The 144,179-nt window shown below is 45.5% G+C and overlaps 2 long non-coding RNA genes across 2 annotated transcripts; both read left to right on the top strand.

Moving 5' to 3' along the window:
* The first annotated feature begins 45,056 nt into the window (after nt 1–45,056).
* LOC116570205 lies at nt 45,057–111,239 on the top strand. The gene is made up of 4 exons (XR_004277322.1): nt 45,057–45,089; nt 59,173–59,362; nt 76,112–76,233; nt 110,708–111,239. It is a non-coding gene; the product is annotated as an uncharacterized LOC116570205 (long non-coding RNA).
* Nucleotides 111,240–111,520: 281 nt separating this feature from the next.
* LOC116570204 lies at nt 111,521–118,872 on the top strand. The gene is made up of 2 exons (XR_004277321.1): nt 111,521–111,867; nt 118,611–118,872. It is a non-coding gene; the product is annotated as an uncharacterized LOC116570204 (long non-coding RNA).
* The last annotated feature ends 25,307 nt before the right edge of the window (nt 118,873–144,179 follow it).

Below are 144,179 nucleotides of genomic sequence, written 5' to 3'. Positions count from 1 at the left end.
AACGTCCTTTAGGGTTCAGATAGGTGAGATAAAAGCAAAACCCAGAGGAGACATAAATCTAATAAGCAAGTGGTGGAGGAGTTGGGGCAAAACGAAGAACTCACATTCTGTCGGCATGGAATGGTCAACTATGTTTCTGGTCCAAGAGAAGCCCGATCTTCAAGCTTTTCAAAGAGACCATTGTGGATCTCTGTATAAAATCTCCTGACTTAACATTCTGCAGTTCATTCAACTTAGTTTTTTAAGACAGGCACAGGTCTACAGTCTGTTGGATAAAACCCATCCTGACAGTTGTAGGTAGGCCTCTGGTGTGGCCAAGGGATACGGGGTTTGAGGAGAGAAGGATTCCCCCAGATGAAAGAGAAATTCACCCAGGCTATAGGTAGAGAGGGGTGTCAGTGTGGATTTTTTGAGAAGAGTGATCTTTACCTTGTCCCCTGAAGTACCCTATGCATATGGTAAGACCTTAGAGAGGATCTCTTCATGGTTTACCCAGGAGGCTGGCAGTATACCAGAGGCTCCCCTATCCAGAAGACCTGCTGTTACACAGCAAGGTGTTAGGTGCACAGGGACCATGCAGCCTAGACGATGGAGGAATGGGCATCTTAGGAGAAAGTGCTCTGGACAAACCGTTATAACCACAGAAGGATTTCCATAATAGCTTGGTACCAGGTGAGACCCCAGAGTCACTGATACAACCTCAGGAAATGAAGGGATCTTAAAGAAAGGTGAAACTGAATTTCTTCCATTCTGGCACGAAAGAGCTCAGGAGATCAACATTAAGTTGAATTGTATAAAGTACATTGTGCTCTTTCCCTCCCACCTGAGTTTGAATCCCACCAAGATTCCTATCTTCATGCTCATGGGAGATGCCGCAATATCCTTCTTCTTCATTAATTCTTGTGTGTGTGTGTGTTGGGGGAAGCTTTCTCACAGTTTTTCACAGAAGTAGTTCCTCCTGTCACCTTCCAATTGGTGGCTTTACGTCTTCCCATGGGTACTGCTGATCTCCTCAGATTCTTGGGGTCCTTCAGCCATTTGCTCAAGATTATGCCTTGGGCACTCCAGCCAGTGGCCTCTCACAGATACTTTGCCCAGTCTCATGATGCTTTGTTCTCCCACTTCGTTTTCCAAGACACTTTTTCAGAAGCCTTCATTAAAAACATCATTCTTTGAGGTTATTCTGAATATGTGTCAGAATGGAGGATCCATCATTGTGGACTCCATTTAATGCAGTGCTGGCAAACCATGTCTTTTGGTCTCTTTCTGCATACAGAATGCCCTGCATGCCTCAGGCACAGTGCTGGGGCCTGGGGGTGCAGATGTGACTAGGCATGGTCCCTGTCTTTACAGAGTTCAGTGTCATCAACAGTAGTGTACCACAGAGATGGCCGGTGGTGGTGTGAGTGATGATGACAGGGCAGAGGAGGAGACAGTAGACCACCCAAGGAGTAGGATACTGTGACCTTCTAGAGAAGGATGAGTAAGAGTTCTCACACTGAAAAGTGGTATTGACCTGGATCACGGGTGGACAAATGGAGGGATGAGGCCATGGGTACATTGCTTGCAAATTACAGACGGATAGGAAACAGATATGCTTGGCAATACCAAACTACTTAGTGTATGTGACAGAGATAATGTGTGTGTGCACCCCCACCCCCATCCCTTTCCTCTTAGACACACAGGGTAGACCATACTTCCCAGCCTCCTTTGGAGTTAGGCAGGACCCTGTGACCAAGTTCTGACTGGTGAAATGTGCACAGTCTCCCACATTCTTTGTTTCCTATTCCAATGGCTTAATGAAGAGAACTCCAAGGACCAAGAGGATAATAATAGAACACTAAGATGATTAGAGCCAGGGTTCCTGAATGAGTGTGGGAAACATGGACCCAGTCAACTACCCATTGGACTTTGATATAGAAACTAGAAAATAATCTATTGGTTAGATCACTGAGATTTGGGGGTCGTTTGTTTCAGAAGTTGTTCTAACCTGATTAGTCCCTGTATCTACAGAATAGGGTCCAGGAAGGGAGGAAAAATTGGCAATGAGACTGAAGAGGAAGGCTGGGGCCAGGCTAAGAAGGGCCACGAGTACCAGTCTGAGGAGCATGGATGGCCATGGCAGATTAGTAAATGTGTTTAGGATGTGGGGTGGTTAGAGGTGGGAATGAAGGTAGCCATGATAAGGCAGTTAGATTTAGCCAGATTTCCCAGAGGATTAACTCTTGAGTCAAAGTTATGCACACTCTGTCCAAGAGTATCTTATAGCTGAAAGGCTGAAAACTATCTCTGTCAGCACCATGGTTTCCCACTCAAAATCCTCATATCGGTCAGAGAAAACCAAATCAGCAATATTGTCTAATACCTACTTTGGTTCAAAATTTTATCACACTCACTAGATGATGTCCTTGACAACTGAAATCCCCATAAGAAATTCTACCTTTTGATGACAATTAACACCCTTAACATGAGCAAACTGAAGACATTTTAGAAGTCTCTTGAGGGGATTCCGGCTCATCTTGGCCAAATGTGGGGAACCCTAAAATGATTTGTTTGACCTACAGGAGTGCAAGGTGGCTGGAGAACTGTTTCTATCAAGTTTATATACATACATACAGGCACAGACATCCTGACAGTACAGTATAAATCAGAGGAATGTCAATCCTCTTGACTCATCAGTTATGAGATGACCCTTGAGTTTGGAAGAAATCCTTTTCTTTGTGTCATGATACTGGGAAAGAGTTAGAATGCTTTGGCATTAACAGTGTTTTCTGTGGTTGCACATATAGCAACAAGGAAGTCAGGCGGAGGCAGATGTTACTTCCTAGAGAGAAGCCAGAGTAAGAGTCAGGAGCAGGAGAACGAGCAAGCTGGTGTGTGTGACCACAGCTGGAATTGTTTTCTGAAAGGGCCATAGGCCAGTGGGCCTTTCACTGTTGCCTGCAAAAAAGATCACAACCTGTGCAAAGGGAGTACCTCTTAATGGGTGTTTGTTTGGTTTAGGATTTTATTTCAAGTAGAAGATCTGATGCAAGAGCTGAATCAGAAGAAAACACTTGATAAAAGTGATGTAATTGCACTGCAGAGGAAGAGGTGAGGTGTGTACAGCATTTGTATTTACTGTGTGCCTGTAAGTTGCCAAGCTCCATGCTAGGTGTTTTGCATTATTATCTTGTTTAATTCTTACTGGAACTCTGGATTAACCTGGCCCCGTTCCCCTGTCAGAGATGCCGACACTGAGGTACAGTGGAAGTATGTGATCGCTTACGTAGTCCACCTTGTAAGTGGTGAGGCCAGGGGCTGAATCCAGTCCTCGGTCTCAAATCCAGTGTCCTTCCTACTCAGGTGTGGTGCAGAATGGTCAGGGTGCAGAGTCTCCATTTCCCTGTTCTCCCAAGTGGTGTCGAAGCTGTTTTTCTTGCTAACTCTTCCCTTTGAGCAGCCTGCACATTCCCCCGCTTTCTTCTGCATTTAGCATCTTTTGGGGGTGGCCATGCCTTTAGTCTCCAGAAGAGCACTGTATCCCGTTTGTCTTCCACTCTATAGTTGAGCACACCCTGGACCCCAAAGCCTGCCAAGGTTTTCCCACTGGAAGGCCAGCATTCCATTGGTGCCTAAAATTTGCTATGGCAGTGCCTTAACGGGGCTGGGGCTGATTTTTCAGGCTGGGGAGCTCTGGAGGCCCCCATAAAGCTGAGTGTCATGGACAGATGGTAACTTGTGACTCATAGCATCTGTTGGCGTCAGCCGTCAGGGAGACCACAGCCAATTGATTCTCAGAGCCTCCTGGCTGAACAAGGCCCCGGCCACTGCTGGAAACCAGACCGGAGTTGTTGGCAGTACCAGGCATTCTTCAAGGAAATGCAAGTAATTGAAGATAATCCGTGGGCAGGATTTTCATCCTGGGTTCCCCAGTTTCCCTGAAGAACTGTGTGCAGTTGCCAAATGATAGTGAAAAAAGCAGTCTAAGATTTCCGTTGAGAAATAGATGCCTTACGGTTGGAGTTGGAGTGACCCCATGAGAATATGAGAGACAAGAAGGACAGTGTGATTTGAAAGCCAGAGCTTTGGTGTCAGCAGACCTGGGTTCAGCTCCCACCCTTAACTCTTGCTAGCTGTGTGACTTTGGATGAGTTGCTTGCCGTCTCTGAGCCTCAGGAACCCTAAAACAGAGATGCTACTACTTAGCTTCCAAGACTATGTATATAAAAGATTTAGCACAGTACATGGATTATCAGGGAATTCTAATCAGCATTCCTTTCCCTTCTCATTCTGTTTTGGGTCCCTACTTGCTGAAAGACTGTGTTCTAAAAACAAAGTTAAGAGGCAACTTGCTATGTATGGGTCATGCTTAAGCAAGTTTTCTGATGTCCCATTTCCATGGTAACTGTGTTACCGCATCAATATACTTGTTACTCTGATATGGTACACATTGACCTGTAGCTCCATGGATCTCGGGCCAAAAGAGCAGCAGCTCACCCTGGCGATCCTCAGCCCTCAGCCCTGATGCATATCTTCACGACGAAGACAGACTCAGTGATGTGCTTAGTTGTTTCTCTGCCTGGGACTTTCTACTACGCAGATAGTATCGTTCAGGGAAATTACCCCAGGCCAGTGCTGCTGCTTCCCAATAGGGCTCTCGTTGATAATTCAGAATTATTATCTTCCCTTGTTGCTTGATCCATTGTTTCTTTCACCCTCTCCTCCATTCATACGTTTATTCTATGAGTGGCAGCCGTTATGTTAGTGCTGGGGGTCCAAGGATGGACAAGACCGGTGTCGGTCCCGCCTTCGAGGAGAACCCAATGTAGCAGAGAAGACAAAGTGATGGATTGGTCCACCTGAATTCTGGCAGTGCTAAAGGAGAAAAGGTCCTAACAGCCTGAGGGCGGCGGGGGGTGTCGGGGAGGTGCTCTGTGACAGGTGATGTCTGAGTGGAGCCCAAAGTGACAAGCAAGAATCCAGTTGACCCATATTTCTGCCATTTTGACCTCAATTTAAACTGCCACCCCTTGAGCAGACCATTTGGCTCTTCGGCCCCTGTTTCAGTCTTTGGCCTCAGCAATCATGCAGTTTGTGACAAGCCCCATGGTCCATGCACGCTGACCACTTGCTCTCTGCTAAGCTTGTGAGGCTCTCTGATGCCTGTGAACCTCTGTTCTTCCCTTTTTCCTTGCAGAGAGTGCTTTTGCTCTACAATTATTGGCATCCTACTCATCCTTAAGCCTAAACTCAGTGCTACCTCACCATGAAGGCTTCCCAGATTCCTTAAGCTGGAACTCCCCATTCCTCCTTCTGTCGTATATGGTTTCTCTTATTCTTTTAATTTTTTAAATTTATTTTTAAAAAAAGATTATTTTTATTTATTTATTTGAAAGAGAGGTAGTGAGCACAAGCAGGCAGAGCAGCAGGCAGAGGGAGAGGGAGAAGCAGGCTCTCCACTGAGCAGAGAGCCCGAAGTGGAACTTGATCCCAGGATCCTGGGACCACGACCTGAGCTAAAGGCAGCCACTTAACTGACTGAGCCACCCAGGTGCCCCACCTTTTATTTTTTTTTTTTTAAAGATTTTATTTATTCATTTATCAGAGAGAGAGAGAGAATGAGCATACAACCAGGGGGAGCAGCAGGCAGAGGGAAAAGCAGGTTCTCTGATGAGCAAGGAGCTGGATGCAGAACTCGATCCTAGGACCCTGGGATCATGACCTCAGTTAAAGACAGGGACTTAACTGACTGAGCCACCCAGGCATCCTAGTCCCTCTTATTTAGAATGTGGGTGGCTCTGCCTTGTTAACACCATTCTGTCCACATTTATCTCCTTAACTAGAGTGTGGATCATGTTAACAGTGGGAACCGTGTTCTATTCAAATTACACAGCTCAGCGCTAGTGTCACCGAAATGGAGGAATAAATCAATCAGGGGATTAGTAAGTAGATGCAGTAAGTATTATGCGATTTCAGGTGGAGTCTTCGTGGTTTAGAAATACCCCTATGGCACTCAGTAGAAAAGGTTCCTGTACACAGTTCTTAGTAAATTTTTACTAGTGCCAAATTAAGCAAAGCAGATTTATCCTGCTTCTTTATTTTGGTGAGCTGAAACCAACAACAATAACAAGCAACAAAAAATGACACATACATCTACTGAGAACTCACTGTGCATTAGGCAGGTCGCAATTTAGTTACCATTATTGCGCCCATTTTACAGGTGGGGCAGCTGAGGCATAGAGAGTTAAGTCACTTGTCCACAATCCCATAACAAGTTTTAGAGCTGAGTTTTGAGCTGATACAGTCTGGCTCCTGAGTCGGGGCTCTGGTTGGCAGCGGTGGATTACCTCACTTTCTGCGCAATATCAAGGGTTAATAATCTTGCCTTGTGCTGGAAGAACTGGCCGATTGCTGGCAGAGCTTAACCTCCATCCTTATTGAAACTGTGGCGAAGATTCCCAGACCCCTCCACTGACAGGGCTCTCCTCAAAGAAAGTTGTTCTCAGCAGAGACGAGCAAGACTCTAGTTTATTTGGGTTGAGTCAAGGAATTTCCAGTCCTTAGTTGCGTTGTCGCTTGGGCCCACCGCAGCTCAGGGAAGGGCCTGTGACTGAATGGTCTGCCTTCTCTTTGCCAGCATTCTGCAGTGTTGACAGGGCCAGGCGTTCTGGATGAAGAGTCCAGTTGTTGTTGTACGTATTTCTGAATGCTCACGATTCTGACATCTGGAACCCTGCAGTCTGAGTGTGGGCCCGCAACAGTCATCTGTTCCAGGGTGCCCAAATCCTTCTGAAAAACAGACCGGCTGCTAACCCATTTTCTGCTGTTGTGTTTTACACAAGGGTTTCCCCAAAGTATTTCCTAACAGCGGCTGGTTAGGAGAGGAGAGAAAATAAAACGGAGCAGGATTGTGGAATTTACTGGGGAGGAAAAATGAGATAAGCCACCTCCACCACCCACCGCTGCCACTAAAAAGCCTGGGCTGTAACTCTGGGCTTTCCGTAATTTGAAACCAGAGTTCTGAGCTGGTGATCTTTCTCTGGCAAAGGTGGTTTTGTTTTTATTTAGGCTGGGGGGATTCTCTTTTTTGGAAGGTCTCAGCCAGTAAGTGTGAAGTTGTACACACCAGATGGTTTGAAAATATTCAGATGTCGAAGAATGCAGGTGTGAAGATGCTGGGGTCTGTTGGGGAAGGAGCTCCTTGTTCTGCCTGATGAATGGCTCCCTCCCCATGGGTCTAATTCAGCATCATCCCCCCCCCCCCCCCCCCCCCCCCCCCGCCATGGAGCCAGCTTCTTAGACTCGTTCAGAAGCACTGGAAGCACTAAAGCTCCTAAAATCCCAATAGCCATCCCTGACTCATCCCTGCCTCCCAGGTGTGGAGACTGGGAGCTGGCTGAGGTTTATCAAGTTCCCACTGCTCTCAGACAGGTTTCTGTGCCTTCTGTGCTTTGTTGAGAATGTGTGTGTTTATGCATACACATACACTATATTTTAAAAATATATATTTGGAAATATGTATTTAAATACATGCTTTCTGAATATATGTTTAGAACATAAATGAAATAGTAATACTTTATTTGTATATATAACATATACAATATACATATTTATATTTGTATATATGTGCATACATACACACATATAAATGAATAAAATTCTCATATACACACATATATGTATATATACTGTACACACACACACACACACACACACCCTCTCACACCTCCAAGTGAGTGCTTGGGAAAGAAAGAAGTATTCTCTATGTAAAATTTAAATGTTACCTATAAATTAAATTTATATATAGAATGACTTCAAATCCTTAAAATGATATATATATGTGTATATGTATATATATTTATTTATTTATAGCTCTATTAAGAGACAGTGGCTCCTGTACCTATGTGTGTGTTATGTGTGTGATCCATATACTTTTTCCTGAACAATTACTCATACACACACACACACACACACACACACACGCACGCACGCACCTTGTGTATATGTTTTCCTCTTCCCCGAGCTGCCATACTCCTCAGCAGTCATGGGTTGCCGCACACTGTCTCTCCTTTCACGAGGGCTGCATCTCTGATGAGAGACAGAACAAATTTACGGCCCTTTGCAGAATCTCTCACTTGCTTTGCACTTGGGCAGTGTGGAAAGTGTTCTCTGTCTACCAGCTCCTGGCTTCCCATACCCTTTGACCCTCACATAATTACCACCTTGTTTTTCTTCTTTACAGTTTTTCAACAGAGTCCCCCTTTTCAGTTGTTGTTAAATGAAAAATTTAATGTGTAGTTCAAGAGAAATTCAGTCAGTATGTTTTAGATTCATTTCCAGTTAAATCATCTGAAGTCGTTTTGTAATCATAGTTTGGCAGCCAGAGGACCGTGGAGGCTTTTTTTCTTCTTCTGGCCCTTTGACTTGAAGTCCAGACCTTCTGTGCTATGCGGTGCTAGTGCTCTGGACTCCCCAGCCGACAAGTGACAGTCTGCAGGGCAGCAGCTGGGAGACAGAGCAGGGATGTGGGACCAGGGGTTGTGTTCACTGCTGTGCCAGTGGCACAGGTGCCATTCCTTACTGTCATCAGGTAGAAGGTTGTCAGTATCGAGGCACCTAGAAGGTGCCAGGTGCTGCGCCAGCTGCTGCAATCCTAGGCCCCAGGGCCATTGCCCCACCTCCTAGCTCTCTCTGACCTCGCTGAGGGCTCTCTCTTGTCACACACATCACTCTTCTCTTGACTTTCCCTTACAGGCTGCAAATCTGGCTCTGGTCCAGGGAGCCTCTTTTCTCTCTCCACTCTTCTTGAGCCGATGCATCTTTTTCTGTCGACTGAACAATGTCTATTAACATTGGATAGAACTCTAACAATGGATTTCCAGCCCTGACTTCTGCCCTGAAGTGTAGGTGCGCATATCCATACTCAGCTGGATGTTGACCAGGTACCTCTGGCGCAGCAGATCCACACCAAAGCCTGTTACCTCCCCCTGCCTCCCATCTCTCTAGGCTCCCAGTCAGCCCCTTCTGCTCTGGTCCTTGCCTCTGTTAATGGCACCACCACCCAGTAGTCGCTAAAGCTAGGGCCCCCACCTTGATGACTCTTCAGCCACCCAATCTACTAAATTACCAAGTGCTGTGATTTGATTGATTCCATGCTTTTCAAAGCAGTCCCTAGGCCTCCCCATTTCTCCAGCTCCTGCACTGGTCCATGTCTTGAGGAATTCTTCCCCATCTTGTTCCTTGGGTCCTGGCTCTACCTGCCCTTCGGCCTCTCCTCCACTTGTGGCTAGGGCGGGCTGTCTGAGTCCACGTTAGAATCATGCTACTCTTCTGGCTGCAGAGAATTGGTTGTAATTCTTCCTAAAAAACTATGACCAAACTTCTGAATTTCAGTACCTATTTCATTCAATTTCATTGAATTCAATTAAGTTAATTAATGTCATTCAACATCTACTCCCATCCATTCTCAAGTAACTTAACCTTCACCCTTGGTTCAGTCCTCTACCATCAAATACAAGTTTCTGGGTTTTCTATGCCATAACAGCCTGGCAACTCCCAAGTGGGGCTTGGAGCCACCATCCACATGACTATACTGGGGCAACAGTCCAAATATATCTGCTGTTCCATAAACTCATGACTTTCAGGAGATAAAAGAGTAGGGTGCTTCTCTCTGCACTCTCCCCAGCATGCTAGCTGCATGCTTGAGAAGCAGAGAGGACTGCAGACCTGGAAAGTCAAGCTCTTTAGGGGTCTTCATATGCCAGTTAGCATTGGTCCCACAAGTTCAGGGAGGCATGGGAGTCCCACCTCTCTCAAGGTGGACTGTGACATTTCAGGACTTCACTGAAAGGCAGGCTAACTCTAGGCAGCCGAGGCAAGGCTTTTGACCTCTTTCCTTGTCCACCAGGACCAGAGCAGAAGAGGGGTGCTGCTGTATCTCACCCAGGCTTACGGGTATTTTGTGGGGAAGGTGAGGATTTATCGTTTGAGGCCTCCTGCTGAGATAGCCACCAGCTCTCTACTTTCTCTGTCAGCCAGACAAGGCATTCCACTCTGCCGCCTCTGCCTTTGTACACCAAGAGTAAAGGGATTGACCATCATCAACAGCCTTCAATGAGCCTAGCTCCGTGATGGTGAAACCCAAGGAACCCAACCCTGACCAGAGCCCAGACCAATCTCAGAGAAAGTGGTGCCCATGTCACCTGCTTCAGAATCTAGAATGAAATAAGGTGAGGGTCTTTGAGTGTTGTAAAACTTCCTTGCAAGTTCATCTAGAAGATCCACACAAGAAAGCCATACATGTTAGTGGACCAAGGAAAAGCATGCTGGGTACAAAAGCCGTGAAGAAAAATAGCCTGAATGTCTTTTCTCGGCTATAATCTCTGGTTGCTCTGGCTGCTGACTCAGCCTTTTACCCCAGACTCCTGTTACATGAATACCTCTAAGGCAGTATAAACCAAGTTACACTGATGTCTGTACAGGCTGCTGAGGGACCCTAGAGAGGGAGGGATGGACTTGGCCTAGGTTGGGGCAGGGGATGGGAGAAGGGTGGGATATTTACATTGGGTTTTAGAGCATGAATAGGAGTTTTCTAGGAAGAGAAGAAGGAAAAGCTTTGACTATAAAGAAAATAACATGTGGAAAGTCATGTTTAAAAACTAGTAAATGAGTTCAGTATGACTAGGCCTAGGGAGGAACAGGGGGAGTGGACACCCCAAAGCATGAAGAGCTAAAAGTTATGGAGGTTAAAAAGCCTAGACACTCTTCTTGTAGTGCAGAAGGGCCTGAGGGGTAGAGTTACTTCTGTAGCAAGTTCAAATTGACTGGAACCCTGCCCTTCTCACCTCTGACCCGTGCCCTTTCCTTTTCTGTCTTATTTTCTCCCATCTGTGATTTCAAACGTCTAAGTGAGTGACCATCTCCAATTCAGAAAACTTTCTGAGAAAACAAAATCCAAAAATCAAACCAAAACAGAAACCTGGGGTTGTCACTCTTGGAAGCATGGAGAGAAGAGGCATGCCCGGGCAAGAACCCAGCCCTAGATGGCCTGGGTGGCAGTGAGGACTGACCAGAGATGTTCGTGGGCTTGCGCTGAGGAGAGCAGCCCCAGGACTCTCCTTGTGTGTTGCTTCTCCTTTCCAGGGGGAAAGGAATCTCAAATATTTGTCATGAAGAGGAAATCTTGGCTGGCCTCAGAAATCACAGATAATTAAGAGATATGATTTATCATTGACGATGTTTCCCGGGCACAGCCAGAGTGTGAGTAAGTGTTTTTCAGGCTGCCTGGGAAGGCTCTGTTCGCACGTCAGAGGCCTCGCTCTGCCCTCAGCTGGGACACAAGCAGAGAGGTCTCGGGGTCTGTCCAGGAGCTGTTCCCTGCTGGGGGGACAGTGCCTCTTGTCGCACACCAGGGTTCTCTGATGTATACTTTTCCTCATTTACAGAGTTAATACAGAGGTTCTCCAATGGGACGACTTTGCCCCCTGGGGACACTTAGCAATGTCTGGAGAATATTTTTGCTTGTCACAGCCTGAGGGAGAGGTACTACTAGCATCTGGCAGGGAGGAGCCAGGGTCGCTGCTAAACATCCTACGGTGCACAGGAGGAACGAAGAATTATCCGGCCCCAAATATCATTTGTGCCAAGCTTGAGAAAGCCTGAGTCAAAGCAGTGATGTAGCCCCAGAGTTGTTGATAGGGTCAGTGAGATCACACATCTGTACTGCCCAGTACAGAGAGGGCCCTGCTACACTGTAGTCGAAAAAGTGGTGCCTATAGTCATTTCTCTCGGAAGGCCAAGGTCTGGGGTAGGTCTGAAGGACAGATGCCAGCTGGGGAAAGAACGGGGCTCCCCTCTCCAGAAACCCTCTTTTTTCCCTCCCTCCTACCTACCTTCTCTCTCTCTCCCCTCCCTTCTTCCTTCCTCAAGCAGTTACGGAGTACCTATGAGGAATAGAAACTTGGGAAACAGTGGTAGATGGAACCAAAAGGCCCTTGTCCTCATAGGACATTCATTCTAGCGAATTTCCAATGAACAGATATATCATGCCATATCAAATGCTAGAAATTTCCTATCAAGGAAGAGAAAGCTTTGAAAGGGGTGGCGGGCTGTGTGTATTATTGCAGGAGGTATGGGCAGGCTTCTGGAGGGGTGGCATTCGAGCAGAGAACTGGAGGAAAGTGAGGGCAGCGGTCCCACAGAGTCGGCCCCCTCCTCTGATCTGATGCCGCTCTCCCGGTCCTGAGGGCGGCCGACAGCCCTTCTCAGGTGACCCCCTGAGGCTGGCTGCAGTGAGGGTGCTGGGCCAGCTCCTTCGATGCGGAGCCATGCAGGGAGGTCAGGGCGATCAGCTCTGCCCATTGGCGCGCCCCATGGCTGGCCACGGGGGTGTTTGCAGAAGGAAGGGTGGGGGTTGTTAGTTGATTAGGGTCCCTGTGCTCAGGCCCTGGCCTGAAAGTAACCTGGCTGGGTTCCCAGGGGGGTGAGCTGTTGGCTCTTGGTCTCCCTGAGGGGGGGATGGGGCTATTTGTACTCCACCCCCAGGCCCTGGCAGCCAACCCAGGGCTGCCTGCCACAGCAGAGGCCAATCCAGCTTCCAATTTCATGAGGAGTGTGTCTGGAAGCGGGCCTTTGCCATGGTTGGCGGCGGGGGTGGGGGCAGTGAGAACATTAAAAAAAAAAAAAGACACCACTCTTTATAGGTTCCCAGGGCTGTTTTCCACTGTGCCTCTTCCCATGCCTGCGAGAGATATTAAGGAAGATGCAACAGGGCGGGGTGCTTGTGGGGCAGAGGAGGTGCAGGGGCTTGAGGAGAGGAGGGCGGGGGGGGGGGTCAAAGTCATCTCCATTTCATCAACATCTGTTTCCACTCAGCAAGTGTTCGCTGCACATCTCCTGCACAGCCAGGCCAGGACGACGGTGTGGTCTCACTGGAGTTGCATGCGGAAGGGACCCTGTGTCTTGTCTGTGGTGGTGTCCTGAATGCCTAGCATTAAGCTCTTGTGTGCTGTATTGGTCGGGTGCTGTGAATGGTTGGGGAAGAAGTATCAGGGGTTTATGGACTCTGGGGGGGAAGAGACCAGCGACAGGCAGCCCTCCTCTGCGGTCCTGTAGGGAATGAGAGTTTGCAGAAGTGGCCGGGAGAGGAGGAGAGACAAGGCCGGGCAGGTGTCCTGGAAGTCTTTCCTTGAGCTGTGGCAGTGGTTGTTTAGGGCAGAACCATTCCTGAATGCCAGGCTAAAGGGACGATGGGGAGCCATCTTTTGGAGTTGGGGGTGTAAGAAGATGAAGGGGATGTTCCCGGCTCTCTTCCTCTCTGGCTTGGGGGCACCCTCCCATTTCCACTCTGCCAGCTCATGGCTCATACAGTCTCAGAATTGCAACCTTAAGGGCCCACCCTCAGCATCTCTCCCTGCAACTGGTTCTTCATCAGCCCTCAGATCAGTTGTAGAGAATGTGCTTGAGTGCCTCTTGTGACGGGGTGCTCTCTACCACCCCACACTGTGGTACAGAGATTGCAAAATGCTGACCTGTAGGCCATCTGTTTTTCAGACTGGCTTTGTTTAGACTGCCAAGTGACTAAGATTTTAAAAAATGAATCTCCAACATTTAGATATTGGATCTTATACCCAGAAGTAGAAATTACAGCTGGGTGATCTTGAAATGAGAAGATCTGGCCATGCTGGGTAGGTGTCCTCAAATAGGAAGCCTTGACTGAAGCTGAGGAGCAACTGCCTCTTTAGACAGCGTGAGCTCTCGAGCTTTCTACACTCTCCACCACTTCCCATCATGCCCACCACACTTCCCTCATTTGTGGAAACTGCCTGGCGCCTGTGGCCTTTGGGGCTTATGAAATAGACCTGGCACTACCGTCAGTCAGATGTGAGTGCAGATTCTGACTGTGCCATTCACCAGCTGTGTGGTCAGTTAATGTAGCCCAGGCTTGGTTTTCCCATCTATAAAATGGGATCATAGCACTCACCTCTTAGACTTATTGTGAGGACTAACTACAATAATTTAGCAGAATTAATACAATTACTAGCAGAGTGTCTGGACAGTGTAGGCAATTAAAAGTGGCAGTTCTCATTTTTATTGTTAACTACTTTCCTGCCTGGATCTGGACTTCAGAGGCTCTTCCTGCATTGAGTCTTCCTGACCTACACACAATAGGGAGTACTAGGGCTTTGCACTTGTATGGCCCTGGATGTTCAAAGCCCTTTTGTGCTGACTCACCGGTAATGCTCGTGGTGTGCCCTCTGGCTCTCCCACCCCCAGCTCACCAACAATGCCACTTCCTTTATCCTTGTTCTGCATCTTCTCTGTGGACTGGCATCCTGATCAGGATGCAGGGCCTTGGTCTGCAGTGATTCAGTCTGTCTCTGTCCCCATGCCTGGAGCCGTGGGGCAGCACTATGCGAGTCCATCTGGAGACTGACGTCTTGCTAACCTGGAGATCCACATTCCCCTTTCCTGAGAGGCAGGGGCTGCAGTGGAGTCAGATAAACCTGGTTCCTGTCCCAGTGGTCAGCTTATTTAGCTTTCCTGAGCTTCTGTTCTACAAAGCGCCTGCAACATGGGGCTAAGAAGATCTGCTTTGTTGGTTAGTCTGAGAATTAAATGAGCTAATAGAGCACCTAGAGCCACTGGTACTCAGTGAGGGCTAATCTCTTTTGTCCCCAATCCCCCACCCCACCCCCATGCCATAGTTGCTCAGGAACCTGATCAGTTGCTTAGTTGCTTGTCAAATTTGGAGCATCCGTTGTGTACTAGAAGCCATGCCAGCAGCTGCCGGCACGTGGTGATGAATCTGAGTAGCTTCTGTTCTCAGGGAGCTGTAGGGTTGCATCCAGCATCTCCATCCTTCTGCACTGTGAGGATTAGATTCCCTTCCCCAGGGCACAGGGAGGCTTTGGGTCATGGCCCAGCTCTGCTCAAACAGGAGAGCCACAGGGGGCAGGAGCCATGGTAAAGAATGGGAATTTCTCTCTGCAGAGCACCAGGGTGGCGGACAGCCAGGGTGCTAGGAGAACGATGCATCTCCTGCTCTGGAGGTGAACAGGCCTTCTTCCTCAGAAGTCTGGACACAACCCAGAGCCTTCTGCACATTCCCTGCAGGCCAGCGAGACTGGGTAGGTGAGCACAGCTCAGCCTTGGGCGCGTCTGCCTGGCAGGGACTTCCCCAGCCCGTTCCTCGGCGCCTGGCTTGGGGCACCAGCCATGTCTGCTGGGAAATATCCTGGTGGCAAGCATGGGCCGGGATAGCTGTGGAAAGGCCCTCAGATTTTTAGGAAGTCCCTGGGCAAAAACACTGATGTGTTCCGGCAAGTGTTTTGCATTTTTTATTTTTCTGTGATAGGAAAACCGTGCTGCTGGATTTTCTTTGGCAGTTCTTTCCTTCTTCAAAGTGTGCACTGGAACTCTGCGAGGGGGCACTGCATGGGCCTGGAGTCAAAGTTTGGCCCAAGATCTTAGGGAGTATGTGAGGCAACAGCATGGAATGAGCTTACAGTTCTGGTAGAGTCCCAAGTGTCAGGCAGTAATCCTATCAATAGTAGTAAGGATAGAATATGAGAGACCAGGTATTGTGTGCTTACTATGTTTGAGCACTGTGTTAATCTTTTTACATGCAGTCCCCCCTTTTGAATCCCATGACCTCAAAGGAAATGTGATAATGCCCACCTTACAGCTGGGAAAACTGAGGATCCAAGAGGTTCAGCTCACAGATAGCAGAATTGGCATGTCACCTGATCCCTGTGCTGCCCGTTTCACCACTGAGCTGTAACTGCTTGAATGACAGCCATTCGGCAAGGAAGGTCATTAACCTCCCAGTGAGGTTCAAAGAAGTCAAGTGATTTGCCCAAGTTTATACAAGGGAATGCTTGGTGGAACTGGGACCCCAATTACTTGGACTCTAGTCCCCTGGGGGAACTGCAGTGGGACAGCAGATCCAGGTGCCTTTGATGGCAGGAAGAACTAGACAAGTACCTTAGTCAGCTCTTTGCTCTTGGGCTTTCAGTTGCTCCAGCTTGCAAGGGGGCAAACAGTAACCTTTTGGAGGGGGCTTCTAGATCCTAGCAGCTCAGTGTCCTCTCTGTACTCAGCCTGCCCTCTGCACACTGTGCCCCCACTGTAGCCTGTCACAAAGGCTAACTCCATCTTTGCAGGCCCTGTGATAGGCTTAGAAGGCAAACGGTGCCCCCCTGCTTTCAGGCCTACCCTTCTTCTTTCTTTATTTTTTTAAGATTTTATTTATCTGAGAGAGAGCAGGAACAGGTGGGGCAGAGGGAGAGGGAGAAGCAAACTCCCACTGAGCAGGAAGCCCAGCATAGGGCTGGATCCCAGGACCCTGAGCCCTGGGATCATGACCTGAGCTGAAGGCTTAACCCGCTGAGCCACCCCGGCTCCCCTCATGCTTACCCTTCCGCATACATGCACACAGCACAACAGAGACCTCACCTTTAGAGAACAAATAAACACATGAGTGAATCAGTGGGGAGTGTGTGTGTGTGTATGTGTGAATGAATGAGTGAGTGAGGGAAGGAATAAATGACTATAACTCCACCCTCCTCCACTAATACCATTTCCAATATAAAATTCCGCCAGGGCCTTTTGCCATCCACAGGTGCAGGCTCCAGGAGGGGACCAGGGGGTGAGCACTGAACTCTTTACCTGAGGCCTTTGTTTCCTCCTAGCAAGGTAACCCTAAGAATTTGCATCTTGATTTATAGTTCACAAACCACACTAGCAGGCACCATCTCATTTCCCTTCATAAAGAAGAAGGGTGGTGAGCTAAGGTAGGTAAGCACCCAGCACAAAGTGGGTGCTGGGCAAACGTGGGGTTGTGTTTCCTTCCAGCTCAGGACATCCATGTGGTGTGGGAGAGAGCGTCTTATGATCCAAGAGGGAGCCAGAGTCTGGAGCCCATTTGGCTGTGAGGCCCTGCTCCACCTCCTTCCCAGAGTGGCCAGAGCTCATGGACAGCTACAGAGAAACAGAAGATGACCAGAACTTGGCTTGAGGGTCTCCCAGGTGCCAGGTGTTTTAGCTGCAAGACTCATGAGTCCTCATGACCTTCCTGTGCAGAAAGGATTTTGACCTTCACTTTAGAGGCATTCCCTCACTCCTGCCCTCACCCACCTACTCAGTGCCTGAGGATGTAGAGTGTTAAGTGGCTTGTCCAAGGACACGCTACCTGAAATGTAAAAGTGGAGATTAAGTTCCCATCTGTTTGACTCCAAACTGCTTGCTCTCTCCTGCACAACTCCCTGGAGCTCCCTCGTGATACATTAATTAGTTAGTTCAACCAATTCTTTGGGGTTCTATTGGATGAGGATACAAAGATAAAGAAGACACACTGGGGGCGATCACTGTTTGCATGCCCAGGTGACTGATTTGGGTCTTTTCAAGAAACTTAGTGATGAACCGAGAACCTTTGCTGGACAAAGTGCCCTCCTAGGGAAGTGAGGGACACAGAGGTAGGGTGAGGGATGAAGAGGTTGAGGAGGATGAGTCAGGCGCAGGCACAGCCTTAGTGCGAGTTCGGTTTTGGTCTGTGGTCTGAGAGATACCCAGTGTTTCATCCATCCTGAAAAAGGAGAGGACATATACTGCTGAGAGCTCTTTGCCCACCCAGGAGAATGAGCCTAAGAGAAGCAAAGAATATTGAGGGCAACATGCATATCCAATGTAAACTTCAGTTCATCGCCTTCTTTCTGTAGGGACATCTCTTCCTTTCTTTGCCTAGTGAAATCCTGTCATCCAGTGAACAGAACTGAAGTGTGTTCAGGCACAGGAGGATGGTGAACTGCATTCCAGTCAAGGGGGACCATATGGGGTAGAGCACAGGGGTGCAAAGAACATGTGCAGTTATGAATTTGTATCAGTTAGCTTTTGCTGTGTAACAGATCAGCCCAAAACTTAGTGACTTCGCTACTGATGTTTATTGTTTTTTAAAAATATTTTGTGGGACAGCTGAGTTATTCTTCTGGTCTGAACCAGCTTAGCTGAATAGTTGGGATGGTATTACCTGCATGTCTCATTCTTAGCTGGGGTCCCCTTACACATGGGCCTTATCCTCAAGAAGCCTATCTGGGCTTTGTGAGTATAGTGGCAGAAGATGCCCACAGCAAAAAAGGAAGGGCAGGCCCAACGCACTATACTTTTTCCCAGGCCTTTGCTTGCTTTCATATTTGCTAATGCCCTATTGGTCAAAAACAGTTATATGGCCAACTAAAATACAGTGGGTAGAGAAATCAGCTTTACTACTTCATGGAAGGGGCCGCAAGTCATCCTGCAGGAGTGGAAGAATCTCTGGGTGGGAAATCCAGTGATGTTGGTGCATATGGCAGGTGGGAAAGAGGAAGAGACAGAAGCACATTTAAATGGTCCTTGAATGCCAAATGAATGGGCTCTAACTTTGTTCTGTAAAAGATAGGAGTCCATTAAAGGATTCAGGAAGGGGAGTGAATACAGGGCCAGTTTTGCATTTTAGAAAGCATATTCTCATGGCTGTTGAGAAGGCTGGTTGGGAAGGAGGTAATATTCAAAGCAAAGAAGCCAGTAGGTCATCCATAGTTGAGAAACAGGGAGCCAAGGCCTAACCTAAGACTGTGTCACTGAGCTCTTTGAAGGTGGAGTCATGATCTGCTTATGCTTTTAGCCCCAGTGTCCAGCACAGTGCCTGGATTAAAGCAGGGGGTCAATGAAGACTCAAATGCTAGAAGAGTAGATAGTATGGGTTGGCAGATTCATTAGAGGTGGGATCCCAAGAGCTCTCCTGATAGGCAGCAACAAATAAGGAGAAGAATAAGTAGGTGGGTGTGAGTTTTCAAAAATTGCCTCATTACAGCCAAGGAGTTGAAGGCCAGGTATAGAGTCAGAAACCAGGTGTAGAGTATTGGGATGCATGTCTCTCTATCTTTAATCATCTCCTTCATGCCAGGGAGGTCTTCTGAGTTCACCTTGGGTAACTTACTTCATTCACCAGGGACTCACCTTCCAAATTCTATAAAATGGAGATGGTAGATAACTTGAGGCACCAGGCAATGCTGGAATGTACCTTGAAGAGAAACTATGAAAGAACCCCACTTAAAGGGCAGCCATTACTGATGCCTGCTCATCATGGTTGAGTACCGTTGGACAAGGGCATGTCAAGGGCATGCTGTGTTGGAGCAGCTATTTTTCCTTAATGGAGAAGCTACCAATAGGGAACTTCCTGGCAGTGATGCTCAATGCTATTGCCATTCTGTGTTTCCAAAGCAAGTTAGTCTTCCTAATGAGATAAACTACTTAATGTCCTGATGATGTCAAGTACTATTATGCCCATTTCCCAGATAATGGATGTCCCATTGGAGGTGGTAGTGATTGGCAGGGGAAGTGTTGGCAGAAGTTAGGACAAAACCCAGAAATCTGAATGCTACTCTCTCAAGATCATGGCCCTTCTCCAGGATAAACTCCAGTACAGGCCTCTCAGGTTTATTCAACTCTAGCATTGACCAGCTTCTCAGAGTCCTTTCTCTCCAACAGCCATCTTTGTGTAGAGAGCTGAAAAGCAAATATTCCAATTAATGAAAAAGCTGTTCCATAAAAGGGGTTTGGATGAGATCAAAGGGTTTATAACTGGGACAGGCCTGCAAGCTTTGAATGCTGTGTTTTCTGGCATGTGCTGTAATTAATACATACATTTATACATAATGTATACATATGATACATAATGTGCATATTAGTGACCCAATGCACAATTCATATGTTAATGCTATTAATTGCATATTACCTAGGCTACTTAATGAACATTACATAGGTTTTTAATGAGTATAGTTATTATAATTGAATTCAATTATGTTCCTGCTATGCATATGAAGTCAGTAGAATAGCTCTACCCCTCAGGGTCTAAGCGAAAGGAAACAGGTGTTTGTAGTGAGGGCAGCTTATAAGCTGGAGCAAGGGGAAGGGAGAAGCCAAGGGCCAGGGATGACTTGCTTGGCTTGGCCCTTTGTGGGGCCCAGATGGTGGTGCACAAAGCAGGGTAAACAGCAGACAGTGTATGCAGAAAGACAGCATCTCCTGCTGCCTCTTTGCTGTGGGTTCGCGACAGGGTGCAGGCCTGGAGCCCTGAAGCCAGCTACACCCACACTGTAACAGGACACTTTCCTCCTGGCTGACCCAAAGCCTGAGGGTGGTTGCATCACTTCCTCTGGCACCGTGGAGACCACGTGATTCAGGCGTCTGTGCTTGCCAGGGAGGCTGGCACAAGAGGCCCTGGGCCGGCGTGGCTTCTTTTCTCCAGAATCTGTCTGGAGCAGAGAGCTGAAGCTGGTGTGGTGGAGCCAGCTGCTCTGACTGCTGCTCACAGGGGTTCAGTGCCCTTGGCCTCCAGAAGGCCAGCCCAAGGTACAGGGAACTGGGGGTGAAGAGGCACTGGAGGTACAGACTCTACCTTCCCAGGGAAAGGAAGAGGAAGGTGGCATTGACGTGATGCACCTGTCAAGGGTCGGGTGCCACGGATGTTACCTTCTCTACTCTTCATGGGGAAGAAGCAGAATGTTCCCTTTTGGTTGAATTGTGATGCTCAGAAGAGATTAGAAATTTGCTAACGGTTTTTTTTTCTCTCTATCTCTCACACACACACACAGACACACATGCCATGGGTAGTTGGAGGTAGGATCAGAATTTGAACTCAGGACTGCCTTACTCCAAAGGTTATAACATCCAATTGATTGCATTGCATTAGTGCAGTGTTGCGATATTATTTTCTTTTTACTTTACAAAATCTTTAGTATTCAGTAATTAAAAAAATTAATTGAGAGATAATGGACATGTAACGTATTAGCTTCAAGTATAACATAATGATTTGATATTTATATATATTGCAGAATGATCACTATAGTAAGTCTGGCTAACATCCATTACCTCACATAGTCATACATTTTTTTGTGTGATGAAACTTTTAAGATTTGGCAATTTTCATTGGGGTACCTGGGTGGCTCAGTGGGTTAAGCCTCCGCCTTCAGCTCAGGTCATGATCTCAGGGTCCTGGGATTGAGTTGTGCATTGGCTCTCTGCTCAGTGGGAATCCTACATCTCTCTCTCCCATACCCTCTGCTTGTGATCTCTCTTTCTCTCTCTCTGACAAATAAATAAAAATAAAATCTTTAAAAAAATTAGCAATTATCAGATCTGCAATACAGTATTATTAACTATAGTTGCCATGCTGTATGTTATATCCTCATGACTTACTTATTTTATTATGACAGAAAATTGGTACCTCTTTGCCCCTTCATCCATTCCCCCTCTGGAAACCACCAGTCTCTTCTCTGTACCTATGAGCTTGTTGCTTTTTTTTTCTTTTGGATTCCACCCATAAGGAGTGAGTTCATATGGTATTTGTCTTTTTCCATCTGACCTTTTTCGCACAGCAAAGTCCTCAATATCCATCCATGCAGTCACACATGGCAAGAGTCCCTTCTTTTTTATGGCTGAGTAGTATTCCATGGTGGAGATGTAGCACATCTTCTTTATCCATTCATCCATCAATGCTCTGGTCCTATTTTCAAAGGCCATTCTAGAAGTTTCTGCTAAGGTAATAATGGAAGGAAAAGCTTGTAGAGAGAGCAGATAGCAGGGTAGAAAGAGAAAGAAGGGGAAGGAAAGACTTTTTCAAAAATCACCAAGCGAGAACTTCATTTTTCCAGTAAAACTTCTTGCAAATATAGATTTGCATGTCTCCTCTTTGGCCTCTCTCTTTCTGTGCTCATTGACCGCCAATTTGCTAATGTTAGGCTAGCCAGGAATATACTTTCTATTTAGAATGCGAATGCAGCCAGATTTGGGCCCCAGCCTGGGGACTGACTCACTTTTGCTGGGATGACACATCCACTGCGCATGCTTCACAATTTTCAGAAACACCAGATTTATTTCTGTCAATACCCAGAGCCTCACATCGCTGTCCACCTAAGGCCACACACTGAGGCATTGCTATTTTTTTTCCCTGGGGCCTAAATGGATGGGAAGACTTCCCGTGCCTGAAACATCACCCTCGTTTGTAAGGAGAGAAAGTCTGGCCAAGAATTGCAGTGTTTTTAACCAGAATTTGGCTGGCTTTCAACAGACACCCTGCCAAGGCTGTACCAGCCAGAGGAATGGCTGTGAGTGCACATGAAGGGGTTTGAGACTTGAAAACAAGGCAGAGGGAAAAAAATGCAGACAGTAGAGTGGGGAGGAGAGAATTGGGGGTTGATTGAGTTTGGAGTGCAGGAAAGGAAGAGGAAGAGAGGGAATTTAAGAAGAGAAAGGTGAAGAGGTAAATGGGGAAGGAAAGAAGGATCTGGAGACAGGGAGGAGGGGATGAACTCATTTTAACTAATCAACTACTATGTAAGTGCCGAGCATTGTTTGTGGTGTTTCACACGTCACCTCACTTAAAGTTCATAACCACTCCATGATAAGCATTCCTAACCCTTGTCATTGTTGATGAGGAAGGAAGGAGCCCAGGAAAGTGGAATGCCATTGCCCTAGTTTGTACGGACAGTACAGGTCAGAGTGAGGATTTGAACTCCTGGCCCCCTTGCTCCTCTAAGTCTGGACAACTCTGCCGGTGATCAGAGGACACGGTGGGAGGCCCCCGTGATCTGGAAGGCCTACAACAGTCCCCTCAAAGGAGGTTGTTTACACACTTAGACATTAAGTGCTTAAGACTTGAAGGGCCTGACACATACACAAGGCTTGGGATTCAGAGCTATCTGGAAACTTTCTCCAGGGTAAACAAAAACAACCACTTTGACTGTTTTGCCAACAGATCTCTCTCCAAAAAGAAAAGGAAAGGAAAAGGGAAAGTGATGCTATTTTTTCCCCCTCCAAAGTAAAGGTTACAACAACATTTTCTTTGAGCTAATGTGAGCGTGGCCAGCAGACATTTCTTTGGTAACCATCTCCATGTGTCTGTGTGGAAAGTACCTTGTAGTGACTAAGCATGAGTTGAGGTGATTCACTTGTCACCCCGCTTGGGGACTTTGGTCTTGTTCTGGCAGTCACAGAGTGTTTTCATTGGCTTCTGACCTGGGGACCGCCTCCCCCCCACCCCCCCGAAGGCATAGGAACCTGAGAATGTACCCTTTTCTCTGCTTACAAGGTGAAGACCATGGGGAGGGGGCGGAAAGCTCTCTGGATCCGTATGGGGCCTTCTAGGAAGTCTTAGCTGCCGACTTCCTCTGCAGCTTGGAAGTGGGGGTCAGAGGCAGTGTTTGAAGTGAAATGAAGTTTATTTACTGAGAAGCCAGGGTACGCCAGGAGTTCTCTCTTAGATCTTCTCATTCTCCCTCATAGTAATTCAGGGGACAGTGGTTATGTTCCTTCCTCATTAAAACTGGTGGAGCCATTATAGGGCCTTACAGGGAAATGGGCCAGAGAATTCTCATCCATGTGGCCCCAGAGCACAGGGCTGGTAAAGGGCCCGAAGCCAGATTACGCTCGGGCTGCAAGAGTGCCCAAATGGGACCAGCCCCTTCCCAGGGCCATGCTGCTTAATGATTCTTTTTAAAAGTAAACTTTTACTTAAAATCATTCTGTTTTAGTCCTTTCAGGCTGCTCTGACAGCTTTGGAGTCTGGGAAGTCCAGGATCAAGGGACCAGTGTCTGTGTCTGGTGAGAGCCTGCCTCCTGGTTCACAGATGGCCTTCTTCTTGCTGTGCCCTTACATGGAGATAGGGGTGAGGGAGCTCTCTGGGGTCTTTTTTTTTTTTTTTTTTTTAAAATAAGGGTTCTAATCCCAGTCACTTTTCAAAGGCCCTGCATCTAAATATCATCACTTTAGGGATTAGGTTTCAACATGTGAATTTTGGGGTGACACAGACTGAATGTTTAGTCAGTCTACGGCCATACACATGCAGCAAGGGGCACCTGTCATGAGTATACAGCTTGGTAAATTTTCACAGACTGAATGTGGCCTGTAGACACGACCCAAACTGAGAAACATTGCCTGTGCTGGCTCGTGTGCAAGATGGCTGATGGCCCTTCCTTCCACGTGCGTGGCATGCCCTTTCCCCCAGAGAAGTGGAATCTCTTCCTCTTCTCCCCTTGAATTTAGACTGGTTCTAGTGACTTCTTTGACCAACAGAATGAACTGAAAATGATGCCAAGGCTAGATTATAAGAAATCTTGGAGCTTTCTCCTGGGCATCTTGGAAAGAGCCCGAGATCTCTCATAGATAGTATAAGATGTACAGCTGCCTGGAAACTGTACTGTCACGGAGGCCACCTATAGACACTGGTGTTGAGAGTTCAGGGGGCCCCGACTTCCAGTGATCCCTGCCAAGCACAGCACTTGTGAGGACAGCTCTTCTGGGCCCCAGAGAGCAGCGGTCCTTCTACCAGCTAAAGACCACTGAGGGGTGTTCTTCAAAAGCACATGGGACAGAATCACCCAGCTGAGCCTTGCCTGAATTCCTGACCCACACACTCATGAGATAGCAAGAAATGGTCGTTGTTTTAAGGCCCTAAGTTTGGGGGTAATTTATTAGGCAGTGATAGAGAGTCAAACATTATTAATCGCTGTAGAAGGCCCTTGGTGACCCTTTGCTGTCCCAGTATTCCCTCCAGTGGTCAACCATAGTCCCGACTTCCTACAGTATGGACTCGTTCCGTCTGTTGGTGATAGTTATACATGCCCCTTTCTGTGTGTCTTGTCTCTTTGGCTCAATATTACATTTATGACATTCTTCTCTGATGTTGCGTGTAGCTACAGATCATCATTCTCATAGCTGTATTCCATCGTGTGAATATATTTATTTATCCACTCTACTGGTGATAGACATTTGTGTTGTTTCCAGCTTTTGGCTATTATGAGGAACATTGCTGTGAACATTCCCATGTGTGTATTTCTGTTAGATATAAATGCAAGAGAAGAACCACTGGAAAATCACAGCCATTGCCACACTGGGTTCCAAAGTGGTTGTACGCATTTATACTCTTATCAGCTGTGCTTGATGGTTGTTCCACATTCTTCTGAGAATTTGCTGCTTACTATCTTTTTCGTTTTGCAATTGAGAAATTACCAACTTCCTAACACATAAAAAAAGCAGGGCTCTCCTCCTGCCAATGTGGCATCCAAGATGCGCAAGCTAAAAGCAGAAAAACCGAGTTTTCCTTGACCCAGATGGAAAAGAATGTTACAATTGTTCATTCACACCCAAAGAGAAGGTTGCTGGGCTCAGCTTCCACTCTCCTCATTCATCTGTAGGGTTTCTACTTCGTAAGTCAGGCTCACTGAAGGTAGGTTGGAGGAAGTGATTGGAATTCTGACTGTTTTCTTCATTCTTGAGCTCTGAGTCACTTCCAGGCCACAGGGTACTTAGAAGAAGGTGAAGCAGAACATGGGGATTGGGTTTATTTTAGGGCGATCAGGTAGTTGGGTCATAAAAGCCTCATCAGGGGATTTAAAAGTTCATCCTGCCAGACACTCCATGACTCATACATTGGCTTCCTAATTGATGTTATGTGACAAGACATGTGGGCACACTGAACTCAAAATTACAAGGACAAAAACAAAAGTGTGTGTGGTTGATTTGGACAGATAGATTGAACTTCTGGAAACTGGACAAAGTGTGGGTCTCCTATAGTGAATTTGCCTCACATCCAGTGGAATCACAGGTTTTGAGAAATGACTTGAACTCAGTGTGATGGGTAGCTTTCTGTCAACTTGGCTAGGTGGCAGTGCCCAATTTCTTATCAGTCATGACTGTAGGTGCTACTGTGAAGGTTTTGGTAGATGTGGTTAATGTCTACAATCAGCCTTAAATAAAGGAGGCTACTCTTGAGAATGTAGGTGGGCTTCATCTCATCAGCTGAAGGTCTAGGCACTTGAGCAGAAGGCAGAGGCTTAACCTACTGAGCCGCCCAGGCACCCCACAGCAGCAATTTCTGCTGGAGTTTCTAGTCTGCTTTCCAGACTTTAGACTATGTATACATATCCATACACATATATTTGTATATATACATACATGTTTATACACACATAGACATAGATGGGTGTGTAGGTGATAGAAGGATAAAGGGGTAAGTAGATGGATAGATGCTATTGATTTTGTTTTTCTGGAGAAATCTTGTTGATACATACAGTCTAAATGAAATCAAATAATCCAGAAGAAATTAACAGATTTTGATGAAAGGCCAGTTTATCCTAAGGTTCTTCAATGTTCTTGGAGGGTGGGTCTGATTTATTAAGCACCTGGTCTGCTTAGCCTTAATTGGGAGAGGGATGAAGCTAAAACCACCCACCTCATCGTTCCTTAGAAAAAGTTTGTAGTGATAGTTTGAGATGCCTGTTGAATTCTGTAGCCAGTCTCTGGATCACAGTTAGCCCTCATCCGCTACGGTGTGAATCTGTCATCCTTTAAGCTCAGAGTAGCTCTCTGTGATGTAATTGGCAGTCAGAACTGAATGGTCCTCCATAGTTATGTACCCATCCAACTATTCGTTCTGATCCCAGCATTCTCATTTACCTAGGTGGAGCAGGGACCAGTACTGGGCTAACAGTGATGGTCTTATATTTTGCTCTTTTATAAATAAAATTAATGAAATAATTCTTTTTTTTTTTAAAACATCAGCCGTTTTTATTTTATTTATTTATTTTAGAAGATTTTATTTATTCATTTTAGAGTTGGACAGAGAGCGTGTGAGCCAGGGGAGGAGCAGAGGAAGAGGGAGGGACAGGCAGACTCTGCACCGAGTGTAGAACCCAGCACAGAGCTGGGGCCCATGACCCTGAGATCGTGACCTGAGCAAAAATCAACAAGCAGACACTCAACTGACTGATCCGCCCAGGCACCCCTCAGTAAAATCATTCATTCATTCATTCATTCATTCATTCATCTATCTATCTATCTGTCAGCGAGAGAGAGAGTTAGAGAGCATGTGCTAGTATGCACACAAGCAGGCAGAGTGGCAGGCAGAGAGAGCGAGAGAGAGAGCCTGAACACACAAGTAGGGGGAATGGCAGAGGGAGAGGGAGAAGCAGGCTCCCTGCTGAGCAAGGAGGCTCATGTGGGACTCCATCCCAGGGTCCTGGGATCATGACCTGAGCTGAAGGTAGCCACTTAACTGACTGAGCCACACAGGCACCTCTCAGTAAAATAATTCTTTTTTTTTTTTTTAATTTTTTAAATTTATTTATTTGACAGACAGAGATCACAAGTAGGCAGAGAGGCAGAGAGAGAGGGAGAAGCAGGCTCCCCACTGAGCAGAGAGCCCGATGTGGGGCTTGATCTCAGGACCCCGAGATCATGACCTGGGCCAAAGGCAGAGGCCTAACCCACTGATCCACCCATGTGCCCCAGTAAAATAATTCTTAAAAACAACTTTTTTATTAATAACTTAAAAATATTATTTCTACATAAATAATCGGTCATTTTGGTATAAAATAATCAATGTGGACTCAGACATGGACTACTTCTGAGAAGTAGCTTGTGATGAGAAAACAAACAAAAACAAACTGACCAACCTCAAAAGATTTGTGCCAGATGTCACTGTCTCAGGCTTCTGATAACCCCACAGTGCTTAGGAGGGGTCACAGACCTTGGGTAGGTCATGTAGCCCCTGTGCACCTGAGTTTTATAGATGTCAGAGCAGGGAAGAACTTAAGAGGTCATCTCATTTTGACATTGATACGGCATATTTGATATCTCCTAGCTTATTTCCTTGCAGAAATAGAAAGCATCAAACCCCATTAAACGATCTGCATGCCAGGCACTGTACACATGGGCACTGGGTCAAGGACTCCTTCACTCTAGCTCTCTGTAGAAAAAGTGACCATCCTCCTCTATAATTTCAATACTAAGCTCTGGGTAATTTCAGTTTTTCTTACTGCTTGTCTTCCTCGGAGAGTTTTTATACACAAACCAATATCAAAATGTCTTAACATACTGTGCGATATACATATGTATGTATTCACATGCAAACACGTGAATAAGAGATGAGGTATCTCTTGACATCAGAGGAATTCTTGCCACACAACTAGGACCTAGAAGTCCTACCTTTCGGAGAGAATGTGTACTGTGAAAACATTTGACCGCTTCCGGAACCGGTTCTGGTTCCAGGTTTCTAGGGATTCCGGGTCAACTCACATCCTCATGGGAGCTTGCATCACTCCCTTCATGAAAAATGTGCAAAGCCTCCCATCTCCTATGGGATGAAACTCTTAACTCCTTAGCTTGACATCCAGAAGGAGCTGACAACCTACAAGAGTAAACAGATGAAGTTCACAGGCATATCCATGTCGGTGGAATGCGTCACTGCTGAGTGAGACTCTCGTGCTCATTCTTTCTTGGCCATGCTGATGTGGAGTTGCCATTTTGAGCCATTGTGTAGAGAGCAGCTGTCCTGGGAAGGCTTTAGGAGCCATCAAATACCGGAGCAAGAAACCTTTGTGATTGTAAGCCACTGAGATTCGGGAGGTTATTTGTTACTGAAATATCACTCAGTCTTATCCTAACTAATATTCTACCCATGGTATAAATCTTCTTGAAGATAGGAAAAGGATCGTGGGCTGAAACTCTTGACTTGTGCTCTGGAAAAATGGGTCCTCTTTTGAGGTTTCCAGCTGCCCTTCTGTTTCTTGGTGTGCCAGCCAGCCAGGATCTGAATTTAGGAGCCAGGGCCTTGTCCAGTCTAGCTCACGAGAGGATCCTCTGGAAGTACCCCTTTCAGAGTCACTGGAGGCTGTGTACAGGGAGGGAGGTGGGCTCTGGCTGAGGTCTGTGGGAAGGGCTCTGACCTTGGCCAGGGTTGAGGCGTATCTGTCCTTGAGAGGGAAGCTTAGGAGGCCTAGTTCCCTCCCAAGCCAACAACTCCTAGAACTTAGTGCCTGGATATTCAGGAGTCTGAGACCAAGTCATCTAGGAAACACCACTGAGTAGAGTGTCAGTGTAAATGGCTCACTCTCTGTGTCTCTCTAACTGGGGAACCCTGGTCCCTGGAGAGAGAGAGAGAGAGAGTGTATATGTGTGTGTGTTTTCTCAGAGTCATTCTCTGAGATTCAGCTCATCGTTCTCTTTCATGAAAAGGAAATCGAGGTGAACAGAAGCTAAAGAATCAAACCAGTCATGGGCTCTTTTGTCAAACAGCTAGAATTCAAAAAGAGGTCTCTGAGTTTTAAAGCTTTGGTTCTTCCTCCTACCACATAATCATAGAAATGCATTTCGGTAGACACTTGTTGAGAACTTCTCTGTGGCAAAGAGGGTGAGCAAAGCTCACTCCCTGCCCTTTGTGAACCCTCCAAATGTTGGGGATCCAGGCACATACGTGGCTAATAATAGCAGAGAGTGAAAGATGCCACATATGGAGGGCCCTGGGGAGGGACAGGCAGAGACAGCTAGAAGAGGGGCTGTGGAGCTGAGACCTGCAGCAGGAGGAGAGTTTTGTTAGCTACAGAGGGGAAGGAAGGGGTTTCTAGGTAGGGACTCAAGTATGTGCCAAGGCACCGAGGGCGAGGCAGCCTGATTTGTTGGGGCCACCGAGAATCGGGCTGCTGTGATAGGGCGCAGCAGGCAGGGAATCTAGAACTTGCAAGCAACCTGTACTCTCTGACTGTTGTGGGGGCCTTGAATAATTTAGATAATTGTAACAAGTCCTCTTTTGGCTTCACATCAAAGCCACCCCTCCGAGCAGCTCCTGAAGTTGCCGAGGATGCTGGCTCAGGGCCACTTGCTACCCCAGCTGGACTGGCGGCAGGCCTGCTTGCAGCCTCTGATGGGACCTGGTGTGTTCCAGCCACAGCGGCTCTAGAGAGCAGACAACCCCCCCAGCGGCCGTCCATGGAGGGCAGCAGCAGCAAGTTTAAAGGAGAAGGTAATTGGCTTTGCTTGGCAAGACTTTTCTCTATATTCCAAGCTATGCTAGTCCCTTGAATTATTATCTCATTTGATTCTCTCAGTCTTCCTAAGTGGAGGATCTAATCCTTCTCATTTTTGGGAGAAACTTGGCCTCACCAGGTTTTATGGGGTTTGTCTTGGGTCACAAGCTTGTCCCTCCCTTTCCCTGGCTCAAGTCTTGCTTTTGTGGATTTCAGTTAGTTTCAAAATTGAGAGCAGTCATCTATGAAATGGGCATATTTAATATCCCTGGCGTTTCCGGAGAAACTGAAAACTGATTTCATTGGTGGGCCTAGTTTTTCCCCACTGCCTTTTCCAGGGACCTGGCTGGGATGGGCATTTCTAGCAGCCTCTGTGCCTAGTCAAGTCACATTACCTTTGTAGCTCCTTCCTGCTAAGGAGCTAGGGTGCCAACAATGGTAACTTCTTATTTTTAATCCTGCCCTTTAGCCCACAGAAGTCACAACTGGGTTTTGGAACAGGCTTCCCCAGAATAAATGGAGGAGGGACACAAAGAATTCAAATGGGGAAGTGGTTCAGCAAGGAGGAGGGTGAGTAGCAGGGTTTCCCAGAGCGGGCAGAGGTCTCAGGGAGCCCGGCTGGAGGAGGAACCACGGAGGGCGGAGGAGGGAGGAGCCCGGACAGTGTGCAGGGCCAGCATGTGGAAAGTGGACCTGGCTCCCAAGCAAGGGCCCCGAGCCCAGATGAAGGGGAGGCTGGCATTGGAGCCCCGGGAGCAGGAAGTCAGCGAGGACAGTGGCAGGTGGTGTGTTTTGGTTCTGCTTTCAGAAGTACAGCAGTGGTTTGGCTGCAACATTCAAAGACCTGAAAATATGCAAGCAGGCTTTGGGGAAGAGGAGCCCCAAGAATAGCAGTAGCGAATATGGGAAGTGCTGGGCCGACAGCTCTGCAGCAGAGATGGGGCTTCGTTCTAGAGCCTGTCAGTCGGTAAGAATGGGGCAAAGGTTCTGGGCCTACAAGGTTATCCAGGTGGATCTTTTGGTCTTTGGCCCAGTGTCTTCGCTCCAGACTTGTCCATATCCATTTCATGTACGTTGCAAACCTTAAGTGACCATAAAAGAAAAGCTAATGTTGATCATCTTGATTATGTATTCATTCAGTGTGATTTACCGAGACCTTTGATATGTCAAGTGCCAGAGTTCAGAGTTGGGCTGGAACTCGCTGTTGATGTCACACGGTCTGGTGTGACCAGTACTAAAGAAGCACGTGCACGGAGCTGCAGAGCCCAGAGAGGCGAGAGGCTGAGTGGCCCCGGGGGAGTTAGGACCATCTTCCTGAGGAGTTGGCAAAGATGTGTACATGAACTTGATGGAAAGAGAAGTAAAGGCAGCCTGGGCAGAAGGGCTGCATATGCCAAAAAGAGCTGAAGAGCCGGGCATGGCTGGGGAAGAGTCAGGAGAGGGGGAAGATGAAGCTAGGAAGCTACGAGGGGGGCAAGAATGCCAGGCCTTGGAATACAGATTTTACTCCAGAGGCTTTGGGAACTATAGAAGGTTCCTGTCCAAAAGTTAAATGAGATCTTAGCATTATACTTCAGAAGAGTGAATTAATAATAATTATAAAAAATAATTTTTTAAAGGATTTTAAAAAATTTATTTATTTGACAGAGAGAGATCACAAGTTGGCAGAAGAGGCAGGCAGAGAGAGCAGGGAAAGAAGACTCCCTGCTGAGCAGAGAGCCCGATGCAGGGCTCGATCCCAGGGCCCTGAGATCATGACCTGAGCTGAAGGCAGAGGCTTAACCCACTGAGCCACCCAGGCCCCCCTAAAAAATAATAATATTAATGACAAGTGAGGATGATGGTGATAGTCATGCAAATAACAAATCTATCCATCATACGTCAAAGGAGGTGGGGTGTCACTCCCATGATTATCCTGCATTACCTATGCCTTCATCTTAGTGGACTGGAAGGAGAGAAGCAGCAAACTGCCGTGTTGTGAACTGCCTCTGGACAGGCCACATGTTGGGGAACTGTGGGCGGCTTCTAGTACCTGTGGTTAGTCTCCAGCTGATGGCCATTGAAGGCTGGGGTCCTCAGTGACACATCTGCAAGGAGATCAATCCTGCTAACAACCTGAATGAGCTTAGAAGCAGAATCTTCCCCACTAGGTCTTCCAGATGAGAATGCAGCCTAGCTGGCACTTTGACTGCAGCCCCGGGAAGCCCCAAACAGAGTTAAGTCATGGCGGGACTCCTGGCCCATAGAAACTGGGACCGAGGTAGCGCCTGCAGCTGCCCACAGAGTCGAGTTCAAGACTCCTTGCTGCCCCACCATGTGCCTCAGCCCCTGACCGCCCTCCATTGCATGTTGGCTGTTGAAGAATAAAACTTTTAGGGTCTTGGGGGTGAGGCAGGTAAGGGGAAGAGCAAAAGCTTGGAGTCAGATAGGCTTGGTACCACAGTGCCATGCTACAGTGCAATGCTGCCTGTGTTTGCCTTTCTGAGATGTGTATGTAACACACGGGTTATCTACTCGGACATGCCAAGAGCATTCAAAGAAATGATGAATCTGTCAAAGTTGTTTAGCAAGATGACTGGAACATGGTGGATCTGCACCAAAGTGTTGTTTTCCCCATTTTAATCTTTTGCTCAGAATCCCAGTTTGGAACACCAACTAGGGGGTATGGCACGCAGTCACCATCTACTGTTTGTCACTCTCTGGTGGCAAATCCATCGTCTTGCTCACCCCCGCCCTGCTCCAGGCTGCCTCATGTTAGTCCTTGCTCTGCAGAGGCAGCTGTATGTTCAAGACATCATAGCTGTGGGTGCTGATCGTGTGAAGTTGAGTTACCATTTTTACTGCCTGCTTCCGTGTTCTGGGTGTGTGGTTCATCTGGAAAACTGTTACTTGGGCTCAGGTAGTTAATTGGGGAGGAGATCTAAGACAGGGAGGGGAAGGAAATATCAAGCCAGGTAGCATTATGGGTGACGCGAGTCCAGTCTCACTGGAGAGCTCTGAGTGAGTACGGAACAGGATGGGAGACTGTCCCAGCCGAGGGGCTAGGAGTCTGGAGCCTTTACCCACAGCACCCCACCATCATTGTCTGAGGACTGCTCCCAGGGGCATTGACTCTATGGCCCCATGTCTTGCCCTGCCCTTGGGCCAAGTGTGCTCCAATGACCAGAAAAAAAGAAAGCTGCGTGTGTTCACATCACATTAAGCAGGTTTGGTGTGCAATTAGTACTGTGGATGTGGGCGGGGCTTCCGTAAAGACAATTCCAGGAGTAATATTCTCTAGTAATACTCAGACTTGTGAGAACAGATGGTGTAATACCTGGTGCATGGCATCATCGAGTAGTGTCCTCTTTATAAAAAACCAGTATTTTCCCCAAGGAAAGTTTTATGGGGGAATTTACAGAATGAGGCCTCAGAAGCCCAGACTACCTCTCAGAGGGTGGGGAGAAAGGAAGGGATGCAAAGGTTGCCCTGGCCTCTAGGCCTTTCTGTGCGGCCTCGCTGCCGCGTGCCCTGGGCTCCCTGGTCCTCTTCCAGGTCTGACTTTCCCCATAAAGTGAGGATAACACTGTATCTCAGCGGCGTGGTCGGGCATCCACATGCTGTCCCTGTGGGTGTGAGAGGCACACTGGCAGCTGGGAAGTAGGCAGCTGCACAGCCCCACGTGGTTAGAAGGATGCAGGCGTTGGAGGCAGACAGGTGTGATCCCAGCCTGGCCACCTGTGAACCAGGGGACCTTAGTCCGCTCTTCTCTGTCTCCATCTCCACTTCTATAAGATGGGGATAAAAATATTGATCCCTGTGCTTATTTGAAGGGCTCCAGAAGATGACAAATATAGTTATCATTTTTCACAGTAGTTATCTTTCATTATGTCACTAAAAACACTTAATTAGCAAATACCAAGCTATTGCTCCTAGGGGGAAATACAGGGTTAGGCCCCCAGGAGCTTCTGGTCACATTTTCATGAGTTGATTGATGCGTAACCTTGCGTGTGTATTGTTGTTTAGCGCTATCTGATTTAATACATATTGTTGATTCATCAACATTGAACTCATGGTAACAGCATTATAACTCATGCCCCAAAGAAACTCATCTGGTATGTCTATTTTCTCTGCAAGGCACATCCCAGCCTTCATGCTTAGGGACATCAGATGAGACTTCAACACTATGCCTGGGGACCATTTCAAACAGCACAATTACCAACAAAATTCTCCCCAGTGTGAAAACCATGGCACTAAACAGACTGCAAAAAGTGTACTTGCATGAGATCTGAAGCAAAAAAGCAGAGCGTCCCCCTGTTCAACCTCAGCCAGGAACGTGTGTGTGGGGGGTGACTCAGTGCATGTCTGTGAATAACCATGAAAATGAGAAATGTGGCTCCAGTGTTGATTTGGGGGTGGGTGAATGTGTAAACACAGAATCCAGGAGCCAGGAGGATTGACTGACTACTTCACCTTAGGCAGGGCACATAGTAGGTGCTCAGTTAAAAAAATGACAGCTTATTATATTATAATCAGAAACAGCATAAGGTTGCAAAGATCTCTTAGGGGAAACAAGGAATCTAAACACCAGCTCATGCCAAGTGAGAGGGAGGAAATCTGTGAGTATGAAGCCTTTTCCATCAGTGCGGCAGGGAGGCCTCAGAGAAGGCCTCCCAGGGGAACCACAAGGTGAAAATTCCAGGGATGTGCCAGGGCTCCCTCATCTGAGACCGAGGTGGCCAGCCCTCTCTGCTGGATACCAGCCGTGCTCAGCCTGGCCCGAAGGCTGGCACACCATTGCTGGTAAGCACAGGCCTGTATCCTGCCATTGTTATGGCCACTGTGGGCTGGACATAGGAGAACAGCACAGCAGATCGGGAGGATGTTTCCAAATTGCTGGGTCACAGAGGGGAAAGAGGCTGACCTGTTCCACACCACACCCCCCTTTCCTGCTCTCCACCCGAGTTCTCCCTCCGGTCAGGTGGCCAGAGGTGCCCCAGGGGCTCCTCACCCTTGCACTCGACACTTTCCCACGGGGAGCAGGAAAAGAAAGGGAGCTCCCATTCCTCGAGCCTTCCTCTGTGCCAAGCCCGCTGCTGGCCACTTCCCACCCACTCCCTCGTGGGATCCTCCCAGTCCCTCTGCAGTGTCCAGATGACACTGGGTTACAAATGAGGAAGGAGAGGCTCAGAGCAGTCCCTTGAGCCGAGCAGCTTCAACCCCAACCTGGATATTTGGCAGTATTAGCTTGATTTGGGCTGCAGTGTGGGGTTCTGTCAACAAGACTCTTCCAACAGCATGAAAAGAGGTGCATAAAAGTCAGAACCTCACAGGGGCCCGGTAACAATCCTTAAGACCAAATACTAATATTAAGGACAACCTCTGAGTGCTGAGTGAAGATACTTGATTCACACTCAAGACTTCACATAATTTCCTCATGCCGTGTAACCATCTCAGTGACACTTTGAGGCATGGATTATCATCATACCCATTTTAGAGATGGGGGTCTGGGGCTCAGAGACTTAGCTGGAGGTTATGGGGTCATACCTTAAGAAACAGGAGGGGAGCACCTGGGTGGCTCAGTTGGTTAAGTGTCTGTCTTCAGCTCAGGTCATAATCTCAGGGTCCTGGGACTGAACCCTGTGTTGGGCTCCCTACTCAGGGGCAGGGTGGGGAGGGGGAGCCTGCTTCTCTCTCTCCCTCTGCCTGTCTCCCCTACTCATGCATCCTCCCTCTCTCTCTCTCTCTCTCTCTCTCTCTCTCAAATAAGTAAATAATAATAAAAAAAAGCCCGGGAGAGGAGGGGCTGGAATGCTGGCTGACTCCCGAGCCTCCCTCTCACCTCTGTGGGCTGGGGCTGGAGTGAGGCCCCTTCTGTCACCTGGGTGACTCCTCCATCTCATTGAGCACAGTGGGTAACAACCATCGCAGGTGCTAGAGGCACTTCTGGGGGAGGAGGCAGAAGTCTTCCCAGAGAGGCTGCTGGACCGGAGATGCAGAGCTCCTCCTTGCTGTCGACCGTCATTTCCAGCGCTCCAGCCTCGTCCCCGTTCGTACCGTCCCCACGGCTACAGGGCTCACAGGCTCCAACGTGCCCATCCTTAGTGCTTCCTATAAGCTCACCACTTCTCTCCAGTTAGGCCCTGTGTCCACAGAGAAGGAGCTGCCATTTACAGAGCTCCTGCTGTCTGCTGAGTGCTGTGTTAAGCCTGCGGCACCCCATGGTACGTATTATTAGCACGCTTTTACAGACGATGTCGCCTGAGAAAGGTCAAGTCACTCCCCTAAGTTAACAGCAGGTGATTTCTGTGGTGCTGCAGCCGGAAACCTGGGGAAAAATTACTGAGGGATTTTTAGTTTTAAAAGAATATCATCTGGTTTCTTTTTCCCTCTCTGTTCTCTTTCTGCCAGCTTGTTCGTCAGTTTGTTATTGCGATGGTTTTCTTCAAGGGGCTTTGAGTTGGGGGCTTTCCTCTTCTGGCCCCCACTGTTTTCAATGGCAGCAATGAAGTCTTACACTCAGGACATGCCCGGATGGAATGCAGTCAGGTTCAAAAGTATCCCTCCCTCAGCTCTCCCTGCAGACCCAGCGCAGAAGCGTGCACCAAGTTCTAGTATCTTCTCTCCCGCCCTCATCCCGGGGTGAATGAAGCTAAGAGTTGAATGATGGGAGGTGAGGCAAAGGGACAGGAGATGCTGGGCTCACAGCTTCCTTCTTATCCACCCCTTGGTGGGAGTAGGTTTCTTCCCACAGAAATTGCACCCATCACACAGCCTCACATCCATGGAGAGGCAAGGAGCCCCATGGACAGACTGAATCTCATAATCCTTCAGGGCCCTCCTGATGGAGCAAGACGCTGAGGAACGTCTCGCTTGGCATTGTGAATGGTAAGCTTGAGCTCTGGAGTTGGATGCATCAGGACGTAGTAAAGCACTCACAGTCTGCCAGATTTCCTCTGCTCCAAGATGGAACCAGGAATGTGTTGACATCTACCTTTCCTTCCTCTGATGAGTGTTTGGGAGCCCAGATGATGGAGCTGGGGACTAGGAGGACGGGGACATCAAGAGCTACCAGAATGCAAGGCCTGGCAAAGCTAGAAACTGTAGACAGTCAGGAAGGGGATGGCAAGTGTGAGGGGCGGCAGGGGACAGCAGTGAGTGGGCCAGGAGTTGAGAAAGAGAGGGAGCAGGTTGGGGTGCATGGAAGATGGGGGACACGCCATGAATGATAAATCTGCTCTGTTTGCAGCCCACTTTTGTAGACAGAATGAGTGTGCTGGGGGTGAGGTGCAGGGAGTCAGGCAAGCCAAGAATGGGACATGGGATGTAAAGGGAGGCCCAGGTTAAAATGTACAACTACTTTTTCTGGAAGACGTGAGATAACACATTATATGACCCTCCCCAGGGCATTAAGATACACACTTCCATTACTTTCCTTATACTCTGCTTCCGTAGTCATTTTCAAGCAAGGATCGGTTTGAAGGAATTTCAGCTCCCTGCACTTTCAACTAAATGGAATCCATCTTAACCACTCACCCACCCAAGATGAAAAATGACAATTTTTTTTTCTAACTTCATAACAATCACTGTTAAAGGAAGCCTGTGATAAGAAATTAATCTTTCTTGGGGCTCCTGGGTGGCTCAGTTGGTTAAGCATCTGACTCTCGGTTTCAGCTCAGGTTATGATTTCAGGATCCTAGAACGGAGTCCCATGCCAGACTCCGTGCTCAGTGAGGAATCTGCTTGTCTCTCTCCACATCCTGCTCTGCAAACCCTTCCCTCCCACCCTCTCTCTCTTTCTCAAATAAATCTTTAAAAAAAAAATTAGGGGACACCTGGGTGGCTCAGTGGGTTAAAGCCTCTGCCTTCAGCTCAGGTCATGATCCCAGGGTCCTGGGATCGAGTCCCGCATCGGGCTCTCTGCTCAGCAGGGAGCCTGCTTCCTCCTCTCTCTCTCTACCTGCCTCTCTGCCTACTTGTGATCTCTGTCAAATAAATAAATAAAATCTTAAAAAAATTAATCTTTCCAGTTACTGTTTTTGGAGAGATAGGTGTGGTTTCTCCTAAGGCTTTACAGTTTTCTTCTTCTAGGCTAGGGGTATATTCTTTTATACACATGGAGGAAATGTCACCTCACATTACCACAGAGGTGGTCAAGTCCAGCTTCTGCGTGTCTGTTCCTCAAGGATAGGATTGCTGGTGGGGCTGGCAGGGATGTCCTTACCTCCTCCTCCTTAGATGTTCTAGTTAACAAAGCTAACAAAAGTAACAAAGGTAACAAAGGTAACAAAACCTAAACTACTTCTTTCTTACAAATAATTTTGTTTAACGTGGATGCAAAAGTCAGTCAGTACCTCAGTAAATGGTCGTGGGTGGGGCGTCCATGTGAGGAAGTGGAGTTATGGTGGTGATTCTGGCAGAGTTGGTCCAGCCTATTGGCAGCCTGGACCATCTTGACTGGAGGGAGGGCACACTGGAGACACCAATCTAGCAGATGTGCGCAGGCTTCCAGCAACCTTGATGCTGCCCTGTCCGCTAGGGTGACAGTTGAGGGGTCATGAAAGTGTTCCATCTAAAACCCATTTTACACTTAGGAAGACTGGGGCCCAGAGAGTTTCTGGAAACTTTTTCCATATCCTGAATCCTGAATGTATAACATATTAAAAAAGGAAACAGTGAACTTGTCCATAAGGTTTCCACATATAAATCCAAATGGTCAGTGAACAAATCGAAAGGTGTTTAATTTCACTGATAATCAAAGAAATGCTAATTAAAACACTAGAGTGCCATTTCTTTCCTATTTTAAGGAATGTAATTTAAATACTCAGAATCAGGGGACATGTGAGAGAAGGGACATTCTCATTCATGCTGAGGTCACGTGAATTGATTGTTGCAATGTCTCTGATGGGCATTTTAGCAATACATGTCAGTATATGTCAAGAGCCTTAAAGATATATATATATATATATATATATATATATATATATATATATAGCTTTTGACACAGCATTTAGAATTTTAGGTATTTATCTTCTTTTTTCATCATGGTATGTGTACCCTTTAATGCCCATGCCTGTTTCTCCCCATCTCGCCCCTTTCCCGGTGACCATCAGTTTGTCCTATATAGTTTGCCTCTCTCTCTCTCTCTCTTTTTTTTTTTTTCCTGTGCTCATTTGTTTTGTTCCTTAAATTCCACATAGGAGTGAGATCACATGGTATTTGTCTTTCTCTCACTGACTTCTTTTGTTTAGTATTATATTCTCTAGTTCCATCCATGTTGTTGCAAATGGCACATTTCATTCTTTTTTTATGGTTGAATAATATTCCATTATATATACACACAAATACACACATACCACATCTTCTTTATCAATTCATCTATGGATGGACTCTTGGGCTGCTTTTATAACTTGGTTATTATAAATAATGCTGTAATAAATATAGGGGTGCATGTGTCCCTTTGGTTTAGTGGGTTTTTTTTTTTTTTGGTATTTTTTGGATAAATACCTAGTAGTGTGATTACTAGATAGCAGGATAGTTCTATTTTTAATTTCTTGTGGAAACTCCATACTGTTTCTACAGGGGCTGCACCAGTTTGCATTCCCATGAATAGTGCAAGAGGGTTCCTTCTTCTCCATATCCTCACCAACTCTTGTTGTTTCTTGTGTTTTTTATTTTAGCCATTCTGACAGATGTGAGGTATCTTATTGTGGTTTTGATTTGCATTTCCCTGATGATGAGTGATGTTGAGCATCTTTTCTTGTGTCTGTTGGCCATCTGGGTGTCTTCTTTGGAGAAATGTCTGTTCATGTCTTCTGCCCAATTTTTAATTGGATTGCTTTTTGGTTGAGTTGTAAAAATTCTTTATATATTTTGGATATTAATCCTTTATTGGATATGTCATTTGCAAACATCTTCTCCCATTCAGTAGGGTGCCTTTTACTTTGTTGGTTATTTCCTTTGCTGTGTGGAAACTTTATTTTGATGTAGCCCCAATAGTTCATTTTTGCTTTTATTTCCCTTGCCTCGGGAGACAAATCTAGAAGAATATTGCCACAGCTGATGTCAGAGAGATTACTGCCTGTGTTCTCTTTGAGTATTTTTATTGTTTTGGGTCTCACATTTAGGTCTTTAATCCATTTTGAGTTTTTTTTTTGTGTGTTTGTATAGTATAAGAAAGTGGGTCCTCTTTTGCATGTAGCTGTCCAGTGTTCACAAAACCATTTGTTGAAAAGACTGTCTTTTTCTCATCCCTTTGTCGAAAATTAATTGACCATATAGCTGTGGGTTTATTTCTGGGTTTTCTGTTCTATTCCAGTGATTGTGTTTCTATTTTTATGCCAGTACCATACTATTTTAATTACTATTGTTTTGTAATATAGCTTGAAATCTGGAATTGTGATACCTCCTGTTTTGTTTCTCTAGAAATCTATTGTATAAACATATTATAGATGTACACAAAAGCTAAGCCAGAAACGCTGTTCATCTGTTGGATATAAACTGTTCCAAAGTAGAAAGCTATTTATATAGTATATTCATAGAATGGGTTATTATAACCACAAAATATCTGTTCTTCTTCCTCGTTTCCTTCTAAACCTTCTTTAGCATCCTTTGTAGTTGAAAGAGCATGAACTTTGGTGGCAAAAGATCTGGATTTAAAGTCTTTATTCCAGGGGTGCCTAGATGGTATAGTCGGCTGGGCATCTGACTCTTGATTTCCGCTCACGTCATGGTCTTGAGGTCATGGAATCGAGCCCCCTGTATTGATCCCCACATCAAGCCCCGAGTTGGGCTCTGCACTCAGTGGGGAGTCTGCCTCTCTTCCTCTTCGTCTCCCCCTTCCTCCCCACCCTCTGCTCTCTCTCCCTGTCTAAACTAAATAAATCAATCTTAAAAAAAATAAAGTTCTCATTTCATCTCTTTCTAGAGGTGTGACTTTTCAGGTCATTTAGACTCCTGAGCCTGCTTCCTCACCTGTACAATGAAGTCAGGAAAAAATACCTAAATGAGAGGTGTGTGGTGAGAATTCCTGAAGTGCTGTGCATTCTGGCAAGTTGCAAGCTCTTGCACCATCCAGAACTCATGACTATGGCAGTTTCTTCTGAATACAGCTGCAACCACAGCCAGAGTCCTCCCCTGGCTCTAAGTAGGATTATTCACGGAAGAGGTGCCTGTTCTTCTGCCCGTGGCAGGACAAAATTCCCCAGCCATCTGGTCCTCCCTACCCCTGACCCAGAGTCAGCACCCAAGTAGCCAGAAGAATGGACCACAGTGAGAATATCCCATGACCGAGCCATTCACATGAGTGAGGAAAGTAACCTTAGATACCGGCTCCCAGAGCTCCCTAACTGGGCTGGCAGGGCTATGGTTGTTGCCATAGCTATGTGCTTCCTATAACATCTGCTACTCCCTTGAAATAATTTACTGTTTTTTAAAGATTTATTTATTTTAGAGAGAGAGAGGTTGGGGGGAGGGACAGAGAGAGAAGGAGACAGAATCGTAAGCAGACTCCCCACTGACCTGAGGCTCGATCTCACAACCCAGAGATCACCACCTGAGCCCAAACCAAGAGTCTGATGCCTAACCGGCTGCACCACCCAGGTGCCTCTAAGTAATTCACTTTTTAAAATATATATATATATATTTTAAGATTTTATTTATTTGACAGACAAGATCACAAGCAGGCCGAGAGGCAGGCAGAGAGAGAGGAGGAAGCAGGCTCCCTGCTGAGCAGAGAGCCCTATGCGGGACTCGATCCCAGGACCCTGGGATCATGACCTGAGCAGAAGACAGAGGCTTTAACCCACTGAGCCACCCAGGCGCCCCAGTAATTCACTTTTTTTTTTTTTTTTTTTTACTTTTTTTGTGTGTGTTTTATTTTATTATTATTTTTTTCATTTATTTATTTTCAGCATAACAGTATCATTATTTTTTCACCACACCCAGTGCTCCATGCAATCCGTGCCCTCTATAATACCCACCACCTGGTACCCCAACCTCCCACCGCCCCGCCACGTCAAACCCCTCAGATTGTTTTTCAGAGTCCACAGTCTTCACTTTTTAAAAATAAAATGAATATATTTGTAAAGGAAATGTTATATCACTGCAGTAAATAAAAATAAAGTTACTTGCTAAAGTAGAAGTTAACCAAGACACAGGCCCAAGGATGACAAAATAAGGAGATTAAATTATAGCTATTCCCGCCTGTCGAAGTATAGTCCTGAGATGGGCGCTCAGTTGAGGAGTAAAGGAGCAAGTGCAGAGGCTCTTGTCATACAAGCACCAACATGAGGCTTTCTCTTTGATGAGTAATCTTAAGGCGAAAAGGAGAATTGAAAAGCCATTACCTTTTTTATTCAGCTGTTTTCTTTTTTTTTTTTTTTTTTTAAAGATTTTATTTATTTATTTGACAGAAATCACAAGTAGGCAGAGAGGCAGGCAGAGAGAGAGAGAGAGAGAGGAGGAAGCAGGCTCCCTGCTGAGCAGAGAGCCCGATATGGGACTCGATCCCAGGACCCTGAGATCATGACCTGAGCCGAAGGCAGCGGCTTAACCCACTGAGCCATCCAGGCGCCCCTATTCAGCTGTTTTCTTCCAGGCCTGTAACTCCTGAAGTCATTCCCCACAGGGATCATTGTTGTGCCTGCCCTTGGAAAACTATCCCTACAGCCATGGTCTCCCAGGGTCTCCCCACCCATTTCATGGGTGTGAAAACTGGGCCCCAAACAAGAGAAGAAACTTGTTAAGCTCACAGAGAATCAGTGTTCCTGCCGTCGTTTTGGAAGATAAACAATTGAGCAAAGGCACACTCTGAATCACCAAGACTTTTGTCTTGAAGAAATCACAGCTGCTCTTTTGCGTTTGCGTTTCCGCATTTAGAAAAAGGAGAGAAACACCATGTATCCCTTAAAGAATATATATTTTGATTTAAAGGCTTTTTTTGGAGTGGTCTCTGCTTAAGTGTGTAGTTCCGCATGCAGCTGAGAGCTGCGCCGACAAAGCTGCCTCATGGTGGGGGGTGGGGCTCACAGTCAGATTCTCATTCATTAATGACATTTGTGCCACACTCAACATAGCACTTGGTGTCTGCATGTTTCTTCACAGATGGTGCGTTCACAGGGTGTTCTTGACACACTTTTACTCACTTGGTTATCACCCTAACCATGGGAGGGAGGCGTTCCTATTCTTCGTGTGTAAAGCTGAGGGTGTTTAGAGTCTGGAACAGGGAGGTCCTTCTCCCCACGTGGCCTACACACCAGGAAGCCGGGGAGAAGGATATTTGACTGTGGCTGCTGCAGTGACCAGCCCATTTCCAGGGTCTCTTGGGAAGTGCTGTTGGGGAGGGAACAGAGCCTCAAGGACGGTGACTTGGCCAGCATGCCTGGGAAGGGCACTGGGCTCTGGCACCTGCCTCTGAGAAGGCAGCAGTGCTGGCCTGGGCCAGGGAGAAGCTTTGATTCCTGGAAATACGCATCAGCACATTCATTACTGTCTTATCAGCAAAGTGCAAAGGAGGCCAGAGAGCAAGGGACGGATCCTGTTACTCGTGACGAAATGCCCTTATGGTCAAGTATGAAAAATGTTTGAGGAATGAATTCCCAGTCATGGTGTGAAAACAGATGTTGGATTCTTTTTTGTTGTTGTTGTTTGGTTTCCTCCAGTGATAGAGTTCAGGAAGACAGGGCAGGAATCAAACATGGGAAGCCCAGCTGCTCATGTGTGGAAAGGACCCCGAAATGATGTCAGAAGGGATGCTTCCCTGTCAAGGCTGTGGGCACTGGGAGAGCCTCCATCCACTCCCCTGTTCTAATAGGGAGAAACTGAGGTCCACTTGAGAGGGCAAGGAGCCTCCCAAGGTCATGTCGCTTGGCTAGGGTTCTTCGAACCTTTTTGCTCACGCCTAAAACAAGATTGGCAACAATCACAAAATTAGGGCTGATAACCTTGAATAGGAACATAAAAAAATGAACTTGAGAAAAATTAGGCTTTTATGACACGAGTAAAAGCGTTACCTAATGATTTTACTTTTTTTAAGTGATTAAGCACAAAAATGGAAATGTTCTTTCCCTCAAAAATGATTGCTTCAGTTCCTTTATAAACATAAACACAGAGGCTTCTAACTACTATCTGCAGAGGTTGAAGGATGGACCAGGGAAAAGAGGTCAAGATTTGGCGTCTAGTACAACTAGGATCGAAAATCCTAGATCTGCCCATCCAACCACTGTGTAATCTCAGGCAAGTCTCTGAGCCTCAGTTTTTTCTTCACAAAAATGGGGATACTGATGCTTTTTTGAAAGAGTTGTTGTGAAGAAAATAGAATTACTATGAACAGCTAACATTTTGAGTACTTCCTCTGTGCCAAGGACGGGGCTGTGTGCTTCCAAGGATGGTATGTCACTCAGTGACCTATGTCAGAAGTCTCCTTCTATAGATAAGAAATGAGGACTCTCAGAGGTCGAGTGCCCACTCACTTAGGACTCCGAGTCAGTCAGGAGCAGAGGTGGGATTTGAACCCATGTTACCTGACTGCGCAGCTCAAGTGAACCCACATAGTATGATACAGTAGGATAGTAGCTGCCTGGATAAGAGGAACAGCATAAATGGCAGCCCGTGTTGGTATTATTGAAACAGTCCTATTTCATTATGTAACTTGGGTTACATAACATCACAAAAACCCATTTCCTTCTGATACAATTGTTAAAAAGAAGTTAGGAAAATAGCACCAAGAAATATCTGAAGACAAAACCCAGAGTCTCGTTGGTATGTAGGATAAGGAACTGATACAGTAGCCTTGACCTAGGGGTGCCATCTTGAGAGGTTTGAAAAAAAGAAATAAGGGCTCCCAAATGCATTTCTGGATCGTAAAATTAATAGCAGATATCCTACATTGAGCCCCTGCTGTGGATCTTCCTGGGCGGGGTGGGGGTGGGATGGACAACATGATCATATTCCTCTGCTTTGAGTGGGAGTTTTCCAACCCACCGGAGGGAAACTGGTTACTGCATGTTGGTCACAAGGCCAGGTTGGCTACTTTATATAAATCTCTTGATTAAAACAAATGGATCTTGACAAATAATCTTTTTTTAAAAAAATGCATCTTTTTAAATGATTATTTATTTATTTATTTGACAGAGAGAGGGAGAGATCACAAGTAGGCACAGAGGCAGGCAGAGAAAGAGGGGGAAACAGACTCCCTGATGAGCAGAGACCTCCGGTGCAGGGCTGTATCCCAGGACCCTGAGATCATGACCTGAGCCGAAGGCAGAGACTTAACCTACTGAGCCACCCAGGTACCCCTAAAAATTGCATCTTGTTCCATTATGTGGGGCTCATGGGAGAAAATGAGTGACAGTGTCCCTCCTTGATGAGAAGACTGGGTGCCACTCATCTGAGAGTTGCAGCCGTTTCAGAGTTGTTTAATGACCAGATGTTCGGATTGACAAGGAAATTTGGAAAGCTGGATGACCCATTGACCTATAATTGTCTTAACCACTAGAAAAGAACTAGAAGCACATCTGCTCCACTGCCTCATTTTAAAGCAGTAGATGGGGCCAAGAGAGTGAGCAGGATATGTCCAGAATCTCTAGGAAAATGGAGGCAAGTGTTCAGTCCTGGGTTGCTCTGTCCTCAATGGTTTTTAGATATTGAGGTGGATTTTCAGAAGGGTTTTTTGAGCTCTTTGGACATGAAGCCCTTGTCGTTCTACTGAACGACCTGGGAAGTCTTCCTGGTGGAAGTGACTTAAAGTATGCCTTAAAGAGAAATGTATGTATCAAAAGTGTACAGGTCAATGAATTTTTATGAGCCCATGCAACCAGCACCCACTTCATGAAACAGGATTTTTTTTTTTAAGATTTTATTTATTCATCTGGCAGAGAGAGAGATCACAAGTAGGCAGAGCAGTAGACGGGGTCGGGTGAGGGGGGAAGCAGGCCCCCTCCTGAGCAGAGAGCCCAATGTGGGGCTCAATCCCAGAACCCTGGGATCATGACCTGAGCCGAACGCAGAGGCTTAACCCACTGAGCCACTTAGGTGCCCCATGAAACAGGATGTTACTACCAACACAGACAGACCCCATATCTTTGCTTCGTTGTAGTAACTACTACTCCCCTAAGTGGTAATTACTATCCTGAATTCTAACACCTAGATTGCTTTTGCTTACTTTTGAACTTTTTAATCAATGGAATCTCATGGAACATACTCTTTTGCATTAAGTTTCTTTCATTCAACATTGTATTTGTGATATGGTTACATATTTTTACATATAATTGTAGCTCACACATTCTCATTGCCTTATAGCATTCTGCTTTGTGGATATATTGTAATTCACTGACCGGTCTCTGTTGATGCACATGTGCTTACTGTGTGCTTACAGTGTTGTTGGGAGTGTTCTAGGGTGTGTCTTTTGGCGCATGTATGTTCACATTTCTGCTGGGTCTATTCAGGAGTGGAATTGCTTGGAGATGATGGGGCTGAGAGAACTCCCCAAAAAGGTTGAGGGAAGCTCCTCTAGCAGGGGAAGGTTCTGTGCGCAAGCATGTGCAAAAAGACCAAGAGACATGGGGGAGTGCTGAGAGACCCAGGGGACCGAGCATATGATGCCCATGAAGGCTGAGTAGTGGGATGCGCCCTCTCCCGGGACAGCCCACCTCTCCCTCCTCACCTCTCTGGCTAACTTCTTTGTCATTTGTATCTCAGCTTTGAGATCACTCTCTCCTGGAAGGCTTCCTGACTGCCTCTGCCTGACTAGTTCTCTCCTCTGAGCTCCTGTAGCCTTCCAGGATGTGCATTAACACAGTACTGCCCCCACGCACTGCCACTGGCTGTTGATTTTGCCTTTCTCCTCACTAGACTGTCAGTTCCTTGAAGGCCAGCTGGGTTTGGCTCAGTGTTTCTATTTGTATCTCAGATCTACTCTGCATGTTCTCTGTCCGGGGAAGCTGACCTCTGTGGACTGCATCAGGAGGCCTCCTGGCCCTTTGCTTCTGGCTTTGGGCAGTGGAGGAGTCCCCCTGGAGGTTGGCGGTAGAGAGGAGAGTGAGGGCAGGTGATCTTCCCCCTTGCCCTGCAGGTTGTCATGGGCTGGCTGCATTCTCAGCAGAAGGTCATAGCATCTCTGAGCTGAGCAACATTCTCACTTCAAACCTAAATGTACTAGCCGTCCCGAAGCTTCTAGTCTCAAGGTAATGCACTATCCTTGTGGTTCTCCTAATATTCAAGCAATCCTGGTTTGTCCTGGTTTATGTATGCCATCTGCTGGGACCCTGTCTGATACATGCATTTCATTCATTTCTCAACCATCTAGCACACAGACTGGTTTATGCTAGCAAATCAGTGAAGGTCTGTGGACTATATAAATAGATGAAAAGCAGGGAAAGAATGAAGATGTAGGTATTGGCCAGAAGCCAATACCACAGGACCTTGAATGTCCTTTTCAGAAGTTTAGACTTTCATCCTCAAGGCCAAGTGTTGGAAATTCAAGTGTCTAGAGGGGCCAGTCAGGCTTGGGTGGATCTGTGCAAACCCAGAGGTAAATGCTGTCTACAGGATGCCTCTACTGTTCAGCATCAGCCCGTTAATGCTCTGAAGGAATTTGGACCCAACATGGCCAGATCTTTAGATTTTTCAAGAGAGATCAGAATCCTGATTTCTGATTTTTTTTTTCTGTGAAATGTCTGATGTTTTATGTGAAATGCCAAGGTGTCAACATTTAAAATTTGAAAAGCACTTTGCACTAACAACTAAGACATAGCTGCTCCTTGTAAGTTCTCTGTAAGCAGAAGGGAATCATTGGACAGTGTGAGGGCAGGAAGCGAGGTGCGCAGAAACTGCACAGCACTGTGAAAATGGTATCTCCCATCAGTGAGCTGCAGAGATAGTGGGCCCTTTGGTCTTGGTCCCTACAGCAGTGAAAATGTACTGAGAGTCTCTTAGACTAAGAACACTAATCTTTCTCCATGATGGTTTTTTTTTTTTTTTTTCAAATCAGTTTTTAGTTCTAAAAATAGTGGTTGGTGGATTTATCCACTTAAGTCAGGTTCCCAGCCACTTTCTCTATTTCTGCTTCAAGCTGGGAGCTTGGAGTTCTTTTGGGTTTTATCAAATTATACACTGTGCAAAGGCATCCATTTCACCAACAGATGGACTTAATGTGCATGAAAATACATGCCTTTTAAAGAAACTAAATTAGTAGTTCCACTTCTTTCCCCTTTTATTAAAGACAGAGTCCTAGGAGAGCTCTCTGCTATAAAGTCAGACTTTACAGACATCAGCAAAATGAGATTTATTTGGATGGAAATCGGATGGAACATCAGACAAGTCCTTCGCAACACTGAACCTGCAGGTTTCACGTAGAAATTCAGAGGAATCTGGCCCCCATAAAAGCAAAAGGGAGAGAAAAATTTTGGAAAACTTGTTAGTTTGTAAGGGTCAGAGGTTCTCTTGAAAGAGTGGGTCAAGAGCTCCCTTTGATCCTGGGCAAGATGGCGTGAAGGTGTGGAAGCTGAATGTCACAGGGCGTGTAATCCACTGAGCACTGGGACAGAGTTTAAAGACGTAGATTCTCATCCTGGCTTTGTCCCTAGCCCATCCTGCTACCTCAGACAAGTTTCTTCTGCTCTCACACTGATTTCTCATTTAGAATGTTGGAGGAGTAATCCTACTCTCTGTACTCCATGAGGTTATTCTTAGAGGAAGCAAAAAGGAAATAGGGTGAATATTTGAATATTTATTTATTATAATTGCACAATAACGTGAATGCATTCTAACTGTGAAATCTCAATCAATAACTTATCAGAGCAAAAGTGCTAGCTTGCTTCCCTTTCCCTCGTGTATGTGGCCTCGATTTTATTAGTGAAGTTATATGTATGTGGACAAAGAACGTAGTCATTCTGGTGCTTTTTGGGGGTGGGGGTCATAAACGGTTTGCTTGTTTTGCTGAACCAGCCACGTTCTTTTGGATGCTTCCAGAGATTCCGTAGCTTGGGTGCACCATGGTCTTTTCAACCATTCTCTAGTGATGGGGGATATGGTGCAACCAATATTTCATTGCAACCAGTAAATGCAGTGTTCACCTCTTTGTACTCCTGTGAAAGTATTTCCCTGGGGTCACAATCAAGAATGAAAACCACTTGATCAAAGAGAATACACATTTAACATTTTTATAGATACTGCCAAATTGCCTTCAAAAAGTCCCGGGTGTACATTCCTGCAAGCAGAATTTAAGAGTACACTTTTCCATCTCCTTCACTGACACTAGGTATTATTCATCTTTTAATTTTTGCCAGTCTGTTGAGTGAAAAATGAAATCTTGCTGTCATTTTAATTAGTACTCCTAGATAACTAGGAAGGTGGAGTGACTTTCCATATATTTACTGGCTAAGTTTAAAGATGAGATTCTCGCTGTATATCAGAACAGCTAACATAAAAAGGGTCGTTGTAGTAGAAAGAATGGCCCCTACTATTCCAGGGAGAGGAGGGCTCTGGGAACGCAGTGGGGGCTGATGGGGAAGGACCAGGGAGCCGATGCTTATCTTTGTGTCTGTCCTGCTGAAACAATCCAGTTGGGTGACAGGGGTAGCATTTGAGGTTCTCTGGGTGTCAGGGTAGGAGAGGATCGAGGCGAGGTGCAGAAAAATAAGGAACAATCCTTCCACATGACTTACCACTGTATCCCCTCTTCCCTTGGCCTAGTTCAGGTCCTCATGAACCCCCTCTTCGGCCCTTGCCTCCTAAACCATCTCCAGCTTTATGCTCCAACCAAAGTATCATGTGTAACTACTACGGGATTTATTTTCCCTTGAGCAGCTCAGATGATGAAACTGACAGCTCAAGAACTTTCCAGGCCTCCATGATCTGGCTCAGACATAGCTTTCCAAACTTTAAAATTTTGGTCCTTAAAGCAGTTTATGCTACAAATTAATCCATTCATCTATTCTTTCTCCCATTTGTTGATGACCACCAATGAGGTGCCAACATTGTGTTGGTCACTTGGGATACAAAGTCAAACAAAACGTTGTCCCTGTTCCTGTCGTGGACTGCATTGCGACCCTTTGGGCTTTTCCTGTTGATGCACCATTGGCACAGTGGAAAGTCCCTTTCAGAGACAAAGCATACATGTATAACATCCTATCAGCTCTGGGTTCTGTCTCAGTTCTAGATACTCTTGACACTCTCTTGATGCTAGCTTGCTGACTTTCTCACTTGTCCTCTATCCTGAAATTTCCTCCAGGACTAGGAGGTTATCTTATTCAACTTGGCCATTCCAGTATCAGGCCTGTCAGTCAGGGCTCTGTGATGATTTGCCGAATCCTACTAATATGGAGGCTGATGGTCTCATTGATTGGCTGTGTGGTTTTCTTCCTCTGAATTTAAACAGATAGGATCTTAGAGCAAAAGGTGACCCTCTCTTGAATCTCAGGATATCTGAAATTTTAACCCCATGATAACTTCCTTCTTTGTAGCTTGTGCTTTCACATATCATGGGTACCAGAGATGTTTAGATAGTTTTGAGCTTCAAAAATAAAAACTAACAGAGAAAGGAGTTAGGCTGACTACCTAATTAATACTAGACAGTGGATCTAAGAGATGAAAGAGTGGTCTCTTTTTTAAATAGAAAAAAAAATCTGATTCCCACTACATCAAGAGTAATCGTATTTCGGGGTTTTTCTCATATATAATAGACTGCTTTTACATCAACTATCTGCCTGTTTTTATTAAAAATGATAGATTAAAAACCAATCATTAATAAAAATTTCTTAAAAACAAACAAACAAAAATAACTTCAAGATGATGCCGACAGTAGCAGTAGCTCTAAGATCCTATCTGCAGAGCTGCACACAGACTCACCTCAGGGAAGCTTATGAGTCTTTCAATGCCCAGCACGTACCCCAGACCAACTGAGTCAGAATGATGGGGAGTGAGACCTGGGCATCCCTATTTTGCAAAGTGTCTCGGTCCCTTTTAACAAGCTGCCACATTTGAAAGCAACTGCCATCCAGGTTACGTTTATTCTTCTCCAAACTGTGGGTTATCAGCCTGAGGGGATTTTTGCACACTGGCTATAATATATATAAAATGACTTTGCTATAATAACGTATTTAAAAGAAAAGCTTGGCAATTTTACAAAGAAGGATCAGCTCCTAAGAGCAAGAGTAACTTTACTGCAGGTCAAAGTTCTAAAGTATCTCGGAAGTGAGGGCCTAACCTAAAGGAGAGCGATATTTGGCAGAATGAGGCTGTAAAAATTTACCAGCAAGCATGTAAATAAAGAACCTAAGCACACTATGAAGCACATGGCAGTAAATAAATATTAGCCTTATTGCCTTTTCCCAACCACTAGCCCCCACGCCAACACTGCTATTAATCCCGCACTATTTGGAGAAGTTGGCCTCCTGATTAGATTGGTGAAAACGCCACCAGCCGGCTGTTGAGCCAGAAGGTAGCTGGAGAAAGGAGGGGAGGAGGAACACCTAGTAAAATCCTTCTCTGACTCTCTTGAAGTGACTGGATTCATTTAGAAGAAGGAGGCAAGCTCCCAGGTGGAAACACAAGAATTATATTCTGTATTTGTGTCACACTGGAAATTTGTATTCTGTACTTTGTGCATGCATATACTTTTCATTTTCCTGGTGTAAATGCTGCACAAAAAAATTCACTTCCTGATCTGTGTACATTCTACCAACATTCTCTACCCTTGGCTTACTGTTGGGTAAGGTGGACAAAGGGAACAGGAACTGAGTAGTTGACTAAAATACATGGTAGCAGCTGGTTGGTTGCAGGAAGCAAGCTGAGGTTCTAATAAGCACCTTAGTACAGTCAGTGCCCTGGTCCTCCCAGCTCACTTAGTAGAAGGAATACATTAAAAAAAAAATTTTATTTATTTATTTGACAGAGAGAGATCACAAGTAGGCAGAGAGGCAGGCAGAGGAGGGGGGGAAGCAGGCTCCCTGCTGAGCAGAGAGCCCAATGTGGGGCTCGATCCCAGGACACTGGGATCATGACCTGAGCTGAAGGCAGAGGCTTTAACCCACTGAGTCACCCAGGTGCCCCAGAAGGAACACATTTACCTTACATTTGCTTTGAGCATCACTGAACTCCAGACAGTGGGGATCCACAAGAATGCTATCCTTGTGAGGCATGGCCAACATTCTATGTGAACAGGAGACAAGGAGTGGTGGACACACACATTATCCAGTTCTCTCTGCTCACCTGCCTGTTCCTGTGTTCCATCACACATACCTACAAATATATGTTAATAACTTCAAGATGATGCCGACAGAACATTCAACCAAACAGGGAGCTCTTCTGAGTGTGGGGTTCCAGGCATCTGCACAGGTTGCTCCCAGGGAAGGTGGTTCTGGGCCCAGTGGAGGGAAATGCACTGTGATGAAGCAAGTGTGGCACCGCCTCTCAGAGACTGTGTTTGGCCGCTGATGTGCTGTTCACACCTAGATACAACCTAAATCTGTAGCAACAACAAAAAAGAATGATTAATTAATGGATAGTTCCTTGATGGAGTATTATGAACCCAGTAAAATCCACAGAGACTACTTCAGTGCATGTGAAAAATGTGTCTGCTTCAATGTTAAGTGGGAAAGCAAAATGATGTCATATTACATGGTACCTGCTGGGATTCCATATGCATCTCCAAGTAAATGTTACCCAAGTGCTTTGGCCTTCGGGTTGGTAAATTATGGGCACTTTATTCCACTTTCCATTTATTCCAAACTTTATTTGATGAACATTCATTCCTTACGTTTTGTAGCAGCCTGATTTTTCTAGAAGCCCACGTGACTTCAAGACCTCTGGTAATGATGCGAAAATTACTGGGGAATTTTGCATGTTTTATATGGCTCATAGTGGATGGCATTCTCTGCCTTTTCCTCAAAAGAGCATGGTTCCTGTTAAATAACTTGGCAAGGGAGACTGCAAAAGAGCTTAACAGAGTTCTTTGAGAAGGGAAGGTGGTTGTTGTTGTTGCTGTCTTGGTCTGGATTTTCATTGGTCTGTGTTAGAGTAGAGTTAATTGAAAGTGATTAATGATGACGCCTCTGAAGTGAGAGAAATCTGAGTTTTACCCGAAATCCCTGGGATGGAGACTCAGAAAGACCTAGGTCTGAGTCCAGCTCTACTTCTTATGAGCTCTCTGACTCCTGATCCTCTGTTACTGCAGCTGCAGGGTGGGGATGTGCCCCCTCCTTCAGAGGCATATCTGATGCCATTAGGACATTGAACTAGAGGCTGTGTGCATAGGACCTGTCCTGGGGCAATCGCTCTGTGAAGCATTGGTTGTTGGTTGTACCGCAAAGCCTCCTCTCCCATATTCCTCTATGGAATTAGAAGGCCAAGATTTGACTATTGGGATGGCTAATTCATTTCCAAATACATTGTTTCCAGGAAAATGATCTTTTCCAAAGTAGTTTATGGTGTTTCATGTCTTATAAACTGCAGAGCTCATAGCTTCCTGAGAAGTGTTCTTTTTTATGTTTGTAAAGTATTCCAAGAAAAATAAGTTTCTATCATGGTCCAAAAAAAAAAAAAAAGAAAGAAAGAAAGAAAGAAGAAAAGAAAAGAAATGAAAAAGATCTTTGCCTTTGAATTCCAGAGGTGGTCAAATCTGATGACTAGAAAAGGACAAAAGCATATAGGAAACCTTTATTACATATTGTAGTCAGAGTTAAGTCATGATTCTGTTTTCTCTGTATTCATTCATTCATCCATTCATTCATTCACATGCTCAGTGAGTATCTGCTGAGTGCCTGGGACTGGGTGCTTGGGTCCTCTGTTTGCCATCTCCTGCACCTTTATTTTCTGGGAGGGAGGCTTATAAACTAACGGTTATACCACTCTGTATACAAAGACTGTGGGAGCTGTGGTTGAGGCCACAAACTCTGGCTGAAGGAGTTGAGGGTGGCTTCCCTGAGGACAGAACTTCATTCTGTCAGAGCCCTTCAGAGCTCTGGAACATCCATGATGTGGTATAGATCTAGGCTGGCCCTACTCCTGGCTGCATGCGGTTGGCCAGAGAGGACAGGCCATCCAAAGATGATCCTCCTACCACTGTCTGTCAGCACTGGGGCTTCAGGCTTGGTCAAGAGGCAAAATGAAATTGAGTCTTCCAGATTCCAACTCTGTACCTGCCCACTGTAACTGAGAATAGCCTGTGCAAATGTGTTCATGGGTTTGCCAGGCTGTAAAATCAGGCCTTGCTTGTAAGTGGGTATCTCTAAGAGACCCAGTGGGTGAGAGGAGTAGCCTTTTTTGGACCCCCAGAGTCAGAATCCCCTGCACAATGGATCTCTGGTTATTCTTCCACTCAGCCTACTATTACTCAGAATCACTGATGCCGGAGCAAGAACATAGAACTTGAAATCAAGTCGTGGTTCTATGGCACAGACAAGTCATTTCACCTCTTTCAGCTCTAGTTTCCACACCTGTAGCATGGAGCATGAGAATAACACTTCCCTTGCACTGTGGTAGTGAGATTGAATAGAGTAATATGCACGGCCTCACCTTGCGATGATGAAATGCCTTATGGTGCTTAGTCTTCATCATTCCTTTTCAAGTTAGTGAATTCTCTTTTCAAAGAGTTCTTAACTGAATGAAAGTCTTCCATAAATTTGTTGGGGATGTATGGAGTGGTCTTTATACCTTCTAGTCCAAGTTCTAACTTTGGAGGTGCTGACCATGTAATCAGTTTGCATTGAATAAAATATGTTTTGGAAACAATGACAAAGAGTAGCTTAGATTTCTTTGTGAGTCCAGTCTCAGAAGAGACAGGTAAACAAATAATTTCAATGCAATTTGAAAATAATGTTGCTGGTCATAATAAAAATATTAAAATTAATAATAATTATTATAATTAACATTTTTGGGGCATTACAGTGCACTGTGAACTTTGCTAAGTGTTTATTTTCTCACTTAAGCCTCATTATTTTCCCATAAGATGGGCATTATTAATTGCATTTTACGGATGATGAAACCATAGCCCAAAAAGATGAAATGACTTGTCCAAGGCCGTACGGTCAGAAGTAGGAGAGATTCAAATCCAAAGATTCAGTTCTTTAAGGTTCATACATCCAAACTTTCAAATCTAAAGCTGTCTGATTCTAAAGTTCTTTTCTGTTGGTCTACAGAGTCTCCACGAAACTAGTGGTTTGCATTCACAAATTGTCAGACTTCACTCAGCCTGAAGTCCCTCATCTGAGAGATGCATTAAAGCACTAACTTGCAGACTCTTGATAACAACCCACAGGGGCAAATTGATATCACACCATGACCCAGTGCATTCACCCACACACACACCATACCCATATATGTTTGTGTGTGCGCCTGTGTATGCCTATGCCTCTTTATTGAAACAACTCATCTTCACTCTGATGTGTTGTTTTTTTTTCTTTTCTTTCTTTTTTTTCTTTCTTCTCCTCTCCTTGTAAATGTTTGTGGTGCCCTGTTGATTTGATTACTTGCTCATGGGTCTGAGCTATGGTTTGAAAACTGCACCTTAAGGGACACGGAGAACAGCTTCTCTTCTATAATGGGAAGACTCGGTGGGAGAGAGAAAGCAATCTGAGAAAGATCTCATTGGTAAGCAACAAGAAAAGTGGCTGACACTCAGGCCATCCAACTGCTAATGTGGATTTTTTTTTTTTTCCTTCTGTTATTAGGTCACTGTTCTAAATGCTTTATAAACACAGCAATCATTTTGGAATCCGACATCCCTAGATTCAAATCTGAACTCCACCTGGTCTAGCTATGTGACTTGAGATATGACTTCATCTCTCTAAGGGGCAGCCCCCCTCTCTCGGAAAGGAGAGTAACCATACCTACCTTTCAGAGGGATTGAGAAGAGGACTTGATACTAAGGGCTAGTACTGGGCATACATTATGTACTTAATTCAGGTGAGACACCCAGGTAACTGGGGGAGACCTCAGCGGGGGGCAGTGAAGGCTGAGAGGGTGGGCATTAATGTAACTTCATGTGTCCCCAGTATCCAGACCAACCTGAGGATCTTAGATGCAGACATAGTGTTAGTGGAGAACATGTTGGCCTTGGAGCCAAACAGACATGGCTACAAACCCCAACTGTAGGGCCTTCTCATCTCAATGAGCCTCAATTTCCTTATCTGCAAACTGGGATATTAGAGGCTCATTCAGAGACGTATTATGGGGATCCAGTGAGGAATTTTCCCCATAGTTTCTTCTTCCTCCCTGACCTTAGAAATGTTATGTATCTTCAGATTTTATTTTACCTTCTTATGACAAAAAAATTCAAACACATATAAAAGTAAAAAGCTTAGTAAAATGAATCCTCATGTGTCCACCACCAAATTTCCAGCTTTCAGGTGATATCACACAGCCCCAGCCTGCTTGGCAGTGGCACCTTCCAAGGCCTTGGGTGGGTGTCAATCAGCTAAGCCACGTCCACATTCCCGACCGGTGTAGAAGTCTAAAGGAGGGAGCTCTTGATTCTGAACCCAGAGAAAAGTTTGCAGAAGAAATTGGGTTTTATTAAATAAGAATATGAGACAGAGATTTGGGGTGCAAGTGTTCCTTGTAGGGGACACGGCACCAGCAAGGACCAGCAGGGTGGGCATGCTGTCTAAGGAATAGTAAGTATTGGCAATCTTGATGAAGTTTACTGGCAAAAGAGGAAATTGAAGCCAGATCACAAAGGACCTTGATTCACTAAAGTAGACCTTACATAAGTATCCCTCATTTTTCAAAAGTAAACGTTACTCGCTTTTCTGCAAGATCTATCCATATTAGGCCCCATTTTCATGAACCGAAATACATGTGAAGAGGATTTTTGCTTTTGCAAAAAAAAAGGTGAAAAGCCAAAATAGTGTTCAGCATTTGTATTGCAGTGGGCCTTACATAGCGCACACCCCCAGCAGCAGGACTGCTCCCCCCCGCACCCAAGCCACGCTCTCCTCCCCAGGAAGGGCACTCAGTACACTACGCACCTCAGCATTAAGCCACTGGAGCTCTGAGCTGCATCTGTGAGGGTCTGTGCTTTATCTCCAATTATTCCGTGTGCTGTGAGCAAGATGTGTCCTAAGGTATCAGAAAAGCTGAAGAGGGGTTATTGTGAGGGTCTGGGACTGTTAAAAAAATTTCCGTATAAATTGATGGCAGTTGCTTCTTTGCTTTATTACTTCATTTTGGCTTAGGAAAGGTTTCAGAGGAATCTCCTTCTGGAGTGCAGGGAAATCTATATTGGACCCTCCTTTCATCTTAAGGATGCTAGAGGACACTGGAATCAGGTACTCGGAGCAGTAGAAAAGACTACGGAGATTAGGTCATTCTTTGCCCACTTCCACTCTTTTTCAGTCTTCAAGGAAAGGTTAATTTAGGTATTACGTAAGTCCATTTTCACTTACCTAATGGTTAAATAGACAAGGCAGGCAACTGAAGAGGTATCCTCAGGCCCAAGTCAAACAGCATGGAAGCATATACCTACCACATTTGCTAGCATTGCTTTTGTTATATAATAAAATCATGCTTCTTGAACAGCTGGCATTTCCTTTAATCTGACAGACACTATGAATCATACATCCTTGATAAGTGTTTCCCACTTTGCTTTTAGCCTTTGGAAAGCTCAGAACCTGGTTTGTATCCCTGCTATGCAGTGCTGGGAATCAGTCTTGCCCTGGTTTCTTTCAATGTTGCCAGCTAGTTTGCCATTCCCCTCATTTCTTTAACCGTTTCCTTTGTCTTATCATGCAGCTGTTTTTAAGGCACTTCAGGTTATTTGAGGGGAGGAGGAGTGGGTGGAGCTAATGTAAATGTATATAAAGGATCATATTAATTTCCAGGAAATAAAAACGAGGAAAATGAAGAATGAATCTCTACGTCCCCCCTTAATTCAGCAAATATTTAGTACTTGCTTAGAAAATCCAAGAAGGAATAAGAAATTTTAGGAGAAGATGGCGGACTACTTTTGGGACAGGCAAATTCGGGGTCCTTCTGGAAATAAAGGTGTCCTACACTAAATTGGTTATGTAAGTGTGAAGCTGAAGAGCCAGGTGGATTCTGGAGAGAGAGACTTGGAAGTCCACAATTTGTTGAAGCCTTGAGAGGGATGGTTCATCAAGAGTGGCGGTTGAGGGACGCCTGGGTGGCTCAGTTGGTTGAGCAGCTGCCTTCGGCTCAGGTCATGATCCCAGCGTCCTGGGATCGAGTCCCACATCGGGCTCCTTGCTCGGCAGGGAGCCTGCTTCTCCCTCTGTCTTTGCCTGCCATTCTGTCTGCCTGTGCTCGCTCTCTCTCCCTCTCTCTCTCTGAAAAATAAATAAAATATTTAAAAAAAAAAAAAAAGAGTGGCGGTTGAGCCTCAAATAAAAGTAAAAGGAAAAGATATGTGGCCCTGGGACAATGCAGAAATTATCCTATGGTTGATGGCATACATATGCATGTTACCTATTCACCCTTGCAGCTCATGAGTGAATTATGCAACACGATATTGACTCCTAATATGGAATCATACTCGTGGATGTGGAATGTCAGTTCATACTTAGCACTAGAAAATATTTCCATGATACATACTTTTTAAGGATTTATTTTCTTTTCCTATTCAGTTTCTAAATTATTTATTTCCCCATGGTTTGAAAATAAAAGTATAATGTAGTTGGTCAAGGGATATTGTGCTATAAAAATTACATGCTCGTTGTTGATGGGGAAATTTTGATTGCTTTGAGGTTGATTTTTTTCTGTGTTTGGCGCATGCAAAATGAAGCAAATTCGTATTATGAAATACTAAGTTTTCTTTTTTTATTTGAATGAAATGCTTTCAAATTTAAGATCAGAGCTGGCTTACCAGTATTTCCCAAGTAAAACGCCATCAAGTACAAATATTACAAAGGACCTGAGTTTTCTTGTGAAGTAGTCTACACATTTACATGAGAAAAGAATTTTTGAAAAGTTCCTGTTCTCCTCATCCCTCTATGCAGTGCTGGTTAATTAATCAATCATAAATAAAAGATGAAAGTATGTGAACCTCAAATCCTTGTGTTCTGGAAAAAATAGAGTCACAGAATAATTAAAATAAATTTCAACTAATGAGAACCAGAAACAATGACCAATGGAAATAGTGAAAACAGCTGGGTCTAACAGGTCAGAACTTCACAGAGAATGAACAGTGGATTATTCCAGCTTGCTACGGTGGCTGCTTATGGCCTTTGCACTGGTTGAATGACCATTGGTGAGAGCAATGAGGAGCTCTCTCTATTTTTTTTTTTTTAAGAGTATATATACTATTTAAATGTTTTTTCAACTTCAACATCAACTTTTTTTTAGAGTACACTATTTAAATGTTCTTTAAATTTCAGGCTTTTTAATGTGCTTTCTCATCTGGCTTCCGTCTCTCTGCAGATATATTGGAATTCCGGGCCCTTCTGCTGGATTCCACCATCTTGAAACTTGAGTCAGGTATAGACACTCCACCTGCCAACTGCTGTGACAGAGCAGGTAACTGAGGTACAGAGTTTCTACATGACATGGTTCATCTGGAAGTAGGAGTGGATCCATTTCATCTTACATGCTGCTTGGGGCTGTGTCTGTGGTGAGTAAAACCCACTTCCCCATTCTAGGCATCAGGATAGAAACATTTTCCAAGCTTCCTCAGTTACTTTGGGCCCGGGAATGAGTTCCTGATGAAGGAACTTGGGCACAAATGATGTCCGTGAGTGTTTTCATGTCATGTTGTGCACACCCATCACCTGGCAAATCTTGTTAATGTGCAGGTTCAGTAGGTTTGGAGTCGGGGCTGTGATTCTGCATTTCAGTAAACCCTCAGGTGATGCCAGTGCTATAGGTTTCATAGACAATCCTTCAAGTATTAGAAATGGACACTAATTCCAGCCTGGCCATAAAGTGTCCTACAATGACTTCCACGATCTTAGAGCCCTGTGTGCACAGCTGGAAGCAAAACACTTGGGATGCAGAGATTATAAGGGATTAGAAATTATAAGGGAAGGAGATTAGATTCTTGCCTCAGTGGCTGGTGGAGTTCTGCCCTGGGGAGCTGCCTGACCTCAGAGGGACTGGGGATAGAGTGAGAAGCTGTATTAAGTCATGAGTGTCAGAGTTCACTTGTTACTGCAGCAGGGCTTAGTTGCATTCTCTCTATCAACTGTCTTCGCTGAGTCTTTCCTTGACTTAAAATTTTGGATTAACTTAGTAAACTTGCCAAATACCAACTTTGTACTAGTTATACCTCTAAGTGCTGGAAAATACGTTGATGAAGCAGGTGGAGTTCTTTCTCCACGGAGCTAGGAGGGGAGATTAAAAAATGGGGTCAAATAATGAGTCAATGAATACCAAAGGTGTCAATCCCTAAGAAGTGTGTTGTCCGAGCTTAGAAGGCAGGAGTGGAGGTCCTACTTGTGGGCATCAGGACAGGATTTCTACAAGTGATTATATTGACATCAGCCTTGAAAGATGGGTAAGGTTTGAACTTCTAACAATTAAGATAGGGAAGAGCATTTCAGGGACGTTGAAAGGATAGAGTAGCAGGAAGGTGCGCAGGGAAATGTGAAACCTGCCATGGGGACCAAGTGTAGGATGAAGGAGTGGATGAAGGTATGTACGGTGGGAATGAAGGTCAGAGTTAGATCATGCAGCACTTGGAATGGCAGTCTGAAGAGCTTGGATTTTATCCTGAGGAGGCTGGGGAGCTCTAGGAGGGTTAAGCTGGAGAGCTCTCTCCCCGGGCACAGTGAGAGCAGAGCAGGAGCAGAAGGTCCTGAAACCACTCTCTTCCCTCTCCTGCTACACTTGAACTAGTGTACTGATGCTGAGCACAAAGATGAAAAAGACAGGGAAATATGCCAACATAAGAAGGAGGAAAGGATTGCAACTTCCCTGCCCTCATCCCGTCTTCAGAAATGAGGAAACCAGGACCTCCAGCTTCTTACTCCAATGTCCATATTTTCTGCATTCGAGTACCATGTTACTGCGGTGTCATAAGCACCCCCGGCGTTGTCCTTGGTGAGCCTGCATCAAACTCAGTACAGCATAGTTCATACCTTACAATTTAGCCGCCTTTGCACATTTAAATAGTTTTGAGTCACTTCAATTGGGAAATTTACCGAAATTCTATTTCACTATGATGTGCCGACAGCAAGTTTAATTTTTAAAAAGATATTATTTATTTATTTGACAGAGAGCCCAAACAAGGAGAGCAACAGAGGGAGAGGAAGAAGCAGGCTCCTCACTGAGCAGGGCTCAGTCCCAGGACCCTTGATCATGACCTGAGCTGAAGGGAGACCCTTAACCCACTGAGCCACAACCGAGCACCCCTCAAGTTTTAGACTCAGTTTAAACAACTACATTTCACTCCAAAGGGACTTCATCCAGACTTGCTGTTCCTCTTTTGGGGTCTGTGCCAGATCTAGGAGAGGGTTTAGGAAAGGTTTATCGGTCCCTCAAGGGCTGTCTTTGTCCCTTGGCTGGCCAGATTAGAGCAATGAGGAACCAGCTTCCACTCTTCTTCCCCGTCCGCATCTTCCCCAGGTCCTCATCTTCCCCAGATTCCAGGCAGGGACCTGCATGAGAGGAGCCCTATAAACCAATAAAGGAGCTCAGATCATGCACTCTTGCCCAGGGCTGACTGTAGAAAGATGCGCTTTCTTCAGGACCTCGGGATTGCACTGTCCAGAAGTGGCTAAAGAGAAGGCTTCTTGCATGTGTGGTCAGACAGAAATTTGTTTGAACCCTAGCTGCCGCTTCTTGCCGTATGGTCTGGAACAAATGATTTACTATCCCAGAGCTGAGGTTTCTGTGGTGGCAGATGGGGCTGGCAATTAGCTGACAGAGTTGTATGAGGGTTCTGTGAGATCCCAGGGATGAAGTTCTGAGCGCCCTATGCTGCACACCATACCAAGGATCCAATCAGAGTCTCGGTGGCTATCCCAGCCCTGGGGTGTACTCACAGTTCATGTTACTTGCTCTAGTAAACAAATCTGAAAGTTTCAGTGGCTTCAAAATAATAAAGCTTTATTCCTCACTCACCAAACTGTCTATGTGGGTGTTCCTGGTCGGCAGGAAGCCTTCCACGTGGTGAGTCAGCGACATAAGCTCCTTCCACCTGTGACTTCTTTCTCTCTGGGATGAAAAAAGAGAGGGCGGGGGAGGCATGCCTTGGCCCAGGAGGGAGACACACATCACTTCCGCTGGTTGGTCAGCAGCAGTCGCATGGCCCCCCCAAGAAGCCAGGGGTGCTTGGAAGTGGGATGGCTGACATGGCAGCCATGTCCCTGGGTAGTTCCATGCTATAGCGGGGGGGGGGTGCGGGAACCTCTGGGGAACAGTTAAATTAGTTGTTGCTGCCGCAGGAGGGGAAGACTGAGGCGGGATTGGGGTCTGGACAGGGAGGCCAGGTTTATAGAGGTGGAAACAACGTGTCAGATTCCCATTTCTTTCCTCTCTGTCTCTTGGAGAGCTCATTCTGGCAGATCCTGCCCCATTTGGAACCTGGCTGTGAGCAAGAAAACATCTGTGGTTGGAAAGCGGGGGCAGTGAATCAGGCCTGTTTGGGACTCGGAGAGAGGATGTCCTTGAACCCTTTGCTTGGCAAACAGCTCCCTCCCACAAAGATGTGAGAGGCCATCTGTCTGTCCACTTTGACACTTTCACCCAGTGACCTTCAGGGCTTCATACACCTTCCCCATAAGTTGGAGCACGCTCAGCACAGACTGTCCTTGCATTTGACCAAAACTGACTCACGGAGGGTCTGAGTGAGAGGAGAAGGCAAAAGCAGACAAACAGGCGCTGAGGACTTTGCCATCCCAGACCTGTGTCATGTAAACAGGCTGTCTGCTTCCCAGCCAAGGAATGAGTCCGGACTTGGGTCGAATTGGAGCCTTGACAGCTAATCCCCACAGCCTTTGACTGTGGAGCCCTGTGTTCAGATGGGGCAGGCTGCCCACACTGGGGCACAGGGGAGAGGCAGGATGGTGGCGAAAGAATGCGGCTTTGGGGTCGGATACAACTGCTCCCTACCACTTACTCAGCTCTGTGACCTTGGATAAGAGTCACTGAATCTTTCTAAGGCTCATTTTCCCTATATGTGAAATTAGCATAACACAATGGACAGCAAAGGCTTCGGGACCTCGCCAGCACATACATACAAGTAATAGTCTCCCCTGTTCCCTCTACGTACAGGAGAGAAATCTGTCACCTCCTCAGTGAATTAATTACGTCATAGTCAGTAGCCACCATTTCTTGAGCTCCTCTCCTGAGGTGTTTAGTCCTTGCAACAACTGTAGGATAAATGGTATTGTTCCCATTGTGTGGGTTTGGCCAGGGAGACTCAGGGATTATGAGAGAGAGAGTGATTTTGCTCTTTCTACTGCCCTGTCACTGAGGAGAGAAGGAAATAACAAAGGAAAAAGAGTCAAAGGAATATACAGGGGCTGGGGGTTAAATGTCAAGTCTGGAAGTCTGGAAGGTATGGACTTTAACCCCCATCTAGCTGGAATAATAGACCTTCCATTATAATCTACTTCCCCCTGTGTTATTCACTTGTATGTTTAGTCATCAATGTATGTATTACTAATTAATTAGCAAACATTTACTATGAACTTCTTATGTCTTAGAGCCTTGCTATTCTCAAAACGTGGTGTCTGGGCAGGAAGCCTCAATGTTGCCTGGGATTTTGTTAAAAATACAGAATCTCAGGGGTCCCTCCAGGCCCCCTTTGTGGGGATCCGTAATTGACAAGATCCCCAGGTGATTCATAGCGTACACTCAGGATTGAAAACCACTCTCCTGATGCTTCCACCTTGGCAGAAACATTTACAGAGGCAACCCCTCTTCTTAGGACCCCTGTCTTCCTTGCCCACACAAGAAACAGCAGGGATGTCCTAGAATAGGCTTTGCCCCGAGCTTAATGCTTCTGTGATTGTCCAGAGCCTGGGTGACCCCTCCACACCAGGGGTGGATACATGGGCTACGTCCCGGGTCTTGACAGATGGGAGGTGCCACAAAAAAAGGCTGCCTCCTTAGTGTTTGGGACCTCTTATCTCCTCCTCCTCCCTAGCATCCACACTTAGCCCCCCACTAACCTTAGCATCAAAGTCATTCACACAGATGCTTATTAGGCTGGAGCAGGAATGCCATGATCTTAGGATATAGCTCGGCCCCATCTATCCCATTGTGGCCAGGGATTGTTTGTGGGGATTCTCAAATATGGAAAATGGGAATCACCATCCCTCACTTCCTGCCCAATTTGAAAGAACCTGGCTATTTAATAGGCACCAATTGAAGACTAGGCCCAGCATGCGTTAAGTTTGTTCCCATGAACACTTTTGGGAAGCCCTGACAATATTTACCATCATGGAACGTCTGCCCCATGCCAAGCTCCAGGAGGAGTGAGAGCACATCCCTTGTTAAATTCTTGGGATGCCTTTGGGTAGGCAGCCTCATTCCCAATTTCAGAAGAGCATACTGAGGCTTGGAGAGCCTGGTTAGCTTGACCAGAGTCACAGAGGCAATGAATGGTAGTGCAGGACTCCATTCATGCATTTTCCAAAACTTGGAATGGGAATTTAATTAGGGGAAGCCATGCACTTTTCACAACTGGGAATGGGAATTGACATTCAAATAAAGGGAAGACTCATCAGTGGGCCTTTGGAATGTATTTCATGGGCTGCTATTCCCCTGCCCCATCTGAGGGGTGGGGGAGGTAGGAGAGGGAGTAGGAGGAGGATGGGCAGGTCAGTCAAACACGGGGGTTGTCTTGTTTCTAGTATATTAAGAGCCATCCCCCCTCCTGAGCATCTTCATTTCAGAGAAGGCTGGATGAGCTCACCGGGGACCAAGAAAATGGCTGGTCCTGGGTGAACTCCCCGTGTTAGTGTTCACCCCACCCCCCACTCTCAGCCAGCGAGTGCTGATAGCAGAGCAAGCCTCTCGAGTACCTGGCACGTGGCACAGGCAGCCCCACAGACCAGCACAGAGGCCTTACCACCTATTCCCACCTGGACCGGTTCCCCCAGGAGCTCGTTTGGAAGCTTAGAGCCTTGTGTAGCACAAACAGGACTGTGCAGTGGGCCTTAGCTTCACGGCAAAGGACTGACAGCTTCTTAACTAAACAAGCACCAAAGATTTGCTGACTGTATGTAAGGAAGCTGTTGTATGTGCTCTTCCTTTGGGAGCATAGAGTGGAGTGAGTACCCTCTGATAAGTAGTTTAGGATCCCCCCTCCTCCATCCATTAGCTACATGATTTTTGTCCAAGTCAAGCAATCTCTCTCGGTCTCGGGTGCCTCTTCATTTCTTGGTACAGGTCCTGACTCCAAATGGGTGTTCAAGCAATAATTGCGATGATTATTCCATTTTGCCACATGGAAGTTACTTGAATATAAACATCTTATATTCACTTACATTGAGCACAGCACTTTCCGTTTTAGGTTGTAGAAATCCTACTTGACACTAGCCTAAGTATAAATGAACAAATGAAATTCTATGCATCTGGCAAGTCCATGGCTGATCTACCTTCAGGCTGGATTTAGGGGTTCCAGCTGTGACATCAGAGCTCAGCCTCTCCTCTCCCCTTAGCTCAGTGTCCTTCTGGGTATGGGTCTGATCCCGTGAACAGGCTTTGGTCACCAGGGCTCCAGAGTCACATGTTTTCGAGCTTATTGACTTCTAATGCCCATTTATCCTTCCAGGCGAGACTTTGATGGGCCTTGCTTGGATGAGAGGAGTGCACCTGGACCAATCACCATTGCTAAAGGCACAGAGCTCTGAGACAGGCTGATCTGGAGTCACATGACCAACCCTGTGATCAGGAAGGGGACGCTGGCAGATGTGGACACTATATAATGGGGAGACACTGAATGACGAGGAGAGCTCTGCCAAAGACAGGAATTATGCTGGGCAGATAAAAACAAAGGCTATCCACCGCACCGCAAGAGCACTAGCATAAGAAAGTGCATGCACCTGCTTCTTCCTTAGGTCTCACTATGATCAGTGTTAGTCCAGGACCGTTGTTCCTGAAGTCATGGTCTAGAACTATATATAGCTTCCAAGTAAAAGAGAAGAACTGAGGGAGGAAGCAGCTGAGCTGTGCAAGTCTGAACTGTAAGTGGGACCCCCAGACTGTGTCTGTCACTTTGGCTTAGAACAGATGGAACTCAGGGCAAAATTTCACTCAACCAGCTGGGCGTCACACGGATGTCCTTTGCTCTCCTTGCGTTTAGATCACTGCTGGACACATCAGAATGGGTGGTATGTGGGAGGTTTTCTCTCTGTATGTTAAATGCCCTCTTTATTGTCTCTGCTAAAACTTTCCAAAACAGTGACAATAGCCAAACACCCAAAGCTAAGCCAATGTCTCATGAAGAGCTCTTTGGCCCTATGAGGCTGCTCTTTCTGGGCAAACACTTATGTGCTATGTTAGCATCGAGGTGAGCAGGTCAGGATTTGCTTTTGCAAACCAATAAGGAAAAGGCCTCTTAATTTCTCTGCCTAGCCTTGTCAGTCCTCTGTGGTGGTTGGAACCAAAGCCTTCCTTTGGAGCTTTTCCTCAGGACTTATTTCATTTGTTTGACAAATGCTCGTTGAACACCTGTTTTGTGTAACAGGCTTTGTTAGGAGATGAAGCCCCGCATGTGTAAGCCAGATGGGCACCGTTTTTCATCTTCTTACTCTGCTTCTCTATTCCTCTCACTGGTTTCTCCCTTGCCAATGTGAAGAAGGCTTCCAGCACCTCTTTACTCAGGATTACTAAGGGGAGACGCAGGAGGGAGATGGCTTTGCACATCTCGGAGCAAACAATTTACAACATTCTCCTGAAATATTTTCATTCCTCAAAATTGCTTCTGGGACATGGCCATATGCTAGGGTCCTGGGTTTTCTCTTTCCCTTTTCCCCAGCCTTGCTCATCCCAGTTTTCTCCATCTCAATACCCGCTCCATTCCCCTACTTCCACATGTTCATCCCTCTCTCTTCCATGAAGCAGAACAGTCCTGCTCTGCCTCAGTTTTATCTCTAGTTTTTTTTTTTTTAATGTAAATGGCATCATAAGGCTTAGAAGACTGAAGGTCCCAGTTTCCAAGATGTCCATTCCTTAAAAAGCAATCTTAATCGGTGCTAATGGCAGCCCAGCTTGGAGCATAGATCCAGCCCTGAAATGGCATGGTCACCACCAGCGCTCTCAGAAGGTGCTGGAGTGGAATGTGCGCCACGTCAGCTGAGGCCAATCCAGATAACGATTAGTTACGGTAGAGATGGGTGACTGATTGCCTTCCTCACCCTGATGCCTTTTTGCTTAACTAATAGCAGGAGAGTCTCTATTAAGGGCTGCTAACACTCCAAAATGTCATTTGTTGAGCCTACCAAAGTGATAAGTGATGCTCTTATTTACTCTCTTGTTCTCAAGACTGATGTTCAGAAGTTTAAAACAATTATGAAGTGCTTAGTTTTTAGTGAAGAGACTAGTCAAGTCTACGAATAAGGCAATGGTTTGGGAATGTAATCACTAACACTAAAAGAAGTCCACAAATGTGTGTTCGCTTATAATGGATTTGCTTAATTATAACCACAAGGCACATACAAACACACACAATACCTACTCAGTTGAACACATTTCTTTGTATCAGCATACACTCTTAAGATCAGTGTTCTCTCATGCCCAGTTCTGGGTTTCAAGTGTTTCATTTCCTAGCCACGTGAGTGAATTACCCTGCCTATGTTCAACAAGGAGGGGAAACACCAGGATTGCAGGAGACATGAAATGCATGAGAGATTGCTTACTCCAAACACATACCCTCTTAACATGAGCAAATGCTGGCTTTCCTGGCTCTTTTCCACTCTGACTCCACTTGTGTATAGCCGTGGAATTTGCTAGTTATTGGGTCAAGGGAATCTCTCCCCTGGTGAAGTATAAAACCATTAAACAAATGTTTCTTCTATGTTTGTGAGCTTCCTGCCTGCCTCCCTAGTGGCTCCAACCGCATTCTCGTGCCTTGACAATGAAAAGTCATCTGTGACTCCTTGTGGGATTCGAAGACTCAACCAGTAGACTTCTGCATATTTTGAGAACCCCAGAGTCAAAACTGGAGGGATGACTTTAGGAGATGGTTTAAATACTCATATAATTTATTGTCCAAACCAGGACCTTTTAAGAGTGAAACAATATGTTATTGAAAATTATACCAAGACACTAGGTTTTTGGTGGGACACTTGGTCTTCTCAGTAAAAAAACAATTGGTTCTGTTTATTGAGCTCCTACTGTATGCTAGGGATTTAACTCATTCTTTAATAATCCTTCTAATTAATCCTCAGGATAACCTTATTTAATAGATATTGTGATTCCCGTTTTACAGATGAAGACGTGAGGGCTCAAGGAGCAACTCCTGTAAAATGGCTCTTCATTCATGCTCTAGTGAAAGCAGACACATGTAGGGATTTGGACTGAGGTGTGTCTCATTCCAAAGTGCACACACTTCGCACTGTACAGTATGGGTTCTCATCCTGTGGTTCGATATCTTCTTCTTCTTCTTCTTCCTCTTTCTCCTCCTCCTCCTCCTCCTCCTCCTCCTCCTCCTTCTAACAGACTGGGCTCTAAGGATATCTGGGTTACTGGTTAGCTGCCATAGGCACTCCTGAAGGCAAAGAGGAGACCAATGCAGAGAGCTACAAAAACCCAGCTTCACCTTCATGGTTAATATGCTGGTCAATTGAATGAGTTTTCATTTGGGTGAGGGTTTCTACTCTTTGAAAGAAAGTAAAAAATAAGAGAAAGAGAGAGAGAGAAGGAGAAGGAAAAGCAGAAGAGGAAGAGAAAGAAGGAAGGGAGGGAGGCAGGGAAGAAGGAAGGAAGGAAGGAAAGTTTCTGAATTGAAACTCCTTGTTCTGAAATGGAAAAACTGAGCTCCAGAGAGAGAAAATTCCTTACCCAATGTCCCATAGCAAATCATAGAGGAAACAGTGATCTGGAAAATCTGGGTCTTTTGATTTTCACTTCATGTTCTTTTTGCTACGCTTGAGGAGACATATTTTGAGAGGATATGTTGCTGGCTGATGCTGTTTCCATATTTTGCCTCATTTTGACATTGGCAGTGAAAGCTGCCCCCCCCACCAAGATTTATTTATTTATTTTAAAGAGGAAGAGAGAGGGAGAGAGTGTGAATCCAAAGCAGACTCCGTGCTAAGCATGGATGCAGGGCTCCGTCTCATGACCTTGAGATCATGACCTGCCCTGAAACCAAGAGTCAGACACTCAATTGACTGAGCCACCCAGGCACCCCTGAAAGCTGATTTTAAATACTGACCAAGCAAAGCTTTCACATATTTCAGATATGCTGTGGAAAAGGTTTTAAATAAAGACTGGTGTATACATATTTAATTTTGTTACATTTTTTAGTAAAAAGAAATGTAGTTACTGATTTTCTTTTTTCACCATGGTTCTGGACTACTTAAGGAAAATTAAGTGATAATAGTTTCAGGTTGAAGAGTGGAGAAAGCTACATTCACTTTTTAGGAAAGTAGGATCAGGGGAATAGAGTTGAAAAGGAAGCCACCATCAACAGTAGGCCATCCCCACCCCCTCTTACTGCTGCTGTGCGTGGTGGGCACTCAGTTACGTGCTCCTGAGCAATGAGAGGAGGCATTGAAGTAGCCATGGGCATGGCATTTCCGTCTCCTCCTTGAAATTATCTTTCTTGGTTCTTGCCCCTAAGCCTTGCCCATGGTGTGTTGGGAAGTAGGATGAAAAGCAGCTGATAAGGGCTTTTGGAAGTCCATTCTTCAGCAGATTCCTCCAGATTCTTCCACATACTTTACAGTTGGGGTTAGATGGTCAGATTCTGATGTATCTGATCTCTGCTCTCCATTTGCTCTGAGCACTGAGAGGGATGCTTTGCTGTGGGCTGAATATGGGTAGAGGGTACAAACAGTGGCTTCCTACGTATATATCCAGGAATGTGATAACTTAAAAAATCCTCTGTTTTATTCTTTTATAACCATGCATTCTAAGAAGTTCAGGAGCCAATAGGTAAAGAAAGATATTTTAGAATGCGAACAGATGTTAATAGTGGGAAAATGATGAATGAAGAAATGTGCAGTACAAAGGGAGAAAAAGACAATTACATATTCCTCCCAAAAGAGTATCTGTTACAGCTGTTTATTGAGTGAAGGGATAGACGTGTGCTTTCATGCGACTCTTCGGAACTCATCTATTGCCGAAAACCACGAAGTCAGAAGTGTGTGTGTATGTACTCTGAAGCCACAGCGGAACTTGGCTGGTTCTGTGGGCACTCCTCAAGAAAGTTTGCCCTTCGTGAGTGGTTCTGGTTGTGGGGAGCCCCAGATCGTTTCCCTGCCAGGGGATCTTTCTTGCAGTGGTTCCCTTACAAATGGAGAAAACAGAATCCATACTGATTCTTCAGATGGAGACTGAGCATTCTAAAGAAAGTTCAGTACATTAAAACTACTTTAAATTTTCAGGAGTAGGGCAAAAGCACTAGGCAGAAAAAGGGAGGGAATTCTGTTCTCTGCTTCCTCATGGCTAATCTGTGTTTCAGTTTCTCATTGTTGCCCGTGAAAGAATAGCAATCAGATATCTCTTTACTATATATGTTCCTTGTGTGTGTGTGTGTGTTATATACATATATAATTTCCAAGAGGGATCCAGGAAAATGTTGTAAGGCAGCTGTGGAGCAGATGAAAAATACTGGATTGGAAATTTAAGGATGAGGATTTGGGTCTTGATTTTACTACTTAGACAAAATTATTAAGTTTTGGTTTTTTCCCCTAGAAAAAGGATTATACCTGCCTCACAGGACTTTTGTAGACATTAAATGAGATTATGCATGTAGTGATTTGTTATAAAATTATTTATTAGATATGAAACAATCTGATGTTTTTAAGACAGAAACTGATCCATGTGGTAAATGTTACATTCAGACAGTCCCGGTGCATACTTTGGGAACAGATCTAATATGTAAGTGTATAGGGACACAGTGTTACCAAGCAGTGGAGACTTCTGACAGCCTGGAAGGTCATTTTTCAAGGTCAAAAAGTCTGAGCTCGTGTCAAGGACCAGGGTGAACTCCGTTTCTTTTTTTTTTTTTTTTTTTAAAGATTTTATTTATTTATTTGACAGAGAGAGTTCACAGTAGACAGAGAGGCAGGCAGAGAGAGAGAGAGGGAAGCAAGCTCCCTGCTGAGCAGAGATCCCGATGCGGGACTCGATCCCAGGATCCTGAGATCATGACCCGAGCCGAAGGCAGCGGCTTAACCCACTGAGCCACCCAGGCGCCCCTGAACTCCGTTTCTTTCCCAAGGGTTGTATAGGCTGCATCTACTGGAAGGATGGAGGTGTTCTTCCACCAAACTGTGCCTAGGGGCAAGCAATGAAAGTGCTCTGATACGTACACAGGGCTTTTTACAGAGAGAGGCTAGAAGTCAAGTTGATTGGCATTCTACTCAAAGCTTTAAATCATCTTTTTACCTGTGAGGATTAATGCCTTTGTTTCCAATGAGGCTATTGGTCTACAGAATAAGGAAAAAGTGCCCTTTGGGAATGAAAACCTCAGTCTTGCAGAGAAAATTCACTGAAATGATACATCCATTTAAAAAAATATATATTTTTATTTATTTTTTTATCAGGTTAGTAATAGGTGGATACTATTTCCAAGTGTGGATGATTCATCTGGCGTTCCTTTAATGCTGCCTGAGATTGGGGTCCTGTCTAAGGGCAGCCAGGCTTCTTGTACCATTGGCCTTTGAGGCCCAGAATTGGATTCCATCTTTTTAAAGAACCTGGCACTCTCAGAAGCTAGAGAGATAGTTTGCTTTCATTCATGTGTGTAATCAAGAGGAGGGACCAAAGCTTCCTCCCTCCAGATATTAAAATTCCTAGATTTCTGGAACTGTGAGAGGACAGAAGAGGAAGGATTTGAGGGCTGCTTGCTCCTCCTAACCCCAGGTCTTACTGTCCCCTTGGAATGTGGCTCAAGGGCAGAGTAGAGGGTGCTTCTGCCTGGGCAGCTGTAGACTATACACTGGCAAGGGTAAGGGTTGTCCCATAAACCCATGTTTCCTCAAAACCCAGCATCTGGCATAGGGGTAGGCACTCATTCAGTATTGGATGACTGAATAGTAAATGAGAGAAAGTATTTCTGTATAGTCCTTAAAGATGAACCCAGTGAAAGGGACAGGGAATAGAAGGCACCTATATTATTAGAAAAGACAAACTGTGTTTGCCTGCCTATTTCATTCTGCTTTTACTCATCAAGAAAGAGAGAGAAGGAGAGAGAAAGAGAGAGAGATGTGATTCCTATTAAATGGGTAAAGAAACTGAAGATCATAGTATTCAAGTTCCTTACTCAAGGTTATAGCTAGGTGGATCTCAGGTTCAAACCTACATCTATCTGTCTGAGAGGAAGGAAAGCCAGCATTCTCTCTACTCTGCTGTGCTGAGCAAGTCCCATGGTGTGGAAGTAAAGAAGTCTGCATTCATGAAGATGGGAAGTGAGGTGGGGATGTAATTAGACCTCCAGTGGAAGGGCAGTCATGGCATTTTCTTGTTGCTCTGAAATCTGGGTTCACACATCTTGAGAGGTGGGGTTTATTTTGTTGTACCTGCAGATGGAATTTGAGTATCCGCAAGGTCTGGTGTTTTGGCAGATATGAAAACATTTCTTGGCCACTTAGTATATGTTTAGATGCTGCTAGAATATTCCATGTGTATTCTGTTGTATAATCTCATAAGAACTCAGTAGTATATTATGATCCCCTATATTATAGATGTGGAAACAGAGATTTGAAAGAATGAGTTATTTCACTTAGGTCGTAAACTGTAATTGGTAGAGCTAGTGTATGTGAATCTAGAAATGCCTATCAGTTAAGGTTTTGTTTTTTTTTTTAAATTTCTCAGTTTGATGACATTGCAATTGACTAGAAAAAAAAAAAGAAAGAAAAGAAAAGGAAAGGAAAGGAAAGAATAAGGATTCCCATGGATTCTTTGAGAAGCAGACAACCTGTGCCAGAAGTTATTCTATTTGACTTCTAGGAAAAACTGATAATTATCGACAGAATCAAAAACATCAACATCCTGTGGCTGATCAGTGTTTTTTTTTTTTTTTTTTAGTTTTTAATGTTGCTTCTCATATGTTCCTTCATTCAGCAAATATTTACCAAATCCTCTGTGTTCGGTGCTTCTTTAGGCCCCAAGAACACACCTGAAAAGGGAACAAAGTCCAGCTTGCCTCCTAGAGGGGGAGAAAGAGACAATAAATTATTTTCATACTGTTTGTTTACTGAATAGCTGTATTGAGGCGTAGTTCACGTACTATAAAGTTCACTCTGGGTTTTTAGTACATCATGGTTTTGTGCAGCTATCGCAACTGTCTCATTTCCAGGCAGTTTCAAGTGGCTGTATAATTTGTCAGGAGTGTCAAGTGCTCCAAAGGCAAACAAGTGGAGTGAGGTCCGTGGGGGTGAACGTGCCGCTAGTCTACCCAGAGTGGTCAGGACAGGCCTGCCAGATAAAGGGTTATTTGAGCAGAAACCTGAACAAGGTGAGGGAATGAGTCATGGGTATCCGGGCAAAGAAGAGTCCAGGTAGAGGAAACAGGGCAAGACCCTGAGGTGGGAGTATAACCCGTGATCATGGGGGAGTAGACAAGGCAATGACTAAAGGCCAGAGGGCAGGAGAGAAGGCATTCTCATCCATGAGTTGTAAGGGACTGTGTATCAAAGTACTTCGTGCAGTGCTTGGTACACAGCAGGTGCTCAATAAATGAGAGCTGTGGTTATGGTGGTTATTATCCTTATTCTCATCATAAAGCTGCCAGTCACCTGCTTCTGAGCACAGGAGCGATGGCTCACCTTTGCATCTCGCTAGAAACAAGACCACTACTTTGCACATAATACACAGTCATTAAGCATCCCCTTAGTGAAAAAATAGAATTTAATCTTTAAATTAATAATCTTTGTTTGTTCCAAGAATAGGCAGGAATAAATGCCCGATGGACTGATAAATCATAAAGACAAGTTAATATTAAGCAATACTGCTCAGTTTTTCTACTAAAAAGGCATGGTTTTCTCTAAGGCCTTCAAACTTCCTAAGAGGTTTCCTTAAGAAGTGGGATGAAGAGTTTTGTTTTGTTTTTTTCTTTCCCTAGCCCCTGGTTGAAGGCAGCTCTGTGGTGGGGTTTCTTTATAATTGGGTGAGGGGGTGCCTGGGTCAAAGTGACAGCCAACTTGCACTGCTATTACAACACATTACATAAATAACTCTATATAATTGCTACCATCCATCAATTTGGGGAGATCAGTGGTGAGAGACGCTGCCAGTTTCTTGGAATGAAAACTAAAGCTGCAAATAACCCATAAAGTCACACTCGCTAATCAATGCCAGTGTTTTTAAGGGAGGGCAAATTGGTCCAGTCACCAATTCAACCTTGAGAAGGATTCCCCTGTGTATCCTTCATACTGGTTTGTGAGACTTTGCCCAGTCCTTGCCTAGAGGTTTTTTTTTCCCCTCCTCTTTCACCAACTTTTTTTTTTTTTAAATCATAGTATTATTCTTAGCCCTGCTTCCCCTATGTTGCAACCTGAAACCTTTTCTGAGCTAGCTTAGGACAGTTAGATTTCTGATGGGTTTAGGTTAATCTGACCACTATACGCAGCTGAACAGAAAGAACATCCTGACTTCTGTGCAGATTTGGGGAGTTCTAAATGTCCATCTTCTCTGTCTACAGGGGTCACGTTAACCTGATTCATTCTCAGTTCTTCATGTCATTCTGGGTTGGCAGAAGACTAACCACGAGTTTCAAAAACAAACAAACAACAAACAAATAGGAGACTGCAGTGTTCAGGCAGTCTGACATTTGCAAAGAGAAAGGATTCTTAATGATCACATCTTGCACTTGACCCACAATCAGTTTAATACCCTGGGTTGTAAGTAGCATGAAGCAGAGGCCACCTAACTCCAGGCCTAGGAAAATGAGTCTGGCACAAAGTGGCAGACTAATCTTATTGAACTGACATTGAAGTAATGAAGTCACACTTTTGTTGATTGAAAATGAAATTGAACAGGCAGTTCCCATAGCTAAAGTTCTTTCAAGCAGAGATAATTAGTCAGTGGCTTGCTTTTCAGTAACCTGAGAAACTCTGGAAACTCCTAGAATGAAGGAACCTTATTTAGTGTGAATGGGCCACAGGGTCTTCTCAAGGGTGGTGATATGGTGGGTAGCGTATGTGCTCCACAGGTGTTTGTTACAGACACAGCCAAGAACTTTCCACCCCCAGCACAGACTCTGGTTTTCTTTATCCATGAGAAATTTGCCTCTTTTGTAAAAAAAACAAACAAACAAAAAAAAACCTTTCCCTCAGAACGTCACTTTAGGTGGGAAGCCCTACATGAGGATGAGATGGGGGAGCCTGTGACTTCCCTTTTCCTTCACCTTCCCTGCTATGTCTAGGTCCTACAGTTTATCCAAATGAATGCTTGATGTACTTCAGAATGTTAGACTCTATTATATTAGTGAGAAGTACTTTTGTGGGTAATTGGTAGGAAATTAAAGGATTCAAGGGTGATTTGGTGTTTCCAGAAATCTTTAGAAATTCTTTGAGGGGGAAAAAATAAGTAAGTCTTGCTAAAAACCCCTCAAGCCATGGGACATTGTTCTTTTTCATGGAAAATTGCTACTTAGAAACATACTGTAAAATGTGTCATGGTTTTGGGTCAAGACGCACTAAGCATTTAAATTTTCTTGGGCCAAATGAAAGGTTACCAGTGATGGTTTTACCTTCTCTAGGTGCTGGCGTAAAGGGCTGGTGCCAACATGAGGTCTCCCTTCCTGACCAGTGGCATTCACTAAGCAATAATGATGTCAGCAAGACTAGCTTCTCAGAGTAGCAGTCCATGCTTTCTGGAACTTCATTCATTTGCATTATCCTTTGATCTTCATAACAAGCTTGCAAGGGTGGTGAAGGCGCGTGCTACAGCAATGAAGGAAGCTGAGGACCACAGGCTAAGTGGGAAGTGATTTGAATTCCTCAGGGTCTCAGAGCTAAGGGTCTCTGAGGAGAGGAGGAACACGTCCTCTCAAATTTAATTTCTGTTCAGCAGTCAGTTACATCTTGAGAGAGAGTCCCTATGTTTTTGTTCCCAACAGTCTGTAGTAGCATTTGCCCAACCCAGACCAACTTCCAAGGATTATCACAAGTGCTGTCACCTTTAAGAAAGCTTCCAGTCACAACTTCTCCAGAAAGGGACTCTACCCCCACCATTTAGAGCTAAAACGAAGGCCTCTTTTATTTGCCATGTTTAATAATCTGTCTGCCCTCACCAGGCTGTGAAACTCAAGACTGCCCTGAAACTCAAGACTGGCCCTTAGTCACCTTTGTGTCCCCTCCATCTGATATAAAATAAACACGTAAAGAAAGGTTTTCCTTCCGTTGGATTTGGTACCAGGTGAGTTCGTATTTTGATGGCTCAATTATCTATACCCTCTTCTCCGTAATAGGGTTATCAGGAAATATTGAGATAGCCACAGTTGGCTGGTTGATATTTATTTGCCAGGGCTAGCAAGAAAATAAAGAAGAAAAATGGATCCTGGACTTGGGGTGCCTACCCTTTGTGGACCCTTGACTTTTGAAGGCATCAAAACACTGGCTGGAGGAAAAGGGAGCTGATTTGAAGGCGCTTCAAGGATGGGGGGTGGCACATGTGTTTGGGAGCATACCAAACACACGTACCATGGGTGGCATTCTTCTCAGAAGGCAAAGAGTTGGGGCCTTGGTATTGGAAACTATCTTCTAGTTCTGTGTTGTTCTTTGAGCAACACCTTGGACATGCTCCTTGGGGTTAATTATGGCTCTTTTATAGACTTGTTATGGGAGTGGTTCTTAAAAACTTGTACTGGGCCTTTAAGTCCAGGAAAAACACTGAAAATATTTAAAATTGGAAATTAGTTTGATAAGTTGGTAGTAGCAATATCAGACACCTTGAAAGAGTATTTACCTAAGAGAAGTAAGAACACATGTTCACAAAAGACTTATAACAGAATGTTTTCAATAGCTTTATTCATAGAGGCACAGAACTGGAAACAACACAAATTTCCATCCATAAGAGAATGGACAAACTATGGTATCTTCATATAGGGGAATACTACTCAGCAGTAACAAATGAACTACTGATGTATGAAACAGCAAGGATTAATCTTGAAAACATGTTGAGTGAAAGACACCAGACAAAAAGAAAGAGAGATTGTAAGATTCAGTTTATATGAAAATTGAGTCATAGGTTGAATCTTTGTTGAAAGATCTCGGACAATGATTGTCTCTGGGGCTAGAGATGGGGATTGATTGGTAGAAATGAGGGAATATTCCAGGCTGCTGGTAATGTTCTAATTCTTAATTGATGTGTTTATTTTGTGAGTGTCTGTATTTGTTAAAACTCATCTAATTATACACTTAAGATGTGTGCAGTTCAATTTATGTTTGTTAATTAAAAAAGAATCCTGAGAAGAATTGTAGAGATTCACTTTAGGACAGACTTGGAAGCCTATGGCATGGGGAATTCAGGTCCTGGACAGTCAGTGTGGCCCCAGAAGCAATTTCTCTGCAACCTAGTAATGTCAGGGAAGTTTCTAAGAAGAGGAGACATTTGGGATAAGTTATGAAAAATAGATAGAAATCTACTAGATGGACCAGGGATTAGAGTTTATTTCAGGGAGAGGGAAAGGAAGAACCATGCTGTGGATCGAAAAGAGTTGTATCGAAAAGTGAAGTATCTGAACCTTGCAGGTGGAAGGATGTAGTAGGACAGCAGGTCAGCGGCACAGGAGGTGGAAGATAAGGCCACGAAGGCAGCTTGGGTGACCCAAGAGATAGCAGTCTCAGCCACACAACAGGGAAGGGGAACACGCAGGACCTTATCTCTGAAGAGAAGTCTATAGACAGAAACTGGGAAGAGTGCTCAGTGTAAAAGGAATCGTTAAAAGATTTGGGAATGAAAAAAAAAAAAAAGATTTGGGAATGGATGAGCTGATGCAGTTAGAAAAAGACAGCATATGTGGTAGAAAGACGCATTAGGCTTCTGCTCCGGTCAACAAGAATAAAGCAATGGCTTGACTGTCAGCTGGGCTGGTCTTTGGCCTTGACTCAGCCTCTGAGAAAGGACATGAAGTTGGCTTTGGGTGCAGACTGTTGGAAAGAGAGATCATTCTTTCTTTCATGAAATGTGTAGGGAGAACGAATGTAGTACCTTTCTTCTGAGCTGTGTCATATGGCTTTGGTTCAGGGTCTCTCTTATGGTGGAACCTCGTATACTACATTATTCAGACTGCATGGACAGAGACCATGTCTCAACTCATGAGAAAAGAAGTTCCAGGAAAAGAGTAACATCCTAAGAGGACCAGACTTTATGCTGTCTGATCCCTTCCTGATGCCTGTTACCCAACCTCTCCACTCCTCAATTTTTTTATCTGTAAGAAGAGACTACTACCACCACAGGGTTGTTACAAGGATCCGATGAGTTATATTTATAAAGAACCCAGAATGGTTCTTGGCACAGGATGAATGCTATATAAATGGCATTTTGCATATACATGTAAATTGTTAAATAAAAAGCAGGATTTTCAATGAAAAGAGGTATAAAAAAGAACTTCCCCAGTGTTCTGGTGGTTAACTGGTAGAAGAAAATTTCCAAAGGAAGAACAAATTAAATTTTAAAATTAATTCATATTGTGGGATAATTTTAGATTTATATGAAAGTTGCAAAGTACAGAGAGTTCTTCATTAAAATAATGTTTTTAAGTCCATGCCCAGGACTAACCAGGAACAAAATGTGAGTCGGTGCTGGGGTGGGGGTGGAGTGGGGAAGGAAAGGAAACCATATAGTAACCACTCTGCTAATCCCTAATACCTATTAGAGAGAGAAGCTGAGTTTATGTTGATGCATTCATTCATTCAGGAACCGCTGAGAGCCTATTGGGTGGTCAGCACTGTGACAGGTGCTGAGGAGTTAGGGATAAATTCCCTCATCCATCAAAAATTACTCAGCCCCTGCTAAGTTCCTGGAACTGTGCTAGGCACTAGAATGCCAAGCTTAGACTCACTGTCTCTGTGGGTTGTTATTATAGGAAACAGAAAAGAAAGATGCAGGTCAGGCGCTTTGTGAGCTTCAAGGACAGAGAGTCAGGTTTAATTGGGAGGCGGCTTTATGGACAGGGTAGTCTTTGGAAGATTGAGATGGATAATTGAAAAGCCTCACCTCTCTCCAATAAGGGCTTCTGGAAATATATATGCAGCTTTTATTTATTTATTTATTTATAATATTTTTTAAATTTTATTTGACAGAAATCACAAGTAGGCAGAGAGGCAGAGAGAAAGGAGGAAGCAGGCTCCCGACAGAGCAGAGAGCCCGATGCGGGGCTCGATCCCAGGACCCTGAGATCATGACCTGAGCCGAAGGCAGAGGCTTAAACCCACTGAGCCACCCAGGCACCCCTATATGCAGCTTTTAAAAGGCTTGAGACCTTGTACCTGAACCTGGACTTTTGGTGATACTATGCTTTTGGAAGTAAAGGGATCAAATAAATCAGTCTATTTCTTAGCACCTGTGTTCCAGAAGGAAAGAGGTAGGGGTTGGGTGGGAGGGAGGTAGGGTGCAGGGGTGGTGAGAGAGAAGAGAAAGGGAGATGGGGGGAGAGAGAGAGAAAGAAAGGAAATGACGTTCTCTCTTTCCTTTAAGGAGAAGCAATGTCTGAAGGATTTCTGAAAGCCTGGTCCAGCCCTTAAACATATTGTAACTCAAATCACCTACGGCTGCTGATTTCCAAGTTCTCCCTGCCAGAACACAGGGACTTGTTCCTTAAAATGACCCAAAGAATGTCGCAATGTACTCAAATCAGAAACCACTCTATTTTTAGTTACTTTCTCCCCTTCCTCCTGTGAGTGAGTGACTTCTTGTATCAGAGGAAGGCAGCTCATAAACCCTTTGGCCAGCTGACCTTGTGCGCCTGGAGAGTGGATGTCTACGGCCAGGAGAAGGGTGGGCTCCTCTCTGTGACGCTCCTGCCCCCTCTCCGCCCCTCCTCCCCGGCCACTGCTACCTGCTATGGCTCATTTCTCAGATGCTGTGAACTCTCACAGGGCAGAGACAACGTCTGAGCAGCCTCTGCCTCCCAGCACTTGACTGCCACAGGGCAGGTACTCAAATCCTCAGAAATAATTGACCGAAAAGACAGTGGAAGCTTCCCATTCCGCCAGAATTGTGACATGAGACTTGGGTTGTGTTGCTTCTATAAATACTTTCAAGGGCACATGTTATTCCAAGGCAGACTCCTAATGGAAAACAAAGACTCAATGGGCTTTCTGAGTCTCTCTAGTTCACTGAGATTTCTCAACACCTTACCAGTGCCCACTATGGGACTAAATTTGTCATCTTCAATCCATTTTCCTAAAACTGCTTTTCTTTCTTTATTTTTTTAAATATGGCACTACCTTCCTCTCAGACACTCACATTTAAAAACGGAGAGATTCTCAAATTTTCTTTACTTTCAGTTCTCAAGTGAATTGTTCCTGACTCTCTGAATTCTGTCACTTCAGTGTTTCTCTGAAGTGCCCAAGCCTTCATCATCTAGCTGGGAATGAGTCCTCATGCCCTTGTTGAGTGTCCTGACTCCAAAATCTTTCAGAGCAGTCCTGCCAACCTGCACAACAGACCATGTCTCACTCTGACTTAAGCCCCCCTGGGGGTGATCCCTCACCTTTCATTCAGGTCCAGGATTCAAAATCTGCACACTCCTAAACACAACTCACAACTTCTTCATACCACTTTACCCCATTGTCCCCACGCCCCAAACTACTTGTCTGTCCTAACGAGCTTCCTTTTGTTGCTTAAAAACACCAGACTCTTTCTTATTCTGTGCTGGTTGAATCGTCTCAAAACTCTGGGGAGTAGGATTTGACAAATCAGCTGGTTCTACTGGTCCCACCACTGCTGCTGCAGTTGACATGGAAGAACTTCAAACCAGGTAAACCCACTGCCGCTGAAATAAATATCACTGAGATCATTGTGGTGTAAACCATGGGAGCTCAGTACAGTCAGAGATTTTGCATCTCTACCAAACAGGAAAAAAAAAAAAAAAAAAAAAAGGAAAAGGAAGAGAGAAAGGAGAAAGGAAAGGGAAAGGGAAAGGGAAGGGGAGGGGAGGGACAGAAAGGAAAGGATAAAATAAAGTCTGCAAGTTAACTTCAGCCCCTAAAGAATTTAGAATAGCCCACTCAGTAGAAAGCCAATCAAAGCTGAAAGCCCAGAAGTGCATTGGAAGAACATCCAGTATGATCTAATGCCTGTTTCCAAGTCACAGTTAATTTGGGACACTATGGGCCTTACAACAGGATGTGCTTCCCTTTACTCAATATCATATGCCTAAATACTTCTTTCCTATAAACTGTCATTATATCCTTCAAGTAGAACCTGGTAAGGAGTGACATAAAGAACGAAGGTGATCCTGCCAGGTCATCTTGGGCTTGACTGAAGGGGGCCCACACACCCCAAGGCAGTCAGGTGATTGGTGGGGTATGGAGCCCAGCTCGCTGAACCTAGAAAGAAAGGCAGCATGGTCAGGATCCTCGAAATGACCCAAAGGTGATTGTTCTTGGCCCTGTGAGACATTAACCAGGTTGGTATCCAATCTGGAGTCTTATTCTTAACATTTCTTAAATTCTCATTTGAACTGGTTTTAACATCTTATTAATTAAGGAGTTGAATGAAATCTTTGACCTGTTTTATGTTTGCAGAAAAGTCATGCTTTTAGCTTTTCGAAAATTATATTTAACCATGTTCTTGACACACATGCTCCTGGAAGGGGGAATGAGTTTTCATGTCAGATTCATCTGGTCCACCCTTGCCCTGTGTCTTCCCTGTGGTAGAAACTCGTCCGCTTGTCATCACTGTCCCCTCTGCTCTCAGCTCCCTCCAAATATAACCTCTATGAGAACATAGTTACTTTGCATTATGGGTATTTACCTGTGGGCCCTCCCCCCATATCCCCCCTTAACAAGAATACGAATCTTTTGAAGACAAGAACTGAGGTTTTTTTCATCAAATACCCCTTCAAGCTTCTATAGACCCAAATAGTCATTCAGATTTCAGGATGAATTAATGGATGAACTGAAAATGGGTGAATGAATGAGTAAGTGAAGTGGGGATGGAGCTTGGAATGAAGATAAATAAAATCACTTTCCTTGGTGGTAGAGAAGTTTGCATGTGGATTACCAATCCAAAACTCAGGTAGATACATTTATGTCTTAGTTTTAATTTCAGATCCACACATGCTTGCAGTTCCTTTGGCGTGGTGTCAGGAAAGCTGTTTGTCCCATTGTTGTATAGCTGTGTCTTTTCTCTTTTTGCGGGGATGGCTGTTTGATGATGATTGTTTGAATAATTCCAACTTATCAGTTCTGTACATGGGATTTAGAAATATTGGACTGTATTCTTTGGAAAGGGGTATATTATTATTTAAAATGCAGTGTAGGCCAAATAGCATTACTAACATATCTCACGAGAAACCAAATGTGGCCAAGGTTTGCTTCACTTCATTTAAGTAAGAGTCACCACAAAATTTTATTTTGTCTAATGTTTTTTGGGTAGAATGTTAGTATTTGTTGTAATGGGATTATCTTATTATATTCATTTTTATTCTCAGGAAACTTTCTCCATGTTCCCACCTGGGACTAGGGACTCCTCACTTTGATACCATAGTTTCTCTTTGTGTTCTGCCTCTCCTTTTCACCTGACCTGGAGTCTCTGGATGGTGGGAACCATGTTTCACTCATCGCTGATCCCCAGCTCCCAACACAGGGCCTGGTACTAAGTAGGTATTCAGTTGACGGTTGGTTGTCTGAACAGGATGAGAGCAAAGAGCATGGGCTCTGGGTCAAAATCCATGTTGCCTAATGACCGTTTGAAACAAGGATGGTATCTTTCCCCCCATACAGGTAGAAACTAGACATGTGCTCAAAATTTCATTTCCCTCATCATCAGTGAGGGAACCAGGCAGGTGTTAAAACCGGGACAATCCAAAGGACTGGCACATGCCTCAGGGAGGAATATTGAAATGAATGTGCAAATAGAGGCAAAACCAGCTTCTTTCACTGAGGAGAAAAGTCAGTAGAACCTCTGTGGATAGGACAGGATTTACATGTCTATAAACAAGGGTTATTTTGCATTGCTATCAGCTAGCTACAATTTCCAGAGTTGTAAAATAGCTCCCATAGAATCCGAGTCAGATCACCAGGGAAAGGTGTCTTCGAGACAATCCGAGTTTCCCATTAAAGCACAAATTTTCCGCTGCAGTTCAGATCTTGCCCTCGCTGACAGGTCCCGAAGGAAGGGCATTCCAGTCAGAGATAAGAGCAGACGCAAACACCTGGAAACCGGAAGCCTTGTGCTTCCGTAATGGGAGGGAAGTCCCTAGAAGGAAGAGTGCAGAGGTAGGCAGTAGCCAGATAGAATTCATCTGGAAGGCCAAGGTAAAGAGTATACATTTAATCTAAAACTTTTAAAATTGTACAACCATGGCAAAAAAAAATTTTTTTTCAAGCATTCTGCCCCAATTTGTACATCTTTATTTACTTATTTATAAATTAGGCACGTGTGTGATAGTATCTGAGTACTTCTACAAGCACAACATTGGTCACTTACTGGCTGTGTGACCACAGGCAAGTTACTGCATGTAGCTGGGCCTCAGTTTCCCTGCCTCTAAAATACGACGATCACCCAGGGCTGCTGTGATGAGGATATAGAGTAAATAGAGTGGGGTTCAGTGGAGTGAGAGCTCAGCAAGTGTTAGCTCAAAGTATAAAACACTAATAGAAATGAAAATGAATGATAGAGAACAGAAAGTGGCGACGCTTATCTTCTGTCCTCAGTGGATTGGCTTGAGGACCCACAGGGCATGTGCACCCCGTTCCAGAGCTGCTGCATAGGAGGTTGTTATGGTCTGGAGGTTTTGGATGTGGAGGGGGTGGCAGGGAGAAGGATCAGAGGAGGGAGGCCAAAGAAGGGGCAGTGCTACGGCACAGCAGGGAGATGATGTGGGCTTGCGCCTGGGTACCCGAGGGTGTGAAGAAGTGAGGATGGCTCACTGAGGACAATGGTGGAGGCCCTTGTCCCATAACCTTTGGACATGAACTTGATAGGGATGCCAGAAGGAAGATAGGGTGAAGATTCTTGGTGGGGAAGGCAGATGGTGCCTTGAAGAAGCTTTGGAGGTAGAGGAAAAGGAGGTACAGGAAAAGGTCAGAGCAGGAGGTTTGAGGGGCCGTGGGCTCATCTCCAGTCATCCCTACTGTTGGGAAGATACTAGCAGCTCCTGCCTCCCGCTTGCATTAGTACTTATGACTGAGGCCATAATGGGATAAAAAGGGAGCTGATTTTGCTACCCCAAAATATGCCTCTTTGACGTAAGTATTGTTTTGAGTTAAGGCTGTTAAAACCCAGCAGATTCAGGAGAAGTTGTTTTCCTCCCCTCACCTGCCTAAATTTGCATTGGAAAGCTGCCAGGAAGAAAGTTATTACCAGAGACACCTCTTTACCTGAGAAACTGATCTGCACAACAGGGCTGCTTTGTTTTCCAAACATCTCTCCCTTCCGGTGAAGGGCCTCGCTCCCCTTGGACCCCAGACCCAGACTGGTACCCCTTTCCGTGGCTTAGGATGTTCTGTAAGCCTCCATCACCTGGCTGCTCTCTGGGCTCTCCTGTTTTTATGGGGCTATTGTACATGTGAAATTTGTTTCTCTCCTGTTAATCTCTCTTATGCCAATTTGATTATTGGACAGCCAAAGAGTGCAGAAGGGCACACGGAAAAATGTTCTGCCCCTTCAGGGCCATGGTGTTAACTGTTATTTCTGGGCCTATTATTCTGCACGGATAGAAACCTTGCTGCTTTTTAGATAGTCGTTTCTTGGGTTAGTCTTCCCAGCACATCTTTTAGGGTTATTATTGTCATGCCCCTCTTACAGGTGAGGGGACAGAGGTTACACAGCTTGAGCTGAAAGGACAAGCTTGTATAAGGACCTCAGTATAACCCCAAAGAGCCTGTGCTTTTTCTTCTGCACCCCCTCTTTCCTGCTAATGGTAAAGCTAGAGAAAATAGTGCACCCTCTTTATGTCCTGCTTTTCCCCGTTCTCAGTGTCCTTTCAGGGAAGAGCTTTTCCCCAAACCCTGTGGGACCTGTGTCTAAGGAATAGGACACCGCAGCATCTCCTTGCCTCACAGCCCCTCCTGTGCATTTCCACTTGCACCCAGGAAGCGGAGAGGAATGGGGAGAAGCACAGGTAACAAAAGGAAATCTCTTATGGCCCAAGAGACCCTAAAAAGGCCCACGTATCCCCTAAAAAGGCCTGGCCTGCACACGTTGTGGTGGAATGAGTCAGGGTGGCAGGCTGGTAGCACCTGATCTTTTAAGAAAATTCAAGCCCAGAAAGACCAACTGAGACTGTCCATATGCCTCAGGCCATTGCAGAGGATGGGAGTCATAGGCCTCCAGGAACCCTCACTGGAAAAGGCCTGTGTCTTTGTTGGATGTCCTGCCCTCCACTCGATGTCCATTAATTGTAGAATCTTCCTGCTTCCAATGGACTGGAGAAAATCTACCTGGAAAGAGATATGTTACAGATGAAGGTAGGGCACACATTTAACATATACTTGATCATTTAAAACTGCATCAGACGGTCCAACAAGGAATGAGGTGAATCTCTGGGGCCTACTTTAAGTTAGAAGTCCAAATGATTTCTAGAGTGAGAGGCTCACCTCTCTGTGACCTTCGTAGGTTGCAGGGCAATTTCCCACCCATTTTTGGTAAATGAATATTTAACATGTGGGAAGCCTACGTAAATTGTGCTTCTAAAATGCTTCTGTTCTTCCTTATTGGCACCTCCGTTCTTCCTTGTAAAAGGAACTCAGGGTTTGTTGAATGAATGAATGAGTGAATGAATGACAAAGTGAGTCTTTTTTTTCCGCCTTTTGTACCAAAGGTCAGTGTAAGCCAAGCCCTTGACTGAATCATCACAGACTCCTGCAATCACTCTGAAACATGCAGCCTTACCATAAAATCACACGCTTGCCGGAACCAGCGCCGAGGTCGTTGTGTGGAAACTGTTTCATGTAGGCGCGGCAGGTGTCTTTAAGTTCCTGCTTGTACGTTAAGTTATAGTCTAGATCATGACTGTGATGATGGCTTCAGGGATCACCCCATTCATTAGGTCAAGAGAAATTTAAAACCCTTTTACAAACTTCTTTCACTTACATGGGATAACTTAGCCCTTCAGCAGCCTTTCTGGGGCACATGGTGTGGATTCAGACATGGCGACACTGAGGTTCAGAGATGTTTCAAAGGCTCACCACCAGCCTTTGTCCTTGGACCTGAGAGCCAACAATGGCCCCTACACCATAGCAGGAGCGGCTTCTCTTTAAAGGGGATATTGTTCTTTCTGTTCTATAAAGAGACAGCACAAGCTCATTTGAGGTTACAGAGAAATCAGCTTCCTGATTTCGGGGAAAAGGGAGCGGAGAAGGTCTCCTATGAAATGCAAATTAATACTTGGATTTTTCATGGAGTTCTCCCCCTCCGCCTCTGAGCAAGGCACGTGGCATTCTAGCAAGTGCAAAATGTTTTATATTCAGACTAATTCATTTGAAACAGCACAAAAAAGAGAGAGAGAGAGAGAAAAGCACAACTAAATCCAAATGTTGCAAACTCCTTTAGCAAAAATTGTGAAATAGCATTGACTTTGCCAGTTCCTGTTTTCATTTTCCATAAATCTATTCTGGTATCATTTTATTCCCTTGAAGTAGATGTAGCAAGTTCTCAGTGATACCAAGTAAGAAAACAAGGCGATCGTCAAAACCTCTGCCATTTGTTAAATAACAACAGTGAAACTCTGACTCTGTGTTGAACTCAGGAAAATTACTTTTGGAGGGAAAATGCAAGGGGTTTTATGAAAAGCTACAAAGCTGCTTGAAAACGGCCCCCAGCCAGTGTCGGCTGGTCTGTAGGGAGTAGTGATGAGAAGCTGGAGCAGCTCAGGTGACACGGGGTCCCAGGGACTTGGCATTTGTGCGGCCCTTGCGGGGTCCAGGCAGCAGGTGCTGTGGATCCCTCTGCCACTGCCCCGAGGCGGGAACCCAGCTCAGTGACTTTGCTTCTCGGAGCCCCACAGCCTTGTCTGTGAGGGGAGATCATGACCCCGGTCTCAGGAGGGTGGTCAGGAAGTCCTCAGGGCAGGGAGGGGCCTCCAGCAAGTAAGAGTCAGAAAATGGCTGCCGTCGGCCATTGTCCTCGAGGTGGAGGAGAGAAGGGATGAAGAAACAGAAATCAAAGCTTTGCTCTTGGGAGGCATGAAGTGGGGGAGTTTGAACCAACGGGAGGGAAATCCTATCAGAAGCAGATTGCTATGGAAGCAAAATACCGCGCTATCCAACTGAGGCTTTCGGGATAAAAATCTGACACCAAAATTCTTTCCGTGTGCTACTAATAGCACTGCTGAGTGGAACAAATGGAAGGCATTTACCTTTCACCAGCTCTCCCCTGTGCTGCCTTTTGATGGGGCAGTCAGTTCAGGCGTCAGGACGGGCTGCAGGCAGCCGGGCTGGGAGTGTCCAATTTGTAGTCCCGTCCTGGCCTGTGGCTTCCCTAGTGCAGGCTCACCTCACCAGGCCTTCCTGCTCCTCCTCGGGTCCCTTTCTAAGTGGAAAGGCACCTGGCGATGGCCCGTCTGAGGGGAGAGATGCTGCCGTCCACCTCTCAGCTCTTCCTTGTCGTGCTGGGTTTTTGTGCGCTATCAAAATTAAAAAGGAGATCAAAATGTCACTCTGGGGTCATGTGCCCTCATTCTTTTTTGCTGGCCTGGTAGGAGCTCCAAAAGTCCACTAAAGCCATGAGTGTAGGTCAGGCAAGAATCTGATGTCAAGAAAAGACAGCGCGGACTGGAACATCATGTCTCAGAGCAGATTGCCTCTCCTGCAGAGCTCTGAGCAGTCCCAGAAAATTGTCTCAGCTGGCCAGGATCGCAAAATGAGAATCAGGCGGTTTTCTCTCTTCCTCTCAGAGCCGGGTCCCGTGGCTGTGCTGCTTGCTCCTGGCACCCCAGAGTCACACTCATCTCCCGGTTCCCTTGTAATTTCTGGTTCTGTGTTTGGGTCGGCTCACATCCCACCCACCCCTCACCCCCCGCCGACACACACCATGAGCTTCTCGAGGGACCTTGACTCACTCGGATATCCACAGGTTCACATGGCATCTGGTACCAGTCGGTGCTCTGCATACATTCCTGGGATGAATGACTTGAAATGAATGCTGTATTCTGGTTTACAGCTTTTTATCCCAGCACTTCGGGTCCTCAGTAACCTTTGAAAAGACCCCATTAAGCTCTTTCTAGAGGACCATAAAAACTTGTCTCATAAAAGGTTGAGCTTTTGGCTTAGTCTGCTTGCGAAGACACAGCATACGGAGCAGGCCTGGAAAGCCCTCGGAAGTCTGGTCTCTGTGTGTCACCTGACAAGCACATGGACACCCAGAGAGGGCAGGTGTGCATTTGTGCAGGGAGGTGGCAGGTTCAGCATGGAAACTTCAATAGCCTGTCCCGTTGACAAGGGCTGCCCGCACCCTGGGAAGCAGTGTGGCATAGTGCTCGAGAGGGCCAACTCTAGGAATCAGGCTGCTGAATTCAAATCTTGACTTTGCCGCTTGTCAGCTGAGCAATCTTGGGCAAGTCATTAAACCTGCCTGAGCCTCAGCTTTCTTGTCTGCCAAATGGGCAATGACCCTCGTCCCTACCTCCTAAAACACCCAGAAGAATTAAATGAGTTAATATCTCTAAAGCACTTAGCAGTTTTAGAAGCAGTACCTGACATATAAGAAGCCCTATTAGATGTTTATTAAAATTACTATTATGTTCTATAATAATCCCAATCCCAGAGCCACTTCTGGGCCTTGTTCTGTGCCAGGAGCAGCATGTGGATGGGAGATTCCAGATGAACAAGTCATGGCTTTGGCTCCCAAGCTGCTTGCAAAATCCTTTAATGGGGACATCGTGAAGGAACAATGGACCTGACCCAGCCTGGGGCTTGCAGAGGAGAAGGCCAAGGGCAGACATCAAAGCTGTAGTTTTCCATAATATACAGATGGGAAGTGAAGGTACCACTGTTACCGCCTGTGACAGAGCACATTTTTTAAGGATGGAAGTAGTATCACGTTCCATTCCTTTGCTTTTCTGGAACCTCACCACTTTCCCATCAAGATGTGGACTCTAATTCCCCTCTCCTTGAGTCTGGGCAGGCCCTTCAACTTGCTTAGAAAGAACAGAACGCTGCAGAAGTGACAGAGTAACTTCTGATGCCAGGTCATGAACTGTCAGGGCTGGAGAGTGAGATGGGCTTCCCTCTGGGAAGTTGGGACATCTGCCTTGGGAGTCCTTAGGTGACATTTGAGAGGCATGTGGCTGCCATGCTGTGGGGAAGCCCAGGCCACAAGGACCGGACACGTGCAGGCTCTCTGGCGGAAACCACCAACCGAGGACCTTGCCGACAGCCAGACACGTGAGTGACAATTCTTCCAGATGATTCCAGTTCCTCGCTGCTGAGTCACCCCTGGTCTTTGAGTTTTCCCATTTGAGTCCTCAGGCACTGGGGAGTAGCATCAAGCCTGTTTCCTTTTCAAATCCCCGACCCACAAAATGTGCGAGTGTGCTAACATGGCTGTTATAAGCCCCTGCGTGTTGGAGCGATTTGTTATGTGGCAACAATAAGCAGAGGTCTGCCCTCAGACCTTCTGCTAGACTCATCTTTTAAGACTCCCAGCAACAGACAGTTCTTTCTCCAGAGATCTTAGAGGAAGAAAGCATGCTTACAGCACAGTTAATAAGATTTGTTTCTTCCCGAGTCTAGAGAATTCCCCGTGATCAAAGATGCTACAGCTGGAAAAGTTTCTAGAGCTGTCATGCTTGCCGGCATCTGGCTGTGACAGCTCCCGAGGGAGTCATCGCCAGCACCACCAGCACTGCCAGTGGAGAGGGCCTGGGATCGGACCTTCCTCCCCTTAGCTCTTCCGAGCGGGTGCGGATTGCCATGGTCTGGGCAGATGGAAATGTGAGCTTAACATGGGGGCGCTGGAGGGATGGACTTCCCCTTGAAGGAAGAGAGGAACTCTTCATTTCGCTAGCAAGGTGGTTCCCACATTTTCTCCATCAACTGGTATTCATCTTACTGTCTGCTGTTTGCCCCGAATTCTGTTTCATGGCTATGATTTTGATCAGTCCTCATGATCAGGGTGGGAAATAGTTCGTCAGCCTCATCACAGAACTCTAGAAACTGAGTCTGGGGACCAACCCAGGATGACATATACCTAGGCAACGGTGAGGACTCAAACACACCCATGCCTTCTGGTTCCACAGGGAGGTCTCTTGTTACTGTGTTCCAAAAACAATCCCGGCTCTGGAGGAAAAAAATATAAAAAATGATGTCTGTTTGTTTCACAGTCATCAGGCAAGTGCTCACGAAAGGTGTGATGGTTTTTTTCTGGGTTGCTTTTGGGGCCATTCCCACGTGCTGGAGTTCGGCACTGCACCTGCACCAGGAAGTCTGTTTTCTGCTCTGAGTGGTGGCTTTGTGTGGTTCTTCCGGGGAATGAGATGAGATCAGTGATTATTTGATGTATCGGCCACTATTTGTGGTGCAAATACTTCACAGCTGTCTCCAGCCACCAAACTGACATCGCTGACCATGCGTTGGAGAAGGGAGGTGCGTGTTCTGCTCTCGTGGGCTGGTAGCAGCCAACTCCAGCAATGGTGGAACCCAGTACAATTACAGGGTTTTTGTAATGCTTTGTTTTTCCCAAAGCGATCAAATGCCCTCCATTCAGAATTTTCAAATTATCAAAGACAGCGAGTAAAAACAGTGCCGCCACTCCCCAGGTCAAAAGGGCAGGCCTGTTTCTAAGCATGATTTCTACAAAGCGGTACCAGTCTAGAGTGGTGGCCAGTCATCAGCCCCAGGGAAACCCTTGCATCTTTCAGCAGTAACCCAACCCCAGTGACACAGACACCAGATACCGAGGCCTCGGGGTGGCCTGATCATCCTGCTTGCATTGGGGTTAGGCTGGAGGACTGTAGTGAAAGGCTGGGTGGTTGCAGGAGATGAACCCTGGAAAAGATCCCCACAACCTTCAACCTTGCTGTGTAAGTCATTCATGGCAGGCCCGAAACTCCAGTGGTTCCCTCGATGCCCAGCCTTCTGGAACTACAAATAAAACCTTGAAGGGAACAAGGGGTCCTTGGAGTGTGACTCTCTTAAGGGGTGAGAATGGGCAGCCTTTCCCTTCTTATTTCTGGTCTCCCCAGCGCCTCCGTCTCTCTCTCCCCTAGAAGTGTGGTAGCAGCGTTATCTTTCTACTCCTGTGGAAGGGAGATGGGGAGAGGGGGGTGGGAGGGACCTCAAGGGGGAGGAAATAGACTTTGGAGGGGTATTGGTGCAGCCTGAGCAGGTGAGGCCCCCAGCGTAAGGGCGGACAGCCGGTGGACATTCACCCACACTCTAGGAGCCATCCGTTGGCATGGAGCAGGCAGGGGCAGCTAGGATGAATACAGGGTCTCTGATCAGGCTCCTACCTTTCTCCTTCCCAATCTCCACCTGCTTCCACAGACAAAGCAGACTTCCCGCAATCGCTTCAACACAGGGAAATTCCCACTTTCCCTAAATTTACCATCCCTCCCTCTGCCCTGCCCTCATAACTCCTGCTTCTGTTTGAGACCCAGCTGGGTTTCACCTCCCAGAAGACCCTTTCCAGCCACACGTCTCACCTCAGCATACATACCCCACCCCTGCACCACAGTGGGGTCCGTGTGGGAAATGCAGACCCTGATCCTGGCCCAGGAGCTGCCATGGCCATGAAGGCCTTCACCAGCTCTACCCCCATTTCCTCATCTGAAAACTAGGGGCTGGTAAGCACTTCACTTATTCCAGAGGCCTGGGGAAGTCTTTGCCACCAGCATGTCCTCCTGCAGTGCCCAGCAACCACCACTGCCTCGCCATTCTGTTCTAAACAGAAATGCCTCAGGTCAAAGCAATTTATTTGCGGGCACTTACAATGCAGTCTTGCCTACAGTGGCTCCAATTCAATGCTGACATTTTCCATAGAGCTGGCCTAATGGAGAAAAATGACTTTATTCCCTAAGCAAGACAGACATCAGTAGGGGTTGGTGTGGATAAGGGGGAAGCTTTTATTTACATGTCACACTACTCTAATTCTGAGGAATTTAAGCATCCTTTTGGCTTTGCTTTCCATTTCTACCCATCCCGTTAATAAAGATTAATGAAAGGATTAAAATCTATTGAGAGAAACAAATCAAAATGACAATTTAGTCCTTTTGCTTAGAAACACAGCATGCCCAATTTGGGCATCTCATAAAATTCCATCCAGTTAAAACTGTGGTTATTAGGCAATTAATACTTAGTTTTGGTTCTGCTTACTCTCTGGAAAGGCTGTTTTCCAAAAACATAAATGTGACAGGAAATTTCTTCACTCCATTTATCCCTAAGTTTAAATATTATTTCATAACTGCATGGGCTTTTCCCTTCTTGTGCAGGCAGGCTATGGTTGGCCGCCTTATCTGGGGTATGGGTATGACAATGTGTTTATTCCTAGGGTGATGGAGAGGAGCAAATGAGACCATGTTTCCAGGCTCCAAAACTCAAAAGTAAGGAGGCAACACGGCTACTGGCCGTCCTGGACAGGCTGTCAGCTCTAGAAGCCTGTGTCCTTTTGTCCTTTTGATCTCTGGAGAGAATGGGGTGATAGGGCTGTGGAGTGCAACTAGGTCCTGGGTACGGACCCCATTAGCACATTTGAAGAATCTGAGAAATGCTTACACAAGACCCAGGTTTCTCCACATTCTTATTTCCCCTTGCCTTTCACAACTCATTCTCACACATGCCTCTTTACCCTCAGCTAAAGGAGTGATATTTCTGTCAGGCCAGTTCCTCAACCTCAAAATTCGAGGAATTTGCAAATAGTCATCTCATGTGGCCCCTGTCTCAGTGTCTCCTTGTGAACTCTTCCATCCCACGCAAAGGTCCCAGCAGATCTTTGGGTCCTTTTGTGCACTGGAAAATTCTAAGTGCCATTGTAGTCCTATTTATACTTATCATCAAATGTAAATGTTCCTCTGAAAAAAGGATTCCTCATATGTAAGAGATGGCTTCTTAAGAGATTTAAGACGTCAGAGGCCAGGTGGTGGATTTTCAGTAGAGGCTTCTAGATTTATTTCTTTTCAGTCTCAGCCTGATGCAGTCCTGGCTGATTGATCTGTTGAGGAGAAATTCATGCGTGTCTACATCTTTTCCCAGGGTATGGAGCTGTCTTGGTCTTATCCTACCACTTCTGTTGCCAAATGAAGTGTAGTTCCTCATGTGTTTCTTACCTGCACTAGAAAACCAGCACCATAGAAGGAACTCTGACCAAGTAAACCTTTCCTTTAAAAGATCCTGACGACAAAGTTTATTGCAGAGAGGGCAGATCTCATTATTCAACTCATCAAAGAGGCAGAAGATTTGAAATGCCAATTTATTTGTGTATTTCAGCAACTACTTTAATCTGAATAGTATTAGGAATTCACTTTAATGAGAATAAATATTTACTGATCAATTGCTTTCTACTAGGCATTAAAATAGGAGAGCATAGAGTTGCTTAGAGGTCCACACCGCCAGTAGAAATACAAAATCTTATGTCTGAATAGTGCTTTACAGATCATTCTGCTAATATGCCCATCATTTTTAAGTTCTCTCAGTCTTCCGGTGAGGTAGGCAAGTCTGTGCTCGTTTGTAGAAGCCAAAACACAAGGAGAAGCTGTGTCTTGCCTAAGGATACACAAATTGTTTGCTACCCAATCCAAGCTAACTCACCTTGGTTCTTGCTTCTCAGGATTTTCCTAAGGCCATGGGTTGTGTTCCTAGGAAGCAAGGTCCCAGATGACAAATGTTGAATTGAAATGGAGGAGGATGAGATCCAAGGGATCTCAGCATGAAACAGTTCAAAAAGTGCAAGGGCAGACAATGGTCAGGGGAGGGAATGTAATGCATCAAGTACAACACCACCATTGGGCATGGCTTGGGCAAGTCCACTCTTTCCTTTTTTTTTAAAGATTTTATTTATTTATTTGACACAGAGAGAGATCACAAGCAGGCAGAGAGGCAGGCAGAGAGAGGGGAGGAAGCAGGCTCCCCCACTGAGCAGAGAGCCCGATGTGGGGCTCCATCCCAGAACCCTGGGATCATGACCACTGCCAAAGACAGAGGCTTAACCCACTGAGCCACCCAGGTGCCCCAGGCAAGTTCACTCTTTTTTTTTTTTTTTTAAGATTTTATTTATTTATTTGACAGAGAGATAGAGAGCACAAGCAAGCAGAGAAGTAGGCAGAGGGAAAGAGAGAAGCAGGCTCTCCGCTAAGCAGGGAGCCCGATGTAGGGCTCGATTCCAGGACCCTGGAATCATGACCTGAGCCAAAAACAGCCACCTAACCAACTGAGCTACCCAGGTGCCCGGGCAAGTTCACTCTTGACAGACTTGTCCAAGGGTGGTCTTCTATATGGACCACAGCCTTTGTATTATGTATGCACTAGATATTCTTAGGGCATCCAATGTCTTTCTAGAAATCAAGAGCCTTGGACTTCTCAGAAAGTCACCTGGGATACTGGAGGGTCAAGGGGTTTTATAACCACGGAGGCTTCCAGTCAGGGAACATGGTTGCCAAGGAAATCCAAAGATTTACCATGGCTTTTTGTTTCCCTGACCAACCTTCACAGACACTGTGGTCATAATCTGACTGCTGAACACTTTAGAATCCGGTGTCAAGAGTCACGGCAGACCTGTGAGAATCTCTCCCTATACCTGTAACTCATGGAACATTGTATGTCACCTATCCTTGTTTAAATAAAAATAAATAAAATTAGTGAATTAAAAAAAAAAAAGGAATTCATCCCTAAGATCTTAAGAAGAGTACCAGTAACAGATTGCAAGAGAATGGATTGTGGAGTAGAGCAAAAATAGAGCTTAACAGGGCACCCGGGTGGCTTAGTCGATTAATCAGCTGCCTTGGGCTCGGGTCATGATCTGGGAGCCCGGGGATCAGGCCCCACATTGAGCTCCCTGCTCAGCAGGGATTCCGCATCTTCCTCTGCCCCTCCCCCTGCTCATACTGTCTCACACACTCTCTCTCAAATAAGTAAATAAAATCTTTAAAAAATATATAGCACTAACAGATAGTCCACCCAGCTTTCTATGCATTCTTCTTTCATTGACATGAGAGCACACAGCTGTTCGAACCAGTGCTGGTCTAGGGCCCTACAGCGTCCGATGTGTTTACACACCTGCTAGTGTGTGCAACGACATCTTGCTAATAACAATTGTTATTTTCTCTGTTTGAGACTCTGAGAAGTTGGCACTGGGCCCAAGGGTGTGAGTTTTCTGAATCCAAAGCTGGTACGTGCTGCTCACACTGGTGGTCATCCCATGGCACGGGATGCAGCTTGAGAGAATCCCCCAGTGCAAATTTGGGATGCTTTGGTAGAGAAGGCAAAGCCGGAGGGACACCATCCTAATCTTGGTTTAATCGTGGCAGTTTTAGTTTTGATTTATTTTATACACTGGATTTCATATACAATTTCATTTGACTCAGGTTCTGGACATTTAAGAAGTGCTAAAATTCGCGATTCCTTACCTTTTGACCCAACATTTCCAAGTGAATAGGCCCAAGGATTTCTCATGTATAGCTTCTCTGGGTGAATACAAATGGGGAAGCCTGATTCTGTACTCCCCAAGTTGCAGAATTTGCTATTTCCAGGCAAATTTTGGATGTTTAGATGCACAGTTAGTGAATTAATGAATGGATACATTGATGAATCACGAAAAGGCAGGATATAGATTATTATTTGTATCCACTTGATCCATGAGTGCTTGGCGTTTTGGATCAACTCTTGTGGATATCCCAATGGTAATATGAGCCTCTGTCGTTTGTGGCAAACCATCCTGGGGCAGGGAGACTGGGTGTAGGTCCTGGTTGTACCACAGAATCTTTGTGTGACCTTGGGCAAGTCACTTCTTCTCTCTGACCTGTTTCCTTATCTATAAAATGAGGATGTTTGGCCAGATCAGCTTCTAGGCCTGACACTGTGGGAAAGGTTGAGGGAGGCATGGAGACTGTTGTAATCTTCTAAAATATAGTATCCATACTTCCCAGCTGGAGCCCTGGTGGTAGGGTTGCCAGATTTTTTCCTACATTTTTGGCAACCCTACCTTGAAAGTATATTGTCCTTTCTATCCCTTTAGTAAAGGATTGAAAACAAAAACAAAAACAAAAACAAAAACAAATGAACAAACAAAAAACTTGTTAATTTTGGGTCTTTTTATCTTGGTAAAATCTTCCTTTTTGACCTTTCAATTTGTGACATCATAGCACCCAAAATGGTAAATGCAGAAGTTAAAAAAAAGTATTTCCAGTTTTTCTTTTAATTTAACATGTATTTACTTATTTGGACTTAAGAAATAATTCTGTGTCTCTATATCACATTTTGTGATTGCCTTGAGAATTTTTTTTTTCTGTTATCTAGTGATCTAACAAATGATTCTTGACTTGAGCAAGCCTATCTTCTCCTTGTCTCAAACATGTTCTTTTGGCCAAAATCCACACTGCCATTAGAAGGAATTCTGCTGGCTGGTTGAGTTTCCTTTAGACCTTATTATTTGTGTTTTAATTCTCCTGCCGACACACACACACACACACACACACACACACACAATTGAGATGTGCACTTTTTGCCTTTTGGCCAGTGATTGCATGTGCCTGGTGGTTTGGCGATTGTGAAATAGCCCTGAAATATCAGTGAGGACAGTGCTCCCCCTGCACTGTGGTCCAACTCCCCACAGGAACCTCAGGTTTCTCTCTGCCTCCTTGGGCAGGAGGAAGCGCCAACTCGGGGTGGCCCTGGGCTAGGGAAGCAGAAGCCGGCAAAACAGAGCTCCTTGCTCTGTGCATGTGCTCCTGCCATTTTTCTAGGTGTCCTTAGCAAACATTATTAGTCCCACTGGGAAATTGCATGCATTCTTGATAGAACTGAGGGTACAGCTAGGCCCTGCCAAGCTCATAGATGGGAAGTCAGGGAGGAGCTAGCTGAGTCCTGGCTGGAGGTTGACACTCCACCTCGATCGTCTATGTGCTGGACATCTTTGCACAGCGGAGATGATGTGTGAAAGGAGGCACTGTGTCTGAGAATCTGGAGACTTGTATTTTGTTCTTGGGTTTCCTTGGGACTTACATTTTCTTCTTGACTCACTGGCAGACTCAGGTCTGGGTGTCAGGGTCTATATGGTCCCGAGGGTTGGTTGAGCTGATCTCTGAACGGCATTCCAGTCCTGCCTTTTTGTGATTCATTCATGTATCCATTCATTAAGTCATTAACTGTGCATCTAGACACAGGCCTGGAAATAGCAAATTCTGCAGCTTGGGGAGAACAGAGGCAGACTTTTCCCATTTGTATTCACCCAGAGAAACTATACATGAGAAATAAGGCAAGTATCAAAACACATGAGCATAACCAACTTTCTTTTTATTCTTTCCATGCAGAAAATACTTAAATGTACTAAGCCCTGGGCTCTACTTAGGGGATAGAGATGAAGCTGGCAGGATCCCAGGATGGGCCAGATCGCCTGGGATACCAACAGTCCCCAGAAGCTGTAACTTTTGTAGTGGTGGAGGGAAGGGCAGAGCCCTGAGGAAGAACCAAGGAAGAAGTGGTTCATTTACCTCTTCTTATTTCTCTTATGGAAGTGATATGTGGTGGCTCAGACCATTGGGGCAGCAAATAGAGGAAGTGTACGCTATCAAAAATAGAGGAACGAGGAGGAAATAAAAGTTCTAATCTAACAGAAGCACAAGAGGGCCTGACAAGGACCAGGGATGAGTCACTTTCCTTGGCGCTTCTGAAGCTGGGCTATTTTTCCGACGTAGAACTGGGCTCAGGAAATGGACCCTGCCTCCTCAGTCCAGAAGGGCCACTTGCTAGATGTCAAAGGCAAAGCCCTGGGTGCTTCTGTATCCCTCAGGGAGGGATATTCGGGGCTTCCCATGGGAGGAGGGGGAGACTGCTCTCAGAGGTTTTGTGTTCCTCTTCAGGCCACCTGGTTTGGCTCCTGCCACTGATGGGACAGGCTGGGCCCATGAATGCCTTCTGTTCCCAGACTCCCCACTGGGTGTGAGAATGCCCATCACAAAGGGTACCTCTCACATCCAGGCTGTAGCACTCCACATGGAGAGGAAAGGCTGAGTTGGAAACTAAAGTGCCATAGAGCCATTGGACACGGGGCTATTGTGGGTGCAGTGTCTGTAATCACCCCTCATTTCCATTCCACAGAGCTCTCCAGTTCCACGACCTCCAACTCTACCCACAAGCCCAAACTCTTCTCTAGCCTGAGAGCTCAGAGCATAATCCAACCACCCACCCATTCATCCACCCATCCATCCATCCATCCATCCATCCATCCATCCATCCATCCACCAATCTACTTACCAATCCACCCACCTGCTCATCTCCCCACCTACCCATCCACCCATCCATCCACCCACCTACCATCCACCCATCCTTCCATCCATCCATCCATCCATCCATCCATCCATCCATCCATCCATCTGTCCCTCATATATTACACACAGTCCCTGGCACATTTTCAGTAAATATTCAGCAGTGTGTCAGTTATACCTCAGTTAAAAAAAAGAAAAAAGGCAAGATGAAGTCCTACCAAATGAGTGTGACCTCTAACACATGACTGGTCTATTTATAGGAGAAGGGAGAGAGAGACTGAACATAGGCACAGAGAAATGGAGACATACAGAAAGGGGAGAAGACAAAGGCCCTGATGTCAGAGGCATAGACTGGAGTGCCACAGTTTCAGGCCAAAGAAGGCCAAGCATTGCCTGCAGCCACCAAGCTAGGAAGAGGCAGGAAGTGTTCTTCCCTAGAGCTTTCAGGGGGTCCTGGCCAAATAAAACAACAAACAAATACCTAAATAATCCATGCAGACTGGATGCTGAATGAACTTAATAAATAAATGACAAAATCATAAAACAGAAAATGATCCCAGTCAGATGCAGTCAGGGGCTCCTCGTTTGGCATTTGAGCTGGAGTCTTTGAATCTCTCGGCTCCAGGGCTCCCTTCCCCTGGCATAGAAGCCAGAAAGTCAGCCCACTAGGAAGGAGCTCATGTTCGGAGTGATGGATATGCCAAGTCATAAGGGCTGTGTAGGAGATAAACTAGCATCTAGGTCTGAGGAATATGAGCCTGGAGAGGCTGGTAGAGGACAAATCAGAAGGGCATGCACTTATGTTTGCACCTGATCTTATCAGTGAAGGGTAACTACACAGATTATGGTGCAAGAACTTTCTTTCCATCAGAGCTCAAGAATCTCCTAGAAGTTTTGTAAGTCTTATCTAGAACATTTTGAATGGCCTCTCATATTTTTTCAAGTCATGCACAAACAGTTCTGGATTTCTGATGAACATCTCTAGGCTTTCCAGACCTGGGTATGGCCCCCACTTTTTAGCCTCTGTTGAGGCTAGGCCATCGTGTGATTGCCCTGCATTGTGGCCTCCAAAGTCGCCAAAGCTAAGGGTTACAGAAACCAGCCACTGTAGCCATAAATCTTAGGTGAATCCCATACTCATTTTATGTAAATGTTGCTGAAGCCAGAGCGTTAGGAGGGATTAAAGAGCACAACAGAACTCAACTGCTCTCTTCCTCCTATGGAGTCAGAGAGCTCCTTTGAAAACCTTCCTTGAGGCCATCACTTAAGTCAATCATCAGATGTCCCCTCCAAGGCAATTCCAGCAAGAAGTGTCTATGATTGGGGGCAAAATGGTGACCCTTAAATTGTTACCATGAAATTTAACTTTTATTGCCCTACTTCCTACCTATCTCATATGAATGGGAGAATCAGGAGAATTGCAGGAATACGGCTCACAGACATCTGGGTTTCTTGGAGATCGGCAGGTTAGATTTGAAATTTGATGGGCTTAGTCACTGGTGAACTATGTCCCCGAAAGGTGTGCTGAAGTCTGTACTCCTAGTACTTTACAGAATGTGACCTCATTTGGAAATAGGGTCATTGTGGAGGCAATTAGTCAAGTTAAGATAGAGTCATACTGGATTAGGGTGGACCCTTAATCCAATATGGCTGCTGTCCTTACAAGAAGATGATGTAAAGACACAGAGAATGTGAATGTGATGACAAGGGATCAGGGTGAGAAAAATGCTAGTCAAGGCACACCAAGGATTAGCAGGCCACCATCAGAAGCTGGGAAGAGGCAAGGAAAGGTTCTTCCTAGTGTCCAGAGGGTCCTGATTCTGTGGACACCAGGATTTTAGCTTTTGAGTCTCCAGAACTGTCAGAGAAGGAGTTTCCATTGGTAAAGCTACCCAGTTTATGGCACTGCATCTAGGTACCCCTAGGTAACTAATGCAGACATAGACTGCTGACAGAGACTCAGACTCTTCCCGTCCTATCTGCCTGCCCCAGGAGCAATGCTCTTGCCTATGTGAGAGGGGGGACTGCATCTGGGCTGGGAAGGCCAATGGCCTTCTCAAAAGGGGCATTCTGAAGTACCAGCTAGCATGTCGCTCGGTGTCCCCGTGGATGCTCAAGAATGCCTTGTTTGAACCTGATTAAGTTATGGTGAAAACTTCATTAGATCAGGATGGAGGGGAATTCAAAATACGGAAAATACTCATTGCGTTCCTCCTTCATAAAACTTTCATTTGAAATGGCCCCTGCCAGCAGTCTTCCATTTGTAATCATGGGTATGTGCTTGGCACCTCAGGCCCTTGGTCCTGCCCCCAGAGCTGCTGTTACATCATGTGATGATGCTGGCCTGATGGTTCCTCCAGGCCTTATACCACAGTCATTTCACCAGTTCGCTCCTGTTGGTCGTTACTTTGAATGATATTTTCTTCTTTCCTATTTATTTAGATAACATTGCAAAGAACTTCTTTGTGTTTATAATGTCCCAGTTTCATGGGGAAGTAATTCACTGACATCACTATATCAGCTGAAGGTGTACAGTACAGTGGTTTGTTGTACAGGTGTCTTGTGGCGATCGCAGTAGGTGCAGCTGACCGTCCCCTTCTCCTACAGATACAATGAAAAGAACTGTGTTTCTGAAATCTGATTCTTTTGGATTATCTCCGGAAAATTTCTAAGATCGATTTACTAGCTCAAAGGGTACAGATGGCGTTAAGGACTTTGTTACCTATTATTATACTGTTTTCTAAAAGAACAGCATCAAATGCAGTGCTGTCAGAAAATAGGTACCAAAGGGTGCTTTGTTACATTTTTACTTTGTCTTGTGCTAACTGGTATTTTCCGGATACTGTCCTGAGTCCTAATTGTACCGGCTACCCATGCATAATAGATACTATCCTTAACTGTCTCAGCCATAATTGTAGAAATAGCTTTCTATTTATGTTTTCTAAAAGTTAATTAATTAATTATTATTCTTTATTTATTATTAGTATTATTACACTTGACACTTCAAGTGTAGTTGACACTATTATTCTTTATTTGAAGTGTAGTTGACATAATATTATATTATATATGCTATTATATTAATAGCATATATATTAATATTATATTATATATGCTATTATATTAGCATAATATTATTTTAGTTGCAGGTGTACAACATAGTGATTCAGCACTTCACCACATTATGAAATGCTCACCACGATCCATGCAGTTCGAACAGTTAGTCCAATTGTATTGGCTATATTCCCGCTACTGTACTTTTCATCCTTGTCTTGTTTATAACCTGAAGTTTGTAGCTCTTCCTCCTTTCCTCCCTTTCCCTCGTTCCTCCCCCTCCCCCCTCCTTTCTGGCAACTGCTAATTCATTCTCCATATTTATTAGTCTGTTTCTCTCTTTTCTGTTGTTGCTGTTTGTTTTTAGATTCCACATGTAAGAGAGATCGTGTATTTTTCTTTTTCTGACTTATTTCACTTAGTACTTAAGTACTAAGTACACTTAGTACTTAGTACAGTGCCCTTTCAATCTGTCCATGTTGCTACAAATGGCAAGATTTCATTCTTTTTTATGGCTGAGTAATAGTCCACTGTATGTACACACATCACACCTTCTTTATCCTATTGATGGGCACCAACGTTGCTTCCTTCCATATTGTAAATTAGCTGCAGTAAACATAGGGGTGTGTCTATCTTTTCAAATCATGTGTTTGTTTTGTTTGGGCAAATACCCAGATGTAGAATGAGTGGATTGTATGGTACTTCTATTTTCAGTTCTTCAAGGAGCCTCCGGGCTGTTTTCTGGAGCGGCTGCCCATATTTACCTTCCCCCTGGACAGTGCACAGGGTTCCCTTTTCCCCATATCCTTGGCAGCACTTCTACTTTCTTCTCTTTTTGATACTAGCCATTATGACAGGTATGAAGTGATACTGTGGTTTGGATTTGCATTTCCCTGCTGATGAGTAATATGGGGCAGCTTTTTGTGGGTCTTTTGGCCATCTCGATTACTCAGTCAGACAATGGGCAAAGGACCTGAATAGACATTTTTCCAAAGAAGACATTCCAGTAGGGTTTGTTTTATTGCAGAGTTACATTTCATTGATGAGTTGTTGTAGAATTGAAATTTTCTTTTTTTTTGGGGGGGGGGGCAGATGTTATACTATTATCTGCTAATTATCAAATAATCAAATCCCAAATTATGGTAAAATACTATTTTTGTTAGTTCTATGGCTCATTTTAATAGCTTGCTTTTTTATACACTTGGTGTTTATGCTTTTGTATCATGTAAGGTATAATTTAAATCATCTATACATTGTGATCTGATTAAATAAGTTTTGATGATTAGGTTTAATGGTTACTTGATTATGTACCAAATAATCTTACGTACTTTTTCCTGTTATAAAAATTCATGTTCTTTACTTTTTGAGTATTTTAATTTTTTGTTATCTCTGCTTTGTGATTTGGTTTAACTCCTAATAGGCCTGCTTTTTCTGTTATTGCTTCTTTTTCCAGCATTTTCTTTTATGTGTTCTCATGCAGTTTTATTTTCTATGAGCTTTAGATTTATTGCTGAGTTCTAAAAGAAGACCATTTGATATTTGGGTTAGTGTGTGCACTTAAGATACATATCCATTATTGGGTAGGTCAGGATGGGCTGAACTTGACTCATTTCTGATTACGTAGGGTAGCTGGGTGGAAAGAGCTGGTTTTCCAGTTGGATCATCCCTGAGTATGAGTCTCGTCCTGCCACCGGCTAGTTTGTCCTGGTTACTAACCACCCTGAGCCTCATCCCCCTCTTGCCCACACAGAGATAGTAAGGCCTAGCTCAGAAGAGCGTCATCCTAATTCAGCGAGAGAAGGGATATGAAACACTCAGCACAGTACCTGCCACAGTATGGGCTCTTTGCTTTCATTTCCTTTTTATTCTCCCCAAGTCACAATTTGTAGCTTCATTTGACCTTCTCCAATTCGATTGCTGCCCTTTTATCCTGTACCCCATGCCTTTGTGCAGCTCTTGTAGTGCTGTGGATGGTTCTTTTCAGGTTCTTGTGGATTTTCCAGGTAGACACGGGGCTGCCCTTTGGCTTCTAGCTTCTGAAAGCCCTAGCCGCGTCCCTAAAGAGATGCTAGAATGCTTCAGTTCCATGAGCCATGTCAAGGTGGCCTCTGCCAACAGTCAGGAGCTCCTTTTGCTTTGCTCCCTCAAGGACTTCATTTCCAGGTCTCCACTCTGACACTCTCACCCAAAGGAACTAAGTTCTTCCATAGGAAGATCCAGATCTGAATTCCCCCTCTGCATCTCTCACTCCATGCTCAGCCAGAACTCAAGCATTTCAGACTGGGAGTCTCCCTTTGCCCTCCTGTGGACTCTCCATCTTTGGGAATGTGCGGTTGGTTCCAGGCCAACAGACCCTGGGAGCAGAGAAACCATGAGGTGGCACCTGGGACCTGAGCACTCATTCTGGCTGTGCTGCTACCTGACTGTTGTTTTGTCACTCACGTACACCTCCCTCTCTCTTTTCCAGGTAGGACTGGAGGTCGCTTTCTACTCTAGGAAAGATGCAGAAATAAGTTCCAAGCAGAGGAGAAAGGGAGGAGGGAAGTCAGGGCTGGAGGGAAACAAGGAGTTGGGAAACCACAAGGGCAAATCCCTGCGTACTTGTATTTGGCCAAATTTAACATCAAGTTTCCTAGTCATCAAAAGATACAGAAGTCTCTGGACAAGTCACTTCATCTCTGCATCTCAGCTTCATTGCTGGCTAAATGGCAACAAAACACCTACATTGCAGGACTGTTTTGAGGACGAAAGAGAATTAGGATGGGAGACCCATAGGTAAAATGTGTAACATACAGTGCAGACTCTGCAAATGTTAGCTGTTGCTCTTCTGATTATTTTTTTCCTAGGGTTTCCCCTTGGAAGTCAGAGACCAACCAACTTCAGTGCCACAGTTGCTTGCTTCCGGTGACTCAGCTCCAGAGTTCTATTATCCCTTTTCTGACATGGCAGAGGCTGGGAAATGATCTCTAGCTGACCCCATTACTGATCTGGCAGGGGCATGGAGGGAGCTCTCTCCTTGCGGCAGGTGCGATAGACGGCAGCTACAAGTCATCATGTTCCTTTGTGCAAGATCTTTACTCTAACCTATTCCCCAACGTGTGGCAGTCTCACGAGCATGGGCTGCTAGAGCTCCCGGGAGCCACCATCGCTCACCAGGCACCCTCTCTTCTTAGGGTAGTGGGCGGGGTTGAATTTCCCAGCATTACCCAGTTAGACTTCGATGCTCTCATTTCTGGTTCTTTCTCTTAAAGGACCCATTCATGAGAAGGGCCGACATGGAAGACAAGTAAAGAAAAAAATAAGGCCCCTTTATTTATAGTTTGGGGAAGTGAGAGTCTGCCTGAGTTCGGACCGTTCAGTTCATTGTCATTACTTCCAGCGGCTGGTACCATGGCCCATCCCTCTCTGCTCTGCGGGCCCTGGAAAGTCAGGCCCGTGCTGCCCAAGAGGCTCATTGTTAGCGCTCCTATCCTCTGTCAACGATGGCCTTGTGCAATTTCTCACTGGTGTGGAGAATGTAGATGTTTCTAGGGCTGTGCTTTCTTTCCTACATGGTTTCCTGCTTTACAGAGAATATCACTCAGGCCCATCCCGGGACTATTGGAAGTGTCAGAGGAGCACCTCCTGAGTGTGCACAAGTGGCCAGGGATCTCGGTGGAGCACTGGTGTATTTTGAGGGGCAGTCTTTGACACTGAGTCACAGGCTGAGTTCATCGTGCAGGAGATAGAAGCCACAAGATGTGATGAAAGAGGCTGAACCTCTCTCCTGACTGATCCTAGCAAGCCCAAGCCCACATGCAGGGGAATAAGGAGCAGTCAGAATGCTTATGAAGGTTGCGCAAAGGGCATCCAGCTCCCAGCAAGCAGTCCCTGGTGGACTGGTGACCCTTCCATAGGCACCCCCATCTTTCTTTCCCATCAGCCCGGGGCCTCACCTTAGTCACAAGGTCCCACAGAGAGGGGGGCTGGCATGCTCAAGATCATGGTCATAACCAGCTCAGGTTCCAGACTCCAAGTCTAGTGCTCTTGCCTCGATCACACAGCCAGCTACTCTTCTTGAAAAGATAGGAGGACAGAGGAACCCAAGCCCCAAATGAAATGTGATTTCCAAACAAGCTTCACTTTCTCCAGTCCTTGGCGTGGCCATTGGACAATTAATTTGGTGTCAAACTGTATGTCAGGGAGATGAATGCAGATAGCCTTTGGCACAGTGGCCATGCTGCTTAATCTTGAATCATTTATTTTATTTATTTTTTTTTTTTTTGAAAGATTTTATTTATTTATTTGACAGAGAGAAATCACAAGTAGGCAGAGAGGCAGGCAGAGAGAGAGAGAGAGGAGGAAGCAGGCTCCCTGCTGAGCAGAGAGCCCGATGCGGGACTCGATCCCAGGACCCTGAGATCATGACCTGAGCCGAAGGCAGCGGCTTAACCCACTGAGCCACCCAGGCGCCCTTGAATCATTTATTTTTGAGGCCCGCACCAGCGGAATTTGTTTATCTGGTGAGTTGTACTTCCTCCCTCTCCCTCTCCTGTTTCCCTTTCTGAATGGGTCACTTGGGATGCCCATGTCCATGCGCATCTGTGTGCACTTGAGATCTGAAACCCGAGCTGGAGCCACCACCAGCTGCAGGAGCACGCCACTCACCACCGTTTTTGGAAACCAAAAATGACTGGTCACATAACTGTGATTAGATAAAGCTTGTAATTTGTGTTTGCTGTAGTCAGCGACGTGGTATTTTGGGACAAACAGCCGCTCTTTGCTACATATAGCTTGGAATTTGCGGCTTTTGTGTACCCCGCCATTGTATGATCAAGGAGGTAGAGGAGAAAGAGGGGAAAGAGAAAGGATGAGCGGGGAGGGGTCAGGACTCTGCAGACAGGCAGAGAGCTAGGGAGGCTTGGGAGCTGAAGGGTCCAGAGGAAATGTGGAGATGCCTTGCCCTCCAGCAGGACCAAGGCAGGTGCTGTCAGGCTCTGGATGTCTTTCCTACCTCACCGTGGAGTCACCTGACTCCCAGGCAGGGCTTCAGCCTGACCCCAGGCTCAAGGAGGAATCCTAATGGGAGCCAGAGTATGATTGAAGAGGCCCAATGCTACTTACTCCTGTAGAAGACTCTGCCTTTTAATCTGACTGATACAGATTCTTGATTAAATGCTTCAGTTCTAAAAGGCCAGCCTCCTTCCCTGTCCCCAATTCTGGGAACAACGTCCTTGCCTTTTCCTCTGGCTCTCGTCTGGGTAAAACCTCATTCGTTCACTAAATGATGACCCACGCCAGGCCAGGAAGCATGCTGGGCTACAGGAAGAAGTCGGCCTGAATCCCAGTCTTCCACACAAAGGCCCCATCCCATGGCCTACAGCCTCCTCTGTGTTGAATCTGCACACCAAATGTGTCTTTCTCTGAACAAAGGAGGTATAGCCCCAAATAATCACTCATTTTTCATCCCAAATAGGAAAGAGAAATGTTGACATAATTGGGCACCCCCATTTAATTCTGCTTTACCAGCAGATTGGGAGATACTGTTCCTTTACTGACTGGAAGACTAAGGCCCAGGGGGTGAGGCACCTTGTCTAAAGACAGGGAACTGGAGGTGGCAGATCTGGCATGGGACTTGGGTCAGCCTGACTCCAAATCCAGAGCTCTTTCCACCATTCCCTTGGTTTTAAGACATCCAGATTATGGTCCCAAGTCATAAACAGAAATTTTCACAATCAGGCAATATTTCTAGTTGACTCTCGTTTTCTTTGGGGGACACAAATATATAGGAGATACAGACCATGCCCTTAAAGCACTTACCTACTTGGGGGAGGCAGGGACATATGCAGAGAAAGTCGTGCTACAATGTAGAAAATGCCAAGTGGCCCCCCAAAAGGGAGTGGAGAGTGTTAGGAAGACTTGTATCCGGATAACGTGAGATCACTTTCTGAAGGAGCAGGCACGTGAGCTGACTCTTGAAGTATTTGACTGAGGGGATTGAGAGAAGATAGCAAAAGAACACTCTGACTCGGGGCACTGGGCCTGGAGTGAAAAGTCTGGGCAGGGTAAGGGCTGGGAGAAGAGGCATTTCAGACAATGGAATGAGCATAAGTGCAGGCTAGAGGTTCACAGTGCTTGGTTCGAGAAAAGGCTGTGGTTGTCCAGAATGGCCAAGAAGGATTGGAGCAGGGAGGTGGGATCCTTCACACAACTGTATCTGACCAACAGAAGTGCACCGACCAGGGAACTCTCTGGAATGGTTGGGTTTTGATGACCTTGCTCATCTCAGATATACCTTCTGGATTCATCTCTGGGCCACATCTCATAAGGACCCTCTAGAGACCAGTGAGTAGGCCAAATTTCCTGCCCTTGGCTCTGTCTTTACTGAATTTTCAACTTTATCCATGCTCTGTTTCCATGATACCAAATATCTTAATAAAATATGACAAAGACACGGAGCTATTTGGGTTATATCGGGGAGAACATCTGTGTATTTGGAAACAATTGGACAGTTTGCAAAAAAAAAAAAAAAACAACCCACAAAACAAAAAACTCTGTATCTGAGTGTTTGGTATTATAGTACAGAGACAAAGTCTGAATCCTCAGTACATCTTTCAGAGTTTGACAAATACATTCCTTTAAGAAGAGAAGGAATTGTCACCCAGAAGTCCCACTCCTACGTCTTGTCCACTTTTATCTTCATTATTTGTGGCAGACCTGACAAGCAAGTACACTTGGAATGTTCGGGAACTGGTTGGTTCACCTCCTAGACTTACATCTCTGTGGAGAAGAAGAAAAAGACATCTTCTCTGTTCATTTACAATCCCAGTCATTTATTAAATATGAAAAAGTGTTATTAAGAACCTTCTTCGTTTGAGGTCCTGTGCACAACTTGAGGGAAGAGGGATGACCAGGATGTAGACATGGCAGGAGACCACAGTCCCATTAACACGTAATCTCAACATGGGGATTGGTTGGAATTAACAAAAGTGCATGCAGAAGGCTTGGAGTGGAGTGCACAGATAATAATGTTCTAGGCAGGTGAGAAGGGAAGAGGTAAGAGAAAAGGTAAGAGGTAAGGGAAGAGGGAAAAGAAAAATTCAGGGGTGGAGTCATTTTTGCCTGCTGTCTTCAGGGGTGGTAGGAGCTCTCCAGCAGAGACAGGGAAGAAGCTGTCACCAGGGTCAGAGACAGCAGGAGCCTTGGGGCAGGCACCAGACAATGAAGAACATCAGGGGGAATGTGTGGTGTTCAGATAGCTTCTGGCCAATTTGTCAGAGGGCCGTGGTGAATGAGAGGTAGACAAGGGCATAGAATGGAAGGTGCCATGTATTCTAAAGCTCTGGCCTTATCCTGTGGGTCATGGGAAGCCCTCAAACCTTAACACACCCCTACAGCTGAACATAGGCCAACCTAGGACTTCTCAGATATACCACCAAGAGGAAAAAGTGCACGTGCCCACCAAAGACAAATTCTAGAATGTTCATAGCACTTTTCTTCATAAGAGCCCCAAACTAGAAGCAGTCAAATGTCTATCAATAAAAGAATGGCTACATAAATTGTAATTTTTCATGTAACAGAGTACTTCACAGCAGTAAAAAAAAAGGTAAATAAAATAGTGATACCTACCAGCACATGGATGAATCTCACAGACATTGCACTGATCAAAAGAAACCATTTTTATGTAATTTCATTTCTATGAAGCCCAAGAACAAGAGGCTTAACTTGCATGACTGAAGTCTGAACGGTGGTTACAGGGTGGGGTTCTGACCAGCAGAAAACATTCGTGAGGCCCTGGGAGTGTTCTATATCTTGATCTCATGGCAGTTAGGGGGGTGTATACATATGTAAAGATTCAACAGGTCCTACAGTAAGATTAGTATACTTCTCACATGCTCAAACTTAATTAAAAAGTAAAGCAAAACGAAACTAATGAAATTTTTAAAAAATCACTCCAAGTAGAACTTTAGAAACCTGGTTGTCGTATTTGCCATTGTGACCCCATCTGCTTCCAAGAAATCCCTGTCCCTGCAACAGACCCTTCTTTCCCTCGGTCATGTGTACCTTCTATAGGAGTTCGTTAGAGTCAAAGTACTCCTTGGCCGGTGAGAACAAAACAGGCAAGAACAGCACAGCAAGGCAGCAAAGCCAAGCAAACTTGGGTAACTTCCCCCCCGCACCTGCTCCTCCTTGCCCCTCTCAGGACACCCCCAGGTGTGAGGAGCTCCCTCTCCTCTAGGTTCATCTCTTAGTCTGCACCCGCCCTCTTGCACCCTGGGGGTATGACTTCACATCTTCAAGGACAAACAAACAAACAAACAAACAAAATCCTTCTTGGGCCCTGCTTTCTTTCCAGAGTTCTCTCTCTCATTTCCCTCTTCCTCTCCTAAGCCAGACTTTCAAAAACGTTTTCCAAACTCACGGTTTCCACTCCATCACGTGACATACCCTCTTCAGATCAGTGATGCTCTCCTCTCCTTGCCTGTGATCCTCGCCTTACGGGGGCCTCTCGGTTGCCTCTGGGCGTTGGCGACAGTGTCCCCCAGCCTGAGAATGTCTCTGTCTTGATTTTGGTAAGAGCCAACTCTGCTGGTGAGCAGAATGGTTATCGTACCTACCTCCATGAATGCTTGTAATGGAAAGAATAACTTGGAAGCCGAAGTGGATGGAAGGGGAGGCCAGCTGGACCCCCTCCAGGGGTACCAAGGCTTCGCAGGCCAAATTTCCTGGGAATGAATTGGAATATGGTGCCAGTTTATTTAGAAACTCTGTGTAACACTTTACATAATTGGCAAAATGTAAATTGGTCTCTCTCTCACCCAAGTACAAAACGCCTTTGAGTGGAAGTTTAAAAAAAAAAAAAAAAAAAAAAAAAAGCCTTGCCAGCAATTGCCCAGTTGGGCTGCATACTTCTATGGCCTGCTCAGGCAGGAGCTGTCAGCCGAGACTCTGGAACCCCAGCGTATGCTGGTGTGGTGTTCTTGGTTAGTGATTCATTTGCTATTGCAACTTAAACCTTTGTTAGTCCTCCCAAGAAGTTGGTCTGATTCAGAAAATCACAAAAGACAACTGAAGGGAGTTTCAGAACCACAGATAAATGGGAAATGTCTTTTTTGGATGTCATTTGACCATGGGGGTAAATTATCAGGAGAACCCGGTTCTGAACATAATTTGTATTGAGAGAAAATAAATTTCTCGCCATCCCCCATTAAGTAAATGTTGCATAAGTATTTACAGAATCTTATTTTAAACTGTTACAAACTACGATCCTGCCAGCTCCCACCCAGCACCCCGTGAAGACAGATGAAAGCTGAGAGGACTCTGTGATGAGGTGGAAAAATCATGCCAAGAGGACGTGGAGGAGAAAGGGGACCAGCTCATTTCGCACTGGAGGGGCAGCTGTGATTGGCAGAAGGGCCAAGGAAAATCAGGTTTGTGGAAAATCGGCTTGAGAGTACTGTTTCTTAACCTTGATTGCACCCTGGGATCACCTGAGCAGACTTAAAAAAATACTCGTGGCCTGGGTCCCGTTGCCAGATCTGAATGTAATTGGTCCAGGGTGTGGGCTGAAGTGTGGGACCTTTTCCAAGCTCCCCGGCTGATTATATCGTGCAGCCAGATGGAGGGGTGCTGCGTGGGGGAACCATCCGGCTGCTGGGAGCAGGCCTCTTCCCAAAGAGGATCCCTGAATAGCAGTTCTCAGAGTGTGTTCCCCAGACCAACCCCAGACCCAGAGTGTGCTCCCCAGACCAACATCAGTGTCCCCTGGGAACTCGCTAGAAAATGCAGATTCGGGGTGCCTGGGTGGCTCAGTGGGTTAAAGCCTCGGCCTTCGGATCAGGTCATGATCCCAGGGTCCTGGGATCAAGCCCCGCATCAGGCTCCCTGCTCAGTAGGGAGCCTGCTTCCTCTTCTCTCTCTCTCTCTCTCTGTCTGCCTCTCTGCCTACTTCTGATCTTTGTCTGTCAAATAAATAAAATATTAAAAAAAAAAAAAAAAGAAAATGCAGTTTCTTGGGCTCTACTCCAGACCTACTGAATTGGAAGCTCTGGGGTGGGGAGGCCCAGCGATCTGTATCGTCAGCCCTTCCAGAGATTCTGATGTGCTGAAGTCTGAGAACCACAGATCCAAGGGGCCCTGAAGACACCGACCGTGTAATGGTGGCCAAGGGAATAAAGCCTGTTACCTTCAGAGCCGGGGGGAGGGGCAAAGGCAGCCACCAGGGTGGACCTTTGCTCAGGAGAGACTTCATGCCCAAGAGGAACATTTGAGGGAGACAGACATGGGATCCAGAAAGGTCACACTGAGGCCCAGAGTGATGCCGAACTCCTCCTCTTCCCAATCCCGGAAGCTGCCTGTGCCTCTTGGCCCCGAGTTCCTCCCACTCAGAGCAGCGTCCTCAGCTAAAGGGCCCATGAGGGATGCTATGCATTAAGGTATGTCGTCTCTCCCAGCTGCGGGCACTCTGGGGCTTGCTGCAGGGGCTTGGGAAACAGGACTGGGGTTTCCCCTTCCTGCGGAAAGAGCAGAGTCCCTGTCCCTGTCCCTGTCCCACAGGATATGCCTTCTGCGCTGGTTCCATGCCAAGTACGAGCCAGGGAGGGCCTCTTTGCTTTCTGGCTTGCTTTCACTTCTGCTTTCCTCTCTGACTCATGCCCAGCACAGTGGCTCCGAGACAGTTGTCTCTGCCTGGGAGGACACAGAGCCGGGGAAGGAAGGCCTTTATGGGGAGCCCCGGGAAGGCCGACGCTGCGGCAGGGGACAGGCATTGTCTGGCTTGCTTGATTTCATTCTGCTTAGCAAAGATTTCCAGTGTGCCTGCTCTGAGCCAGACTCCGGGCCAGCCCCTGTGGACCCAGACCTGGCCCTTAGGAAGCTCTCAGTCAGGTGGAAAGGATTTACGTGTGGAGGAGAAAAAGCCACAGTTCCATGTCTTCTGCTGGAGAGGTGCTTTATTTCGGGGATTCTTCAGGTGTAGGTCCAGACTGGGACATGTTTGATAGTAAAATCATGAGCCAGAACACTGGGCATGCACTGGGACTCTGCTGGGTCTCCAGGAAGCGTGGCTGTGCTAGCCAGACTATGAGGAACTTGCAGCTCGGTGGGTAGCATCAGCTCTGTGCAGCCTGGGCTACCCCCCACCTGGCCACAGAGTCCCTCTGTGGCTCCCCTGTATGTTCTGGGCTGTACCCTATTCAGCATCTGGGAGCAGCACCAAACCCACCCAGAGCACCATGGGACTCCTATGCAGGCCCACGAGAGACTCTGATGCTCAGGTATAATGTCCAGGCTTCTGCTTCGGGCACCATCTGGAGCTCTGTTTGGTCTTTCCACTCTGCAACATCGGTCAGGGTACAGGCCATCTCTGATCTTTACCTGTCTCCTCCATTCCGGGGTATTCTGATTTTATAGAGGTTTGTTGGCTTTGCAGGAGCCACTTGGAACTGTTTGAGACGCACATCTGTTCTCTTGAGGTCATAGTTTGGTGCCTCTGTTTCGTGACGATGTCCTCCTGAACGTGAATGCCCGTTCCCCGACTCAGTGTGCACAACCAGTGATGTGAGTGCCTACCGTGACTTCTCTAGCTCCCGTAAGCATTGCTCAGGTGCCGACTGTGCTCCCCGCACTGCATTAGGAGGCTCGTCTCTCTTCAGCCTGCCACTCAATCACTTGTGGTGTAGGTGATGCTAGACGGTTCCATGTAGGCCTCAAGTCCCACGGCTCAGCGATGGCCAGATGGTTTCTTCCCCGAGGGCAGGTCACAGAGACTGGCCTCAGGAAGGAACCCCGGGTGTCCAGGGACAGGATTAGGGTGAGGTGAGCAAGGCTGCTGGGCAATGGGTGGGGTCCGATCCTAGCTTCATTGAAAATTTTGATATTTTGTTCATGGATTGATTGATTGATTGATTTTTGCCATGAACTGTTTTTTTTGTTTATTATGAGAGAGAGAGGGAAGAGCAGGGAGAGAGAGTGAGAATCCTAGGCAGGCTTCACGCTTAGCACAGAGCCCAACTCGGGGCTTGATTTCATGACCCTGAGATCATGACCTGAGCTGAAAGCAGGGGTTCCATGCTTAACTGACTGAGTCACCCAGGCGCCCTCAGGTTGAAGTCCTCAGGTTGAAGAGTGACCTCAAGGCAAGGATGTGGTCTTCCTTAGCTTATGCAGCCTTTTGGAGAAGAAAAACACGCACATGGCTGTGGGCTTGTAAAATGCTAATAAAAGACTCTGGACCTGATTTGTCCTTGGTAAAGCCCTACTTGACCTATTGCCTTTAACTGCCTAACACCTCCATCTCAGCCAGTGGCCAGAATGCGTGTCATAATTAACATGTGTTGAGCACTTATCAGGCACCAAGTGAGATCTTTACATACATTCACCCTGTGAACCTCCATGACAAGCCTTTCAGGTGGAGATTACTATTATCTATTTACAAATGAGAGAATGCAGGTGCAGGGAGAATACGTAATCTTGGCAAGGTCATGTAGCTAGGCAGTGGCAGAGGTGTGATCCGGATGGGACAGGCAGGCTAGAGCCCACCGCTACCCGCGCCTGCTTCTGTCTGCTCCCATAGGAGGTGAGCCTTCCTTGGAGCCATTGAGCAGAACCTGAGAGTTTGCCTTATGATTGGGGGTGGGTTTGCACAACACCGAGCATGAGGGGGAAACTGTAAATTTCTCTCTTTGAATATGAGCTTAATTGTGTCCCCCTGCCCCCGTTTATATATTGAGGTCCTGACCCCCACTATTTCAGAATGTGACTGTATTTGGAGATCGTCTTTAAAGAGGCCATTAGCCTGGGTCCTAATCTTGTATGATGGGTGTGCTTGTAAGGAGAGGAAATTTGGAAACGGGCAGGTACAGAGAGAAGACCAGGTGAAGACCATCCACAGAGGAGACAGCCATCCACAAGCCAAGGACAGAGACTTCAGAAGCGACATCCTGTTGATGCCGTGATCTGGGACTTCCAGCCTCTAAAACTGAGCCAATGCATTTCTGTTTACGCCGCCCAGACTGTGGTGCTTTGTTCCAGTGGCCCCAGCAATCTCCTCCATCCTCCCAAGTGTGCGTTCAGGGTGAGATGCATGGACACCACCCACACTGCTTGGAAGGCACCACCTGGCTGAATCTTGGTAGCACATTTGAGCTGCTATTATGGCTCCTTTAGGGGGCAAAGGGAGGAAACAGTTATATGTAGTCACATTTCTACTTCTGGCTTGCAGATTCTCTGCCCCTGTCTACCACTATCACCGCCCCCAGCCCCCCACCTTTGCCTGGATTACTGTGCCGTTGCTTAGCTTGTCCCTCCTCCTCCCACACCCACTTCATCCAAAGCTTCTAGTCTAATCTTCTGATAACATAGTTCTGGTCATGTATGTCATGCTGCTGCTCTAAAACCTCCCATGGCTCCCTATTTCTTGAAGGAAAAACTTACCTCCTCCACTCGCCCTGATCTACTACTCATCAGCACTCAGCAGGACCACTCCTTCCTTTTCTATTCCCATCCCTGGAATCCAAAGGTAACTACCTGGTAGTCCCCACATGTGCCTCCTGCATCCCTGCCCCATACCTTTGCTCACCCTCTACCTCAAGTGTCCTACTTTCCTTTGCATATTTAAATCCTGTTGATTTCCCAAGCATAGCTCAAATTTCACCTCCTCCATGAGGCCTCTGTGTCTACCAGTCCCTGTCCACTCCTTTTCTCAAATCCCACCGCACCGTCTCTCCGTGAAGTTCTCCGTACCTTACAACACAGCTAGTTATGCATGTGCTCCATCCTAGTCCGCTCCCACATATTTGCACACCTGGGAATTTTCTGGAAGGGAGGCAGCAGGGTGGCTTAGGAAGGGAAAGATACATGGAGCAGGCAAACCCATGTGTTCACTCGGTTCCCAGTCACTTGTTAACCGAGAAGGAAAAGGGACTCTGACCTCTATAGTCTGAGTGGCCGGCACAGAGGAGTTCAGGAAATAATTAGTGAGCAAAGGGGCAACTCATCTCATCTCTTTGAGCCTTAGTTTCCTCAATGGTAAAATGGGGATGAAAATAAGGATGATGATAATACAAGCTTATGGGATCATATCCATGAGCCGTATTGTGTAGAGAAGAAATTTCTTTATAGTCTTTGAGTATTTTGCAGAAAACAGACGTGTCTCCGTCAAGCAAACCTTTCATTTCCTATAAAGCCCTAAAGCTCCTCTATGTTTTCTAGTTGTGCCAAAAACACGTACGTGATGGTCTCACTCTGCTAGGTGCCGTCTGTCACCATTCCCCCATTCAATTCTCCCAACAGGCTGAGGAGGGAGATACAACTATTATCCTCCATCTAGAGAAAACCAGAGCTCTGGCCTGAGCTGTGTCCGAGCATCGCCCAGGGCCAGGGAACTGGGCAGGACGGGAAGGAGGGGGAATGGGAAACGGAGCCTTGATGGGCTCGCCGGATGGACGGTATGTCCAGCTGTGGGATCAGATGGATCACCAGGATTTATGGGGGACCACGAATCCCCAGCTGGGCTGGATGCAGTCTTGCATCTTGGCCTTTGAGGGCCTGGCCGGTGACTGTGAGGATTTGGAATTTCTGGGCCTGAGCTGGCAGTGGTCTCCCTGAGCCAGGAGTGGGGTAGCTCTGATGAGTGGATAATTAGGATGCTTCTTTCAGCTGGAGATAAAGTCCAGAGCCGCACTCCAGCCATTATCCTGCCAACCCTAATAGAGCCAGATTGATGGATACAGCGCGGAGGGAATTTGGAACATTCTTGTGCACACTATATCACACTCAATAACCGCCCGTGCACAATGTGGGACTTTTATAAGCCATTACAAAATCCATTTTGAAACATCTCTGGGTGCGACAGCCAGCTGCAAAGCATCTGAGGTATCCCTGACATTTGGGCTTTGGTGGAGCCTGGGAGAGCGCGAGGACCGCCGAGCGAGCGTGCGCACGCGCAAGCCAAGAGAGCCCCATCGTAAGGGAAACAGATGCGGGCAGTGCGGACCGCTGTACGTCTTACACTGTATTTCGGCGAACGCACTAATCCTTCTTGTTAAACAAGAACAGAAACCCCCCCAAATGCTTTCCATATGTCCCATTGTCTTCCTAGCTCTTTAATTCTATCTCAAAAGCCCCCAACTTAGCAACCTTCATATTAATGCTAAACATATTACATCAGTTCTAACATTGATATGTTTAATATGAATACAATTAAAGTTGCTTCAACATAATCCTGGTAAGATAAACAGCATTGCTATTATTATAAACATCTCTGCAAGGTCTCTTGTAAAATATTATCAATACTAATAGAAGCACCCCCCACCATACACACACACACACACACACACACACACCCCGAACCCAGATACTTGGGCTAAACAATGCCACTGCCTCCCTACTCATAACAAATACATCCAGTGATTTAAACATCGGTGCATCCAATGTAAACACCATTATAGCTAATGTAAAACAGTCACCCGGCCCGGCAGATCTTCAACCAGAAAGTTACTGAAGAGAAAGAACAGTTTCCTCGGCAAGAATGCATTACAGCCTCCTGGTGACATTTGCAATAGATTACTTAAGCCCATAAAGAAATGAAAATTGCAGGCCCATTTTGAGCCAGAAATGATGAAATTGGAGAGCACAGGCTAAGTACAGTATGGCACAGGCCGGCTTCTGCCCCAGCTCCGCAGGCCCTGCATGGCCTGGAACACGTCCTCCTTGAGTCTTTGTGCATACGTGGCCCCAGGCACATCGCGTCTTCCCCATCCTGCTTCCGGGGCCATAGTCCCCACATGTGTTGCCATAAAGCTCAGAATTGGCCTTTTTAGAGCTCAAGTGCCCACGAGGGCTGGCGTTGGGAAGTATGAACGCACATGTGCCTTTTCCCCTGGAAAGGCCTTGCCTGGTCAGCGGCACAGCATGGCGGAGCCCTCATTTCTGTCTCAAACTGTAGAGCTAGCCTTTTTGAATTTCAGACAACTGGAAAAGCTGGGGCTTCAGGCAGGAGAACTAGATACTACCGCGGAGTCGAAGCAGGATTATACTGTGTTCATCGGCTTCTTCTCTCATCTAGTACCCCTAAAAGCAGCAGCTGGAGCCCTCCAGGACAAAGTGTGGCCATGCTCACAACAAGCCCCTGTTCGTTCTTGCCTGTTTGCCATTTTCTGTGCAAGGCCATGATTTACTGGCTCCCGAGCTCTTCTCTGCCCCTTTGCTCCTGTTTCCCATTTCTGGAATCGTCCTGGGTGTGGTTCTGATGATTCCATATTTACTCCTCCCCCCTTTTTCTAATCTGTCAAGCTCACTCCTACTAAGTACCCCAACTCATCAAGCTCTGGCTTTGGGGACCTGTGGAGGGTGATTTCCCCAAAGAGGCAGTTCCGACCCTCACCTAGTCACAGAAGGTCACAATGCTACGCTCTGAGCCAGTGGCCTGGCCAGTGATCTCCCTAGGAAATTTCCAAAGGGGTGTTCTGCCTCTGGGGCTGGGCTCTATGACTTCTACTATAATGTCGCCAGAATGATAAGGTTCCATCGTGATTCAAAGAAAAGAAAAGGAAGTAGCTCCATTAATTTTCCCCCAAATATTTCTATCACAATTAGTTAACCACCTCTCCCTGAAATCATTTTCATGAAAAATGTAGGTATTCTTTTCTACTGATGACGGAACTTGTCGGTTATCCAGGGATTCTCATTGTTTTGGTGTGACTGTGAGAACAAGCATCTGTGTGTGTCCTTCAGAACCATCGGGTGCTCAAGTAGTCATCTGGGCCTTACACTCAGTTCCGGGTTTCCAATCTCGGTTCTGTTGACATTTGGGGTCTGATTAAGTCTTCTTTGTTGGTGGCAGTGGGGCCCTTCCATGCATTGTAAGATACTTACATCTCATTAGATGCTATGAGCCCTTCCTGGTTGTGACATCCAAAAATGTCTCCAGACATGGGCAAATACCCCACAGGAGGCAAAGACAATCTCTTTCTCTCCCTCTGTCTCTGTCTCTGTCTCTGTCTCTCTCTCTCTCTCTCATACACACACACTTTGAGAACGCTGAGTCAGTTGGATGAATCAAGCCTCTGACAAATGAATAAAGAAACTCAGATGCAAAATTGTATTCTCCTACTTACCTCCTATGTAGTCTTAGGAAAGGAACTGAATCCACTAAGCCTCAGTTTCCTCATTTGTACAGTGGGATTGATGACATCCGTATACCAGCGATGTGGGAAGCCACCTCAGTCTTCTGTGTGGAAATCCACGATGCCGTGATTCTTATTTGCATCCTAAATCAAGCATCCCCTCCTTGAAGAAGCCAGTGGAGGCCCGGAGCATGGACAGGGTGTTCTCATTTCCCCAGAGTCTGGAGAGAGCGAGAGCTGGGATTCCATTCCAGCTAAACATCCTATTATTCATGCTGGGCAGCTCTTTCCTAATAAAACCCCAAACCATGTAAACACTAGTATAGTTTTCAATTTGTAGTCAGATTAGATGCCAGGAGTGTTTGGTTCCATTTTATTTTACTTTATTTTATTTTTTAAGTGAAATCTTTACAGTGGGTTTGAAAGAAAGCTATTTTCTGCCTCTCCAGAGAAGTGTAAGTTTTGGAAAGTGATTTTCCCTGGAATGTTTCAGCTTCAATCAGGGTGGATGGAAAAAAAAAAAAAAAAAAAAGCTGGCTAAGTCACATGATAGAATTTCTGGACCCAGATTCATCAACTCATTTAGGAAGTGCCCTATGGAGTGAAATATGCACAAAGAGGAGGCTTTGTGTCATTCTAAAAGCTGTTTTATGTCCTTGGAAAAGCAGGTGGGTGTTTATATTCCTCCTCTTTTGAGTGTTCTGTTTTAAGTTTCACACACTGCAAATGCTGTATCTCCAGCGTCACTCCAGGAAAAAATTCTTTCTGTTGGGGAGGGGGGCCAGTTCTCAACCCCGCACATCCTCATGTCAGTGAAGTACAGAAGTCACGGCATTGCTGTTCCTCTTGGTGCCTGTAGCAAAGAGCCCACATGCACTGGACATCTCCCATTGGACTCTGGGCCTCCAAGGATGAGTGGCTAAGCTTCCTACCCTGACAGGCTCACGGCCCGGCAGGGCTGGTGACAGGCCAGACCCAGAGGAAGCTGGAGCCTGGTTTTCCTCTTTCCCAGGACAAGGAATTAGGTCACAGGAGGCTTCTTGGAATGGAGAAGTAGTTCTCATTCCTGAAGCTCTGGGGACAGCTGACTTCTGAGCTCTACTGAGCACCCAGGGACTAGGGCACATAGACCCCTGTCACAGGGGAACCTGACACAAGTCTCCTTGAGTCTTGATAACACATTTATAAAATGGTGGAGAATCTGAAGGAAATGTTTTCACTGTCCAGGGAAAGGGGCTGACAGAGGAGAGAATAGGCCATTTCCTGCCCCAGGGCTGGTGTTCTGTAACAGGACCAAACACCCTGCTGGTGTTTGGTGAGTTCACACCCCATTGGTTCTCGGGCACTGGTAGTCCCTGGACATCTTGAGCACTATTCTGTGTTTGGACCAAAAGCCTCTTCTCATTCCGACTGGTTCCTGGGTCAGGTCCCAATCACCGTCACAACGCAGAGGGCTCCATCTTTGTCTCCAGTCAAGCCCTCGTGGTGAAGCAGCAGGCTAGTATATCCATCAACCTCCTGGAAATGTCTGCTGGGAAGCCCCCTCAGGCGCCTTCACCTCCATGGGGAAGCCTCTTCTGCCTGACCAGCGGACATGGAGGGTCTTCCCCTTCTCATCATCCTGGGCATGCCCCCTTCAGCCCGTCTGTCCTTTGCTTCCCCTGCTCACCGTCTCTCCACATGATTGTGAGTCCCTGGAAGACAGCTGCCACGTCAGACTTATTTCTGCCTCCTGGAGTCTTGGCCCAGCATATGCTCAGTGATTTCTTCAGAGGCACAGCATCTCCACGGATGGGGGCCCCGGAACGGAAACCGTAAGGATCTTCCACTTACAAATGAGTACATGCCAGCATATGAACTTAGGGACATTTGTAAAATTCAAGTTGCCACCTGTGAACAGTGATAGCTTTCAGCTGCTTTTCTGTGACAAGGAGGCTCTCAAAACATGGCCTGCGTTCCTTTATCCCACTCTTTTCCAGGGAAGCCCACAGTCGATGGCTTGCTACGGAGGTGGTGGGGCCAGAGCAAGACGGCTTCTCCGAGGTCACGCTCATTACCACTTAACCAGCTCTGTGCTTTCTTCCAGGACCTAGCAGAACCATCAGATGAAGGGCGTTAGTGGCCATCAGGCCCGTTAGGGAAGACTGGCCCCCTGGCCTTGATATGGCAACTGGGAAAAAAATGTTAAAGCCAGCAAGGAAGGAATCATTCCTAAAGTGAAAACACATTGCCCTGAGTTGAGAGGAACAGCCTGTCTTTGTCCCACAGGAGGGCAGGGAAAGTTGATTGATTTGCCAAGTTCCCAGGAGAACCAGTTGTGATGTGATAGTAAGTGGGCGTAATGAGCCTGCACTTCCTGCCAGTTGTGCCAGACCCAGAGTCAGAACACACTGGGTATGGGTGAGAGAAGAGGTCTTTCAAACCAGTCTCTGGCAGAACATCCAGAGAAATTATTTGGAGAGACTCAGTGGTTCCACTTAAGAATTTAACCCTGGGGTATCTGGGTGGCTCAGTTGGTTAAGTGTCTGCCTTTGGCTTGGGTCATGATCCCAGAGCCTTCAGATTGAGCCCCGCATTGGGCTCCCTGCTCAGTGGGGAGTCTGCTTCTCTCTCTCCTCCCCGCTCATGCTCTCTCTCTGTCTCTCTCTCTCTGTCTCAAAAAAGAACGAAAGAAAGAGAATTTAACTCTAACCAAGGATCAGTCTTTTGCAAAGCCAAGTTTTGGAGGAGGAGCGGGGCTCTCCTGGGTTGGCTCACCCTCAACTCCATGCCCCTCCATGCAGTTGCCAGGACAGCAATACCAGTGACAGCAATTCTTAGATGTGGGTGTGGAGAGAGGGTCTCTTTTTAGAATTAGGAGATTAGCAGAAAAGTTTTACTAGGGAGGCTGAATTAACACCATGAAATAAAAACTAATTATGTTCCTCTATAACAAGTATCTGCAGAGCATCTGCCAGGGGCCAAGAACTCTTCGAAGAGCTTTACAAAGATTGACTCCTTTAATTTTCAAAACATCTCTCTGAAAAACAATCTGAGGGGTTTGAAGTGGCGGGGGGGATGGGAGGTAGGGGTACCAGGTGGTGGGTATTATAGAGGCCATGGATTGCATGGAGCACTGGGTGTGGTGAAAAAATAATGAATACTGTTATGCTGAAAATAAATAAATTTAATTAAAACAAACAAACAAACAAAAAAACATCTCCATGAGATACGTATTATTATTACCACCCTTACAGATGAGAAAACTGAGGGACAAGAACTTTGAGCTCACCCCACTTGTAAGTGTCAGAGACAAGATTTGAACCCAGGAAAACTGCCCCAGCTTGCATGCACTTAGCGACTATACCATGCTTCCTCCTATCCACGTAGTCATGTATCCATGTATCCATAATATAGTTTTTTTGTTGTTGTTATTGTTCCTTCTCAGTATACATACTTTATTTCCTTTCCTTTTATTTTATTAACATATGATATGTTATTTGCCTCAGGGGTACAGGTCCGTGAATCCTGTCTTAACACGCTTCACAGCACTCACTGTAGCACATACCCTCCCCAGTGTCCATCACCCAGCCACCCTATCTCTATCCCCCAACCACCCAGCAACCCTCAGTTTCTTTCCCAAGATTAAGAGTCTCTTGCGGTTTGTCTCTGTCCCTGGTCCTATCTTGTTTCATTTTTTTCCTTCCCTACCCACAATGAACCCCTTGCCTTGCCTCTCAAATTCCTCATATCAGAGAGATCATATAATAATTATCTTTCTCTGATTGACTTATTTTGCTCAGCATAATACCCTCTAGTTCCATCCATGTCCTTGCAAATGGCAAGACTTTGTTGTGTTTTTTGATGGCTGCATAGTATTCCATTGTCTATATACACCACAGCTTCCTTTATCCATTTATCTGTTGATGGACATCTAGGCTCTTTCCATAGTTTGGCTATTGTGGGCATTGCTGCTATAAACATTTGGGTGCACGTGCCCCTTCAGATCACTACATTTGTATCTTTAGGGTAAATACCCAGTAGTGTGATTGTTGGGTAGTAGTAGAAGTAGAGAGTAGGTAGAGGTAGAAAAGTAGAAGCTCTATTTTTGACTTTTTGAGGAACCTCCATGCTGTTTTCTAGTGTGACTGTACCAGCTTGCATTCCCTCCAACAGTGTAGGAGGGTTCCGCTTTCTCTGCATCCTCTCTAGCATCTGTCATTTCTTGACTTGTTAATTTTAGCCATTCTGACGGGTGTGAGGTGGTATCTCACTGTGGTTTTGATTGTATTTCCCTGATGCTGAGTGATGTTGAGCAGTTTTTCATGTGTCTGTTGCCCATTTGGATGTTTTCTTTGCAGAAATGTCTATTCATGTCTTCTGCCCATTTCTTGATTGGATTCCTTCAGTGTTGAGTTTGATAAGTTCTTTATAGATTTTGGATACTAGCCCTTTATCTGATATTTCATTTAAAAATATCTTCTCCCCTTCTGTCAGTTGTCTTTTGGTTTTGTTGACTATTTCCTTTGCTGTGCAAAAGCTTTTAATCTTGATGAAGCCTCAAGAGTTCATTTTTGCCCTTGCTTCCCATGCCTTTGGCGATGTGTCTAGAAAGAAGGTGCTGCAGTTGAGGTCGAAGAAGTTACTGCCTGTGTTTTCCTCAAGGAATTTTGATGGATTCTGGTCCAACATTGAGGTCTTTCATCCATTTTGAGTCTGTTTTTGTGTGTGGTGTAAGGAAGTGGTCCAATTTCATTCTTCTGCATGTGGCTGTCCAATTTTCCCAACACCATTTGTTGAAGAGACTGTCTTTTTTCCATTGAATATTCTTTCTTGATTTGTTGAAGATTACTTGACCACAGAGTTGAGGGTCTATTTCTACACTCTCTATTCTGTTCTATGTTTGGAACATAGATCTTGTTCCAAACAGATCTATGTGTCTGTTTTTGTGCCAGTGCCATACTGTCTTGATGATGACAGCTTTGTAATAGAGCTTGAAGTCTGAAATTGTGAAGCCACTAATTTTGGTTTTCTTTTTCAACATTCCTCTGGCTATTTGGGGTCTTTTCTGGTTCCATATAAACTGTAGGATTATTTGTTCCATTTCTTTGAAAAAAATTAATGGTATTTTAATAGAGATTGCTTTAAATGTGTAGATTGCCTTAGGGAGCATAGATATTTTTCATAATATTTGTTCTTCCAATCCATGAGCATGAAACTTTTCTCCATTTCTTTATGTCTTTCTCCATTTCTTTCATGAATACTTCATAGTTTTCTGAGTACAGATTCTTTGCCTCTTTGGTTAGGTTTATTCGTAGATATCTTATGGTTTTGGGTGCAGTTGTAAATGGGGTCAACTCCTTAATTTCTCTTTCTTCCGTCTTACTGTTGGTGTATAGAAATACAACTGACTTCTGTGCCTTGGTTTTATATCCTAACCCTTTACTGGATTCCTGTATGAGTTCTAGAAATTTTGGAGTGGAGTCTTTTGGATTTTCCACATAAGGTATCATATCATCTGCTAAGAGTGAGAGTTTGACTTCTTTGCTGATTCAGATGCCTTTTATTTCTTTTTGTTGTCTGATTTCTGAGGCTAGGACTTCTAGTACTCTGTTGAATAGCAGTGGTGATAATGGACATCCCTGCTGTGTTCCTGACCTTAGGGGAAAAGCTCTCAGTTTTTCCCCATTGAGAATGGTATTCACTGCGGGTTTTTCATAGATGGCTTTGATGATGCTGAGGTGTACACCCTCTATCCCTACACCATGATGAGTTTCGATCAAGAAAGGAGGCGATTCTTTATCAAATGCTTTTTCAGCATTTATCATATGATAGCTGTATCATATGATAGAGATAGGTATGCTATCATATGATAGAGTATCATATGGTTCTTATTCTTTCTTTTATTAATGTATTGTATCACATTGATTTGCAGATGTTGAACCAAACTTGCAGCCCTGGAATAAATCCAACTTGGTCGTGGTGAATAATCCTTTTAATGTACTGTTGGATCCTATTGGCTAGTATTTTGATGAGAATTTTTGCATCTGTGTTCATCAAGGATATTGGTTTGTAATTCTTTTTGGTGGGGTCCTTGTCTGATTTGGGGTTTAAGGTAATGCTGACCTCATAAAATGAGTTTGGAAGTTTTCCTTCCATTTCTATTTTTTGGAACAGTTTCAGGAGAATAGGTATTAATTCTTCTCTAAATGTTTGGTAGAATTCCCCTGGGAATCCTCCTGGCTCTGGGCTCTTGTTTTTTGGGAGATTTCTGATGACTGCTTCAATCTCCTTATGGGTCCTTCAATCTCTTTATGGGTCTGTTCAGGTTTTCTCTTTCATCTTAGTTCAGTTTTGGTAGTTTATATGTCTCTAGGAATGCATCCATTTCTTCCAGATTGTCAAATTTGCTGGTGCATTGTTGCTCATAATATGTTCTTAGAATTGTTTGTATTTCTTTGGTGTTGGTTGTGATCTCTCCTCTTTCATTCATGATTTTATTAATTCGGGTCCTTTCTCTTTTCTTTTAAGAAGTCTGGCCAGAGGTTTATCAATCTTATTAATTCTTTCAAAGAACCAGCTCCTACTTCTGTTGATTTTTCTACTGTTCTTTTGGTTTCTGTTTCATTGATTTCTGCTCTGATCTTTATCATTTCTCTTGTCCTGCTGGGTTTAGGCTTTCTTTGCTGTTCTTTCTCCAGCTTCTTTAGGTGTAGGGTTAGGTTGTGTACTTGAGACCTTTCTTGTTTTTTGAGAAAGGCTTGTATTGCTATATACTTTTTGTCTCAGGACTGCCTTTACTGTGGTTCAAAGATTTTGAACAGGTGTGTGTTCATTTTCATTTGTTTCCGTGATTTTTTAAATTCTTCTTTAATTTCCTGGTTGACCCATTCATTCTTTAGTAGGATGCTCTGTAGCCTCCATGGATTTGAGTTATTTTAAACTTTCCTCTGGTGATTGAGTTCTAGTTTCAGAGCATTGTGGTCTGAAAATATGCAGGGAATGATCCCAATCTTTTGGTACCAGTTGGGACCTGATTTGTGACCCAGGACATGATCTATTCTGGAGAATGTTCCATGTGCACTAGAGAAGAATGTGTACTCTGCTGCTCTGGGATGGAATTTTCTGAATGTATCTGTGATGTCTAGTGTGTCATTTAAAGCCTTTATTTCCTTGTTGATCTTTTGCTTAGATGATCTGTCCATTTCAGTGAGGGGGATGTTAAAGTCCCCTACAATTATTGTATTATTTTCAATGTGTTTCTTTGATTTTGTTATTAATTGGTTTATATAATTGGCTTCTCCCATGTTATGGGCATAGGTATTTAAAATTGTTAGATCTTCTTGTTGGACAGACCCTTTAAGTATGATACAGTGTCCTTCCTCATCTCTTATTACAGTCTTTGGCTTAAAATCTAATTTATGTAATATAAGGATTGCTGCCCTAGCTTTCTTTGGATGTCCATTAGCATGGTAAATTTTTTCCACCCCCTCACTTTAAATGTGGAAGTGTCCTTGGGTCTAAAGTGAGTTTCTTGCAGACAGCATATCAGTGGGTCTTGTATTCTTTAACCATTCTGATACCCTGTGTCTTTTGATTGGGGCATTTAGCCCATTTATATTCAGGGTAACTATTGAAAGATATGAATTTAGTGCCACTGGATTGCCTATAAGGAGACTATTACTGTATATTGTCTCTAATCCTTTGTGGTCTGTTACTTTTAGGCTCTCTCTTTGCTTAGAGGACTCCTTTCAATATATCCTGTAGGGCTGGTTTGGTGTTTGCAAATTCTTTTAGTTTTTGTTTGTCCCAGAAGCTTTTTATCTCTCCTTCTATTTTCAATGACAGTCTAGCTGGATATAGTATTTTTGGCTGCACGTTTTTCTCATTTAGTGCTCTGAATATATCATGCCACTTCTTTCTGGCCTGCCAGGTCTCTGTGGATAGGTCTGCTATGAATCTAATATTTCTACCATTGTACAGACCTCTTGTCCTGGGCTGCTTTCAGGATTTTCTCTTTGTCACTGAGACTTGTAAGTTTTACTATTAGATGATGGGGTGTGGACCTATTTTTTCTGATTTTGAGGGAGTTTCTCTGTGCCTCCTGGAATTTGATGTTTGTTCCCTTCCCCAAATTAGGGAAATTCTACGCTATAATTTGCTTCAATACACCTTCTGCTCTCTCTCTTTTTTCTTCTTCTCGGATCCCAATTATTCTAATATTATTTCATCTCATGGTATCACTTATCTCTTGAATTCTCCCCTTGTGGTCCAGTAGTTGTTTATCTCTTTTTCTCAGCCTCTTTATTCTCCATCATTTGGTCTTCTATATCACTAATTCTGTCTTCTGCTTCATTTATCCTAGCAGTAAGAGCCTTCATTTTTGGTTACACCTCATTAATAGCTTTTTAAATTTCAACTTTGTTAGATTTTAGTTCTTTATTTCTCCAGGAAGGGATTTTATTTCTCCCAAAAGTGATTCTGTAGTATCTCGCATGCTTTTTTCGAGCCCAGGTAGCACCTTGATAGTTGTCATTCTGAACTCTAGTTCTGACATATTACTAATGTCTGTGTTGATTGGGTCCCTAGCCATTGGTACTGCTGCTTATTCTTTTTTTCGAGGAGAATTTTTCTGCCTTGTCGTTTTATCCAGATAAGAATAGATGAATGAGGGGCACCAGGGTGGCTCAGTTGCTTAAGTGGCTGCCTTCAGCTCAGGTCATGATTCCCAGGTCTTGGGATCGAGCCCTGCATCGGGCTCCCTGCTCAATGGAAAGCCTGCTTCTTTCTCTCCCTCTGCCTGCCGCTCTGCTTACTTGTGCTCTTTCTCTACCTCTCTGTCAAAGAAATAAATAAAATTAAAAAAAAAAAGAAGAATAGATGAATGAGAGAACAAAATACTGAAAGGGTAGCAATGACTCCAGAAAAATATACACTAACCAAATTGGAAGAGACCTGAAATCAGCGGGGAGAAGAAAGGAGGGGGGAAAAAGCAAATACATATATATAGAGATATGGCTGGTGAATAGAACAGGGCCACACACTTGATTTTGGGTGTATTTTGGTCTCCCAAAATTTTAAAGAAAGAAAAATTTATATATATACAAAAATAAGGGTAAACACAATGAAGGGATGCAATAAGACTGTACAGATGAAAATTTAAAAAGGTTCTAAAAAAGGAATTGATAAGTAGTTTGTTGAAAAAAGAAAAAAAATAGAGGACAGAATGTGATCAGGCTGGAGACTAGACCAAAGCCATGTGCTAGATTTAGGATATATTTTGATCTGTTAGAAGAAACCATATCCCAAAATTTTAAAGAAAGAAAAATCTATATGTATACAAAAAATCAGGTTAAATACAATGAAGGAATAGTCTATGATTGTAACAATGAAAATTTTAAAAGATTTTTTTTAAAGATAAGATAAAATAATTTTATTCTATTTTTTAAAAGATTTTATTTATTTATTTGACAGACAGAGATCACAAGTAGGCAGAGACACAGGCAGGTGGGGGGCGGGGAAGCAGGCTTCCTGCAGAGCAGAGAGCCCCATGTGGGGCTGGATCCCAGGACCCTGAGGCCATGACCTGAACCGAAGGCAGAGGCTTAACCCACTGAGCCACTCAGGCGCTCCCTAGATAAAATAATTTTGAAAGGTTGAAATAGGAAAGAGGAAAAATTAAAAAAAAAAAAAAAAGAATAAGAAAAAAATAAAATTAAAAAAATTTAACTTTGAAAGACTACAGCACCATGGGGAAAAAGCCATGTATTCTATGTGTTGCTTTCCTCTAGCCCTGGAATTCTGCAATTCTCGCTCATCAGTGAACTTGGTCTTGGCTGGATGTTCTTGCTGATCTTCTGGGGGAGGGGCCTGCTATAGTGATTCTCAAGTGCCTTTGCCCCAGGCGGTACTAAGTAATCTGCTTGAGTTTGCTCTTGGGAGCTTTCGTACCCTGAACGCTTTCCGTAGAGTTCCGGAGGTCGGGAGTGAAAATGGCGGCCTCCCAATCTCTCCCCCAAAGGAGCCGAGAGCTTGGGTTCCACTCCTCTTTGCGCTCTTGGAGATAAGCAGTCAATCCCTCCCTTCTCTCTGGTCTCCAGCTGCTCTCTGAGCTCACCCGGCCTGTGACCGAGCGTTTCTATCTCTGGCGCACGCCTTGTTTGGAGTCTCCAAACCCAGGAGATCCCTGCTGCGCTGCTTCTCCTGGAGGAGGAAGTGGGCTGTCTCCCCGGATCTGTCACTCGTGGTGTTGCTGCTTGAAGAGCAGTGGCCCCAGTGTGCCTCGGATCATGTTTTAAGGTAAGCCCAAGCTGAGAGCGCACTCCTCGGCTCTGTCTCTGCACCCGGCTTTCCTGCTCTGATACCTGGCAGCTCTGCCATACTCAGACACCCCCGGTCCTTCTGTGAACCTATGGGTCCTGAGACCACACTGTCCCCACTGAGAGCTCCACTGCTGCCCACCCGCCTCAGCTTAACCTCTGGAGCATTGTCCCAGACTTCTGAAAGTTCCGATTTTGTGCTCCATGGCTCTACCGCCTGCTGGGAGCTGGCACCCACCGTCCCTCCGCCATGGTCCTTCTTCCCATATATTGTTTCGGATTCACTTCTCCGCACATCCTACCTCCTGGAAAGTGGTCGTTTTTCTGTTCCTAGAATTGCACTCTTCTTCTCTTCTATCTCCTGCTGAGTTTGTAGGTGTTCAGAATGGTTTGATAACTACCTAGCTGAACTCCTGGGACCCCACGATATTTAAGTCTTCTACTCCTGTGCCATCTTGTTCCTCCCTTTTCCACAATATAGTTTTAAAATGGAGTTTAGATACTATTTTCCAAATTCCTCCATAATAAGGGACCAATACAATCCCTAGCAAGGTAAGCCCAGGTGTTTAGCATTTACGCAGTCCCTGGTGCACTTTGCCTTCTTTGTTGTTTGAAGTCAGTTGGGCAATCCTTCTCAGGGCCTCATCATTCTTACTGCCTGGAGTCCACACTCCTTTTACATTAGGCTCTTTTTCTTATTAGATTTTGAAAATGGGAAGTCTGCTAATCTGCCTGCAGATTACTATAAATATTGGCTGTTATCGACAGTATTTCTAAAGTCGGTTTTCTCAAATTACTCTGAGAAATAACTCCTCTATGCTACTAAGAAATGAGTTTGCTTTGTGTTTCCACAACCTTGGAACTTGACGTTTTTCTCCAGTCATGCCATTTCGTGCCTCTGCTGACTGTGGCCATCATCCACGTATAGCCATTACCTCTGCACAACCCCCACCTTCTTGGACCAAGCAGCTGTGGTGACCTTGGAGCCACAGTGTGCCCAGAACAGGTGCATGCAGAGCAGAGGGCCCTGGGGACCCAGGGGGCTCCTCCGTGGCGGTCTGTCAGCCTGTGCTCATGACTGGCTTCTGAAAACGAGAGCTGGTGCTTTGCCTTGGTCTTCCACATCCCATGTGAGTTCCTCTTTTGCCCAGTTTCTCCTGGAATCCCACAGTGAAGGAGATTCTGGGAAATCTAGTTCCACCCTACCTGAGTTGGCACAGTGGGTGAAACACCCTGCTGTGCCCTTGTGAGGTCTTTCTGCCAGCCACATGGGTGACTGCTGTCTGGGAAGGTGACGAATCAGTCAATAATCAGAGGTCTCCTGGTTGGCAAGGGGGTTTGGATGGGTGATTTGAAGGTCACCTCTTCAGATAAAACAGCTCGATGCCCTCCCCCAACCCAGACCCCCATGGGGCTGGCCCCAAGAGGTGGACCACAACCTTGGAAATTCCTACAAAGTGCTGTAAGGGACACTGCCAGTGGCTGCTTCTGTGACTCAGAATGAATGAGAACTTCATTTTGAGCTTCTGAGTATTGAATCAATACTTTTATCAAATGATTCATCTTTCTATGAAGGTATATGCCAGCTCTGTTTTGGTCAGGAGCTCTCATTGAAATTAAGCTGCATAAACAAAGATGGGCCCAGTGGATAGGGTGACAGTGTTAATAGTTAGCAGTGTCATGTCCACAAAGCTGGAGCGTGGCCAGGACTGGTTGGGGCTTCGACAGAAGGGAAAGCAGGTCTCTTCCCTCTGTATGCTGGATACTTGGGTAAGCACCAGGGGCCGCTTGATCATAAAGCCAGGTGCTCTGAGGGACAAGCTGAGAAGGCTCTGTGTGTGGCGCTTAGCTTGGGAGGTTGTTCTTTGACTTCCACGCAGTGTAGAAATGATCCGACAGAAAGCCTTGTCTGGTGCCAGAATGACCCCTTTCCCACTATTGGCAGGGGCCTGACTGTAGGGAGAGGGGAGAGGTTTTAGCTAGGCTCAGCTGCAGTGTTATTATCTGGATGGGGTTTTTCTTAATTATTCAAATGAGAGCATTCTTGTGAATTAAAGTAACTGGAAGATTTATTATCCAGGAGTGCCTGGGAGGTTATGAGACCTGTCTGATTAAGCCCCTCAGCCCTTGCCACTTCGGAAGGCAGGTAGAGGACTTCTCACTGAGGGCTTGTTAATGGCGAGTGGTGAGAAAGAATCATTGTTCGCTGCCGTATGCATCAGAATTTGCTCACAAGTAAAATAGCGTCCCTGTAGTGCTTTGTGCAGCTTATCGCGTGATGAGGGGCGGGGAACGCTCGTTTAGCTGACTATAAACCATCTGGGCACGTAATTTGAACTCTCTGAGCTTTAATTGCTCAGTGACGGCATGGATGATGATAGGGGAGTACTTCACAAGGAACTTCTGTGTGTTTCTGGGGGGAACCGTGTCAGGCACTTAGTAGGTACTCAATAAAATGAGGAACCTAAATAGAACCTCACCTCCTGCATGGGCAAGAGAGCTCCCCAGCTTAGACAAATGGCTTTACTAAGTTCAGGACAAAGCTCAATGACCAGCATTACTTGTCATGTGGACTAAACATCAGTAGATGGCCTAGGCACAAATTCCAAACTGCATTCCAAACCCAGTGCTCCTTTGTAATGCTTTCATCATCAGGGTCTAGGTTTAAATGGAGAAGTCACCCTTGCTACTCTGGCGGGTGCTCTCCAGGAGCTTTTGTGGAAAACAGTAAGAAATGAGAGCATGGCTCCTAATTGTGGAGGACCTGTCCACCCCTGCCTTCGTGGCAGGCCCCCCTGGTCCAAGCAGGGGGGCTTGGCGTGCTGGGGCAGGGTGGCAGGCTGAGATACGGACCCCTCCCATGAGCTAGGGTTCCGGTGGGTTCCACTTCTTGGCAGACTGCTTGTGGGGCAGTATCAGGCAGTGGAAAGTGTGTGCGCTTGGAATTACCTGGTTTGTGTCCCAGCTGGGCTGTGTGACTTTGAGCAAGGGCCTTAGCATCTCTATGCCTGGCTTTCTCTCCCCTGTGGGGCTGTTGTGAGGATGAAATGAGGTAGCTCTCTTTGTCTCCATCTTCTCTTCTTTGTCTTCCTCCTAAGATTTCTGCAGTGCTTCCACGTCATCTTTTGGAGGCCTGGCCCCGCTCAAAGACCCTCCGCCCCCACTCTCCCCTAGATCGGGCTCCCCTTACCTTCTCCACTCCCCATTCCCTGGCCTGTCCGGTCCACCAGCACCCCTCTTGTGGGGCTCCCTTTCTCCTCTCCTGCCCTCCCCGCCTCCCGCCACCTCTCAGGCTTTGCTTCCCTTGGTGCTTTCGCTCCCTCTGCACTTTTCTCCTTTCCCAGCGCCCCGTTCTGCATACATGCACACAGACACTTTCCTTCCATTCTCCCTGGCCATCTGCCTTCATTTCCTGGCTACCACCAGGCCAGCTGCCAGGGGAGAGGCAAGAACGAAGATAGGAAGGAGAGCCGGGCCAAGGGGCCGCCGCCTTCCTGGGACGGAGTAACTGTCTTGGGGATTCCGTGCCTCCGTATCCCTCTGTGTCCATGGGAGCTCGTCCATGACCTGTCGGTTGGGGAAGGCCTTGCTATCTCAGGTACCCAGTCCATGAACTGATGCACACACACCTAAAATACTAATCTTAAAAATGAAAACAAAAACAGCTTCCACATCCTGAGGCTGGGAAGAACTATCCTCGCATTTTTGGCTTTTCCCTTCCCCCCTTCTTCTACCTGCTGGGTTCGACTGATGTTCTCCTAGAGGTGAGACTGGCCCTCTATAGAGCGTAAGTCAGGAGACAGGCTATTAGGAGAGCCGGAGGCCAGGACTGCTGTTTTCATTCCCAGTCCTCCTAGTCTGGCACTTGCCACCAAAACAGGTGTGGGAAATTTAGATGGCAATGCACCTGAATCTGTATGTATGGAAATAGAGACATCTGGCAAGGTGAGAGAGAGATGGCGTGAGGTTTCACTGTGAGGAGAGGTGAGGAAGCCCTGGTGAATTTGCTGGCACAGGTGAGAGCTTCAGAAATGCTAGCTTCCTGGGGCACATGGGGGGGCTCAGTCAGTTAAGCATCCAACTCTATATTTTGGCTCAGCGCATGACCTCAGGGTCGTGGGATTGAGCCTTCCATGGCGCCCTGGGCTCAGCGTGGAGTCTGCGTGGGATTCTCTCTCCCTCTCCCTCTGCCCCGCCACCCCTGCTCACTCTCTCTCTCTCTCAAATAAGTAAATAAAATCTTAACCAAAAAAAAAAAAAAAAAATGCTAGTTTCCTTTCCCTTTCACTGTAGACACAATGAGGAATCACGACTCATCAACTCACGGCATTTTCAAGGTGGGAAGGGCCTCTCCCAGCTCATGCAGAAATCCACCCCCGCGGGGCCCCTGAGGGCTGCAGGAGCAGGGCCTCATCGTCCCCCCGCCCCACCGACCTGACGCAGTGTGATGAGCTGTCGTAGCTGGAGGTACTTTTCGGTCCTGTTACTTCTGCCGGCCCCATCCTACCACCAAACCCCGTCAGTTTTCCAGAGCCACAGAGAAGAGCTCTGCTGGTTACTCCCTTGCAGCAGCCCTTCTGAAAGCTGGGGCCACTTTCTGTGACTTGTCGATGTCCTTTCCCCAGAGTGGACATCCTCAGTGTGCTGAGTCATGTCTTAAATGACTCAATTTCCTGACCCCTCACTTTCTTGGCATCTGAAAGGTAACGTGATGGGATGGACATGTCAGCAGAGACAGAGCTGTGTGGGGAAGGCTGTGTGACTCTGGCCAGGCCACTTGTTTGCCTCTGTGGCTCAGGCTTTTCATCTGCACAGGGGGGACATCAGTGAGCTAAGCACAGTGCTGAGCACAGGGCTTGGCCCGTAGGAGGTTAGTGATCAATTGCTTTCCTGATGATGCTATCCTGCACATAGCGGGTTGGTCCACATCACTCTTGAAGTGTGACTTAGAGGTGGAAGTGACCGCTTCCAGGAAGCCTACGTTGGAGCCCACAGTGGACACCATTACCTCCGCCATTTTGGACATATTACTCCAACCGTAAGCAACGGGAGGCAGCTTCGGTCTGCAGCATCACACATTTCCCTAGCCCAGCCTCCAGCTGTAGGAGTGGGGGCATGTTGTGAGCTTTCAACCACTCTCTTCATAGAACCATTTCTAAGTAGAAATTTCCCTTTGTGAGACTCAGTTTTCTTCATCTCGGGACAGAATATTCCCAGTACAGTTTGTGTCCACCATTCCCTTCTCCCTTCCTGGAGTCCGTGGTCAGGGTGGGGACAGTCATGGGCATTTATGTGGCAACCAGGATTGCAGACAAGGTGTTGGATCATGCTCTCCTCTTGGGAAGGTGAGCGCTTCATTCTATCCATTCGGCAGAGAACAAGTTCCAGACGTGACGATACTAACAACAGGCAGCAGCAAAGTCAACCACAAGTTAAAAAAAGGAAAAAAAAAACTGCTGAAGAAAACATGATCATTCTTGTCCAAGATTTCCATTCCTTGTTCTTTCTGTTTCTGTGTTAGTTTGGCAGCAATGAGTGTCTGCCAGGAGAGAGCAGGTGCCATGGGTTCAAGACGGAAAAGATGACAGAAGGACTTAGCATAGAGAAGACTCTCCACATTGACTTCATTGTTTCTGTCCATGGATAAAAGGTGTCAGTGACTTGGTGGCAGCTCCTGAGCACCTTGGTCCCCTGAGCAATGTCAGTTCACTGCAAAGAGTGAGGATCTGCTGGTCACGGGAGATGTGCAAGTTCTTCCGAGAAGTGCTGCTTAGACCCTTGAAGAAAGAAGTGTCCCTCTCCAAGTCCGAATTACTTCTGTCTTTGCATATTCTCTTTTTGTTCTGGCCTTCATTTACATATATTTTTAATGTGAGATATCATAAAGAATTCATGTACCAGTCTTTGTTTTTATACTTATGTCATCCTGCAAAGAGTTCTCTCTTTTCCAACAAGATCTTTGCGATGATTGCTTTTATTTTTTTATTTGTTATTTTTTTAAAAAAAGATTTTATTTATTTATTTGACAGAGAGAGAGATCACAAATAGAGAGTCAGGCAGAGAGAGAGGGGGAAGCAGGCTCCCCGCTGAGCAGAGAGCCCGATGGCGGGGCTCGATCCCAGGACCCTGAGATCATGACCTGAGCCAAAGGCAGTGGCTTAAGCCACTGAGCCACCCATGCGCCCCAATGATGATCGCTTTTAAAATATGAATGCAATATTATTTCATAAAGATGAACAGTACTGTATTAGGTTTCTATTGCTGCCACAAATATTACTGTAAATTTAACAGCTTAAAACAATATAAATGAATTATTTCACAGTTCTGTAGGTCATAATTCTGGGCCTCACAGGCTAAAATCAAGTGCCAGTGGCTTGGACTCTTGTCTGGAAACCCTGGGGCAGAATTTGCTCACAAGTGTATCCTAAGATTATTGGCAGACTTCAGTTGCTTGTGCTTCTAGGGCCAACGTCCCATGTCCTTGCTGATTGTTAGCTGGGGTCAACCCTTAACCCGGAGAAGCTTCCTTCTGGCTCTTGCTTTCAGGCCCCTCTGTTCAGAGCTAGCAATGATCCATCAAGTTTTGTACCTGGAATCTCTCTGATTTTCCTTCTGACACATTCATCTGCTCTAATTAGAGAAAGTTCTCTGCTTTTAAGGGCTCCTATAATGGCCCTGAACCCATCTAAATAATCCAGGTTAATCTCTGTTTTAAAGTCTGCAACCTCAATTATATCTGCAAAGTGAGTCCCTTTTTTCATGTCCTGTACTGTATTCATAGGCTCCAGGGATTAGGGCCTGGGCACTTTGGGGAGGCCATGCTTCTGTTTACCACAAGCACTTAAGCTAAGCATTACCTGGTGCTGGAGAGCAAGAGAAGGTTTGTAGGTGTTTTAGTATTTCTCTGTTTACTTTTGTGGATAGCACTGCAGTACATGCTTCTGCCACATAGATTTTGCTTCATGAGGACTAGCTGCCTGGATAAATGACAGTGGGATTCCTGGCCAAACCTGTGGCCATCTTTACAACTTGGTATTTATCACACAGTTGCTTTCCCAAAGGGTTGCACTTGTGTATACTGCTATTGACTTCAGATTTAATGTGTTCACCTCTAACTTTTCCATAGCTGGGCTCTAGCATAAGCTGTAAAAAGAGATTACAGGGTGTTCTATTAATTAGATGTTTTTATCTTCCAAATAAACTTAAACAAACAATGAGCAAACAAATTTGAAGACAGGAACTGTCATTGTCCCTTATCCCACAGTGCTGTGTTGGAAGACTGAGATCCCAGCTGAAGGGGGCGGCGTGCTGGGTGACAGCTGGGGACATCTCCTCACTTTGCATTCAGTGATGTCGGGTCGGTCTCAAATCTGCTATAGTGGGAATGTTTACGCCATGGAAATTTGCGAACACTACAGAACACTCTTACTGTTTTGTTTTGTTTTTTTTTCTTGAGAGCTACTAGTTGTTGGGGAGTTACTGTGGGGTTTTGTTTTATTCTGGTTTGGTTTGGTTTTTAGTTCTCCTTAAGGTTGTGGAAATTCATTTTTGGTGTCAAATCGATTTTGGAGGACACAATGTGGAAAGGAATAAGAAATTTGTAAAGGGGGGGATAAAACTTCCAGACAGCAGCCTGGTATAAAGGAGCCTGGTGGAGAGGTACAGATTTGGAAAGGAGACAGCTCTTGTTTCAAATGCTGGTCTCACAAAACTATTAGCTTCGGTAGTTGAGGCATGTTGCCAAACTTCTACAAATCTTAGTTTCTTTACCTGAATAGGGAGAATTTCATACCTACCTCCTAGAATGTTTGGGGAGATTAAATAACATATTGATCTAAGTAACACAGAAAATATACAAACAAAATATGTACGTTCTGATAAGGATAAATCCCTGAAGTGGTTGCCAGCTTACTCCTGTGTCATCTCAATAAAGGGCTCCTTCATGGTTCACCACCCCAGAACACTTGTTATTGCCACCTTCCATTTGGACTGCATTTGCAATATCCACAGAAGCAATATTTCATGCATTCCCTCAAAATAAGGCCTCTGATTCCCATTTTCTTGCTCCAGATTCTCAGGGAGATTTATTTATTTATTTATTTGTTTATTTGACAGACAGAGATCACAAGTAGGCAGAGAGGCAGGCAGAGAGAAGAGGAGAAAACAGGCTCCCTGCTGAGCAGAGAGCCCAATGCGGGGCTCGATCTCAGGACTCTGGGATCATGACCTGAGCCAAAGGCAGAGGCTTTTAACCCACTGAGTCACCCAGGTGCCCGTCTCAGGAAGGTTTGTAAAGCAAGGACCAGGACTACTACCTTTCTGGTGGTAAAAGAACCCTTTTAATTTCCATAACACTTGCGAACTTACCAAGCAAGCTTATACCTATGAGTGTATTAAAACCTCAGAACAATAAGACAAGATAGATACTGTGTTCCCCATTTTCAAGATGAGGAACCTGGGCTCAGAGAAGAGAAGCCACTTTGCCAAGGAAGCCTGGCTCTTCAAAAGATGTGATACCAATCGTTCTTCCGTAGTGAGTAAGAACAAGGATGCCTGCCCACTACGTGAAAGCAAAGCCACTTGACTGGTCAGCCCAATTGTGCCAGTGACTCCGTAGCGATGCTTTAGCCGCACAGCGTAATTGCTGTTCACAATAAGAATTCACAAAATGCTTCTTCATGTATTATCTCAGCTGAACCTAACTAAAACCCATTAGGTACAAGAAGAAGGAAATAACACAGCTAAGAGGGAAGAAAGAGGACATTAACTGAGTACCTACTGTGTGCCAAGCACAGGTCGTAGCAATGAAACTTGGGTTTCCTAGAGCGTTGAGTCAGAGCCAAAGCTCGTATGGTGATGTTTCATTAAGAAGTATAATCCAGGGAAGCAGAAGTGAGGAAAAAAAGAGAAATGAGACAAAGAAGAACAAAATGTATATAAGAGGACAATTTATTGAGCTGGCTACTGCTTAAGAAAGTCTAGTAGGTTCCTTGGTCACGTGGGAAATCTCAGAAAGGTTTATGGAATCATGATAGGTTGGTCCATTCTTTCCTGTGTCCTGACTATAGTGATGGACAGACTCCATCCCGAGGGGGCTGACTCTTCCACATTTCTGGGTTGTGCTACTTCTTTCTGCACTGTCACTGGGGGGAGGCCAGAGGCTTCCTGAGTCAGGCCAGGCTAGTCCCAAGTGCTGTAGCTGCAGTGGCTCGTACTGGGTAGGCACAATATAGGCCATGCTGATGCCTGGCCTTTGCTGTAGGAGAGGGGAGACTGAGGCAGTATTAGGGGACAGTGGGACAGATGGTAGAGCTGGGGTGCTTCCTGACCGTGGGCATGATGTTAGCTTTTGCCGGGGGTAGGCAGGATGAGCAGACCTGGCTCGGGCCACGCCATACCTCTGATACCTGTAAACTGTCTCCTGTCATCTGTACCATACTCCTGAAATAGGTGCTGCTCTTCCCAGTGTTTCCCAGGAGACTAGGATGAGAGGTGGGTGAGAGGGGGGATGGGGACTGAGAACAGGTCTACAGGTCTGCAAAATCTGTGTTCTTTCCATCTTAACTTAGCAAAGTAGCATTGTCATACTTCTTTATTTTTATTAATTTTTTACAAAAAGAAAATATGAGAATTAGGCATATTTATTGCATCTGTATTCCAAGGTCACAGAGAAGTAGAGTGGTCACTACTCAGCTTCTCTAAGTAGAAAAGGTATCTCGGGATGCCAGCTTGCTCTGCACCCTTATTGGGACTGGCGCCTAAGGTGGATTGGCCCTTGCTTGTGATTCTGTTAGGGACCTGTGAGTTATCTAGATGTACATAAATACATACATACATAAATACTATGTGGTACATAATACAGCCTTTATTTGTGAATATCCCATGTGTACTTTGTGGAACGTAGCTAAAACAATACTTAAAAGAAAATTAGTAGCCTTATATATTTATATTTAAAAAAGGTCCATAAGCTCTGTGACTGGTCCAAGATTTTTCCCTACTTGCAAGCTAGCAAATGAGTTGCCACAGTTTCTTAGATACTGGTGGGAGACATGATACTCTTGGGTCAGAAACAAAGCACTTCAATTGATATAGCAATAGTGGAAGCCAGAGTATAAGTACTTATGAAGATTCCCTGAGTCCCAGTTCTCACATGGTGATGATGAAGAAAGGACCAGCTGACACCCAAACATGCAGCGAATGGCATTACAGAAGAATCCCAAGCTTAGGAAATCTAGATCCTTTATACTGGATAGAAGCCCATGGAACCTTGACCCAGAGAGAGACATTATATTTATTATACGGAATAGCAAACACCCCTGCCTTCTGCTTTGGCAGGAGACATTATATTCTCTATAATCATTTGCCATACAAACATCCTGGAAAAGATGGTCCAGAACCAAGGCAGTTAGTGCTTTTACTTACAGGATGTGCAGAGGTACCTAAAGAGAATTGTCTTCAACAGTGTCTAAACCAATTGTCTAAATTATCTAAATGAAAAAGAAGAGCATACTCAAGCCAAAATAAGTGGGAGGAAGGAAATGATAAAGGTTAGAAGTAAATGAAACAGAAACAGATTTTTAAAAAGCAAAAAATAAAAGCTTATTCTTTGAAAGGGTTAGTAAAATTAATAAACTTCAAATTTAAGTGATCAAGGTAACAGGAGAAAGAGGAAATTATCAATATTAGCAATAAAAGAGGGTCTTTCTGTGCAGATCCTATGAACTTGAAAATGCTGGTCAGTTTATATCATACATAATTTTATGGAAATAGATTTGGCATCTTAGATAAAATGGACAAATTAGGAGTATGCTATATTAGTTTTTAATTGGTGCTGTGACAAATTAATACAAACGTAATGGCTTAAAACAATACACAGATCTGTTATCTTGAAGTTCTGGAGGTAAGAAGTCTGAGTGTGTCTCACCGGGCTTACATCACGTATCAGCAGGGTTGCATGCCTTCTGGAGGCTCTAGAGGAGAATCTGCGTATTTGTCTTTTCCAGCTTCCAGAGACCACCTACTTCCTTGGCTCCCAGTCCAATTCTTCCATCTTCAGAGCCAGCAACTTTGAACCAAGTCTTTTCCAGGCTGCTGTCTCTCTGGTTCTCTCTCCTGTGCCTTCCTCTTCCACTGACAAGGACTCTTCTGATTGTATTGCCCTCCCCCCCAAGGTAATTAACTCAAGGTTACTTTGTCATCTCAAGGTCAGTTTGTGAGCAACCCTAATTTCATCTGCAACTCTATTGTCCTTTGCTGTGTAACATAACATGCTCAGAGGCACAGAATTTTGTTGTTATCATCTGTGGGAGGCCACGATTCTGCATACCATTCACACATGGAAGGAGGAAGAAATGGCTGGAGAGAGCAAGTTAGGGATGGTCCAAAGGAAGGTAGACATGGACACGTAAAGGCAGAACAGAATGGCTGTCTCCTGAGAGGAAGGAAGAACAGTCATCATGCTTTGTGGTGTGGTAATGGTCGAGCTGCAACAGATGTCTGAACCGAGGCCCGGGAGCAGACAAAATGGTGAAGAGCAGAGCACGGGGCATGAGAGAGGCTTATCATAGGGCCTCCCAGACGGTATGTTGGTGGGAACTTGAAGGGCTCTGAGAAGCTAGGAGCAGAGCCAGAGAAATACAGATAGCATGGTCTATTGTGACAAAATCTGGCTCCTAGAGAAGCATGTCTTTGCCAACCCCAAGATGGGGAGAAAAAAAAAAAAAGATTTTTTAAGAACAGACAAACAGAAATAAAATCTTTAAAAAAAAATAATAAAAGAACAGGCAAACAGGATTGAAGTTTTTGGCGCTTCAGAAACACCAGATGATAATGTAAATAATTGATGCCCTAATTGATTGTAGACCAACGAAGCAGTTCCTTTAGATTTATAGGGTCCCCCACAGTGCGGGCCACACCCACAGGGGCCAGTCCTGGCTCCCTTAAGTTCAGTGGCAGAGTAGGCATTAGAAATGTTGCTATCAGGGGCTCCCGGGTGGCTCAGTGGGTTAAGCCACTGCCTTCGGCTCAGGTCATGATCTCAGGGTCCTGGGATCGAGTCCCGCATCGGGCTCTCTGCTCCGCAGGAAGCCTGCTTCCCTCTCTCTCTCTCTGCCTGCCTCTCCATCTACTTGTGATTTCTCTCTGTCAAATAAATAAATAAAATCTTAAAAAAAAAATGTTGCTATCAGTTTTCAGTGGACTTGTATTTTGTAGCTTATTTGTTCTTCTTCCTTTTTATAACAGCCCATTTTGATATAAATTTACAGAAGTATCTAACTGGGAAAACTTGGAAATTTAAAAAAAAAAAAAAAAAAAAGCTGGTCATTTACCAGATAGTTTAAGAAGCATTGCCACAGAGCAGAAGATAGGAAACTACAGCCCACAGGCCAAATCCAGCCCGGGAGTTTTCGACAGTCCATGAGCTAAGGATGGTTTTTACATTTTAAAATGGTTTTTTAAAAATCAAAACAACATTCCGTGCCCTGAGAAAATTATACGAAAATTCACATTGCAGGGTCCAGACCTAAGATGTCATTGGGACACACCTCATTCATCCATGCGTGGTGTATGGCCGCTCTCACCCTATATGACAGCAGAGTGGCCCAGTGGCCACAGAGACCACTGGGTCCGCAAAGCCTCAAATATTTACTGCTTCACAGAAAAAGTTGGCCCATCCCAGCTCTAGAAATAGTCCCAAGTCCCAAGCCCACATCTTGGTCGTGTAGCTGTTTGGAAATCATCAAAACTAAAGTGTCTCTTCAAGAGCTATCTTTAAAGCTCTGGGCTCCTGCGGTGGGTCTGCCCTCCAGGAAGTCTGCCTTACTGGGGTCCACTGGCGGCGCGCTCCCTGCTCTCCCTCCCGAGGCCCGGGAGTGCCAGCACGTGGCTCAGCTCGCGGTCTCCCAAGGGGAACCGCCCGCTGCCTTTGTTGTTCTGGGCATTCCCATTCACGTTTTTTACCAGGCCTGACCCTGCCTGGCTTGTAAAATCTGATGGGATCCCTGCCCAAGGAGGGATGGCTGCAGGGTGGAAGTGCCACTCAAAAGAGGTGGTAACATCTGAGCAGAGGGCACGCTGCACCGAGACGGGCGGCTCCTCGCGCCTGCACGCCTGGGCTGCGATCGCTCAGCTCGGCAGTTTCCTGCACATTAAACTCGCACACAGCTTAAAACAACTCATTAGCGTGCCCAAGAGAGTTGAACAGTTCAGGCCTCTCAAGAGTCCAGTGTTTCCCTAGGAAGGAATTTGCAGGGGAGGGGAGGGAGGGAGGAAGGGGTTAGAGACTCGTGTGGGAGCAGGAACATGGCACCGGCTTCCCTGGCAGGAGCCGAGCTAGGTAAATAGTTTCATTACGCAGAAGCCACATGAGGAGGAGTGAGCAGATGTCAGAGCCGGGCTTCTGACTCTGGGTGCTTGCCCAGTGCTCGGACCAGCAGGGAGGCGGCTGAGATACCATGCCTGACGCCAGAAGGATATGCCACTCACCAGCTGCGTCATTTGGGGCAACCCACAGTGCCTCTGGGAGTTTTGTCTATGAAGTATCTAGTTCATGGGGCAGTTGAGAGCATCACAATTAATAAAGCAAGTGAAGAGTTGTGTCAGCTACAAAGCCCGTGGCAAATGCGAGGGATTATTACAAGGCAATTTGGGAGAATCATTCCTTTTAGTGCCCTGTCTTAACTAGGGAGCAACTCCGTGCGTAGGGTTGAGCCAAAAGTCTTTTGACTTTTATGAAGATCATTTTAGGTCTTTCCTAAAGTTAGATGCTCAGATTGTAAGGGATCTTTCTTAAGTGGCCTTTAGATATCGCATCCCACCCCTACCCCAGCTTCTTCTGCTACTTGACTTTCTGTCTAGAATATCCTTGTTAGATGTTTTGCAAGATGTTTGCTAGATGTTTCTGTTTATACCCTTCCAGGGATGGGGAGCTCACTCCTTGTCAAGGCTGTCCCTTTTGTCTTGGCATTGCTTCAGGCACTATAGAGTTCTTCTTGGGCTGAAATTCACTGTTGGCTTTTCCTTCTGGGTCCTATCTGTATCCCTTGAGGGCACTCAAAACAAATCCAAAAAATGCAGTCCCCAATTCCAAAAGGACTCGTCTAGTTTTCCTTACAGATTGCATGTACTTTCATAATTCTTCACCTGTTTTGTTTCCCCTAAGCCAATGCTTTAGTCTCCAAACAACTTTACACTCTTAAAAAATATGGAAGGCCCCAAATCACTTTCTTTTATGCAGATATATAACTACCAATAATTTACATATTAGAAATTAAAACCAAGAAATTTACAGTTATTAATTCACTTAAGAACAAAATTAAGCCCACCGTATATGAATAAAAGCAAACATTTTTTTAATGAAAAATAACTGTGGAGTCCTAAAAATGTTGAGTGGTAAGAATGGCTTTGTTTTGCTTCATTTTCGCAAATCTCTATAATACCTATCTTAGAAGACAGTGGTGTTCTCACGTCAGTGTCTTTATGCATTGTGTTGCCACCTATTGTTTTGGTTAAACTGTATAAAGAAAATCTGGCTTCATGTAGATATTTACTGGGAAATGTGGGAAGTATTTTAAAATTTAAAATTTTAAAAGCCTTTTTAGATAACTGTGGTGAATTCACAGAAGCTCTAGAAATCGCTAGTGATTTCTAGAGCACCTGTGAGAGAGCTTTAGAAGGTAGGTAACACCCAAGAATTATTCTGGAAATAATTTTGACCATATAGACTCCCTGAATGTGTCTCAGGGACTGTAGAGGTCTCTGGCTCACACTTGGGGAACCACTGCCTGAAATGACGATTCTTGCAACTTTAAGCTTATTCCAGAAGGGAGGCAAGCTCTATCCCCTTACCTCCTCCACACACTTCATTTCTCTAAGTTGGTTTATTGTTGCAGGATAGGTTTTGTAGAAAATGTGGTCCCTAGCCTGATGATGTCTCTCAGGTAGAGCTTACACTAACATACCTCAGAACATTATGCCATCCAGCCTTCTGGCTTCTGGTCACATGTAACCATAGATACCTGAGAATGAGAAATTAATGCCTATGGTTGACAACAACATGACCCTTCAGTGGATGGATCTGAGAAAATGGAATTCCGCTCCTCCACAACCTTACCTGGTGGGGTGCTTCCGGAACACAGGTGGGCAGCCTTATTTGCCCTGGTGACTCAGGAGAGGTTCTGGTGCCAACTCATGCACGTCGCAACTTCACGGAATGAGCACATAGTCTCAGCGTCTCTCCGGGGCAGGAAGGCCGTGACTCTCCTCCCATCTGAAGCTCTGGTTCTTCTACCACCTCCCCTCCACTTCTCAAGATGGGCGAGAACC

This window comes from Mustela erminea, chromosome 12, assembly GCF_009829155.1.
Source record: "Mustela erminea isolate mMusErm1 chromosome 12, mMusErm1.Pri, whole genome shotgun sequence".
Lineage (NCBI taxonomy): Eukaryota > Metazoa > Chordata > Mammalia > Carnivora > Mustelidae > Mustela > Mustela erminea.
This window is presented reverse-complemented; position numbering and strand designations above follow the sequence as displayed.